We start from the raw sequence: 116,457 nt of genomic DNA on the forward strand, positions 1-116,457 counted from the left end.
AGACCTCTTCCCGGCACAGAAATGCAGTGCAGCCAGGGTGTGCAGGCTGGGCAGGCACAGGCACGGGCACACAGCGCTACCAGCTGCTTCACTCGTTGGAAAGCGAGGCACAGAAATTCACAACTGTCAGACACATCTGTCTGGCACAAAACTGGGTCTCCCCAGTCATTCAGTGTCAAGAATTGTACCTGGCTCTAGGGACACGTGTGTACGAGTGTCACACGGGCACTGCCTCTCTGAAGGGCAGCTCCCACGCGCCAGAGCACGTGGGACGCTGTATTCCTCAGCCTGTCTGGCAGTTTGAGGCGCTGCGAGGCTCACGTGGGCATGCTGTCCTCTAGCCAAATGTTTATTGCTTGGTGGGCCATGGAACATTTTGGGGTTTACTTGCTGTCGTGCCTGCACATGAACTGCTGCACAGATGTGTCTTCTTCCCTTGGCTGGCAATGTCTCTCTCTTTCCATGAGAAAAGGCTGCAGCCTGCTGAGAGAGGCATTTCATTTTCCTTCTGAAATGTGCCAGGGAGTCTGGTAGGGGATCTGCACACACACATTCTGCTTTACCTGCTAAGGAGTTCGCTGGCAAGGAGGGTTATTTTCAGGCTTTGAGACTAGGTTTATTTCTGCACGTTCATGCCATAACCCCTATTCAGGGTGACCTGGAAACAGAAGCATTGCATGAGGAGTTTGTCATTATGGTGATTAAAATGTTTCAGTTCCCTTAGAAATCTACCCTTTAAAGCTCTCTCCCTTGAAATTGTTTTCCAGAGTCAGGGCAGTACTGCTCATCTCCCGACTGTCAGGAAGTAGTAAGGTACATTCCTGAGAACAGATGAAGTTGAGGGAGTTGACAGAGGACTTGAGATGCCCCTTACTCAGCACTGAGTCTTAAGGTATCTAAGGAAGGCCTGGGGAACAGGTGAGAGAGAGAAACAGCTGTTAGGGGAGGAGAAACGTGCAGTTGGAAATAAATATTTGGAATGCTTCAGACAGGTATGCATTCCCTTATCTGCTCCAAGCAGATAAGTTACCCCTTGGAAATGCTATTTATAAGCCTCTTGTGTCTGCATGTAGGTTGACTCTTCAGGGAATCAGGACATTCATAAAGCAGAACTTCCTGCTACAAAAGTCATGTTGACTCTTCCAAGTAGATCATATTTAGTGAGGTGTGCACTAGTTCTGTTGCCCACCATTGTTTCTACTGCTTTGCAAGGGGAGAGAGAGCAGACTTCCTGTCCCAGCCCATCAGGCACCCTGGCTTCTATGGAATTCCTTTTAAATGCTTATACCCCATTTGACAGATACCAGATATCAGCACACTCTTAAAACTGTAGTCACATACACCTGTTATCAATTCCCATCTGGTCCCGGTGGTTTCTCACTGTTCATTCTATCAGTTTCATCCATTCTCTCTTCAAAATCCCTTCCATTTTCAGGATATCCACTGGTGAACACTGGCTCAAATAGTCTATTAAGTTCTCTGCAACGGCTTTGTTTTCTTTGTGTATTCCTGCTAATACCATAGTCATCATTCAGTCCAGCAGACTTCTGGAAGACTTTGTGTTCCTAAGGACTGAAGAAAAATTACTAGCTTTGCTTCCTCTGCAGGGGGACCCAATTTAACTGTTTTCTTACATTTAATCTGCAAGATTATGTGGGGTTTTTCCTTTTTTTTTTTCCAATTCCTGTATTGCTTCACCTTTTCTTAAAGAAAGCTTCACGTTTCTAACAACCATTAGCCCATTATTTCCCTGTGCTATCTCCCTTTTGTCCAGTCTTAAGACTTGGATAGTAATCCAAGTGCATGTAGACCTTAAGTTTCTAGAACGCACAGCTTAAAATAGCTTCCTTGTGGCCTCTGAACATTTAATTTAGCTGCACTTTCAAAGTTCCTTTTTAACAAACTCTCTTATTATTACATAGTTCCTCTTTTTGCAACGGAGGACCAATTTGCTGAGTGTTTTGACCACCATTGCTGCTCCTGCAATGCTATTGCATCAAAGCCTGTTAAGGCAGTTGTCACAGAATGGCTCCTCAAATATGAGATTTCACACCAGGTCCTGAATGCTGCTCAGGGTGAAGCCCAAAGCTGTTTATCTTCTTGTGGGCTTTCTATCAAGCTGCTCCTTGCAGAAGACCCTGAAAACGTCTAAAATGTCCATCTCTGTATTGCATCTAGGTGTAACAATTGTACGATCTACATACAAGCAACAAAGTCTTCTGCTGTATTTTCTGCCCTTGCCAATCAACTTGACCCTCCTTGGTGTCTCACTATTAGTAAACCAGACCCAATATTGGGTTGGTTAATTATGGAACAAGTGAGTAATTATTTGTACTCCTCTACACATTAACCTATTGCAGATACTATTTGATTTCTAGTAAGTTTGTTAATTAGATTTGATTTAAAGAGCAGCTTTTCCAAAAAGAAAATGGTTTTAAGGGGGGGGTGAACTTCCTGTCATTCTGGAATCTGGCCAACACAGACTAAAACGTAGATCGGCTCAGTAACAACTACAGGGGCTGTGGGACTGTGAGACTGTTACTGGAAGAATACTTCTGGAGGTGCAAGATACACAGTGCCAGCAGAAGAAGTACCAGGAAGGATTTATGGTACTGAAGCAAATACCTTTGCTTCTAGACTTCATGATTTGCAACAGTAAATTTTCTGCTGTGGAATTAATTTTAGTGTTACGATTTAACTTTTATTAAAAAGGGTTCAATGAAGTAACATTTTATCTGTCACCTGACGTCCCTAAAGGAAAACACAACCAAAATACAATTAACTTCTTAACCTTTTAGAATAGTTTTATAAAATAAATGCCAACATGTTTTTACAGTAAAAGAACTGGGGCATATCTTCCCAGTGATGAAACAGAAATCAAGAAAGAAAACTTTTCTCCCTATGCTGTATAATGTTAAACTAATTTATGATGGCAAAATAAGAACGTTGTCTATTGAACGTCTACATTCAGAAAGTATGCCAGTACAAGCAGAAACATTGTGGGTTTTGCTCTGTGACATAATCTTCATTTTATGTATGTCATAAAATTTGGTTCCTAGTAATGTTTTACAAACCATTTAATGTAAATACAAAAATTAATAAGCCTTCCTCTGTATTTGCCTATCATGCTGCCAGATGGATCTGATGCTCCATTTTACTTGTCTGGCAACCATGTGCATTCTTTGACTGCCTCTTTTAATCCTGCCTTTAAGTCTCCTAACATAAATAAAGATAATCCATCCAGAATCCTCTTCCTCTCCGATCATTTGATCTTCAGCTGCTTCTGCATTTAACTTTGTGCTTTTATTCTCAATGAACCAAGTGTGCTGACCTACATTTTATATCTCTGAATGTCATCTTGCTGAGAAGAAATGTGACTGAGTTAACCACCAAATGATACTGATGTTATGTAACATTTGACTATTTCCATTTTTCTTATGCTAGACAGGGGCAACAGCATAAAAGAAGCATAAAACAGGTATGCTTACTAACAGTGTTTAATAAGATAGGCAAATACAGTACATCTGACTTCAGGACATGGCCTATGCAAATAGGAAGTAAGCACACGTTGTGATTTGGTTCATGTTTTTCTTTGATTTATTGAGTTACAGAGGAACAAAGCCTCTAAAAATGACATCAGAAGTTATCCTAGAACTTATAATAGCAATGGGAGGATTATGAGCTACTGTAATCTCTTCTTTAAATCACTGACACACATAGGCAAGATCCTCACAAGTGATTTGGCCGCCTTGCAAGTGACATCATATTCAAACTAAAAGGAAAATCAAGGTAGAAGGCAAAGAGGTATAGATACACCTACAAGATCACACCTTTTGAAGTTAAGTGGAAAAAAAGGAGGGCCTGAAATATGTTGAGTGAAGAAATAATACACTGACATGATGAAATGATACGTTCATAGGAAGAAATGTTGAATGGATCTTCTTTAGTAATCCTTGCACGCTTCAGAACACTTCAGTTTTCAGTGTGACTTTAAGTAGTTGTTAGGAGCATCTAGTTCACTCTGCAACATGTGGCATGAAAGTGAGAGGTGTGCATATATAAACTCTAATTCATCTGCATACCTGTATCTCACAGATTTGAGTGGAAATGGAGCAGATCACTCCTATCAGCGATATAATACATTTAGAATCATTGTGGTTTGTGGTTAGAAATCTGATCTTTGATTTTGAAACCTGGAAATAAAAAGAATTTTTGATCCACCATATTAATGTATACGCTGCAAGAGGCTTGAACAAACAACACAAAAGAATGTGCAGGGTCTTCCTTCCCACCACAACTAAAGAAATCACACTTGCAATTGGCTTTGAATAAGCTTGCTCCAGTCTGAACCGTGGCAGCAGAAAGTGAGCCTTTCAGTAGTGTAGCCTGTATCTCCACCGCGGGAGGAGTAAGAGGGCGGCAGGGGCTTACAGTGTATTGCAAGATCTTTTGACTTGCAGAGTAAGACAGACTTTGAAATCCTGCATCATTTTTCTTTGAAGTGGAAAAACGGAGACAGGTGTTTCTTTAATGCAACCCTGTTCATTTATGAAGGATGTTTATAAAGTCTTTTTTATTACACTGCCCGCCCCCCCAACCTCCCCCCCCGCCCACAGTAAGTCATATTTGCTTTAACCACAGGTTTGTCTGTTCTCCTGGATACCGTTTCCTGCAAAGGCTCTCTTTAACTCTTATTTCTTAAGGTCATGATGCTTACCTGTTTGTGTCCATCTTTGAGACAGTCATCTTTGTGTACATTTGTGAGGGTTTTGCAGTTTTTTACATGCACATACAGACACCCACAACCTACATAACTGTTGCATTTGGAACGAGAATCTCAGTAAGTGCCTGTACCATCTGGCCAGGCCATAACAGTGCACATTTGCATGTGGTCTAGCTCCTGGGTGGTATTTTTGCATTGTTTCAGCTATCACTAAACAAAGAGGCATTTAATTGTGTCTTCAATGAGCCTGAACAGAAGACAGCTACTATACCCAAGGGCTTCACTGGGAAAGTGTGGTTGCCCAACCCCCACAATGCGCAGAAGCAAAAAGCAGGGAGAGGGAACATGAGCTATGGCACTCTCTTAATTATGTAACGTCAAATTCTCTGGCCATTTTCTTCCTAACTAGCAGCTGTCTTAGCTGCCAGCTACTCTAGGTTTTTTTCTGCAGCAGCTATCTGACCCATGAGAGATTGCTGACCTCTCCTTCTGCCCCTGTTTGCTAACCTTGAGCACTCCCAGCCTCGCATCCCTTTGGAGAAGTTGGGAGGACAGCAGGAGCACAGCATTGACATAAATCAAGGCTCATGAATGGGCTATAAAATTTCTGACTCATGCACTTCTGCGTGCATTTGTCTGTGACACAGGGGGACAAGCAGCTAGAAAGTGACATGAAAAGCCTTACAGGGATAAAAAGAGCTCTACTCAGGGAAGGTCCCAGCAAAGGTCAGTGAACTTGCCTGGTGAGAATGAGTGTGCCACCAGATAATGGGAAATGGCAGTGGACAGACCTCCAGGAGCCGTGAATCTGTTCACTTCGCACATCAGAAAATCAAGGCCAAATGGGAAAACAAAAGCATTGAAATGCCACATAATCCACATAATTTTTACTATTGAGAAGATGATAACATAGGGCTCTTTAAAAACCATTGCAACAACAACAAAATCTTAAGTTAAATCTTTCAGAGTTAGTTATTCCAGGTTGATCCGCAAATGCACTTTGTGTTCTTTGCAGACACTGAGGAGGACCGATAAGCAAGTTTATTAATTACTCAATTAGGAGGTTCACTGTTCTTTAAATTACATATATTTTAAAATTGTTTAGTTAATATTGTAACTGAACTCGTGACCAATGGTTTACAAATGCATCCTTAGCTTCTCCAACTAAGCAGGGAAACAGCATGCTTTTATTTCAGGCTTCAGAAATATAGCAAATAAATGAAACTAACAATGAACCCCATCTGCTAATTAGAATTGGAGCCCTCTTTTCTTCTAACCTGCAGCGCTGTCAACTGCTACAAAATGAGCACAAACACATGCTAACATTGTCCCAGTAAGGATATTGAAAGATACAAATAGGAACAAATTATGAAGTTCTACTAGAAATTAAATTAAATGTAAATTAAAATACTCATAAAATTTAGTAAATTATCCTGTATTCCTGCTGAAATCTCATCCAGAAGCAGGTGATGACATTTGAGCAGAAGACACTGGACTCAGTCAACCAGTCTGCTGTCATATCAGTGCCACCAAGTACTTGTAAACCCTGCTTAACCAACCAGGTAAAAGATGTCTACTGCCCCTTAGTGTTCTTTGAATGGTGCAAAGTGGCAACTAAACTTTGCAAAGGTATCTGTCCTGCACTGCTTGATTTCTTGGTTACTTGGAGAAGGAGCGCTGATTTTTTCATGGACTGTAGACAGTATGATACCTGCTAGCAACATGAATCATTTAAGAGTGATTCTGCCTATTCAGGAGTATCTTGCTTTGGGAAGGTTAAGCCAAGCCTTCGATAACAACTTCGATGTGGAATATGCAAAATCAGTGTCTGCAAAGGTGTCACTATATTCATTAGCAATTGGGTTACCTGTTTTCAGAATTTGGACCTAAAATCTGTCACAGCACGAGCTGCATTAATCAATATGTAGCTGGTTTTACTTGCTGAAGAAAATAATCGTTGTAGTCTTTGTATTTTAAAAGAATCCTGGAAACATTTCCTAATTCGCTCTCACAGTATTCTCTTTCTACAAACAAGTATTATCAATACTAAGAAATGAAGGTGAGAACTGTGAGAAAGACAGGTGTCCACCTGCAATTACACTGTGGTAATAGCATGGAAACAAATTCCTTTGGATGGTGGACCGTGCTAGTGAGCTTATCACAAAAAAACCCCAGACCCAGATACTTTGTTATGCTCTGTTGTGTTGGTCTCGTAATAATCCTGCCTACTTAGCTACATTTTACTGATGCCATTGTCGTAAGACAGCAAATACGTTCATATGAATATACTTTGGCAAAAGAATAGGATGTATGCTCTTCTGTTCTGGAGCTAATGAGTGGAAATTTTCTGTTAACCTCTAAGACTAGGAGATATATAAATGTTTTTTTAAATTAAAGATGGGGGCAGAAGACCACAGGGAATAGAACTACAGAAAATACAGAGATTAGAGTTTGGATTTTGAATCACTGTTTCCAGGAAGTTATCTGGATGTCACGAACCGAGGAGACTATTTTGCATACTAAGATCGGAATAAGGATTGATTTGTGCTATTGAAATCAATGACAGTGAAATAGGAAGAGAGAATCTGATGCTGCTAAGTTTTGACTTAGGCTGTGCCTGCCAGCTAGCAGGAAGAAAATAAAGACTGAAACAAGGTTGTCCGTGCTTAAATCCCAGCACTAATGGCTGGATCTAGCAAATATGTGCTCTGAATTCTTTTGCAGCTATTCACCTACTCAATAGACATCTCTCCATCTCCTTTTTGAAAGCAACTTCCTCTTGATTTACAAACCAGTAAAAAGCGTCTTGCACTGAGAGTAAGTTAGAGATGTTTTAGTACATAGTGACAATGGCTTTGGCTTCAATTCTCCAAGAACAATTAGCTTTAGAGGCACAGGCAGTATTGTTTTTTCGAGATGAATGTATGCAAATGGGAGAAATACAAAGTACGTATTAATCACACTAGTTTTTATGACTGATCATTGGTATCTAACCTTTATCTTCCCAGGAAGAAAATTAGCACCCTTCCTGTGATAATGCCAGGAGCCTATTTTTCTCCCTGAATATTGCATTTGTGACTGTTCCCCTCTCCAAAGGAGAGCTAACAAACCAACACCGCACTCCAGAATAAAGAAGATAATGCTTGGGGAAAAAAAAACCAAAACAAAACCCCAAATTGCCCGACAGCGTGTCACACGGCTGAAGCCAGCAAACGGGGAACGGGGAGCCCGTCTGCTTCCCTTACCTCTGCTACCCGCCCGACGGGTTACCCTGTCGACAGGCCGCTCCGAGCTTCTCCTCGCTGTCTTCTCCGGGAAGTTACGGTTCCTGAGAGGCACCTGCAGCTCCGACCTCCGCTTCCCCGTCTCAGCGTGGAGGGAGGGCGGTCAGAGAAGGAGGAGGAGCGGCGCGGCGCGGCCCTGAAGGCCGCTCCTCCTCTTCTCTCCTCCCCGCCCGCCTCAGCTGGCGGCACCTCCGGGCGCCGGCCCCTCCCCCGCCGCTCTCCGCGCCGCGCCTGTGGCAGCCCGGCAGCATGGCGGCGGTGGAGACCCGCGTCTGCGAGACGGCCGGCTGCAGTAGTGAGGCCAAGCTGCAGTGCCCGACCTGCCTCAAACTGGGCATTCAGGGTTCCTACTTCTGTTCTCAGGTGAGATCTCCGCGCTACCGGCGGTTCAATTTCGCTCCCCTTCTCTTCCCGCTCGCCTGCCCGGCGGGCGCCCCTGGGAGTCCGCCCGTCCCCACGCTGCGGGCCGGGTTTTCCTCTCTCTGCCGCGCTGCGAGGAGCGCTTTCCTTTCTCCGAGAGGAAATACGGGCGCTGGGAGAGACCGTAATGAGATTTCCAGTCAGTAAATGGGACCGGTGTGCGAGCGCGGGGCTGGGCTCCGGGGGTGCGGCGGGGTGGAGGAGCCAGCTCTCCTCGCCTGTCCCTGGCCGCCCGGGCCGGGCCCTTCGTACCCGATTTGCCTCCCTGCCCGCGAGGTTCCTCCTTCTGGGAGGAGGGTCCGCCGCTTGTCTCCTGAGAAAGTTCCCCCCGCCCCGGGGGGGGTACACGGAGGCTGGCGGTGCCCGGCCGACACCCCCGACGGCGGCGGGAGCCTCGCAGCCCCTCACGGCCAGCGGTGATGTGGGACTCGATGGCTAAAGAGCAGCCGTAGTGCTCGTGGGAGGCTGCACGGTTTTTTCTCTGCCTGGAGGTTTGGGTGGTCGTGTCCCTCCTGCGCACACCCCCCTCCCCCCCCCCGCCCCTTTTGAAAATAAGGGCTTAGTGGGACAAAGTGAGACAAACGCTTATCAGGTTCCAGCCTGTGCATTTCTGCATCAGCTCTGGCTCTGGAGTTGCTTGGCTGTGATAAATGCTGGGGGACTTGTTGCTCTGAAAACAGATTTTCTGTTTCCTTGAACTAAATAGAAGCTTTTAGGGAAAATTATTTGGGATTTGGTACTTCTTTTAAAAATGTCTATATGTGGATATTTTGCTGTGAGGATATCAAACAAGCAGATTCAGGTTAGGCCGGTTGTCATACAACCATCAACTCCTGTTAAACATATTCTGTAGGCCTCAGCTATCCTCACTTATTACCACTGTGGTAATGTGGCTTGGTTCTTAATTTAAATAGAAAGGACTGTTTGAAGTCTGTTGAGTGTTTGTTGCTTCGGGGTTCCCTCCCCCCCGTTTTTTTCTTCGTTAACTTGAAAATGCAGCACAAGTACATAGCCTAATACTTTGCACTGTTTTATGTTGTTCCTGTCAACATCAGTGAGGTAGCATGTGTTTAATTCAGAGATTAATGGTGAACTTCATTGTCAGAATTACAGTTCAGGGTAAAATCATTGAAGTTTTGTAGCTAAGCTTAGCGAAATCATGCAGTCACAACAGCTGTAAGCTAGCTAGCTGATTAATTTACTAATTGGACTTTTTTTTCTGAGGTAGAATGCAAACTGATAGTTATAATTTGCATAGGACTGGGGGAAAGCTGCCCACGTGCATGTAGCACACCCACTGCACAGTTTCTGGTACTTTCCCCTGAAGTCTGGTGCAAGATGCTGGGAGTCAATGCTGAGCTACACTGACTGCAACTTGAAATTGTTCTGACAATTCTGTATCTTTGGTTCCCATGTGGTTTGTAGGATTTGTTTGTGCCCCACTGTCCTCATCAGTAAAATAGGTAAGCACAGGGATTTCCCATGTGAAAGGCACTTTGAAGACTTAAGGGTGAAGTATGTTAGGAAGAAAATGTGAAAAATACCATGCATGGAGGGAAGAATCCATTTGTTCAGCCTGCTTCATCCTCCCCTTAGTAGCTTATCTGGGCCCAGCACAGGCTGCCCTCAGGTGCCACTTCTCCCCATCATCTGGTGTGTCTGATGGAGGAGATTTGGGGCAGTTCTCCACTGGTGAGCACCATCGGAAGGGTAGGTGAGATGCTACTGACAACGTGTCCGGCTGTTGAAATAGGCACATGGTAAGTGAGAGAGTCTTAGAAGCCAGATCTCCTCTGAACTTCCAGGAGATTTCAGCTGATGTTACTGGACTGGTTAGCATTTGCAAAACTTTTCCAAAGTTTCACACCACTCTTTGGTGGGTTTATTTTTTTCCCCATAGTGGTATTACATGCATAAATAATTGTTAGATAAGCTGGTGGGTGGACCTAGGACATTATTTACCCCCTCACAGCACAGCCTGCATTATAGCTGACACAGTCTTCTCCCCTCCCTCCAAGATGAAGGCTTCTACCCCTTCCATTAAGCCAGCCCTGATTCCACTGTGAGGCACTTCTGGGATTTTTAGGGCTTTCTTTTAATGGAGGAAAAGCAGTTCTGAGAGATTTTTTTTTTTTGCTAGTTTAGCTCCCCAAAGCTGTCCATTGCCAGATCGGAAAGCACCAGTGTTTTGGGAACATGGTGTTGAAGAGCAGGTCTGCCTGGTGTGGCATAGCTGTAAAGTCGAGTTGCCCTTACTGAATGCAGCGGTGTTAGCTACAGGTATGCAAGTGCCTGGTCTGGGCTGAGGGGAGAACGGGAGCAACAGGTTACTTGGCATCTCTGAGGGCTAAGGGCATCTGCATAGACTTGTACACTAGGTTCATTTGCTTGGAAGGCTACAGTAACTTTTTCATACAGCCAAAACTCCAGGCAGAGCTAAAACAAATTTGTGGGGAGTTTCACTCCAATGCTAAGAATAAACAATGGAAAAGTGTGAACTACTGTAAAAGGTTACCAGCGCGGGGCCATGTGTTTGCATTATAAATAGTAACACACAATTTTTAAAGAAAAACTAATGCTGGTGGTATAGGACTGGGAATGTGTGTAGTGTGGAGATTGATTAAGATTCTTTTGTCACCACGTGTAGAGAATTGAAGTAGACTTCAGGTGTAGATTGTATCAAAATAGTGAATTTATCATTTGTGTTCTTCTTTTCCTTGAAAAAGGGCATTATTGTGGTCATTTGGTTTTCCTCTGTCTCAAAAACATACCTTGAAAATATTTAGTCTGAAGTGATTTGACATCCTTTGAAATTCCTGTGAGCCAACACTGTTTCATCTCTGGGTGCTGTGCACCTTGGGAACTGGATACAGCTGTTGAATAATGCTCGTGCTTATGGGTTATGGGTGGAGAGGGGACCAAGGCAGCTGGGATCTGGCCTAGCAGGGAGTTTTGAACTGGTACTGGAGATGTGGTAAAGACAGCTTTTAGCAGCAGAGGATCTCTGAGGTGGCGTTACTTTTTGTCTTTCACTCCAAGGTGTAAGGACAGGGAATACTCTGCTGAGGGATTCTGTCTGCTGTTAACCTTTGATAAGATCTTCATTTAGGCTGGTAAATCAGGTACTGTCACTCGAGCTACCTTCTTTCACTGTCTTGCTTTCTCTTTTGTAGAGACTTACTACAGTGTTTCGTGTGTGTTTATCGTCTTTGACTGAATTACTGCTTCTGACTGTATCTTCTGAATGTGGAAATAAGACAGATGCCCAGCATCATATCTCAAGTGTGTTGTTCTTCTTACTGAGATGAATTTGCTATTGTGAAATGTGCATTTACAGGTACACATGCCTCTTGTGTGTAAATTGTATGTAGTATACATAAACAATTTGTATTTAAATATGCAGACAATTGTCATTTGTTCTGTGCCTTCTACAAGCTGCTGAGTGATGAACAGAGGGAAAGTAGTAACTGTTCTTGACATCTCCAGTTACCACTTTTATATGAGCCTTCTAATTGTAAATTGATATTAATAATTTTGTGTTGCTTTCATGAAAAATTCCCCTCTCATACTATTTGTATCTGTATAAGCATCTTTGTTGAAACAGAGTAGTTGGAGATTTTCTGTGGTGTGGATTGGATGCTGGTGTGGGAGCATTTCTCTGGCCAAATTCAGAAATACCCGTTTTGAACCACATGCTGAAAATACTCTCTTGCTGTAAAGTCCGTGGCCTGGGCTATGGCTTTTTTTTTCCCCTCTCTGAGAGGTGGAGGCCACTGATGGTGATCAGAATAATAGTCCTAATTTAGTCAAGGAGGATGGTTGTCCTTTCCTGCTGTGTGTGCCTGCATGTTGTCAGTCCCAAAGAGGCCCAGGTATATGAAGTGATCTGGCTGCAGAGTCAGAAGTCAGGACCCTGATGTGATGAAGCTGTTGCATGTGAACAATGGTTGGGCTTGTGTTTTAGGTGTTTGAAGAAAAACAGTTTCTCTGATCTCTACAGGGGCAGCAGCATCTCTCTTGCAGATACCCACTGACAGAGCTCGTTCCATTTGAGGTGGGGTAGGACTTGTTAAATTCCAGTGAGAGGAAAGAAATGCTGCTCCGTTTTCTCAATGAGTTTGTCTACTGATTTACTCCTTCCTGAGAGGCAGATTTTCACTGATGCTCACCTGGGCTCCTGACAGCTTAGGATAGTCAAAGTTACGGTAATTTGTGAAGAATTGTGGTCTTGAAGAGCGGTGGTGTCCTGTCCCCTGCTTGGCTGTTTGCTTTCACCTTGAGTATGTTGGGGCTGGAGAACAGGGAGCAGTGGACCTGGATGAAGGTATTTTTTTGTCCTCTCTTCTGTCAGACCATAGGACAGAAGTGCCCTATTTCATTCGTGGCTCACTGTTCTTTGCTGTGCCTAAAATAGGATAGAACCTGCTGCTTAAATCCAACTGTATGTGATTCTTCAGGTGTAAACAGCACTCTGCAGACACTGCCTTCTAGAATAACTTTTGACAGACTCCTGTCACCAGGAAGCTGGCATTTTTAATTGACTGTAAAGCACCATAAATACCTGGGTCTGTGATAAATGCCTGGTTATTGTTGAGGCACAAATGCTGAGCCCTCGTAACTTTGAGAGTTAAACTTTGCACTCCTGTAGGCAGGCTTTCTGTGCCAGTGCTAAGCTTACTGAAAGGATGGTCCAGTTTGAATTTCTCTGTTCAGTTGTTCCTTCACTACTGTCACAAATCACGTTTTTACCTCTGTAGATCTGATGAGCTGTAAAATGCAGCCCTTTCCTCAAAGGTAGGGCTCTGTCATATGGGACCATGCAGTGTCTGGGTGAGCTCAGGCTAAAGATGAAGGAGAAAGCCAATGTTGCTGATACCAAGGTGCAGCATGTTGGTTGATCCTTTGGATTTGAATCTGAAAACACATATTTAGCTCTTCTGAAAAAACTAGTCGTGCATGGTGCTTAGACTAGTTTGGGAATTTTGCACTAAGATTTTCAGGCCAGAGGCTGTTTCTGTGGGCTTGTACCACACCTAGAAGAATAGGGTTCAGTATGCTAAAGAGAGGCAGATGTTTTATTTTAACATCAAATGTATTAAAAAACTGTATTTCTCAACATAGCTGTATTTCTGGATAAAATGTATGATCAATCTGTACTGCATTTAGCTTAGGAAAAATACACATGTATCATTGATAACCTGATATTTTTCTTAAGCTAAATGCCATACTTAAGCTTTTTTGTCTTCTGTTTTATATACTTTCATGGTTAAAACAATTTCTCACTTAGCAAAACTACACAATTTTACATTCCAAGTTACGTTTTGAAATTCTAATGAAAAAATTGCTCAGAATATTTTTAAATACAGTGTACTGCTTGGCACTGTTTCCTAGAAGCTTGCCCATTACAATTCAGGGTATAATGACATGCAGACACGCAAAGAGACAGCCAGTTGGTCCCAGTCTTGATTCCAGCTGTCTTCACCCGCCCCCCCCTTCCCCCGTTAGAATAGGGGTGTTTTTGTAAATCCATCACAGTAGCTCTAAATGAGCAGAGTGGGTGAAGAGGAGTAATTTTGTTGTATAAAGTAGCATAACCCTGGACATCCCTGACAAAGAGTTGGCAGGGCTAACTTACGGCTGCCACCTTGCAAAGGCGGTTCAGAAACACAATCAATGAACATGCCTTGAATTCAGTGTAGCGGTGCTTGCATAGCTTCCTGTATTTGGGTAGCTGATGTAAAACTAGTTTGGTTATGTCTGTGCTATACAGAGGTTTGAAGTGTAGTTACATCCTAATCTTGGTTGATTTAGCACCCTTTTCTCCTGTGGAATTCCTAGTTGGCTGCACTTTTCTAACGCTGTCATGTTCCACATGTGAACTGCAAGAATAAGAAACTCCCAGTTATTACTATGAAGGTGACAATAAAGAGGGAAAAATTTTCCTTGTCAGGTAGCTCAATAACTGTTGTAAAAGGGGGGTGTTTTGTTCCTTCAGTGGTTGATTAAAAAAAAAGATAAACAACCACCTAAGTTATTTGCTAGTGATCACTGTGTTCATAGTGGAAATGCACTCTATTGTAAAACAAATTCTACCACGCTGCATGATTCTGTTGTTATTTCAAGATGTTGAAGCTCAGATGTTGGGCTGAGTCCTTAAGGTAAAAAAATCACTTAGAGAAATGATGTGGTTTCCGAAAGGTGATCCAAGGGGAATCTTTCTACACTGTAATGCTGATTGTGCCATTGGATACCTTTTGATAAATGTGTGGGTTCTGGTGAGCGCTGGGTTGAGCTTGTCTCTAAACACAGCATTGGTGGGACTGGTTAAGGTTCCTGGCTTCACACCATTCTTGTTAAAGGTTTAATATGTTGATGGCCTCTGACTAAAAACTGTAATTGGATTTTTCTTGCTAATAGAATAGTTGTACCCAAGATTGATCTAAACAAATTAAGGATTACCCCTTGCCCCTGCAGGGGTTTTTTTCTTTCTTTTTTTTTTTGGGTCATACATTTGACCTTTCTTCTTGGACAGTCCTCTTTGGTGTTTCCAAGTTGGTCTTCATTGCTATTTAAAAACCACATGCAATAAAAAGAAAAATACTTTAGGTGGGAAGGGTGGGGCTATTAATATCAGACTTACAAATGGTTAATGTAGGTTTTGAAATTAAATCCAGGAAGTCTTCCAAGAAATGAAGCCAAATTCATGTTATTCCTATGTACTTCCACCCTGAAGCTAATGAATGTTTTCAAATATAGCTGTGCAAAGTCACATGTTCCTTTTTTAATGAAATCTGAAAAAATAAATTAACTTTTTCATTTTAGTATTAAAAGTCACCCTGGATTTTGTTTATTTAATCATTGAAAATTTTCTATCCTTGTCTGTACATGGCATAGGAGAATCACTAGCAGCAGGAATGGAATAGGAAATAGAAGTAAATATCTCAGGAGAAGGCTTAGCAGAGAAGGCTCGGAGAAAAGCAGTATTTTCTCCAGAAAATTCTCCAGTAAGTGGCCCAGATGGAGAGAAAAAGTAACTTTCTTCTGTGGCTTGCCAGGAGTACTGCTGTATAGAAGGTGAGGGTGTTTGTAGTATGCAGCAGTACATTGGCAGCGCTTTGTCGCCAGAGCTACGATTCTCTCTCCAACCCCTGAGATGACAGCTGCCATATTTTTGCCTGGAATTGCCAAGGCAGAGCTCTGCAGGCGTGTGCAGCGTGGTGCTTGTGCAGTCAGTTGTTGAATACAAATAGTGTGTGTGTGTACCCAGTTAAGTCTGGTACTCACAGGAAGCGTCTGACCAACCCTACACAAAATACATGGGTAGTAGGTGGATGCGCGGCATGTCCTTTGAGTGCCTTCCAACAGTGTCAGAGCCAGACAGAGGTCTTAATGCATTAATTGTGCACTGCATGCGTAATGGCCTGTGCTTGCAAACATGCTTTGGGCTTGATGTGTCTGCTTGTTGCAGTTGATTGATGTGTGTGCACATAGTGCACGTGTCTGGGGTGTCCCAGTGTGCAGTTTGGAGTTGTTTGGAGCTATGCCGTAGTAGTTCTGACTGAGCTGCTGTTCCTCTGGAAATAGAGGGCAAGGAAAAGCTGGGAAACATGTTTGGGAAGCTCAGACATATGGCAGCCGTATGGAGGATCCTCTTTGATTTTTTTTTTTTTTTTTTTTTAAGAAATGAAAAGGCAAAATGGAGCCTGTCAGGTTAGGATAGTGCCAGCAGTGTGGTGTTTGCCTGGTGTTTTCTGGTTATGGGCTGCCAAAGAGGAAAGAGATTGTTGGCACAGAAGAAGGGCATGACTTTGGAGAATACACCCCAAAATTTCATGGGGAAGGAGAGGATGAACTACCACCAGTAACTGACACAGCTGATGTAAGTCTTCATTCCTCAAACCTTCCTTTATATCCCAAGAAGCGTGTTCTAGATTTGCAGACTTAGTAGCTGCTCCAAGTCCTTGGTTGTATAATCCTCCTTCTGCTTTATAATAGAGGCCTGCCTGGTGTTTAAGAGGGAACTGAAGCCATAGTGATGCTTCTAGCGTCCTTGAAATAGGAGGATTTTTTTTTTTTCTTTCTTGTTTTAATTTGTTCTTAAAAGCTGCCCCTTTTCTCCCAGCTTTCCAAGAGAAAACAGATGATGGTGCAGAGCGAAGGTCTGCGCGAGCAGCGGGTTATACGGGAGCGACAGTAAAACCTTGTGGGAAAAGACGTTCTCTCTGGTGATCTGCAGTGTTGGTTCCAAAGCCGGTGTCGTTGCCCAGACCGTTACGTAGAACTGTGGCATGTCAGGTGTTGGTCCAGAGAATGTGGCAACATCAAGTATATGGTGTAGGAGAAGGGAACAAACAACTAGTTTTGGTAGTGAGGGAAATAGCACACAATCAGGGTCTCTTTGAATGTAGGCGTACTTGTGCACCACTTTACTGTGGTCTTGTGGATACAATTTGGAACTACTGGTTGCAAGAATTACAAGAAAATGGGGAGAAGATGGTGTCGACAGTTAAGGCTGCTCAATAGCAATGGGGAAGCAGAGGAAGTCTTATACACTGGGCTTGGTTTACAGATGTGTTGTCTTGGGCTGGTTGTGTCGTATACGTTATGTTGAATCAGTTGTTGGCTGTGGATGGTAGTTTGATGATGATGATTCAGCATTAGCATTGTCTTTGCTTATAAAGGAAAACAGCTTGCTTCTGCCTCTTTCTTCAGAAATTCAGCTGTTATTGTAAATTATTGGAATTAGCTGTTTCCTAATGGCTGTTTTGAGAGTACATAGCCATTGAATTAGACGTTCTGCTACAAACCCAAGTAATTTTGTAATTAGTACCTTAAAGGATCACCTGTAATGCTGCCTTCTGAAGCTTTTCTACTTAAATGTCTCATTTATTCATTTCTTTCCTTCACCCCAGTCTTTATGCTTCTCCATTTGCCAGCCATTTCCATCTGCCCCTTTGCTGAGTCATTGTTAGTTGTATGAACTGCTCTATTTGTTCTTGGGAAGAAGAGAAAAAGACAAGCTCCTTCACATTCACTCTTTCCTTGATTTCCATTTCAATTTTCTGTATTTCTTTCCCCTCATTTCCTGTTTCCATTCAGTAGCCTTTGCCTTCACCACCCCCCCTTAGCCTATTCCATTTGTTCCCCTATGATCACGCTGATTGGTCTCTGTTGCTTTCCTGTGCTGAGGAAGGAGACAGGACACAATTTGCAGGAGGAGATGGCTTCTTTTAGGAGCCAAGGGAGGACCATCCTGCTCACTGCAATGCAGTAAGATCTGGTATGGAGACAGACCAAAGTACTCTCAGTGTTTCAATGAACAGCATGGTGTTTCAGCCAACCTGGAGCAACTATGGTGTTTAGTTACTCATTAAAATCATCAGTGAGCAATATTTAGTAGATGAGGTTAGGTCAGTGTGCTTCACTGTGATGGGTGCTTCTGTTCAGCTGTGTTTTGTGTCTTTACTGGCTTGTAAGCTGTTGCAGGTAGTATTTTCTGTTGTTAAGAATGGCAGTTACGGTACCAGTTACTGTATGTTGCTACAAGGGTTAATAAAATCAGTCTTTTTATTTAAAATACAGCGGCTTCTCTCCTTTGTGGAGATGTCATGTCTGTCCAGATAATGCTACTTAAAAAAAAAAACCCACTTTTGTTTGCATTTCTAGGAATGCTTTAAGGGAAGCTGGGCGACTCACAAGTTATTACACAAGAAAGCAAGTAAGTACATATTTTAAAATCCATTTAAATACTGTTTTGAATTTGTCTTGTCCTGTGCAGCTGGCTGTAGGTGGCCTTGCTTGAGCAAGGAGTTGGCCCAGGTGACCTCTACAAGTCCTGTCCAACCTCAGCTGTTCTGTGATTCTGTGTCTTAAGAACAGTACAGGTTTTTCCAAGAGGCCTGGCACTGGATCCTGCGTATCTGAAATTTTGTCCAGTTCCTGGTAATCTAAAGATCTATGTAAAATTTCATAGATAGTGGTACAGAAATCTCTGTGTCTGTTCCCTTTCTATTTGCATGAAGTATTCCATGAGCTCCATTGCCAGGTATATGAACAGAGAAAGAGGGATATTGACATAGAGGGCAAACAGAATAATAAACCATTCTTAATAAGCCATTGCCTGGTTTATTCCATCATAGCATTTTGCTGGCAAATGTAGTAAAAGGCAGTGCAGTGGGAAGGGTTCTTGAGAATTATTTCTGATGAGATGCTTGGTGGAATGCAAGTGAGCCAGTCGGACTGCAGCTGCTCTGTACATTTGGGGTTCTACCCCTTTGGAGGAGGAAAAAACAAAAAAAAAAAAAAAGGAAAATGCTTTTGTGTACTAATGCAGCTGTTGGCCAGAGGATGTATCATAGCTAGGATTTTGATGAGTTTAGTTGAAGGTAATGGGAGTATCTCTATACCTTAGTTACAGCTGGTAGCTCTGGCACAGAAATAGTAGTTGCAGACTCTCTCTTTAGCTAAAAAGTAAAAATAATCCATGAGTTCAAAACCAACCAACTAGAGAGAGAGTAGACCCCTGTTCTGACCAATTGCTGCCTACTGCCCCATCCCTCTGCCCATCTTCAAGTCCTGCTTTAAAGGAAGGTAGGATTAAAGAGTGGCATGGCAGAAATTCAAATCCAAGTCATTTACCTTCTCCTTTCTTAAAACTCATTTTCCCATGATAAATATTGCATTGTGAATAGGTTGGAGTAGCACAGAGAATTACAAATCCTTCCTTTCTGCCTTGTCAGTGTAGAGGTCTGGTAGTTCACGCTTGCATTTGGTATCCTATTACTGTGTAGCTGCATGGATATGAAACTTTGCTCGTACTTACAGTAATCCTCTGGTGCAGTCTGCTAATGTTGCTGTTTATCTGATTCCACTAAATCCATGATCTTGTTGACTTCCCAGGTAACTGCTGTGCCTAAGCTGAGCAGGCTTGGTTCTGATAGCCCTCAGGATCTCAATGCAAAAACTACTGAAGCATCTCAAAGGAATACAAAGTATTGCTTCATTCAAACTTTGGATTTTTAAATTATTATTTCTCAGTGGTTAATCTAAACTGAATGTCATCTGAGCAGATGGTTCAGGTGTTAGCCACAGGGACTCTGAGGAACTCACCTTAGGGCTTGCTGTGGCAGACCTTTTGCCATATTTTCATTCTTATGAGATATAAAAGGAGAAAACAGACCTAAGTTATCAGGTTATGAGTTAAAATTAATGTTACCATGCTCTTTCTTAACCTTTGCCTCCTCTTTCCAAGTGCATGTTTTCCCTTTTGGAAATGCTCACAATCTACTTGCTTCAATCCTTTATGTAAACACTGTCAATCTGCTGTGTTATGACTGTTAGTTGTGTGTGAAGTCAGTCACTGGACCATATCAGACATTAATTTCACAAGGTTGAGAAAGCTGGGAACCTCCAGCAGATCGGGATCATCTTGTAAGGTGCATGCACTGCTGCAGAAGTGGCAGCACCCTCACTGTCCACATTAGATCTGGAGGGGTAGTGAGCTCTCTAAATTGAAACAGTTGGATACCCTCCTTCCCACCCCAGGTCACTTCTGTCACTGAATGCTAAGAGAGATAACAGAAAAGGAATGATCATCTACAGTGCAAGAGTATTAATGAAGTGATAACAAGTGTTTCTGTAGAAAAATGCATCAAAAATGCCAGAAAGAGTAAAATCTAGAGTTACATATTTCTAGGTCCCTTTCTGAACCCCACAGTTCTTAGTAGGACTCATTTTGCTGCTGCAATTTTTTTTTGTCGTTTCAGAAGATGAAAAAGCAAAGCGAGAAGTGTCCTCCTGGACCCTGGAAGGTGACATTAACACAAATCCTTGGTCTGGTTATCGATATACTGGTAAACTCAGGCCACACTATCCACTGGTAAGCAATAGGTGCCACTCTACTCCAGTGCTGTCACATTCTGTAGCAACTAACTGACCAGTCCTGACCTGATATGCTCTCACATTTTAGCTGAGAGAGGAAAGTTTCTTAAACAGCCTGAACCTCATGGCAAGGACATGCATGACTGGCCTCAATGTACTTCATTTTGATTTAACTTCATCTTTCTCTTAGTATATTTAAGGTGAAGGAGGTGCTGGTGAGGTAACGTGCATCAATACAGCCTTAAGGTCACAGATTCAGTCATAACCTTTGACTGGACCTTTTGACATTCATCCTGCAAAAAGCTGCTGTTAGTTCAGATGATGTCTTCTCTTAGCTGCTTACTCTTCTCACCAGTAATGGAGCAGTCTGTTTCAGAAAAACTCAGGTGAATTAGTTTAGAATTGAAATAAATGGGTTCATATTATTTTACATCAGTGGTTTGAAATAACCTGGTGAGTAAGGTGGTGCACACTCTGCTGAAAGAACAGGGGTTATAGCAGTCTCCAGCACTGAAATGGCAAAGAATAACTGAGGTCAGTAGCATCTTCAGCTATGAAAGATGGGTTTAGCAACTACCTTGATATAGCTGTATTTTTAAATTGGTACAAGGTTGTATGTGGGATAAGGCAAAGTTTCAACAGGAATAATTGCATCTTATTTCCACGTGTCTTTTCAAATCGGCCTGTGCTAGAAACGCTGCCCCTGTGACATCCTCTCCATCTCATCTCACGGGCTCATCAGAGAACAGTTGGTTGGAGCCTGAGCCTGTGTGTGTGTGTTAGCATCACTGGAGAAGGGATGTTTTGGATATGTTGCTAGCCAAGTTAATTTACTAGTGTTACCACTGAACATTTGCTTTTTTGCTTCTGACTGCTGTAGGATTGATGGAAATGAACCTAAAATAAAAACTGCTAATGACTAGGGTGACAATTAGAAATAACAATCTTGCTAATAGACGCTAATAACCAGAGAGAGGAAAGATGTATTTGGAACCAGCGCATTTGCAGTCTGGAAAGCAGCAGAACAGACCCTGCAATATAAGAGGGATAATATGTTATAAAACCACCTTCATTTATTTCCACACAAAAGTCTGATTTCTACAGAGCTGTGAAGTTGGCCATTAGAAGTTGCATGATAGGAAAACAAAGCGTAGCAGGAGAATCTTTAAGAAATGGAAATTGGAACTAGTTTGGAGTGTTTGCATACTTCACAGCTTTTTCTAAGCCATATTTCACTGTATTTAACTTTGCTGCATGAGTCTCTGGTATTATGACTGTAATAAGTATTCTTGCAACATAACCAGCTTTGACTATGATTTATTTAGACGCCAACAAGACCTGTGCCAAGTTATATTCAGAGACCGGATTATGCTGATCACCCACTAGGTAACTTGAAACAAACCACAATTATGGAGTGTTGTGTTAGCTTTCTATTTTTCTTTTAATGGAAAAAGCCTTTAAAGCATGTAGGAGATAATGCAGAAGGGAGCCTCTTCTGTTACCTGTTCTCCCTTTACCCATTCTTCCCCCCATATTAACTTACTGATTTCTTCAGAAAGATGGTTACAAGTGCTTTGGGGAAGTCCAAAGTTTGTAAAGCATTATCTTTCAAAGGTGTTCAGGGAAGAAAAGTCAAAACCCATGTAAGTCCTAGTGCTGTGGTTAGTGCAGAACAAATAGCAGTGTTGGCTGTCACAGGTGAATTCTGTGAAGCTATTCTCAGTGACATCAGAGTTTCTCTTGGAAAAAAAATAACAAAACCCAACAAAACTACAGTAAGCAACCCTCAGGAGAAAACGGATCTGTGAGTTCCACATATTTTTGGACACAGAGAAAAGACATTTAAAATTACCTGTTTATAATGGTATTTTCCCCTTTTTACATCAGTATTGGTGATTTGTATTTCTCAAAAAAAGTTGATACAAAGTCTGTTAAAATGATTTAAAAATTTTCAGCCTTTCTTTAGTTATTCTTTAAAGAATGTAAATATTTACCAACAGAAAATGCTGTCTCTTAGGGGGTCATTCAACTATAAAACTGGGCTTGCACAGAGTCTGCCAGGAAGAATTTGTGTTTTCATCAGCTGATTATTGCAATAGCATAACTAGAAATATTCACAAGCTTTATGGCACTCTTAGAATATTGTTTATTATCTCCAAAGCAGCTAAAAAAAGTATAAAGAAAAAATACATTTTTATGAATAAAATAATTTCTTTGTAAATCTGATTTGTTAAAGTTGGGTTTTGGCTAACTGGACGTGATGGTTTATGTAATAGGTGAATGGGCATCCTAAGCACATGTGCACTTTATAATATGGTGGAGGGCTTATGAATTCAAATTAGTCTGGATAAGGATGATAATGCTGTGATTCGGTGGGTTTGTTACTTTAGTTTGTGGTGAGAAAGCACATACTTTTATTGTCACTGTAAGCTAAGTTAAGTTCCTTGAGTGAACATGCATAGCAATCAGTCTTCCATCTAACATGGAATTTTTTCTTTCCCTTACTTTTTTCCTTCCTCCCCCTTTTTTTTCTTTTCAGGAATGTCTGAATCAGAACAAGCTTTAAAAGGAACCTCTCAAATAAAAATACTCTCATCTGAGGATATAGAAGGGATGCGAGTAGTGTGTAGGGTAAGGGGGTTTTGGTTTTCATTACAAAGTGCCTTTATTCTTTAAAAACCTACCGTGATTTTTACCAGCACATTTGAGAGCACAAGGCATCAAACCTCTTTTAAGCACTGAAAATTGCTGAACTTTTAAGCACTGAAGTTTTGGGAAAGTTGGTATTTTGTTGCTTGTGTGTGCTCTCTCCTTTTTTTTACAAAAAGTAAGATTACTTTTATCTGTGTTTTGGCTTTGTTGTTACTAGTGAGATAATCTGTGGCTGAAATATTACTGTAACAATATATTTCATCGTGCATACACTAGAACAGAACATCTTTCTCTCCTGGAGTTAGTACTAAGTAAAAACTAAAAAGCAAAATTGAGAGGCAGTTTTTGGAAAAGAGCTTTTCCCTTGTAATCGCCTCCTTGCATGTGAAGTCAAACTTTGAGATGTATTTAGGTGGTCTGGTTCATGTTTGGTGTTCAAGGAAATTGTGACCCAGATCTGTATTGGGGTATTTTAAGATCACACAGGGATGGCTTAGTAATACCTGTCGACATCTTGAAGTCTTTCTAGTGCCCAGGTCTACCCAGCTCTACTAGCAATCACCACCACTGTAGAAAATGGGTTGCTAACCTTCTAAGGCATTGTCCTGGCCTTACTTTAAATCAATATTTTTAATTTGCAGCTTGCTAGAGAAGTATTGGATGTTGCTGCCATGATGGTGAAAGCAGGTGTAACTACTGAAGAAATAGATCATGCTGTCCATTTAGTAAGGTTATTTTATTGTTCTCCTGGTGTTTATAAGTGCTTTCTTCTATCTCTCTGTTTTTAATGATTGCTGAGTGGCTTTTGTCGTTGTTGCATGAATTTTTGTTCCTTACTTTGAACTGTTTTCCCAATTTGAGGCTAGTGGGTAGTGTAGATGTTAGAACATGTTACAGCACGATGGTAGATTCTAGATGAGCCCCAAGCAAGTTAGGAACTTGTGGGCCTTTCTCTGAATCAGCTCTTCTATGATTTCCAGCTTCAGATTCCCTCCAAGTTTCTTCACGTGTTCTCTCTGTTAACATGATAAAATTTTCTTTTCATTAAGCCCTTTTTGCTCACCAGGGGGGGTGTGTGTGTGTGTATAGAAAGAATAAAGAGCACCACATGTGGGCCATAGATTTTTTTGTGCTCTGTGATGTTGGTTAAGACATGCAGAGGAGAAAGCTTAATTATTTATGATTGGGCATCAGAACTGAGGAGTCTGACCGAGAATGGAGACAAGATGTTTCATGCAGTCAGGCAAACTAAAGTCTAAGTCCAGAGAAGTACCTGAAATAACATGTTGAAGTATATCCCTGGCTTAACTGGTCATAGCTACTTGAATTGTCTCACTTTTATTTTTCTTTGCTGTCTTATAATAAGACATGTAAACTGATAATTGAGGATACTTGTGAGCACTGTGGGGAAGGTCGCAATTTTGGTATAGTTAAGTTTTTGTTGGAGAGCTGACTCGCTGCTGTTCCTTTTATCTGCATTTGCAGCCATTGAGACAAGATTGTAGGGAATTTAAACTCTAGTTGGGTTAGGCTGGAGGTGTCTGTTGGACTGCATTATGTACTGAATTATTTGCTTTTACAGAAAGTCTAATATGAACAACTAGTAGTTGAAACAGTAGTTTTAGACAGTATTATTTTTTAAAATTTTTGAGAAGTTGAGTAATGTGTCTCAAGAATTGCTCAGTGTGTCACCTAGAGTGTATATGTGAGTATCCATAAACTGTATCTGTTTGTTTTGCAAAAATTTCAGTTTATTAGAGTGAATGCAAAGGAAGCAGCTTAAAGTTTTAAAGCTAGGGGTGAAGGAGTGGTGTTAAATACTATTTTGTGTAGCTTGTGTGTTTTGGAAAAATAAAGTCTTAGACCAGGTGCTTTAAAAGAGTCATTAAAAATGGTTGGGTTTTTAATCCAATAAATATTGCCATGCATTATTTTAAACTTGAGTATTTCAGCATTGGTAGTTGAACATAAAAATGAATAGAAACAAATTTTCTTGCTGGTAAGAAATACAAATTATAACAATATACTGTAATGCCAAAAAATGCTTGAAGAATCTCATATTCCAGAGTCTCTGCTCTTCAACCTGTCTTTCTTGCTGTAAAGCTTTTGTGCTCACTATTAATTTTTTTTGGTACAAATCTTACTAATGTAAAGTATAAATTGTATTTTCTCAATTAGGCTTGTATTGCAAGGAATTGCTATCCTTCCCCTCTGAATTACTATAATTTCCCTAAGTCATGCTGTACATCAGTGAACGAAGTGATCTGTCACGGAATTCCTGACAGAAGGCCATTGCAGGAGGGAGATATTGTTAATGGTAAGTGCTATGAAAATTAACTTTTAGCATTTCTAACTTGGAACATTTCCACCTTCTATCCAGCTAAACCACGCAGTTAAGCGAGGTTTCACTAGCAGGCAGCATAATTGGAATATGTTCTTAAAAGGGGCTTTTGTTCCCATTTACCAGTTAGCCTCTGGTCTTTACATATTTAAAGTAATGAATTTATTTAATAAAACAATTTCAAAAGTTTGTTCCACTTTAAGATCTCTATAATTATTCTACCTTGGTCTGTGCATTAGTACAGTGCCTGAGTATTCCCCCTGTGGGCTGGGTTGCAGTTGTTCCAGACTGTATAAGTAGTGAATAAAATGTATACTGAATTATTTAACTGTGTTAGTTGTGAGTGAAATCTTAATTATATGGCTCTAAATACTTAAGATTTTGTTACAGACATGACAAGTATGATAATTATAAAGGATCCTAACAGTGAGGCATTGGATAGGTGCATGTAAAAATCAATACCCTTTTTTGAGTATCTTGCAGCCTAACAGTGCCAGCTGCTTTTTATTCATGGTACTCAAGGTACTTAAGCCTTCTTGGGTGGTGAGGGATACTTTTATAAATTGTTTTGTTATCTCATTCACTTTTTCTGGGTCTGGCAGTAAAATTAATGATATTTGTTTTGTACAAACAATTGCACCTTTGTTTATTGCTTTTATCCATAAATAGCCAGCGTATCCTAAGGTTTGGCCTACCTCTAGAAGCAGATTTTTAGATTGTCAGATTTTTTATATATATTAACATGCAACAATAGCTACTAAGCCAACAGCTCAATGCTCTGGGTACCAACCTACTCAGGACAAGCCTCAGTTTTGCTGCCCCTTTCTAGGTCAGGTTTGCATGCCAAGGCTGCACCTCAGTGCTAGAAAACACCTAAAAACACTAAACACAGAGGATTTGGTCACACCTTTGTTCACATTCCAGCCCTGACTGTGCTGCCCAAGCCTTCTGCTTGCTTTGGATGAAGAATGTTTACCCTTTGGTAGCTGGGTAGGTCTTGTTACAAAATTGTCCACGTTTTGTGGATTGCACATGCATTTCCCATGGGCACAAAAGGCTTCAAAATCTTGTAGGATTCCTTCTGGTAAAGTCATGGCTCAAAAGCCCCTTTAAAAGGAGGAACAGAGGAGATAGAAAAGTACTTTGGAGGTAATGTGAGCAGTGAACATAGAGGGAAGTGCCCATCCTTCTCTTCACTTAAAACTTTTTAGCCTGATGGAAGCAAAAGGTGTCATCTGGAGTCCAAAACAGGTTTTTAGAATCACAAGAAAACATCATCCAAAAGGTACCAGCAGGTGATAACTAATTCAACCTTCTGCTCTGAACAGGGCATGATAAAATTTTGTTATCATTCTGTTCCCTGGGAGCAGATTCTTAAAGAGAGCTCTCTGAAAAGTGAGAGCCATGTTCTGGCCGAATCTGACAGCCTCAAAGAAAGTCTTGTAATCATGGGGCACTGCAGCAGCTGGTCTGGACAGGGTGCTAAGGAGCTCGCATATACAGTTCACAAGGGACTTACCCAGATAAATTCCCAGGGTACTGGTTTTGTCTCATTGTTACATTACTGGGGATGTACACTGGTTGAAAAGGTTTGGTAGTGCCCCTCAATCCTGCATGAGTACAGTGTAACCCTGCACACGTGTGCATCTGTAGCAGATGGTATTGGTTCTGTGCACTGATAACTTCATTCTTCAGTGTTTGCCAGCAGTACAGTTTTCCTGTTGACACCAACAGGTCTGTTTTTTCCCCACCATGTTTTCCTGTCAAGGTTGCACTGGTCTCTCTAATAGCTCCTGTACCATATTCCTCAAGCATTATTGCTCAGCAGAGTTTTCTTTGTGGCCTTTTACCTGGGAGGGGGTCTGCATTGGTTTTCTTCACAAATAGCAGTTCAGTAATTACTCTAGTGGTTCTGGTACTCTAGTAGCTATTAGACCTACCAGGCTATTAACACAGGAGTACCAGTTCCACCACAGGAAGGCAACTTGATAGGCAAATCTAGAATATTTTTTGTGTGTTCACTATATATAATGACTGTATGGTGGCAGGTTTTACTTTGTTTGTTTGGCTGCTATGAGAGACAGGATAGAATCGTAGAATCTGATAGGTTGGAACTGGAGTAGGGGACAGCCACATCTAAACCACAGGCCTTTGTAAAAGGACTGTTTGTGACAAGCATCTTTTTTTGGATTAAGAACATCCAAACAGCATATCTTTTTTTTAGAAAAGTTAAACTCAAAAAGACTCTTGTTCCTCATTAAAATGATTTATACTGCTATTTTTCAAGAATGAATTACATCACTTTTAGTCTACAACCAACCTGTTACACAAAACAAGCAAGATAGAGTTTTGCTGCAATGTAATTCTGAACTCTCACTCTGTGTTCTTCTAAGCCTTTTTCATTCTTGCTCTTTGCCTGATACTGAATGTTTTAATTCTTTCATTTGAAAGAAAAAAGAAAAGTTTGAAGTAATGTGATGTATTTTTGCTTACTCAGGAATACTGTTGGAAAGTTGCTGTGTATTTAATGTTCAAGAAATGTTACCTCTTTTTGCTGGAAACAATTATAATTTTTGCAAAGATGTGCTTTGTTCTAAACATGCATAGAAATGACTGAAGTTAAAATATGGGTTAAAATGTGATTACATATCTTTTAATTTCCTTCTATTCATACTGAATTAATTCCAAGAACATATTTTAACCACGTAAATCACCCTGGAGCAAAGAGCTTCTCTTTTCTGTTTTTATATTTGCCTAGAAAAACTTTTTTTTTTTTAATTAAATCAGTGTGTTGACCAGTGAAACAGGATCTAATGAATTCTGTAGAATCCACAGGATAATCATGAGAGAATTGATTCTGCTGGAAGAGTTTACATCTGGACTTCTTCCAAAGTAATCTGGCAACGTCACAATTACGCTAGGACAATCTTACACCTGTTTGTTGTCCTTTCACAAGTCGGGGGACAGGAAGTGAGAGGCAGCAGTAGTATTAACACGTGTCTGGTATTCTTTGCAGTGGATATTACTGTCTATCGTAACGGCTACCATGGAGATCTGAACGAGACATTTTATGTTGGAGAAGTTGATGAGGGTGCAAGGAGGCTCGTCCAAACAACTTACGAGTGCCTAATGCAAGCCATTGATGCAGGTAAACCCTGTGGATGGGGCCTGAAGCATTATGGTTTTCGTTCTCAGGCGTGAGTGCTGGTACTTGCTGTTACCTGGGAGTGCTGCAGAATGCAGAAGCGTTAGTGTGTGACTCCAGCGGATGGTCTCTGTTGTGCAGTCTGGTTCTTAAATGGCACCGTTCTGTGGGTGCTGGTTGCAACTTTCATTTGAAACGTGGGTGAAAAGGAGAATGTAATAGATGGGGATGTGATTCATGTATGATGGTATTTACACGGAAACAGCCTTTTGGGGCTGTTAGCTGAATGAGACATTCTGGATCTGAGCGCTTTTAGAGATAGTGAAGAGCAGAGTGTGTTTTGGAAAAGCCTACTGTTATAACTTGTGTGGTGTTGCACAATGAACTGGTAAGGTAGAACACTGTTTGAACACTGAAACAGATGTATTTACCCCTGACAAACCTGATGGGCATTTCATAAAGTTAATCATGAGCTCTCTTTCAATTGTGGGAGTGTGCCAGAGAAGACAGACCCATTCATATCCTTCAGTATCCACAGAACTTTAATTATGTTGCTTTGCTGTAACTCAGGGCAGCTTCATTGAGACATACAATGAGGTAGAAAGGTAGCTAGAGAATGCCATGTTCAACTCCATTCATGAAGGATTATACTAAGTTCTCTTAGAGAAAATAAACCAAAAATCTCTCAAGTCCCTGGAACCATTTGTACTGTTTGTATCTTTTATACCCTGCAGATTCTTAAAACCCCTGATATAATTTATTAATTTGATGGCCTCTAATGGCTGAAGGTGAAGGTGATATATATGAAGGCTTTAAACTTGCATTTAATCAAAAGTATGCAGGAAAAAAAGAATGAATTTATTTTGGTTAATGATTTGGAGATAGCTACCCAAGCTGAAAAGACAAAAGTCCATATGAACGATGTCTTGTATTGTGTGATCAAGAAAATACTGCAGAGATGAGCTGTGAAGAATATAGATGACTTGTTTACGTAGGATTGCTATTCTGAAATTACCACTTTGCTTTTCAGAGCTAAATCAGAATAACATTTATGTTTGCTGCTGTACTTCTTATAGCAAACATTGCATGTGTTGTCTCCTATCTTTCACATCCTGGCTATGGGAGAAATGCACCTTTGTGTTCATTATAATGAGATTTAACTTCTCAGTGTAACTTTTTTTTACCAGCTCTTTAGATGCTGTAACAGGGTTTGATAGTTTTTAGCAATTCCCTGCTAGGAAGAATTCTGGCAGCAAGTCTCTCAGCTGTTAAAAAGGGCTGTCTCTCCCCTATTTAAATCATCTTGATTTCCTTGTGTTGGACCAGCAGATCTCCAACCAGGAGAGTTGTATGAGAGGGAGGGAGAGAAGCAGAGGGCTCCTTGCTGCATTGAGATGAGTTGCTTGGTATTGTCAGGCCTGACAGCAGTGGTACCACTTCACAACTGTTTAGTCCAAACCCAACAGAATCATGTTTCCTTTTTTGTCCACTGTGTCTTTTTTACTTTTTTTGGGGGGGTGGGAGGAGGAGTGGAGAAAGGATTGCACATTCCAGTAATCTTAAATTGTTGTTTTCTGTAAATTCAGTTTACTGATGTGACTTGTAGTTGCTTACATTAGCAGAGAATTGAACTAAATGGCTTGCTTTATGTAGTTTTAGTCGTGTATCTGAGTTCTGCTTAAGATACTGCTCCACATAACCACACATCTAACTCCTGAAGGAACAGCATATTCAGGGAGTTATGAATTATTTTGAAAGAGCATTTCTATAATTTTCTGGGTTTAGTGACTCAGAGTTTCTCTTGGTATGCACCTTCATGAGCTGATGGGTGAAGCATTGTTGCTATCATGGTATTATTCCCTTGAAGTGCTCAATAGGATATTTTTTAAAATTCTTTTTTCCCCACCATTTTCATCTGTTTCAAACTCTTTACAGCTTCCTAAAAGGAATGTCAAAGAAGTTAGTCTGGCATTTGAACATTCTTTCTTGCTGTAGTGTTGCCACTAAAAGTCTTGTTTAAGGCTAAGGATACCAGCTTTGTCTTTTTGTTTCCCCCTTCTTGATCCTTCATGTTTTTCCTCTTTATTTGCGTGCACTTTTCACACAGTAGCAGAGAGATGAGTGTGCATGCAATGAATGTACGAGCTATATTTTAGAGAACTACAACTCTGGGTATGAGAAGCTCCCAAGTGCCCTGAAAGTCTTTTGTTATCTTTACTTTCAAACTTCAACATCTTTTTAATATACGAGTGCTTAGATCCACAGAAGGAAGAAAGTAGTGTTCTTGCGAAGGAGTTTGCTTCCCTCGCCGCCTTTCGTGTGATACTGTTCCCTCCCTGTCATGTTGCTGCATTCAGTGGATAAAGTGATTGTGGGAAGTTGTGTACTAGAACAGATGGCCATACAAGCCATGAGCACGTGTTTGCTGGCTCGTTACGTGGAAAGAAAGCTCTATACATTTCCATCTGTATCTCCTTGATTTTTGCAGTAAAACCTGGTGTTCGGTACAGAGAACTGGGAAACATTATTCAGAAACATGCTCAAGCAAATGGATTTTCAGTGGTTCGGAGCTACTGTGGGCATGGAATCCATAAACTTTTCCATACGGCCCCTAACGTGCCACATTATGCCAGTGAGTATTCGTTCCCTCTGGGTTGTCCTGGTAGCAATGAACACACCTGATTTACTTCTTGCTTATATTCGTAGCGTGTTGCCTGACAGCCACCGAGTTAGTGGCTTTGCTCTTGTGAAATTATTTTCTTTTCTAAGCTTGGGACCATAACATATGTTATGAACCTAAATAAGGTATATGTTACATACTGAGACACTGTGCCTGGGCTAATGGCTACTGTTAACTCTCATCTGTACTAACCGCTCAGTGTTTTTGTGTGAAATCCCAACTAATCCATTAGATGTCCTTGTCCAACATGAATAGGCAAATGCTCCTGTCCTGGAAGGTCTAAGCAAAAACACTGCCATTTCTGCATGAAAATAGAAGGGGTTTTTCGAGCAGTATAGATGGGTGTTGTGCCTGAATCTTTGTAGTGTGTGTCAGAGGAGGAACAACTTCCCCCAGTAGGTTCTCAGCTTTAGTTTTTGGAAATGTCAGTGTCCCCTTGGCAGTTCTTGACAGCAGGACTAAGAAACAGCATCCGCAGAGGCAAAGGAGAGAAGCTTCTGTGCCACTGGACACCTAAGGATGGAAGAGAGATCATGAAGCAGTGATAAACAGTGGTACACCCACTTCAGCTGTAAAGCTCCCCTGTAGGACATTTATTTCCTCAAACCTGACAGATGCCTCTGTCTTCCCATCTTCTTGTGAGCTTTAACGCTTTTCATGTCATCATTTCCCTAAGTTATTTTTTCAGAGAACAGAGAAACCCTCTTAGTCACAGGGTAGAAGGGTATCAATTCCTGCTATTTAGTTTTTGTTATGTAAAATGAAGAAAATCTGGACTCTGTGGAGATGGAGGGCATTTTATACCAATTTTTGCTGCTGGAACCTTTGAACTTTTTAAATTGAGTCAGAATGTCTGCTCCCAAAAAGGAAGATGCTGGATTTTTCCTGGTGTTTTTAAAATACAGATTCAGAGCAAAAACAAAGTGGAAAGAGCTCAGGAACTTAAAGCCTCTTGGAGGGGGGAAAAAAACCAAAAAGCAAGCTGCTGTTTATTTCTGACTTACTCTGAAAGGCTTTTTAAAAGCAAAAAGCTCGTCATATAAGCCTGCAAATTATTTAATGAGATCATGAAAACTAGAGGGAGCAAAGGATGAAGTTTGCTTAGATGCAAAGGCCAGAAACTTACATTTAAGTGGTGAGAGCAAGAAATACCAGGGATAGAGGCAATGTACTGCTGATATATTAGCAAGAGATTTTTTTAAAGCAGCTAGGTGATTTAGGCAATTTAATAGATTTACACAGTTAGAGTAGATTGGGAATCTGTATGTAAGAACTGATGCAAATTGTCTACAGCAGCAAAGTAGCTTGGAGACAACAGTTCCTGTGTAATGCTGGAGCTTGTTGCAGATCTTGCGTGCTAGGCTGAGTCATATCTAAGCTGTGCTGTTCAGGGTGAAACGAGGCAGATGGAAAGGCCCTGAAACCTTTCTTCAGTCAAAGCACAGTCCTAGAGATATGGTATGCACTGCTCCATATGCCTCCACATAAACATTTTTTGGTATATATAACATCAAAAAGTCTCAGCATTGTTGTCCTGGCTGCCTAGAAATTCTCTGCCTTTTTATGTTAGCTAAAGCAATACAACATTATCACTCTGAAACTACTATGACCCTGTTACCTCAAGTAATGAGGGGAGCAAAGTGTCTTTCGTAAATTGAATAATTATTTATTTAACCACTGTTGTATTCTGACAATTTATTGGAGCTAATGGTTTAGTAGAAACAAGTCAAGAGGTTTCCAACCTTCTCTGAATATCTTTAGTACTTCTTTGGGTTTTTTGAAATTATTTTTTTATCTCAGAAGTTTTCAGAAATCCCTTTATTACGTTTTTGCTGTGTTTTCACAGAACTGGTGCTCAACACCAGTTGTTGGGAGAGACAGACAGCAATTCCTTTTAAGCTCCTTGAATAAATATTGTAGTGTTGGATGAGTGGGAGAAGGAAATAACTAAGGGAAATGTTAATGCAGAATTAAAATTGGACAACTGGATGGGTCACCTCTGAAGGGCTTTTCTGACTTTACAGTATTCCTGATGTATTTTTCTAGGACAAGGACTCGATAATTTGCTAAGATGGAATCACTTTTTCTAACTTGAGTGTTTATGTTATTGCAGAAAACAAGGCAGTTGGAGTCATGAAGCCAGGTCATGTATTCACAATTGAACCGATGATCTGTGAAGGTAAGTGATTTAGCAGTAAAATAATTGGTTACTGTTAAAGAGTGATGGAATAGGACACTGGTTCTGTTCTGTGTAGTTGATAGATTTTTCATTTCTCTTTGGGAAACTGGTATCTGTTACCTAAAACCAGTCACAAAGTCATTTATGTTTTCAGGTGGTTGGCAAGATGAAACGTGGCCCGATGGCTGGACTGCAGTAACAAGAGATGGCAAGCGATCTGCCCAGTTTGAACACACACTGCTGGTCACCGACACGGGCTGCGAGATCTTGACTCGGCGGCTGGATAGTATTCGTCCCCATTTCATGTCCCAGTGAGAAGGCTAGGCTGAGCAGGTGGATCTGAATCATGCATATATATATTTTTTTTTGGTCTCTGTACTATGCATTTTTTTTATGAGTACAGAATAGAGAGATTTCATCATTTACGTTGTTCTCAGTGATTGTAGATAAGAGGAACATCTTGAAGAACCTGACGCAATGTCTGGAAAACCAGAGAAGAATTTAAAGAATTTCCTGCTTTCCTCCTACCTACAACACTCATGCTATATTTTTCTTTTTTTCTTCAATTATCTCTTTAGCACCTTTCTTCCAATTAGACCCACAGTTGCTTCAGTTGCTGCCACGATATTAGCTAGAAAAGCGTGGGTAACCTTTCCCACTGGACTTGATGTTTTGGGATCCAGGTTTTTTTCACCACTTTGGTGTGCCCTGTCACTCTTGGTCTGCAGGTGGCACCTGAGATTTTTAAGCATTTCTAGTTCCAAAGACTTGCTCCTGCTTCTGCAGGTACCGTTCTAATGGGCTGGGCCTTGTTTGTTTCTCAGTTGAGAAGGGGGCAGTAGGGAAAAAGACATGCATGTTGCCAAGAATAGGCTACCCACCTTTAATTATGTCCCCATCTCTCTGCTGATGGCCTGTGGTGATTGTGACTGTAGGTGACATGCTGTGTTAATGGCAGGACTTGTTTCTCTTGCTGGTAATTTGATAATATGGGCTTCCTACAGGCAAAATTAATAAACTGTCATACACGCAGCTCCCAGTAATAAGCTGCTGCTCGGTGGAGCAGTTATTTGCAGAGAGCCTCCTGCTCCAAAAGCTTGGTGAAGGAATGAAACAAGAACCAAAAAGATCCCATGACACATGGGATCCCTGTGCATGTTAACTGTGGGGCATTTTTTTAAAAGGTATATCCACAGTAGCTGTGGGGGTAGGATTTGCAAGACTTCCAGTGAAATGAGTATATATCTCAAAGCAAGTCTGGGTATGAGAAAATGAAATGCCTTCAATGCTGTATTAATTTTCTTTTGGTAATTTTCAAACATGTTTGGGTTTTTTTTATTCCCCTCAGTTAAGCGAGTTTCTTTTGGAGAGTCTTAGGGGGGCAGCTATGAAAACTGATGTGTTTATCCTCAGATGGTGTACAGAGTGGGCAGTGTTAGTACATATACCCCTTTAATTGCTGTTAATGGGTTACAGTCACGTTAAGGAGCATGGACTGATTAAGCCTCTCTTCTCTCCACCCTCTCTTCCCATGCCCACTTCCTTTCCATTGTCTTTAGTGTTTCTGCTGAGGGAATTTATTTTTTTGTTCTGAACTGTCATGAAAAATTTTTCAGCCCCCATTGCAGACTTAGTCTTATGCCACTGTAATGCAAGGAATAGTTAAACCAATGTAGACATTAAATCCTACAATCATGGGCACAAAATACACCTCTTTTAAGGTGTCTGGTGAATTCTTTGCTACATTAGACCTAAGCAGATGAGGCACTGCATGCCCTTGGCTCCCCTTGGCACTGCAGAATTTAGGTGGGAGAAAGGGGTTAGTGCTTCATGGAACTGGCCTCGTGTACTACCAAATACCAAATTTGCCAGAAAATGTCTTCTCTGCCCTGAGTGCCTCAGACCTCCGTTGCTGTAAGAGTATCATTGTGATGTTTTCATTTTACTTTATTATTAATTATGCAGTAAAATGACCTGAAATGATGCATAGAGAGTGCGTGCGGGTGCGTGCGTGTGCCTATCGATTTTAACAGACTGTAGTACTTGAGTGGAATTACCTGTGCTGAATGAGAGATAAAGTATTGAGGAGATGACTGTCCTGGGGATTCGCCCACCATATCATTCACTTGAATGGTTACAACGGTCTTGCCTTTTCTACATGTGTGTGTATGATGAGAGGGGGGTGGGGCTTCATTTTTGGTCTATAAAATAAAAGTTGCAGCTGCTTTTAACAGAAACAACTCCTTTTTGTGATCCAAACCCCAGACATAGCATTCTCAATTATATGCAAGGTGGCTTGCAGCAGTGCAAGCTCTACTGGTAGATGCATGCAGCCAGTTAAAAAAATCACCCTTGAACCTGCACCTGTGCCACTTGAATACCTCTTTGTTGTTGCACCAATGCAACCAAATTTAATGCTGCATGGTTTTAATACAGCTAACTTAGAGTACTATGCATTTCTGTATATAACTTGACAACACAGCATGAAAACTGCAGTTTCATACTAATACAGTATTTTTAAACAAGTGGAAAGCTTAGTCAGCATCTACATCAGTTCTTTCATCATGAGATAGCACATCAGCATAGAGAACAAAACTTGTTTAATAAAAATATTGTGAAAGGATGTGGTTTTACCTATTGTAACTTTGCTTGAATATGACATATTAGATGTCTGCTGGCTGGATTTGGGAAACTTTTTACTTATTTTTGATTCTTACAGAAGTTATTATATGCTTAAACCTATAAAAAACCAAAAACCCCAACTTTAGTAAATAAGTGTTTAGAAATTGTATATGCTTTTGCCAAAAACACAGTCCTGGAGTTAGGTCCAAAACAATTTATCTATTTTTCCCTTTACTATCATGTAAGAGAAATGTGGAAGCTCCTCATGCTGTCTTGAGGGAGTTAGTGCAGCCTGCAGGAACACCGGTTACAGTACAAGTACGTGAAATCTGTTAGACTAGGGGATTATTTTGGGAAGACTTGAGTTTATATTCTCTTGATACCATCTTGTAGTTACAGAGTACTCTTGCTGGAACAGCTTGACAGCAAGTTTTCTGAATTCTCTCCTGTTCATTCCACCATTCCTGGAGCTTCAAGGTACTGAAAATCACTTCACTGCTGTGGTGGAGGGCACCCTTTCCTGGCACAAACTCTCTTTTTTTCCTTCTGGATGGTCACAGTTGAATTCTTAAGAGTTAACTGCTGTTTACTCTGAACCAAAGATGTTAGAAATGGGGGTGCCTCAACTGTTTTCAGAATGCTCTCAGGCTCTCTTTCCAGTGACAAATGGAGATGCAATTGTCCCACCTGCATAGTATCATCTTCAGATAAGGTAGGTGTTAGTGGTGAAAGGCAATTTCTTGCACTATGACTGCTGTTTGCATACAGCATTCTCTGTAACCAGGCTCCCTTAAAGCCTTTAAAAAGAAAACCTGCAAAGCCCTACAGCCTTCACTCCATGATGCTCTTTTTACTGTTATTCCCCCACACCCCTTAAGAACAGACTCTTGCTCTAATAGTAACATTTCCTGCTTCAAGGTCACCATCGTGGTTGACTAAGGGGAGGCAACAGTCCCACAGTGGTTGCTTGTGCAGTATTGGCTGCTTGTGCAGTATTGGCTGCTTCAGGTGCCAGGAAGTTTAAGGGAGTGGAAAACCTCTGCTACTGAAGGCTTGGAGGACACCCCTAGGGCAAGTGACTGGCTTAGTCTATGCTGTCATCTTTACAAGAGGCCAGCCATAGAGGAATGCCCTATTCTGCCTTATTGCCTAAGTGAAGGTGAGGACACCTGGGTCAGCTTGCCTGCTATTCTTACTGTACTCTCAGTACAGGTATGGTGCATCAATGCTGCTTAACCCAGCTGTGCTTCACAAACTGCCCCATATAACGAATCCCACAGTATTTGCTCTTGCCTCTGAAGTATGCTCTTCCTCTGTTGTGAACACAGAGACTGTAAAATCACTAGAGGAAAACAGTAAGGCATAGCAGTTAGTCTAAATGCTCAGTAATTCCAACACTGTGTTTAAAAATAAGCTTTTATTAAGGAGATTGAGAGTTAGGCACTGTTGAATTTGAAGAACAAAAATAAGTACAGAAATAGAAGTTCCACAACCAGTGCTAATTATTTAACACTACTGAGTGGCTAGAGATTTTCTTGTCACTTAATATTCAGAATGTTTACCCTAAAATACATAGTCTTCCTTGCCCAGTGAGTTTTCCTTTACTTGATTCTACTCTCTATCAGAGATTCCATTATAAGAGGATGTGTTGTGGGCCAACTGGACAATCCAGGCTTGCCTCTACAGCTTCAGGACAGTTCGAATGCTTAAAAAGAAGAAAAAAAGAAAGTGTTACAAATAAGTCCTTTTTCTCCCCTTCTCTCCTCTCCCTTTTATTGAGACATGCTTTAACTTCTATCTCCTGTAAGAATGAAATTATGCTTCTGTCTACAATATTTATTAAACTGAGATAAGCTTTCCTAGCTCATTCTTTTTAGCCTCTTCAGTAGCTAGCTGAGTCCTGATCAAAACCAGTAATATTTGCAGACATTCCTACTTTTGGCTGCTTGGAGAAGTTTAAGTAACTTCCCCAGGACTTGCTCATGTAGAAATAAAGCACTAGAGATGATACAGAAGTTTGTAACTGCAAAAGGGGCTCCACAACTGGATGACACTTGCATAGATGCACTGCTCCAAACTTAAGTACAGTTACTGTTAACTGATTTACCCAAAACAGAAATACATCTGGGATAAAGCAGATGAAGTTATACAGTACATCATTATGGGTTGAGATCAAATACACTGGTTTCTTGAGATAATGCTGGTAACTAGTCAGTCATCTGCAGATGACCCTAAATATGGCTAGACAGCATTGCCTGCATTAGTGCAAATATTCAGGAAAAAGATTTTCTTAACTAGAACATCTTCCAGTTTTTTTTTTTTTCCTGGAAAAACTGGAGGCAGAAACTCCTCCATGATAAATACAAACCCATTGTTTGAATGTTCCACCCCAAGTGAGGAAAAAAAATGACAACATATTAGAAGTTTACCAGGACAATCTAAATAGTTTTAAAACTTACTGAAATACACTATTTAAAAAGAGCAGACTAATAGCTTAATGACTTGTAAAAATGTATTAATGTGAACTCCTCCTCAGTCATTACATTTCTTTTTCTGTGGAGGAATGTTTCAGCAACGTTGAGAGCCTGAGACTGACTTGTCTTCTTCATCAGTTTTACACACTTGTGTATTTCCCTTACACGTTGTTGCTTGCTTTTGACACTCTGCTTGTGTCTTGGCACATACACAGCAGCTCAGAGACAGTGTATTTGTTTAGCTCAGAGTGAGTGTGCACAGTACACATCAGCCCTTTATCCTCCCTGTTTAAGCTGTGGCAGTAGGCAGGGAACCTGTATTTTGACAGTGTCTCATCAAGAAACGTCTTTTATGCCTTTCAATATTATGAATGTTACCTCTTTCCTGTATGCATCAGCTCAAAGGCCTCATTAATTTTGTCAAAAGGCAGGGTGTGAGTCACAAATTCATCAACCTTGATCTTTTTGGACATGTAGTCAGTCACCAGTCTCGGTACGCTGTCTACGCTCTTCCAGCCTGAAAGACAGAAAGCATGCATTTGTTTTTCTCCTTTCCACCCACCTTGGAAAACAGAGGAAGAGAAAAAATACAACCTTTATACAGACACTTGTGTGACAAACATGAAAAGGAACTGAGATCCTTGAAGCGTTTGTCCCTCCTGCTCTAGGCAGGCAGTAGGGAATGCAAGAGGACAGCTAGGTTGGCAAGAGCAGGCATTACCACACACGTAAGTGTGCTAACCTTTCACTAGGTACTTCAGCATTCAACACCACCAGCAGCCCTCACCTAGGAAAGCATGCATGAGGCATCTCTATCAGCCCCTCTATGTATCTTTATAACTCAGATAAGTTTTGTGTTACTTGGAACAATGTCAGTGCAGTAACACCCCCAAGTCAATACTCCATGACCTTGAGCAATTACCAAATCCTCAAGTTATTGGTAGCTGTAAGAGCCTGAACATGTTTTTGCTTGGCAGCAGAAAATGTGCATCAAGTAAAAAAAACTCTTCATAGCACATGCCCATGTCAGCCCCACCATTTGCTTACCAATTAAGCAACACAAACATGTTCACATGAGTTCCCATCTCCCAAAAACTAGGTCTTTCACTGGACTAAATTTACCACCAACAGAAGGTTTTGCTCAAACGATCCCTCCATACCACTCTTAGTACTGAATAGCATGTAATATATTATCTCTTCAAAATAGTGGGCTATCACATCAATGTGTATATCTGTAGCTTGTCTGTGGGAATGTCAGATTTCAAAGTCTTTATCTTAAAAGTCAACACAGCATTTATGAACAGCCCATCACATTTCATGCACAAGCAAGGCAGGGTGCTCTTCCCAGCTTTAACCCACAGTAAGCTATTTTTATCCCTACACCAAAAGAGAGTTACCTCCAAACGCAGTCCCTTTCCATGTCCGCCCAGTCACTAGCTGGAATGGCCGTGTGGAGATCTCCTGACCAGCAGCAGCTACTCCAACTATCACACTGACTCCCCAGCCTTTGTGGCAGGCTTCCAAGGCAGACCTCTTCACAGATGCAGGGAACAAAGCAGAGCGTTTATTGTAAAGGTTTATGCTGCCTAGACTGGCACAGGCTGCACTTCTTCCCCAGCTCCCCAGTTAACGAGTCACCACACTAGTACTTAAGGAATAATAAATACATTGAAAGTTACATTAAATTCTCCATTGCTTCAGACTCCTTATACTGTTGAAGATTCATTTTGCTCTTTTTATATCTAGAGAAGTCACTCTGATCTCCCTCTGGGAGTTGGAATAAACTCTTAATTGTTGTAGACCATATCACTGTCAGTTCAGAATGCTGTTGCAGTTCCTGACAAACTAGCCTTACATTCACTAATACTTCTACATTTCCACAGGTTAAATTATTTATTTCAGGAATCAGGGAAATACTGAGTAGTCCTTGAGATTCTACTGTTCACCGAACAATATTTTATGTGGATTTTGATAGTTTTTAAACTGTCACCAGATGGAAACTCAGGATTTCAAAGAACTCGTGCTAAGGAAAAAAGTTCATAAATTATAAGCGTCATTTTCAACCTAAGCAGCAGCATCTGCTTTCATTACATCACTAGGACTGGATGTGAACTAGCCTTAACAAGAGTGCAGCTCCTTTTGCTGTTTAGCTAAACAAGTAAGGGACAGCTAGCTATCCTCTCCCTCTACATATTACCGTTATGGAAATACTCACCATGACTCCAACATTACCAATGCACTCAAATGAGTAGTCCACACCACCATCGGTCATCTCAACCAGCACCTCCTGTATGGGCTTCTTGAAGTCTTGAGGGTTAATGCATTCAGTAGCTCCAAACTCTTTGGCTTTGGCATACTTATCCTTGTTAAGGTCGATACCAATGATCCGGGATGCTCCTGCTGTTTTACAGCCCATAATAACTGCCAGCCCAACTCCTCCCAAACCAAAGACAGCACACGTAGAGCCAGGTTCCACCTGGGAATTAGAAAAGAGCCATGAGCAACACAGAGAAAATTCATCCTTCCACATGAGTGGGAAACAGACTTTAAGGAGCCTCTTATGAAGGAACGATGGAAGCAAATATATACAGCTATGAGACTTACTACTTATCTAAGGGAAACTAGACAGAAATTTCATCCAAAAGCTCTTTAGGTACTAAGCTTATCTTTTTGCCAGAAGACCTGAATCCTGTAACTTGTCCTAGACTCATGCATACTCACCTACCAGCTCTGTCTCACCCTGAGCTTCAAACTACCAGAATGAGTTCCAACAAGATGAGACAAACTAGAAAATCAATTTCTATACAGCTGGCATCAAAAGGGATGCACAATCTTCTGCCTCATTTCCTCTCAAGGGCAACAGGTTCTTCTTAGCCTGATCTGGCCTTCATGGAGAAGTTAGAAATTTTTAGCTAGACTCCAGCAGTTAAAGATGAAGAAACTGAAGTTTGGTGCATCAGGTTGACAGTCTTAATCTGGTTCCCAGATTATCTGTGCAATTTGGCTCAGGTCTTGTTACAGAGAAAAGCCAGAGGCAACCACAGCCTTTACCTTAGCAGTGTTAACAGCAGCCCCGTAGCCAGTAGAGATGCCGCAACCCAGCAGGCACACTTTATCAAGAGGTGCTGCAGGATCTATCTTGGCTACTGAGATGTCAGCCACCACAGTATACTCAGAGAAGGTGCTAGTCCCCATGAAGTGGTAAATCTGCTTTCCTTTGCAGGTGAATCTGCTGGTACCATCAGGCATGAGTCCTTTCCCTTGGGTGATTCTTATGGCAAAGAGAGGAAAGAACAGTCAGAGGCTTCAGCATTGAATATTCCCATCAGACAGTATTGATTAAGCAGCACAGAGATGCACTTGAATATTTGCACCATTATTTTTCATTCTAGTAAACCCAGGTGTTCACAAAAATTAGATGCTGAATTCCTACAGCTTCAGGCTGTTAATTCTTCCATAGAAGCACTGAAAGAAATGGAGCTTTATCAACATGCTAACTGCTTTTGCCACAGTAGCACACTCCCATTTTCACCTCCTTCAGTACACTTCCCTTCCGCAGCATGTCAGTCACATCACTGGGTGTTCTTGGTTAGTTTTTTTTAGTTTTTTTTTAAAAAATACAAATTTAGCTGGGAAGCAGGTGCTAGGCGGAAAAAAAAAAAAAGAATTTTCTGTCTAACTCTGTACCACTGAACTTCAGCATTCAGTCCAAGACCTAAATTCCCTAATGTGTTTCCATCAAGTATGCCTTAAATGTGGAGTCAGAGCATTTTTTTTTCAAAGCTGTGGACACAAGCTAGCAGTTTACACCTTCATATACAGGAAGAAAAAAAAAGAGAAACAGATTTCTTCAAGGGCAGAAAAGAGATTTTAAGGAAGAATAGAAAGTGGCACATAACTGACTTCCTATAAAACATGTAATTTAGAAGTCATTAAATGACACATCATGAGATTTATTCTTTGAAGATAGCGCCTGTCAATTACTTCTGATAACTACAACAGGTATACATTGAGCAAATACTGTACTGTGTGTCAAGATAAAAAGCATACAGACCTTATCTTCTGGCACAGATTTGTTTTGGGATTCTTACAGAATTTGCATTCTCCACACTGGGGGATGTATAGAGGGATAACAGTGTCCCCTAAGAAAAAAAGAAAAAATATGCTGTGGCTAGTTATCAAGTCAAAGCTTGTATTCATTTAAAACCTTCTTTGTGTATTAAAAACTGCCCACAGTATACAGTAACATTGTTTTTAGAGAAAAACATGTCTATTTTTCTCATGTCTGAGCACACAGCCAATCAGAAGTTCATCATTCCTGAACAAATAAGAATGTTACTGTACAACAAAACAACCCGAAAACAACAGTGAACACCATGAAACATTTTAAGCAGCTTTAATTTAAACAGCCAGTAAAAACTATCATTCAGGGAAAAAAACAAACAAACAAACAAAAAAATAATCAATGCCCAAAAAATCCTCTATACTGATAGAATTTCAAGTAAAATTGGTGTGCTGGGCTCCTCCTTCAACCTTTAAACTAAGAGCACATTGAAGAGATTAGTGTTGTACCTTGCAGAGATGAAAAATCTAGACAGGCATACACTGTGGAGTAAGATGTTGCATTAACTCCTGCAACAGAGCATTTCAGTGGTCTGATTTGACAGCGGCCCTTGCAGTAAAGAAAGAAGACTTCTTCTAAAGAAAGAAGACTTGTAAGGTATCTTCTTACCCGGCTTTACTTTTGTTACTCCCTCCCCAACACTCTCAACAATTCCTGCTCCTTCATGACCCAAGATCACAGGGAAACATCCCTCAGGATCAGCACCACTCAGAGTGTAGGCATCAGTGTGACACACAGCGGTGGCAACGATCTGTGAAGAAACATACAGTCTGAGGCACCCCAGAGAGCAGAACAGTAGCACAGGTCTACACAGGAAATCAGAACACTTGGAGGGGGAACAACTCTGCCAACCCTGGTAGCATGTGGGAAGCAGCCAATGTATTTTCACTCCTGGCAAGGCACGCTGGCAGTAAAGCAAAGCTCTTTTTTTTTGTGCTCTGAAAAAGTAAAGTCACAACTGCACCATCTCATTTCCATCAACTAAATTCTGAAGTTGAAATAGGTAGAAGAGGACATCTGTTATCCTAAAGCCAGAAATCAGTACTCCAAGTCATGTCCAAAGTAGGCTGGCACCTCAACTTTAAAGTAAGTTAGTCTCTCAAAGGTAAAATGACCAGAGACCACACTGTACTGCATAGATCCAGTTTAAGTCTTTAAGCACCACGCAGAGACCCTTTCTGCAGAGGTAAATTTCACCTTAATGTATACTTTTTGGCAGGTAGGGACTGCTGGAAGGTCCTGATCTAATTGGAAGCTTGGGTATGGGAAATCCAAGAGCCCAATAGCAGCTGAGCCACCAGCAACTTCTGGCCTGACTGAAATAAAATCCAGCATGTCACACAGCTGCAACAGGTCACAAGCTGCTGCCCTTCAAACAGGATCAAAGGTGTTCCTAGCTCAGATGTTTTGTGGGAGCTCAGTCTCTAACAAATGGAATCAATCCCCAAGACTAGCCTTGATCTCTAGACTAGACTTCTAAATGAGCCCAGTAGAAATTGAATGTGTTTTTCTTAAACAAAAGGTCTTAAATAGCCAGCTGAGAACCAATGAAGGAACTAATGCCATCCATTCAACATTTCTTCTGTTGGTAAACAAACTGTTCAGCTTTAATACTTAGTTTCCCAAAACACAATGCATGCAGATAATGATCAGTTTAATTACCTTGATTCGAACTTCATGAGCTTTTGGTGGAGCAACCTCCACCTCCTCAATAGAGAGAGGTTTACCTGCCTCCCAGGCAACAGCAGCCTTGCACTTAATAACCTAAAAAACAACAACAAAAAAGAAGACATCTGTTGCATGGCTCATTTAAAATAACTCTCCTTCAGCCAAGTGAGAAAATGAGAGAAATGCTACAGGCTTTTGGAAAGAATTCCAGATCTGAAATTCCTAATTTCAACACAAAGGCTTAATTGCCCTACATTTGCTTTCAGGAAGCTAAATGAACCAAGACCTGAAACGTTAATGTCATTTTCTTACTGGGAAACAAATAAAATAAATCCAGGAGTGCTTACAAGATACTCAAATACTGAAGTGAAATAAGTGACAAGAACAGAAGGGCTGCATAATAAAAATGCAATTTTTATGTTTAAAATAAGAGACTGGCATTCATTTGGAATGTCTCTCTCAAGCACAGAGGGTTTGCAGTTAAAAAAACTTCAGAAAGCAAACAGGAGGTCACATAATGGTGAGGACAGCTTCTCAGTAAGAATTCTGGCAAGTAGATGCATGTGCATGCAGCTGACATGCAAAGCCCTTCAGTGATGCACAAGGACCAGACAGATTTTTCGGTTACTGTCAGCAAGTTGCTGTGTAGTAACACCTCTACAGAGCCTGTGTGGATTGCTGTAGCAGGATGAATCCTGCTCTGCAGCCACACCTATGCATCCCAGGAAGCCAAACAGTGCAAAGCCTGGATGAAAGAGCGGGATTTGGTGATTTGTAAGCCAAAACCTATCAACAGGTACCTATACACAACTGACTGAGGAAATAAGCAAGCTTTAGGGCTACACAATCCAGAGCAGCTGCCAGTGCTGCAAGGGAAAGCATCTGGCATACCCTTAGATGTCAGTTTCACCAGGCATGACACTGGGTCTGTCCCTCAGGGTAAAAGAAATCTGAATTCTGCATTCTGACAGACACATCTTTCAGTAAGTGTGATAGGCAGAGCTTCCTGCAGGATACACAGACAAGTCAGAAGTCAAATTCAAGACCATATCCACACAGAAGTTGAGAAGGAATGCTGCCACAGACTAGACTGCTCTGGAACAGGACCCTTCACAAGCTCCTCCAGAAGAGCACCCATGTATTCCTGGAGTAATTCTGGCATTCTAGACGTGCTCTTTTTTCTCCTATGCAAACAAGTTCTAAGCCCTTGCTGTGACAATTGGAAATACGAATTTCACAGCACCCACTATAAACTAGTGTAAGAAAATGACATTTTTGTGTGTTTCCATGGGATCACTGAAAGGGGGTTACTGAAAAACCTGAAGGCCAGCACAGTCATCCAGCCTTTTAGAATTTCTTTCCCTGGAAAAAGTAACAGCACCCAGACCACTTGTTGAGCCTGGCAGGTCTGATTCATCATCTGCACGCACAGGAGAAAATAAGGGGTAGTTTATAGTTTTCTGTAGTATTATTATACAATAAACAGCACCTGACTTTGCCAGAATTGGTTTACACCCTTGCTGCACCTGAAATAGTGGACCTGCAAATGCTTACCTTGGCTTAAACTTGCTAAAATAAATACTGCCAGCCCTAAAAAGCCTGAAGGTTTATAACAGAAAACAGGGCCCCATTCTTGCCATTGGCAGGGGCCTAGATTGTACAGAAACACCCTTAACCTAGAACGATGAATTCCCCTTGCCCTGCTTTTTATTGCCAGGGTAAATATTGTATAAAGGCACCAAATGTGGCACAGTAACTAACTGTAGAGTCATGGTATGGCCATTCAGTCATAATCTGTAAAGGTACCAAACATTTTGCCAGAAAAATTTAAATTCAAAGTTCAAGAGGGACCATTGTTCTGTAAATTATTTACTGGTTTTCAATCCATCCCTCATCCTCCCCTCATGAAGTCACTAGTTCTTGCACAGGAGACTGAAATGTGAACTTCCTGAAATGTGAACTTCCATAAGCTTAACTAAGTACAGGATCAAGATGGGAGGGGAGAATCCTTAGTGGATAAATTCTGATCTTCCTAAAAGAAACATTACACATCTAGAAGCATACTTTGAAGTTACAGCCTCCCATTCAGAACCTCTTAAAGCAGCAGCTGGCTATTGCAATTGCAGGCAGCCATAAAGACCCCTTTCAGAGTCCCATCTTCTGACCTGTCTATATCCCAAGCCTTCTGCTGTTGCTTCGCTGAAAAGCTTGAAGCCAAAACCTGGAAAAATTCTTCATTTTCTCCCTTAAGGAACACAACTGTCAAGTTGCTTGCAGCTACCCACACATTCAGCTACCTCATTCAGGATGAGATGGGGCTCTCAGCAACGACAGGAGCTCCAAAACTGCTGCTGGCCCAGGCGAGCCTTTGCCACCTGGACAAGTCAGACTGGCCGGTCTGCTCAGAGCTCCGGCGACCGTGGCACTCTGAAAGCGACGCAGCAAGCTCGGCAGGCCACTGCTCTGAGCACAAGCAGGGTCCAGCTGTGTTGAAGTGCCGCTGCTGGAGCACGGCCTCAAGGACCGCTCTTGCTGCACGGTGGCATCTTTCCAAGCACGCTCCTTCTTTCTTCTCCCACGTAAGTCACGGGGCAAAAACACCAACCACAGGGCGAAGTGAGCTTAACTACTCCCCCTCAACCGGCAGCGCGCCCCTTGCCGCCCTGGGGCACCCGAGCGTGCTCCGAGGGGCCAGTCTCCCCAGGTCCCCTCTTTTCCCCTTCCTGCAAGCCGAAGCCCCGTCGCGCCTGTGCGGAGCCCAGCGGAACCGCGCGAGCTGAAGGAATCCCTTCCAGCGCCGGGACTACCCGCCGGGCCAAGCGCAGCAGCGGAACCCCGAGACGCAGAAGCCCGGCGCGGGGCAGAGCGCAAAGCGCGGCGGGGAGCGCCGCGCGTACCCGTCTCCGTTCCCAAGCCCGCAAGCGCGCGCGGCAGCCGCCTCTCCCGCCCCAGTAACGGCACGGACTGGCGCACCCCGGCCTTGCCTAGCGCCGCGGCGCTCCAGCGGGAGCGAACAAACCGACGAGGGCCCGCAACCCCCGGCCCCGTAAAGCCCCCCAGCGCGTCCGGCCACCAGCGCCGCGGCCGTGGGGCGCGGAGCAGGGCAGGGCTCGCCCGCCTCCCCCAGGCAGGAGCCTCCGCGCGCCCCGGGGAACCTCCCGTGCGCCCAGCGCCGCCGCGGAACGTGCGCGCAGCCCCGCTCACCCCGCTTGCCATCGCTCCCGGCTACCGCGGCCCAGCGGAAGGGGAGGGAAGCCCCGCCTCTGCCCCGCATGCGCGCTGCAGCCCCTGGCACGGAGGAAGCGGCGGCTTTTGTGGGGCGGGGGGTGGCTGCGGGATGGGCTGGGGTGGGTGGGTGCGAGCGCCCGCTGGGGGTGGTGAGCCCCCTGCAGCGCTTTTGCCCCCGCAGAGCCCCCGGCGGGCCGATCCGTGTGCTTGCTGGCGGTACGCGCCGCCTCGTCTCGCCTCGCCTCGCCGTGGCTGGCTTTGTGGCTTCCGACGGCGGCTTCGACGTGTTACAGCGCAGCCCCGGCCGGCCGGCGGGCAGGTGTACGGCATTATGCATGTGAATGGCCCCGTTGCCCTGGGTAAGGGTTCTGCCCCGCCGAGCCTGCCGGCACCAGGTCATCAGCTGGGCAGGGGGTTGTAAGTGACCCTTCTGCGCGGCTCCCCCAAGGCCACGGTGTGTGCACGGACCTGTGTTCCCTCGGGGTCCCCCCACACAGGGCCTTTGAAGCAAAGGAGTTACTGCTACACGATGGGACCGTTAACCTGCTCACACTGTGGCTTCTGAAGAGCCTTGCTTAATAAATAACCTAAAAATAAACATATAATAACATACATATGCTGACTGGGAGGAGAGCTCCTTGAGAACAGCCCTGCTGAGAAGGACCTGGGGGTTCTGGTGGGTGAGAAATTTAACACGAGCCAGGACTCTGGTCCTGCAGCTCTGAAGACCAATGGTACCCTGGGCTCCATCAGAAGAAGGGTGGCCAGCAGGGACAGGGAGGTGATTGTCCCTCTCTACTCTGCCCTCGTGAGGCCCCATCTGGAGTCCTGTGTCCAGATCTGGGGCCCCCAATACAAGAAAGATGTGGAACTGTTGGAGAGGGTTCAGAGGAGGCCACGAAGTTGATTAGAGGGCTGGAGCACCTCCCCTATTAAGAGAGGTTGGGGGAGCTGGGCTTGTTCAGCCTGGAGAAGAGAAGGCTGCGGGGGGACCTCATTGCAGCCTTCCAGTACCTGAAGGGAACATACAAACAGGAGGGGAATCAACTTTTTAAAAGGGGAGACAATGGCAGGACAAGGGGGAATGGATTGAAGCTAAAGGAGGGAAGGTTTAAATTAGATATTAGGGGGGGAGTTCTTTACAGAGGGAGTGGTGAGGTGCTGGAACAGGCTGCCCAGAGAGGTGGTGGATGCCCCGTCCCTGGAAGTATTCAAGGCCAGGTTGGATGGGGCCCTGGGCAACCTTGTGTAGATCCAGGCCTGGAGGTTGGGTCCCTGCCTGTGGCAGGGGGGTTGGAGCTCTATGATCCTTGGGGTCCCTTCCAACCCAGACCATTCTATGATTCTATGATAACTAAAATGACAAACACAACCTGTGGGCTCAGGAAAGCTGATACCTAGCTGGAAGGTAACTGGAGCAATGGAAGTGCTATTTAGGTTTCAGGCGTGGTGAGAGGTGTTGAGAAGGAATGAAATGGCCTTCTTGAGGCTTTCCACTAAGTACTTCAGTTTGTGCTTGCTGTCACTAAAACCATGGTTGAAATCAAAGCGGGCTTTGTCCATTTCCTTGGTTAAATTCAGCTCTGCCGGGCTCTGCTGTAAATTTCAGGCTTCTGATCACCTCTGGGTTTGTGAGTGCTTCCGAAAGGGCTCAGAATGTTTCTTGTTTAGCTAAACTTCCCTGTAGCTCAGGTGTTGTTATTATCTGACATTCTGGAAACTGCAGGTATGATTCTGGTAGGCAAAACCACAAATACAAAAAGTCGTAACTCCATAATGCTCATTGTCCAATTTCAGACATTAAAGCAGTCAGGGAGGTCTTGGGGGGGGGGGGGGTTGGTAGGGTTTTTTTTTTTGTTATTTTTTCTTCTTCATGTTTCTTTCCCTTGTAGTTTTGTGACACTGCCTCCAGTGTTGCTGAGTGCTGTTGGAAGCCCCTGGACATGGTGAGTGGGTTTGCAACTTTTTCTGTTCTCAGTATCATGCACATAAGTCAGGTTATCACACTGTGATCTTGACTGAACTATCTACGCTTTGTCATGTGTGTTACAGGTTTATATGGGAAAGCTCTATAGGTGAGGCCTCCTGGTGCTACTGTGGTTTTTACATTGGGTTGGTTTTGGTGTGTTGTTCTAACAGATGTTATGTGTTAATCAGAAACATCAGTTTGAACTGAGAAAAGAGGAGGGCTTGGAAATGCTGTGAACATGTGGGAGAGAGGCCTGGCAATCACTTTTTTGCTTGGAGGATGTTTTCTGTTCCATTTTCCAAGTGAGAGAATAGCCCAAACCAGCTAGGGATCTGTATTACCTCTTTCTCTCTTGAAATGGTGTTATTGTGCTCATTCTGGATGCGTTAATTTTTAGTGAGGGTTTTCTGTACCTTAGTTTGACCTTGAAGTACAAGAAGACACAGGGCAAGAAGTCACTTGCAAGCTTGGCAGCCAGTATATGCTGAAAACAGTGCAAGTGATCTGACAGGGTTCTCATCCTGGGGCAGTCTGAGTGCGGGGGCAGACACTGCCCATGTGCCAGGTGATGGTTAGGTGCTGTACCTGCTGGCTGCATCCCCACACACCAGAGAACAGGCTGGGGCAGACACTGACATGCCTGCCCATAGGGGAAACTGAAATGCATTCACACAAACGTTACCTGCTTTCTTTTCCCCAAACAGAAATGCTGCTAGATTGACCCAGAGATAATTTTCCTCCTATTAATACACTTTCCTGAATAAAACCAGTGTAATTTAAGCAGCTTTAATAGATATATTTCCTTATATAAAGTGGATACGAGTGTTCCTTTTGCTGCACTGTGCACTTGCTGCTTGCTTATGAGCAGATAACATCATTGTCCATGAGAATGATTTGGTCTGTGTATTCAGCATTGGCATCATTTCCATACCTCAGGCGCTAATAATCACAGTCTCTCTCTTCCTTTCCTGGAGAACATGATCCATGGGGAAGATGGGGGGAACACCTTCACCATCACTTTTTTCTTTGGGCTAGTCACACCATCTCACGAGAGTTATGCACCCTGATGAGCTAGGAGATGAGGATGAGGTGGCGTTCCGCGGAGCTGGCAGCGGCACACGCGTGTGCCCGCGCACGCCTCTGTGCACAGGGCAAACCCGGGGCACGGGGGTCTGCTGCTGGCAGGTGCCCGAGCTGTGCGGAGGTGCAGGAGCGGGCAGGCAGCGTGCAGGGAGCGGTGGCGGGGTACCACCAGGTGTCACTGCCGGGATAACCCATCTCGCCAGGGCTTGCACCGCCTTTCACTTCGCAACACTTCGAAGTGATGGGTAAAGCGCAGGTTACAGTTGACGCGAGGCAGAGTTATTTTACAGCCATCAAATTTCGTGTCATCCAGGTTTAGATGTTTTTTTTCAGAAGTGGAAACCAAACGTTTCTGTGAAATTAGCAAAGCTTAACAAGTAACCCCTGATGGTACAGATGGAAGAGGTGGTTTGCTTCTAACTTACCAACAGCTTTTTGGTTTTGGCTTGTTTTTTCCTCAGTCCTGCACAAATCTACTTAGGGGTTGATACTTATTAGAGAGTTATTAGGCTATTGATTACTTTTTTTGAGACTTGTGGCAAGTATAAAACTAAGGCTGTGCAGATGCATATGCAGCCTTAAAGAAACATTGTTCGTTGGGAGGGAGTTGTAGTGTTTTCCAGATTGGAAAGCACTAGAACTCAATTAAACCATTTAACGAGTTATTTTGGTGTTACTTCATTACCGTAGTCTTTATGGTTTATGTCTAAAAAGTAATTAGGAGAATTATAGGTAACTTGTTTAGTAGGGCAAAGTGAGTCCTATGTGCAGAAGTTATTGTAAATTGGCAAGCCAGAGGGAATTTGTTAACCTTCGATAACTCGTTTGTGAGTTTGTGATATGCTGTGTAGTTGCTGATTGTGCTGAGGGGTTTCCAGAAGTTCAAAGGGCTGTGGATAAGAGTTGCTCAAAAGAAGTCAAAAGGCATTGTAGTGTTATGGGTCCAATGTTCAGCAGCAGGATAGGGGTCTGTTTAGCGGGATGACCTGTGCGCAGCGGCAGTCCTGTTCTCTGGGGAAGCTTTTGCACAGTTGTGCCATAATATTTGGTAATATTTGATGATGGAAATATGTTAAAAGTACAGCAACATTTGCAATAATGAAAACAGATCCATGTGTGTGTGTGTAAATTTTGTGAGATAATAAGAAAGTTATCTACTATTTTATATAATATGCTTCAAATAATATAGCACTTGCTACTGTCCCTTATTATCTTTCAATGCTAACCATTCCATATCTGAGCTGAACTTTCTTAAATATTAATTCTTAATGTATATTTATTAAATATTACATATTAAAGATGAAATAAAATTGTTAAATAATGTGACCAGACAAAAATACAGCTTAAGTTCATGTGGGACTCTTCAAAAATTTGAGATCAGTCCTTAGAAAATGAGGACGATTTAATTGCTGCAACAAAAAAAATCAACCACTTAAAAATTTGTTTTAAACTTAAGGCAAAAAACCCAACCCAGAAACACATTGGAATATGGAACTTGGATATGTATAGTATTCCCTTACTGTCCTTAGACATTCACGTTGCATTGGAGCGTCAGGAAATCCTATCACTGTGGGCTGTTCATTGCTCTCCTTTGGCAGGCTGTGAACAAGACAATTTAACTGGTTGGCTCAGCAGCTTTTTTGTAGCCAGCATGTACTGGTATTTCATGTCTCTTAGGACATGTCTTGCCTCTGGCATTGAGTTTATAGCCCACAAACTGTTTGTAGAAAAGCCTTTCAAGTGTGTAATACTAGTTTTTCCTTAAAATGTCCGTGTGATGTTCTCTTCCATCAAAGTTGCAAACCCAACGCTGATGTGAAGATGATGCAGGTTGCAGGATTGCTGGTTGCCCTGCTTGCAGGTGCGAAGTGCCATGGGTAGCTGGCACCACTGCAAAGCATTCAAGGTGCATAGAATGGGATCCTGTTGCTGTGCAGCTCTGAGTATACCTTAAGAAAGGATGTGGATTTTTCATATCCAATTAATAGAGGGACAATAAGAGAAAACTTGGATACCGGCGGGCATGGATTTAATGATTAACTTTTTAATGACAGATACTGTGTATCTGCGTTCAACAGGTTTTTTTCTACCCTGACTTGCTGTATGTGTTCACATATCAGACAAGTTTTAATAAGTAATCTGTTAGGTCAGGTAGGCACAGGCTTTTGCCTTCATTTTGGTAGTCGGGTTCTGTCCCCCTTTATGTGTTCTGTTCATTTCCTGTCTGCACTGAAATGATTATATAGAAATCACTATGGTGAATAGATTCTGAAGTGTACTTATGAGGGCTAAGTACAAATCTTATCCTTTCCCCTGTCTGCAGTGGTTCAAATCCTTCAATATTTTTAAATTAAAAGACAAAAGGTATATATTAATGCCATTATTCCATGCTAATATTTTGTCTTCAGTGTAGCTGGGCACCAGTTTGAGAGGCAATCTTTGCATTTCTACTGTGAAGAACAAGCTAGATCCTACCTCAGCAGGTACAGCTTTGCATTTGTTGGCAAGATAACTGATTATTCTTTAATTTCCATTAGGACAAGAATACTGTGTACCTCACAGAAAATGGAAGGGGGAGGAGGCAAATGAGGTATGGAGAGTTAGATCCACCCTGATGTACTATATACTGAAGAGGTATAACAAAAGTATTGATAAAAGTCTATTAAACATGTACAATTGATTCTATTCATCTTAGTGAAGGAAAATGTCTGAGGGAAAAAAAAATATGTTAGAGAATAGGAATCTTAACAGTAGTTGCTAATTTTGAGTCTGCTGTGATAGAATCCTAGTATTCTTCTTCTTAGGGCTACAAAGATGATTAAAGGCCGGGAGCATCTTCCCTACAAGGAAAGGCTGAATGAATTGGGGGTGTTCAGCCTTGAGAAAAGAAGACTGAGAGGGGATCTTATTAATGTTTATAAATAGCTTAAGTGTGGGAGACGGGGAAATGGCCCAGCCCCTTTTCAGTGGTCTGTGGAGACAGGACAAGGGGCAATGGCTGCAAGTTGGAACATAGGAAGTTCCACACCCAGGTGCAGAAGAACTTTTTCACAGTGAGGGTGACAGAGCCCTGGGACAGGCTGCCCAGGGGGGTTGTGGAGTCTCCCTCTCTAGAGATATTCCAGGCCCATCTGGACACCGACCTGTGCGATATGTCCTAGGGAGCTGCTTTGGCAGGGGGGTTGGATCGGATGATCTCTTGAGGTCCCTTCCAACCCCTACAATTCTGTGATTCTGTGATACTAAAATATCTCCAGTTGGAAGGGACCTGTAAGAATCGCATCCTTGGATTTCCTTTTTTTGCACCGAACGAATTCAGTTGCCAGACCAGCTGTGATCCTGGAAGCTCCTATAGAATTGCACTAATGCAATGTAAGGAGAAATTTTGCTTTTTACTTTCTGAAAGTCTAGGTACAGTACCTCTAGCACCTATATTTACATATTGCGGGATGCGAATGCAATTGTAATTTCTCTTCCTGGTTCCAATTTGTAAATTTATCTAACATTGTTATCAAGAACAAAACTAGACCAGGAGAAAAAACACCAGACTGAGCTCAGGAGGCCAGAGGACATGATGTAATGGGATAAGAAAACATCATGTTTAAATGAAAGGGGATGGAGTGACACATGTTATCCAATCATAACCTCACATAGCAAAAGACATCATGGTCCAGTGAGTGAGACCAGGGAACAGCAGCAGGAACTGTTATTTCCCTGCTGTTATTTCACTTTTGGTGAGGTTGCAGCATTCACTTGGTTGAGATGGGGGCAGAGACATATGGGCATATGTGTATGAGGTGGGCAAAGGTGAGAAGCAGTAGGAATGGAGGTGGCAAAGGCAGTTCCTTGCTGCTGAGACAAGGGCTGCAACAGAAGCACCTGGGGTCTGCAGAAGAGCTCCTCCTGCCCCATCGGAACTCCACTGATTGATTGCAGTGCATGGGCTGAGTTTCAGAAAAAGCCTTTATTGGTACAAGTGTGTTTTGGGGAGAGGGGTCCTTCCTCTCGAGAGAGGTCTCAGATGGGCACAGGAGCGCTGGCAGTGGCACCAGCGTTGTCAAGGTCCTTGTTCTCATCTCCTTGCACCCCACAAAGTGAGGTGCTGGGCAAGAAGGCCCCGCGCCAGGAGAGCATCTACTGCCTGGTCCCTCTGCTCGGCCTCCAGTGTCCGCGTCCTTCAAAAGAGCAGGACCGTGCGAATACTGGAAAGTGGAAAGGAAGGGAGGGGTTACAGGTGCTGCACTTTAGGAGCAGGCAGAGGGTCAGGCAGGCCAGCCTGGGCACTGTCTGCTGCCTTTCTTATTGTCCAGGGTCTTCCTAAGCCAGCCACATGAGACATGCAGCAACGGAGCAGCTTTCAAAACCCTGCTGAAGGGAAGCCCTCCGGAGCTAAGGCAGCTTGTGCCTCTCCAAAGCTCTTGTGCTGCAGCTGACAGATACAGTCTTCCTTCCTCTGGCTTTTATGCTCTTGCCCTCAAGGATGCCCTTACTCCTTGTTCTCCATTGCCTGTCCTAGGCTTCCAAGCAGTGCCCTGGGATGCAGTGTCTGAAGGTCTGTGCTGGTTTCACTGCAGTGTCAGGGCCACAGGGTACCAGTTAACTGAACCATGAGCAGGGTTGCCTGCGCTGGGTGTGGGCTCTTCCCTCTGGGGTATGGCACTTCTTCCAGACAGATGGCTCTGGTCCCTGCTTCCCCAAAGGGCTTGGATGCCTTTTGAGAAGGCAGTAGCATATGCTCTGCCAGCCAGTGCTTGGGCTGCCTGAATTTTTGGTGTCGGCAGTGTTTGCTGTGCATTGCTCCTGCTAGTCAGGCTCTCACCTTTTTCCTGCACGTAACAGCTCAAATCCCTCGTTCACCTTGGCCATGGGCAGCGTGTGAGTGATCAGCAAGTCTGAGTTGAATTTCTTCTCCATATAGCTGGAAACTAATTTAGGAATAGATTCTCTCATCTTCCAACCTAAAAATGGGAGAAAGCACCGGCAGTGAGTAACTGGAGAAACACTGTTTTGGTAAGGGCGTGTTGCCATGATTGACCAGTAGTGGTGCCTTTATCTTGTGAGAAGTTTTCCTCTCCTTGGGAGAGTGGTTTAGCATGGTATTGTTCATGCATTGAACTGTATGAAATGGTTGCAGGTTTATTAGCATGGTTCATACCTATCTATACAACAGTGGCAATGAAAAGCTCCTGTTTACCTCCTCAAGGAGGCTTCCTGGGTCATTGCCAAACTTGAAACATTCTAGGTGCTCAAGAGGTTAGTGAATAATGACTGTGAGGAGACATGTCTTGTCCTACCACTGAGAAGATTGCTCAGATGGGAAAACTGCTTTTCAAGGGGAGAGTCAGTCATATTCCCAGATGGGTGCCTGTTCCACAGATATTTGGCAATTACAGTGAAAGGAAAAGGATGACAAGTCTAAAATGTTTTTTGAATTTCATACCTCCAAGCAGAGTCCCCTTCCATGTACGCCCAGACAGCAGCAGCATAGGATCAACAGAAATTGCTGAGCCAGAATCCAGTTCTCCAACCATCACACAGACTCCAGTGCTCATATTGCAGGAGGCCAGGGCAGCGGTCTGATGGGACAGGCAGGTGAATTAGAGATCGTGCTGCTGACTCTGTCAGAGAAACATTCCTTCTGTGCAGTCACCTGCCCCTCCCTGGAAATGTGGAAACACAGAGCTCCCTTGTGCAGCAGCTGTGGGAGTTCTGTGCCTCTTTGAGACTCACAGATTGTTTTGTCCCAAAGCCACCAGCTGGCCTTTCAGGGCAAAGATGCGCCCAGCAGCGCAGGCAGCAGGCTGGGAACCATCTGCTGGGGTGAATTTTGTGCTGACCAGAGTCTGAGAATGGTCTGGGAGGGTGGGAGAGAGAGAGGGAGGGAGAGAGAGGGGGAGGACACGTGCAGAAATGCCACCTACCATGGTGTCCGCATGCCCGATGACCTCAAAGGAGTAGTCGACGCCATGGCCGGTCATCTCCGTGAGCACCTCCTGGATGGGTTTCTTGAAGTCGTGAGGGCAGACGCAGTCGGTGGCTCCCAGCTCCTTGGCCTTGGCAAACTTGTCCTTGTTGATATCAACGGCGATGATGCGGGAAGCTCCAGCTGCCTTGCAGCCCATGACAACAGAGAGGCCAACTCCTCCGAGGCCGAAGACGGCGCAGGTGGAGCCTGGTTTTACCTGCACGACATGGGGTCCTCTACATCTCCATCATGAGGAAGACGTTTCTCTTGCACAAGATTGGTGAAGGTGCCAGGGGCAGCCCTGAGGTTCTCGTGCTTGACACCCCGGAATACCAACCTTGGCAGTGTTGATGGCAGCCCCGTAGCCTGTGGGAAACCCACAGCCGAACAAGCAGACTTTTTCCAGAGGTGCAGCAGCATCTATCTTGGCAAGGGCGTACTCTGGGATCACGGTGTATTCTGCAAAGGTGCTGAGCCACAGGAAGTGGTGGATCTGCTTTCCTTTGCAAGTGAAGCGGCTGGTCTTGTCAGGCATCAGGTTTTGTGGTTCGTAGAGACTGTTGGGGAAGGTGCAAGCGTTTCTTTTTCATGAAGTAAAGCCCCCATGGGCTGTCAGACTTGCTGAGAGACATCTGACCCCATTTAGGTGTAGGGGGAGGTGAAGCAAACTCACTGGGATTTCAGGCAGAAGTTGGATTCAGGATTCAGGCAGAAAGTGCATTCCCCACACTGTGGAACGCAAAGGGGGATGACTTTGTCACCTGGAATAACATACATCCCATGTCAGTTGCTCCCCTGAGCAGGCCCTGTTAGTGCCTGTTGGAGAGCTGAGGCCTGGTTTTGTTTGTGTGTGTCTGTTACCTGGTTTCACAGAGGTCACTCCTTCTCCAATGCTTTCCACAATTCCAGCTCCTTCATGGCCTGGGATAACTGGGAAATCTGCATTGGGAAGGCAGCCTTTCAAAACGTGTTCATCTGTGCCACAGATGCCCGTGGCAACAATCTGTTGGGAGAGGTAAGAACAGGTGATTTGTCCTCTGTTCAACTCAGTGCATGGAAGTAATTTTAGCAGGGGTGTTACCATTCCTCCCACAGTTGTTGCTGCTCCCCAGTGCTGGTGCACTGTGCCCAGGCCAGGCTCTCCCCTCCTACTCACACTGAATCCTTCCTCTGGCTTTCCTCTGCATTGTGCTCTAGGGGCTGGGGATATATGTCTGTGGAGTGTCTCTGCCTTCTGGAGTTCTGGGAATGGAAAATCCCAGGTGGTTGTGTCTGAAACAGCTTGGCATAACTTAGCAGAGAGAGCAAAGTGTTGTGCTGTGCGCAGGTGTGCCACAGACTTTGGTAATCCAGTGAAGACTGTCCTTTCTTTGATGAGCCAAAAAGGGTGGGAGATGTTTGGGGTGGGTATTTCAAGGGCACTGAACACTGGTGTGTTGCAGCAACCCTCCGTCTCAGAGCCTGGCTTTGCAGTACTGTGCTTCTATCCACAAGCTGGTGTCTCTCAACTGAAAGCTCATTTTTTCTAACAGAAATCCAGCATTTTGAGTGTCCAGATATGATCTGATTTTCTTGCTGTTCGGGATCTAGTGCCAGTGCTGAATGATGAGGTTTTCTAGAACATACAGCTGTCCTATCTTTGATGGCACAGTGAAATCTGCAAGGAAACCATGTGTAAGGTCAAGAGTGGTCATAAACTGTGAATGTTTACAAGGTGGTCTTCCTTTGTCTGGTCAGCTGGGGCGAGAAAGAGGGAAAAAATACCCTCCCTGGTGTTGAGATATTGTTACCAATAGGCATTATCTGATGTGGAGCAGCTCTTTATCTATTTACATGTTCTAAATCCATTTGCCATTAATGAGACCATTAGTCTTCTCCTTAAAAAGCCTACAGTCCAGGAGGTGGCTAACATGAGTACTTTGCAGTCCTCAGTGAAGCTGAAAGGGAAAACGGATCTCCCCAGTTTGAGGTCAGTTAGCTGGGGGCTGCTGAAATTCATCTCCCGGTGCTCCGGAGTGCCTGACCCGTGCCCTACGGGAGCCTGATCAGAAGGGGGTCAGGAATTGAAGTGCTTCGCGTGTTTTTCCTCACTTATCAGTGGTCTGTCAGGTAGCATCAACCATGAACACTTTAATCTGAAATTTGCTTTTGGTAGTTCTTTTTTGTTTCATTCTGTTCATGTAACAAAACCTCAGCTCTCCAACCTCCTCGATCACTTCCCAGCAGGGCATGGAAAATGGTATTCTGAGGGAGCAGTCACAGCAGGGGTACTGCCCAAGTTGGGAAGAGGCAGGAGACAAGAGCAATGGAGGGCAAGTAGTGCCCTTAGGGAACAGGACCCAGTCAAGCAGCACCTGAAGGCAGTGAGCAGAGCTGAGCACTGGTAATAGGGCTTCTGTGACAACCCCAGGACAGGCCAGCAATAAACCAGGGGCAGAGTCCATGCAGGAGGTCCAGTCAAACTAACAGGAGACAAAGCTGAGGTGGAACTGGAGACAAGGCCACAGTGTGGATCCCAGAGGTAAGGGAGACAGGGCTGGAGGCAAGCATTCCCATGCCACAGTTTAGGCAAAGACTTATCTAAATGGAAACCTCTGGCAGATGTTGCATGAGTGGGGGTTACAGCTAAGTCTGCTCTGGGCAGTTAAGGTCCACTAGCCAACACAGATTCCTGACAGGTGTACTCGAGGTAGAGCCACTAGAAGAACAGTTCCAAGAGGGAGAACCAACATACTGAAATGTCTTTTTTTACCTTGACACGGACTTCACCTGCCTTCGGAGGTGCAACCTCCACCTCCTCCACAGAGAGGGGTTTGCCCACGGCCCAGGCAACAGCAGCTCTGCACCTGATAACCTGGAAGCAAGAGAGGGGATTACGCTGCAAGGGAATGTTTGCCTTGGGCACACGGTTGGGCACAGTTGCCCAGCTGAGAGGTGCCGAACCTCGGTCACGCTGGGCTGTTGGCAAAGCCAAGAGATGGTCAATAAACAGTGGCCAAGCTCAAGGTCTGAAGAAGGACCGTTTGTGGTTTGTCACAAAAAGAGTGTGAGGTATGCCCTGAGGAGATTACTGGGGTTTTAATGACTTTTGTGGGTTTTTCATAATGTTGTCATATGTTGATGGCCAGGTTATGGTCTGATGGCGAGCGTGGACCCCACCGCTCGGAAAGGCCCGTTAAGAACCTTGCTGATGGTCTTGTAAGGTGTAGGGCTGAAGGTACCTAAGGGGATTAAGGAACAGTCCCCATCCTGCTGGCAGCTGGGCTGCTTTCTCCCATGCCACAGGGATGGCTGGTGTGTGGCATCTCCCACACCCCCTGTGCGCTCACCCCAGAGCTGCTTTGACTTCAGCAAAATTTGTGCTTGCAGCCTGAGCAGGACTTTCCAGGGAAAGGACTGGATGGAAGAGAGGAGTGGCTGGAGGACTGCATCTCTGAAGGGCTCCTTCCCTGCCCAAGCGGGGGCGCAGAGCAGGGCCGGGCAGGAGGGCGTTACCCAGGATGGTGGGGTTCAGTTGTACGAAAGCAGAAGCTCGTGCAAGTTCAAGGGGTTTGCATGAGCTGGGGGAGTAAGGATAAAGGAGAGAGGGTGCGCAGGAGAGCTGCGCAGGCTGAGCCGTTCGCTGAGAGCCAGGCAGCTGGGAGAGGAAGATGGGAAGGGCATTGTCCTTACTTTTCCAGAAGTGGCCATGTGTTGCTAGCAGAGCTGTTGCTGTCACTGCAGCAGGCTGGAGGGAAGGTGTCGCCTGTCTGGCCGAAGCCCCGTGTTGCGATCTGGCCCAGCCGTGGAGCCGGAGTGCTGCTGGGCATCAGCTGGAGGGGAGGCAGGAGCGTGTTGGCAGTCCTGGCGTGGGACTGTGGCCAGAGAGCGGGGAGCTGTGGTTAATCTGTGTCGGGTGCTGGACAGGGAGCAGCAGCACAGTGAGTGCTGAGTGGAGAGGATGGATAGATAGCAGCTCCTCGGGAGCTGGCCAAAGTCCTCCGTGGAGGGGGAGGCTTTTATTGATGGCTCTACCTTCAGCCGATGCCCTGCCCTCCCTGCCTGAAAGGCCCAGGAGGTTTTTCTCCTTCAGTTGCTCTTGTCATGTTTGGAGTGAAGTGATGCACTGTGCCACTTGAGGGGGTTCTGCTCCTGGGACCTCTGACCTCCGAGTCCCCTTGTTGCCAACAGGTAGCATTTGCTCTGACAGCAGGGTATCCCAAGGCATATGCAAAGGGATTACAGATTTTTAAAACATTAAAAAAAACCCCAAAAATCCCACAAGACAATGAAAGCATTTTATGGTTGACAGACATACATGCCCTTTTGGAGTAGAGCTTAACTGCCTCTGATGGTGCATCTCTCTTCACTCTGGTAGCAAGCAGAGAATGTGTTAGGAAGAGGGGCTTTTCCAAGGCCACCTTTCTTTCACCCCAGTGTAACCAGGTTTGTGAGGGGTTCAATCGCACTGAGCTTTCCCATTTCTCATAATTCTGTTTCTGCTGAGGCATTGGCGAGTTGATTTCTGGGAGAGTGGAGGAGAGGGCTAAGTTCCCTCTGTGTGACCATCAGGTGTAGGACCTGTTCTTTACTTGGGAAGACATTGGCCCCGTGAAGGGGACTGCCTGGAGAGGTTTGTGTTGGCCCCGATTGATGGGGCAAGAGGGAAGGTCAGGAGCAGCAGCAGCACTTGCTGCTGGCCAGCTGAATCCCCAGCTCTCAAACCCCCACGGCCTATCAGCAGCGTCACCAATGCAGGCCGGCAAGGCTGCTGTGCCCCTGCAGCTGGCTGAGTTCTTGCCCGGGCCATGGTGGCCCTGTGGTGTGACAGTGGCTCTGGCTGGGTGGAAGTGCAGCTGGGGGGCCTTTCCCCAGCCTTGCTGGTCAAGCCCAACCTCTACGTGATGATGTCTGGGTGCTGCTGTGCTCCTGTCATGCAGGTGAGAGCAGCAGCAATGGAGGTGGCAAAGGTAGTTCCTTGCTGCTGAGACAAGGGCTGCAACGGAAGCACTTGGGGTCTGCAGAAGAGCTCCTCCTGCCCCATCAGAACTCCACTGATTGATTGCAGTGCATGGGCTGAGTTTCAGAAAAAGCCTTTATTGGTAAAAGTGTGTTTTGGGGAGAGGGGTCCTTCCTCTCGAGAGAGGTCTCAGATGGGCACAGGAGCGCTGGCAGTGGCACCAACGTTGTCAAGGTCCTTGTTCTCATCTCCTTGCACCCCACAAAGTGAGGTGCTGGGCAAGAAGGCCCCGCGCCAGGAGAGCATCTACTGCCTGGTCCCTCTGCTCGGCCTCCAGTGTCCGCGTCCTTCAAAAGAGCAGGACCGTGCGAATACTGGAAAGTGGAAAGGAAGGGAGGGGTTACAGGTGCTGCACCTTAGGAGCAGGCAGAGGGTCAGGCAGGCCAGCCTGGGCACTGTCTGCTGCCTTTCTTATTGTCCAGGGTCTTCCTAAGGCAGCTGCATGAGACGTGCAGCAACGGAGCAGCTTTCAAAACCCTGCTGAAGGGAAGCCCTCCGGAGCTAAGGCAGCTTGTGCCTCTCCAAAGCTCTTGTGCTGCAGCTGACAGATACGGTCTTCCTTCCTCTGGCTTTTATGCTCTTGCCCTCAAGGATGCCCTTACTCCTTGTTCTCCATTGCCTGTCCTAGGCTTCCAAGCAGTGCCCTGGGATGCAGTGTCTGAAGGTCTGTGCTGGTTTCACTGCAGTGTCAGGGCCACAGGCTACCTGTTAACTGAACCATGAGCAGGGTTGCCTGCGCTGGGTGTGGGCTGTTCCCTCTGGGGTATGGCAGGTCTTCCAGACAGATGGCTCTGGTCCCTGCTTCCCCAAAGGGCTTGGATGCCTTTTGAGAAGGCAGTAGCATATGCTCTGCCAGCCAGTGCTTGGGCTGCCTGAATTTTTGGTGTCGGCAGTGTTTGCTGTGCATTGCTCCTGCTAGTCAGGCTCTCACCTTTTTCCTGCATGTAACAGCTCAAATCCCTCGTTCACCTTGGCCATGGGCAGCGTGTGAGTGATCAGCAAGTCTGAGTTGAATTTCTTCTCCATATAGCTGGAAACTAATTTAGGAATAGATTCTCTCGTTTTCCAACCTAAAAATGGGAGAAAGCACCAGCAGTGAGTAACTGGAGAAATGCTGTTTTGGTAAGGGCGTCTTTTATTGAGTTTTCTGGTGCCAGCAGTGTAGCAGCTCTCCTCAGACCAGAATATTAGGGCTGACCGGGAGGTAGTTCCCTCCACAAGGCTCTGCTGACCTCTAAATATACTTGTAGCTCTGCCTTTATAAAGCACAGTACCTGCTCCTTGCTGTTCATGAAAAATAATAGGATGAGGCTACAAATGTGACAGGAACTCCTCTTTGAGCTGGCACTATAGCTGGATGGAGCAAGAAGATCCCTGAGATGCACCAGCCCCTCCTCTGGCATGAAGCAGAAGCACTTAGATTGCAGTGAAATGCATCCTGAGATCAATTTCTGGGGCTTAATATGAGTGTGTATGAGGGAAAGGGCAGGTCACGGTACATGTGTGATGGAATGCCAGGGATGAGTGGGAAAGGGAAGAAGACTGGGAGGAAAGATGGAACAGGAAAGTGTGGCTGGGCCAACAAGGAATTGCTTTCATGGGACATTTATGATCTTCCTGCACATATTGTAGGGTCAGTATTGAGTAACTAGTGCTGGTGCCATTATCTTGTGAGAAATTTTCCTCTCCTCGGAGTAGAGTGGCTTTGTCCTTGTTTTAGTCTCTGATTGGCATAGGCAGGTGCCTGTGTTGAACTGTATGAAATAGCTACAGGTTTCATAGCATGTTTCACGCCTGGCTATTCAGTGGTAACTCGTGCTTAGTTGTGGTTTGTTGGTTTTTTTTCTGGCAAGGCCTTTCAAAGGCTTCCTGGGACATTGCCAAGCTTGAAATATTCTTGGTGACCAAGAGGTTAGTAAATAATGACTGTGAGGAAAAGTGCCTTGTGTCCTAAAGCTGAGAATATGGCTCAGATGGGAAAACTTGATTCTCAAGGGGAGGGTTATTCATATACCCTGAAGGGTATCTGTTCTACACTAGTGACAACCAACATGGAGAAGGCTGATGAGATGTTTTGCATCCATTTTCAATGGTAATCTCTTGTCACATATCTCTCAAGCCCCCGAACCTCGAGACAGGGTCTGTGGGAATGCAGTCCCTCTCATCCGAACCAAAGATCAGGTTCCAGACCAACTCAGGAACCTGAGCATACAGAGGTCCCTGGGACCTGAGGAGATGCATTCCACAGTCTGGAGGGAACTCCCTGATGGAGTTGCCATGCCAATCTCCATCACATGTAAAAAGCTGTGGCAATCAGGTGAAGCCCCAGTGGCTGCAGAAACGGAAACATCGCATTTGTTTTTCAAGAAGATGAAAGAAGGTCCTTGGCAACTACTGACCTGTCAGCCTCACCTCCATGCCTGCTAAGGTCATGGAATGGATCCTCCTGGAAGATATGTTGAAACATATGGAAAACAGGGAGGTTACGTGGGCTCACCAGCAGCAACTCATGCCTGACTAACCTAGAAGCCTCCCATGATGGAGGGACTGCATCAGTGGACAGGGGATGTCATCTACCTGGACTTCTGTAAGGCCTTTGATATGGTCCCCCACAACATTCCTGACGCTAATTTGGAGAGATATGGGTTTGATGGGCAGACTGTTAGATGGATAAGGATTTGTCTACATGGCCGCATACAAAGAGTTGTAGTCAGTTGCTCAATGTCTAAGTGGAAACCAGTAAAGAGTGGTGTTCTTCAGGGTTCTGTACTGGGACCAATACTATTTAATATCTTAATCGATGACATAGACAGAGGGATTGAGTCTATCAGCAGCAAGTTGGCAGATGGCAGCAAGCTGAGCAGTGCAGCTGAGAGATGGGATGCCATCCAAGCGACTTTGTCAAGCTTGAGGAGTGGGTGTTTGGGATCCTTATGAGGCTCAGCAAGGCCAAGTGCAAGGTCCTGCACCTGGGTTGGGGCAATCCCCACTATCAATACAGAGTGGAGGATGAATGGACTGAGAGTAGCCCTGCAGAGAAAGATCTGGGTGATGACAAATTGGATGTGAACTGGCCATGTGCACTTGCAGCCTTCAAAGCCAAGCCTGTCCTGGGCTGCAGAAAAAGAAGCACAGCCTTCAGGTTGAGCAAGGTGTTTCTGTTCCTCTACTCTGCTACCATGATACCCCACCTTGAGTAGTGCATCCAGCTCTGGGTTCCCCAGCACAAGAACGACATGGACCTCTTATAGTGTGTCCAGAGGAGGGCCACAAAGATGATCAGAGGACTGATACCTCTGCAGTGAAGAAAGGCTGAGAGAGTTGGGCTTTTTGAGCCTGGAGAAGAAAAGGCTCTGAGCGCTGAAAGGCCACAGTAATGTCTCCCCAAAGGGGGCTCATAAGAAAGAGAGAGAGTTTTTACAAAGGCCTATAGTGATAGGAAAGAGGGCAATGTTTTTAAAGTGAAAGAGGGTAGGACACGAGAAGTAAATTTTTATGACAAGGGTGGTAAGATTCTGGCACAGGTTAACCAGAGAAGTTGTGAGGTATTGAAGTGCCATTATTAGAGGCATTGAAGCTTAGGTTGGTTAGGGCTTTAAGCCATGTGATGTAGTGAAAGATGTGTCTGAGCACAGCAGAAGAGTTTGACTAGATGATGTTCAAAGTTCCCTTCCAACCCAAACCACTCTGTGATTCTGTAATTTGGAAATGACCATAAAAGGAAAAGGCTGCATTATCTAGAACATTTTTTTGAGTTTCGTACCTCCAAGCAGAGTCCCCTTCCATGTACGCCCAGACAGCAGCAGCACAGGATCAACAGAAATTGCTGAGCCAGAATCCAGTACCCCAACCATCACGCAGACTCCAGTGCTCATATTGCAGGAGGCCAGGGCAGCAGTCTGATGGGACAGGCAGGTGAATTAGAGATCGTGCTGCTGACTCTGTCAGAGAAACATTCCTTCTGTGCAGTCACCTGCCCCTCCCTGGAAATGTGGAAACACAGAGCTCCCTTGTGCAGCAGCTATGGGAGTTCTGTGCCTCTTTGAGACTCACAGATCGTTTTGTCCCAAAGCCACCAGCTGGCCTTTCAGGGCAAAGATGCGCCCAGCAGCGCAGGCAGCAGGCTGGGAACCGTCTGCTGGGGTGAATTTTGTGCTGACCAGAGTCTGAGAATGGTCTGGGAGGGAGACAGAGAGGGAGGGAGAGAGAGGGGGAGGGAGGGAGGACACGTGCAGAAATGCCACCTACCATGGTGTCCGCATGCCCGATGACCTCAAAGGAGTAGTCGACGCCATGGCCGGTCATCTCCGTGAGCACCTCCTGGATGGGTTTCTTGAAGTCGTGAGGGCAGACGCAGTCGGTGGCTCCCAGCTCCTTGGCCTTGGCAAACTTGTCCTTGTTGATATCAACGGCGATGATGCGGGAAGCTCCAGCTGCCTTGCAGCCCATGACAACAGAGAGGCCAACTCCTCCGAGGCCGAAGACGGCGCAGGTGGAGCCTGGTTTTACCTGCATGACATGGGGTCCTGTGCGTCTCCATCATGAGGAAGACGTTTCTCTTGCACAAGATTGGTGAAGGTGCCAGGGGCAGCCCTGAGGTTCTCGTGCTTGACACCCCGGAATACCAACCTTGGCAGTGTTGATGGCAGCCCCGTAGCCTGTGGGAAACCCACAGCCGAACAAGCAGACTTTTTCCAGAGGTGCAGCAGCATCTATCTTGGCAAGGGCGTACTCTGGGATCACGGTGTATTCTGCAAAGGTGCTGAGCCACAGGAAGTGGTGGATCTGCTTTCCTTTGCAAGTGAAGCGGCTGGTCTTGTCAGGCATCAGGTTTTGTGGTTCGTAGAGACTGTTGGGGAAGGTGCAAGCGTTTCTTTTTCCTGAAGTAAAGCCCCCATGGGCTGTCAGACTTGCTGAGAGACAGCTGACCCCATTTAGGTGTAGGGGGAGGTGAAGCAAACTCACTGGGATTTCAGGCAGAAGTTGGATTCAGGATTCAGGCAGAAAGTGCATTCCCCGCACTGTGGAATGCAAAGAGGGATGACTTTGTCACCTGAAACAAAGCAATTCCCTGTTAAGTGCCCCTTGCTCAGTAGGATCTGAAGGTGCTGCCTGTTGGATCATGTCTGCTGATCTTTCTGGTGGCATCATCAAGCCTGAACCCTCTTCTCTCTCAGGAAGAGATGCTCATGTGCATGGGTAATAGAGCAGGAAAGTGCATGTGACAGCTTGGTGAAATATGTGGGCACTCAGGTTTTGTGCCTTTAACACAGGAGCATGGTGGGATTTCTGAGCTCTGGGCAGCCTTATCTGCTATGCGAGCTGCCTCCTGGGTGAGTGTTTATGTGTGTGTTGTACCTGGTTTCACAGAGGTCACTCCTTCTCCAATGCTTTCCACAATTCCAGCTCCTTCATGGCCTGGGATAACTGGGAAATGCACATTAGGAAAGCTACCATCCAAAACATGTTTTTCTGTGTGACAGATGCCCGTGGCCACAATCTGTTTGGAGGCAAAAGAGCAGATGAGCTTTAGAAATGGCCTGGCCTCTGTTTAGCTAAGCTTGTGGAAGGAGATGTACTCGAGGTACAGCTACTAGAAGAACAGTTCCAAGAGGGAGAACCAACATACTGAAATGTCTTTTTTTACCTTGACACGGACTTCACCTGCCTTCGGAGGTGCAACCTCCACCTCCTCCACAGAGAGGGGTTTGCCCACGGCCCAGGCAACAGCAGCTCTGCACCTGATAACCTGGAAGCAAGAGAGGGGATTACGCTGCAAGGGAATGTTTGCCTTGGGCGCACAGTTGGGCACAGTCGCCCAGCTGAGGGGTGCTGAACCTCGGTCACGCTGGGCTGTTGGCGAAGCCAAGAGATGGTCAATAAACAGTGGCCAAGCTCAAGGTCTGAAGAAGGACCGTTTGTGGTTTGTCACAAAAAGAGTGTGAGGTATGCCCTGAGGAGATTACTGGGGTTTTAATGGCTTTTGTGGGTTTTTCATAATGTTGTCATATGTTGATGGCCAGGTTATGCTCTGATGGGGAGCGTGGACCCCACCGCTCGGAAAGGCCTGTTAGGAGCCTTGCTGATGGTCTTGTAAGGTGTAGGGCTGAAGGTACCTAAGGGGATTAAGGACCGGTCCCCATCCTGCTGGCAGCTGGGCTGCTTTCTCCCATGCCACAGGGATGGCTGGTGTGTGGCATCTCCCACACCCCCTGCGCGCTCACCCCAGAGCTGCTTTGACTTCAGCAAAATTTGTGCTTGCAGCCTGAGCAGGACTTTCCAGGGAAAGGACTGGATGGAAGAGAGGAGTGGCTGGAGGACTGCGTCTCTGAAGGGCTCCTTCCCTGCCAAAGCGGGGGCGCAGAGCGGGGCCGGGCAGGAGGGCGTTACGCAGGATGGTGGGGTTCAGTTGTACGAAAGCAGAAGCTCGTGCAAGTTCAAGGGGTTTGGATGAGCTGGGGGAGTAAGGACAAAGGAGAGAGGGTGCACAGGAGAGCTGCGCAGGCTGAGCCGTTCACTGAGAGCCAGGCAGCTGGGAGAGGAAGATGGGAAGGGCATTGTCCTTACTTTTCCAGAAGTGGCCATGTGTTGCTAGCAGAGCTGTTGCTGTCACTGCAGCAGGCTGGAGGGAAGGTGCCACCTGTCTGGCTGAAGCCCCGTGTTGCGATCTGGCCCAGTCGGAGCCGGAGTGCTGCTGGGCTCCAGCTGGAGGGGAGGCAGGAGCGTGTTGGCAGTCCTGGCGTGGGACTGTGGCCAGAGAGCGAGGAGCTGTGGTTAATCTGTGTCGGGCGCTGGACAGGGAGCAGCAGCACAGTGAGTGCTGAGTGGAGAGGATGGATAGATAGCAGCTCCTCGGGAGCTGGCCAAAGTCCTCCGTGGAGGGGGAGGCTTTTATTGATGGCTCTACCTTCAGCCCATGCCCTGCCCTCTCCACTGTGCCACTGAGGGTGTTCTGCTCTGGGGACTTCCGACCACCAGGTCCCCTTGTTGCCCACAGGTAGTGTTTGCTCTGACAGCAGGTTATCCCAAGGTATTTGCAAAGGGATTACAAATCAAAAAAGGTTAACACAAACACAACACCCTCCCCTCCTCCCCCTCCCCCCCCGCCCCCAAGACAATGAAAGCATGTTATGGGGGATGAACACACATGCTCTTCTGGAGTGGAGCTTAACTGTCTGTGCTGGTGCATCTGTTTGCACTTGGGTAGTGAGGAGAGAACATGTTATGAAGAGGGGCTTTGCTTGGGAAGCCGTAGGCCCCTGCCACCCCGGTTATATTTGCAGGGGACTGCCTGGAGAGTTTTGTGTTGGCCCCGATTGATGGGGCAAGAGGGAAGGTCAGGAGCAGCAGCAGCACTTGCTGCTGGCCAGCTGAATCCCCAGCTCTCAAACCCCCACGGCCTATCAGCAGCGTCACCAATGCAGGCCAGCAAGGCTGCTGTGCCCCTGCAGCTGGCTGAGTTCTTGCCCGGGCCATGGTGGCCCTGTGGTGTGACAGTGGCTCTGGCTGGGTGGAAGTGCAGCTGGGCCGCCTTTCCCCAGCCTTGCTGGTCAAGCCCAACCTCTACGTGATGATGTCTGGGTGCTGCTGTGCTCCTGTCACGCAGGTGAGAGCAGTAGCAATGGAGCAGACATGCACCTGTGGGTTGTTCTGATCTCTATTTCAGGTGCACAGGGATGTTTAGCAGTTTTTCCTGGGAACCCTCTACTTTTTCTTGCGTTTCTTGGTGGACCCTTGGTAGCCTCTGTCAGAGTGTGAGTGCTGGTGCTCTATGTTCAACCAGGTCGTAACTGCTGAAAAGGAAAAAAAAAAAAAGACTCCTTCATGACTTGTGACATGATTCATGTGTCTTGAAGGAGGAAAAATTGTTCCACTTGTCTTGAGCAGCGCAGATGTGATGGCCCTTGAACAAAACATTGGCCAGTCATCTCCTGTTTATCTGTGCAGCACAGTGGGTTTTATTATTGCGATCCCTGCGCTCCAGCCAAGAACCCTGAAGTAATAGAGTGGATTATGCTGTGTGGCAGCGGTCGTCTGCCTGTGGTGCTTGGTCAGCAAGGGTGGTCTGTCAAGCATGGAAAAACACAGCTGCACAGTGCATGCCTCTGCACACTGGCGTGCACAACTGTCCTGTGCTTTTTTCCTGGGGATTTGGGTGCCTGGGATGTGGTGGGAGAGCAGAACCTTGAACATGCTCAGCTATCTGAAGCCAAGTATAGTTTAATAAACACTGGCTAGGCTTAAGGTTTGAGGAAGGATTGTTCGTGCTTTGTCAGACAAAGAGTTTGTCTCTTGGGAAATTTTTGGGGTTTTTTCATTACTTTTGTGGATTTTACATAGTGCTTTTATGTGGTAATGGAAAGGTTGTGCTCTGATGGGGAGTGTGGACTCTGCTAGGTCACAGGAAAGCTCCTAAATGGAGGCTCAGATAGAGCTGCTGCATGTGGCCCTGAAGGTGCCTGGAGTAGCATGGAGTCAGGGAGCCAAGGGGAAGGTCTGTCAGAAACAGGCTCTCCTGAGCTGAACAATCACACAAACTAATCTTTAACTGAGCACTGTTGGATGGGGAACTGCAAGGAGAAATACTCCAGGACAGTATGAACTATTTGTCATTCCCCAGCAGAAGCCACTTCTTCAGTGTGAAGACAGATCTAGATTGCTGCCTTATAAAATGTCCCAAGCAAGAATGATTTCATGGGTTTGTTGTTTTGGACCACAACAACTACCCTAATAAAGACACCAGCAGCAGGTCTTTGCTATGCTTGGCACATGACCACAACAGAAATGGGATTTGCATGATCCTGAAGAGGACAGAAGCCGGGGGGGAGGGATTTGGGGGGGAAAGGGGTGCGGTGGGGTGGGGTGGTGGTGGTGTACTTCATTCCCAAACTCTATTTTTTTCTTCTTCTACTCTGAAGGCTGCTGTTATATTCTCTACCCTTCATGCAATAGGGAATGCTTTGGGAAAAACACATACCTGGCGTACGGAGATTTTACCTCTCTGTACTCCTTCCTGTCCTCACAAGCTAGGTTTAAACAGGTTTTCTTTGGCTTCTGTTTCAGTCATGAGTTAAACATACCTTAGCTGGTACTATAAACTGGCTTGGCCTCTGCAGAGAAATGTTTTCTTGGACTACTCTGAGAGTTCAGATATTATTATGCTCTTGTTTCTGCTGAATCCATGTTACTAAAGATCAGCTCAATGAAGTGGAAATAACCCCCCTCTCCTTCTATTTTGAATAGTGACTCAGTTCACACTGTTGGCTCACACGCAATGTGAAAAGATCCCAACTCTTCAGCCAAATTACACCTGAAAATAATTATTTTATGGTCCAGAAACAATCTTCAGACCTGACTGAACAGGTAATCCCATAGAAAGAAATCGCCTAAGTTCGAGTCTTAAAGCTGTGCAAATTTAATTGATTACACATCACATGTGTTTCAGGATCTTCTTCTGTTAAAGTCTAATCTCTCAGTAAATTTGTCCTAAAATCATTAACCTAGCTGGGCTGCCCAAGGACTCTGCTGACACAAGTAAGTCATGATGAGCACACAGAGCTCCCCTGCCCAGCTACCCTGCAGGTGAATGCCTGCAAGCTCTGGATTGTTCTTTCCAAGTTGAGAAATAGCTTCTGGTCCCGTTTCCACATTACAAAAGCAGAAAGCAGGAAGATGCTTTACGTTTGATTTCTTGCAAACTGCTACCAGTCACCTGTTTCTTCCCATTTCCTCTGTCTTCACCCTTAAAGATTAAGAAACCTCACATTTATTTAATGCAAAGAAGTAACAATACTTGATGCAGAATCATTTTTCTTTGCATTGTTTCCCAAGCATCAGGTGCACTTGTCAAAGATCTAAACCTACACTGATAAACAACCCAAGGAAGAGGTACAGAGTTACAAAACCCATGAACTACACCACAGAACACCAGCACAGCAGCTTTTTATAAAATGCTTGGAAGTGTTAATTTGGTAAAAAATATCCAGTGGTGTGACATTCTACAGTAGCTAAACCTATGGTTTGCTTAAATATCATGTAATGAAATTATTAGTCACAACACATGGTCACCATAAATTTTAATCTCTGCAGTAATTTCCCTCCCTATCAGTTGATCAGTAAGGAGTAATTTTGTTGCCTGTGAGGTAATGGCATGCTAAAATCATTCATAGTTCTGACTTAGAGTTTGACTGTGCTGAGCTGCATGCACAGATCTGTTAAACTTGGAGTGTTACAAAGGCCCAAAGAAAGAGTTTTCTTCATTGTTCTTTTATTAAAAGCTTGCATATAATAAGTCACTTTAAAAAATAACACCCGTGACGGCAGCTGGTCCTGTAATTCATAGCTGGCTATTGAAAGAAAATTGCAGCACGATGCAGAAGATTTAAAGCAGCAATCAGGAGGAAGAAGTGGGAGGGAAAAGATTATTTCATTTATAAATGGTGTGTCTGAAGTCTGGAGATCGAGTCTGATCCTTTTCTTCAACGGTGGTGGCAGCAGCAGGCCTTTCAGCCACACCTTGGGGTGTACTTGGTATCTGTTGTACTGGAGGCCAATGCAGTTTGTACCAGTGCTGAGCTGTCTGCTGCTTAACAAGTGGGAATCCTAAAAGACCAGGACACTGCGAATACTGCAATATAAAATGACAAGTCAGTGACTAGAAAGGGCCCCATGCCAGCACCAGCAAAGCACTGCTGTTCTGTCTGAAACTCGAGGCCATTGCTCTCAACCAGGGTACTCCCCTCCCTGCCCCCCCCAACCCCAGAACAGCAGGGCAGATGTGCAAACATTGCTGCAGAGAACAGAACTCACAGGGGACTGCAAGGCCTTTGCTCACAAAGCCCAGGGCTCCTGGCAATTAATCACCCAGTAGAGCCTGGGAATCCACCCGGGGGGATTAGACACATCCTTGCTGTTACAAATGGCCCTAAGGGTGACCTCTGAATGGTACAGCTGGTTCTGGGCTGAAACACTCAAGCGTTTCACTGGGTAAAAATGGTCCTTCGCAACATGCCTCTGTCTTCAGGTTGACTGTCAGTATTTTAGAAAGCTGATGACATGCCTGCTCTCACCACTTTCCCTGTTTGTTACTCTAAAACTAACATTGACAGCACATCTAAAATAGGGACAGTCAAGATACGGTGTGTGCTGCATAATTAGAACCTCAGAACAAACCTGGGGGGCTGAATTCTTGTGTTACATGCTTTTTGGACTTAGAGCAAGTAACACCTAAGAGAACTGCCAGCAAATGACAACAAAAACATGAATGTAATTCTCCAGAGTGTGTAAGTTATAAACAGCTAGAACTTTCAAAACAGCTAGTCCCCACACCTGCTAAGACACACAGATGTATTTTCTGCCAAGGAGAATTTTCAATTATTCCTATGGTGAACCTTGTGAAATGTCTCTGGCAGTCAATATTTCTGATTTCAACACCCTATGAATACAGTCTGAGCTCAGCTTTCATAATACTACACAGGAGCTAAATTCCAAGTTTGCAATATATATACACACCAAGTAATCCCCATCCTCCCACCCCTGCCTTCTGTGCCGTGAAGTCATGCTCTTGTTTCCATACAGCTCTTTTGGGTTATTTATATAGAACAATGCTTACCTCTTCCCTGTCCTTAGCAGGTCAAATCCTTCATTGATTTTAGTGAAAGGAAGCGTGTGGGTTATTAATGGATCCAGAACAAACTTTTTATTCATGTAGTCAGCAACCAGTCTAGGGACTGAATCTTTACTTTTCCAGCCTGAAAAAGCCCACAGAGAATGGATAATGAAATAGTGAATGCTTGTAAGAACAGGTAAAACTGATGGCAGCTTATGTTTTTAGATAAACGCTCTGTAACAGAATAGCATGGTGAAATGTTGCAGCATCTCTTTACCTTTGTAACACAGAATGCCAGTAGGAAACACAGGACCAAGTGCAGCTATTTGACGTATGACAAACCCAGGGAGTGCTTTATTGATAGAAGTCAAATTTTCTAACGTGTTGATCTTTACACAATCCAAACTTTCACCCACCTTAAATACCATTTCCACTTGTCTACTGTGATATTGTCCAATAAATCACACCTCATACAAAAGCCAGAGTGCTGACATCCATGTTGATAACTAGAAACTTGACTGCCTGGTCAAAATTGGGGGGGGCAAGGGTGGTGTGTTTCTTTTTTGCTTACAAGCAGTGCTACATAAAGCTGTCTTAAATAGTAAAATGTCCTTCCAGAGAAACCTAATTTGACTCTGCTATTTTTTTCAGGTGTCTATTGAATACATCAGAGGAATTGCATAGATTGCTCACAACCTCAGTGAAATCTTCTGTGGCCTTCAGCTTTGTGCTGAGGGAGCCAAGACTTGCAGAGTGTGGGGCTCTGCTGGAAGGGACTAACAGCAGCTGGCAGGGGGCTGAGCTGGACTGTGACCAATGTGGAGTCCAGGTGGGTCTGACCCCTGATGACTTTTAGGGTCCTTACTCTCCATCTCTCCTTGCTCTCTTTTCCCTGTCCATATTTCTGTCTCTGTCCCTCTCATTCTCCTTTTTGCTTTTGTTCTTTTTCTTCTCCTCCTTCTGTTCTCCCTTCCTTTTCCCCCTTTTCTCTTTTTCCCCCTTTGTCCTTTTCTCTTCTTTCTCCTTATGTCTCCCTTCTCTCCCCCTCTTTTCTCTTTATCCCTTTCTTTTTTCCCCTCTTTTTGGTCTTTTCATCTCTTCCTTTCTCTGCCTCTTCTCTCCCCTTTCTTCTCCCTTCCCTCCCTCTCTGTTTTTCTCTTTCGTCCTCTCACCATTAACTAACAGTTCCCATAATCATTTCCCTTGTGCCTCTTTGTCAGCAAACCAGCTATCAATGTCACTGCCAAGAGCACAATGAATTTAGACATACCCCGTTTCATTCACAAGTTTCCCAAGCCAACTGAATCACATCTTTCCAAGCCCTTACCTCCAAAGACAGATCCTTTCCAGGTGCGGCCAGTGAAGAGGAGCATGGGGTCGAAAGAGATCTTTTGTGCTGCTGGGGGCACCCCCACAATCACACTCACCCCATAGTTGTACTGGCAACAGGCCAAGGCTGCAGCCTGCATTTGAAACAGAGACAGACCCCAGAGTCATGCAAGATTTGCTGGTGGCTCCTCTCAGGCCTCAGCCTGCAACCTAGTTTTTGTAACCAAAACCACATCAAACAATTCCCATCGTGTCTGCTGGCACCATTGTGTCTCCTGTCATGGGTTAGGTATGTCCTGGCTTTCTTCTGCTTCCCCATTGTGTCTTGGTCATTAGTGATAAGCCAGATAGAAAGCAGATAGTGGACTATGTGAGATTCTGTCCCCCTGGTTAGCCCAGGGACTATGCTGAAGCTCCCTCTCCTCAGTCTGTGAGCGTGCTCTGTCCCTGCGTCTCAGTGGCAGATAGCTGTACCTAGCAGGTTTGAAGTTAGCTTGACACTGGGCTGGTGGCTCTCAGCTCCTCACCCTTGGTGCTTGGTGGGCTAGTGAGGAGGGAGCTCGTTCCACCACAGCTGTTGGTTACGTACCATGGTTTCAGTTCGGCCGATGACCTCAAAGGAGTAGTCCACGCCTTGGCCAGTCATTTCAATCAACACTTCGTGAATGGGCTTCTTGAAATCTTTAGGGTTGACACAGTCAGTGGCTCCCAGCTCCTTGGCCTTGGCAAACTTGTCACTATTGATATCAACGGCGATGATGCGGGAAGCTCCAGCTGCCTTGCAGCCCATGACAACAGAGAGGCCAACTCCTCCGAGGCCGAAGACGGCGCAGGTGGAGCCTGGTTCCACCTGTAATAACCACAAGCCCACAGCATACTATTGCAGTCTAGGTAAAGTACAACACATTTTCTTACTGTCAACGTTTTCATTTAAGCCACTTTTTGTAATTTAGATATTACCAGTTGAGAAGAAATTTGCACAGGCGTACCTACCCATGCAGTAACAGGCTACACTGTTACAATCCTACATGTGACTACAGTAAATTGTCCCTAAAATACATTTCTGAGACCAGGCTTCCATTACACGTCTCAGCTTCAGGTTTAGGGACACATTTTTTTAAATGATGCTTTGTATTCCAGCATTGTTAGGCTCTGTAATGTCACTCTGCTGGAGACAGTGCCAGCTGGAAAAGTCACATTCGTGTACTGCTGTAAGTTATTATGAGAGTTGCATATATAGACTTCCAGATATTCCTAGACTTCAGTTACAATAAACCAAACCTGTGTTAACATTTTTTCTAGGGGTGATGAAGCTATGAGGAAAAACTTAATTGATGGTGTATTTTGACTGGATTTTAAATAGAAGACTCTGAGTACCTTAGAGACAGAGAACCTGAAGTAGGCAAAGAACCAGTACCTTCTTTCCACCCTGTACTCAACAGTCAATAACTCCTGGCTGCCACGCTGATGACCCGCTTACAGGCCACACAGTCCTGACCAAACCCCATGGACAGTGATTCAGCAGAAACCCCCAGCACAGTACTTGCCTTGGCAGTCTTCACAGCAGCCCCATAACCAGTTGAAAACCCACAGCCAATTAGACAAACTTTTTCCAGAGGAGCTGCAGCGTCGATTTTGGCTAAAGCACATTCATGCACAACAGTGTATTCAGTGAAGGTACTTGTACCAATAAAATGGTGAATTGCTTTTCCTTTACAGGTGAATCTGGTGGTACCATCAGGCATTAATCCAGCAGCTGCACCAATGCTGTTTGAAAGATGACCAGAAATAATGGCAAGTGAAATCTGCTGAATGTCATCAGGTTTGTAGAAAGCAAAATCAAACAAGGGTTGTAGGTAACCTAGGAAAACTCACTCGTTTCTACTGCACAGATTACCCTTGGTGCTTAAGCAACTGTTGCACTCCCCACACTGTGGAACAAAGAGTGGAATCACCTTGTCTCCTAGGAATAAAAGAGTAATGACAGAGGATTTAAAAAGGCAAACAAAAAGCATACAGGTAAAAAAAATAAATTAAGCAATCCCTAGACAAATGTGCATTAGGAGCGCAGTGCTGGTTTTATTTCCTTCTGCTGCCCTTGGAAGATAAACCATCTCTCTCTCTGTTATAAAGGAAATAACTAGGGCAAAGTTATGACAATTTCAATATGCAAAATTCCCGGTGCCTTTCATAGAACTGAGTCTGAAGTATGCCATAAAACTGTGTTAGCTACTGGCATTCCCAAAGTACTCATCCAGCAGTTTATTGCATCTTCCACTTAAAAGGAAAACAGTAATACACAGGTAAAAAACCGAGATAAAACCTGCCATGCAGTAGGAAAGCAGACTGGAGTGCCAAGATAACAGGGCTGTAAACTGTGCATACAAAGAGTGGGGAATTAAAGTATTCTTTTGCCTGCCCTCTTGGGGCTCTTTCCTTTTTACAGTCCTAGCTCTGTTGCATTGGGGTAAAGATATGTGAAATATTTGTCAGAGCAGCAGCGACACACACAGAGGCTGAGACAACAGCTCTAATTCTCTAGTACGATTACATGATTAATGAAGTAGAACATAGCTACTCAGTAACATTTTTTTACTGCTGTGTATTTTCCACAGTGATGATGTATGGTAAACCCCTAACAATCTCTGAACAGGTAATGCCTAATACAGAGCAGTGGGTGATTCGCCAGTTCTAAAACTGACTAATGCTTGAAGAGTTGAAAGTCAAGGGACATCTTTGATTTCCACTAAAAAATGGAAAATGTCTACAGAACATGAAATGCCCCCCACTGCCCCACCCTCAGTTAACTTATAACTGTGACAGGATCTTAGCAACCCTTCTGCTAAAGAAAGTTGGCGTGTCTTGGAGCCTTCTTTAGAACTTGAAGGTGTAAATCAAGCAACGTCTGAGCAATGTGATTTTGTGTGTTCAGGCCTGCTGTTTCAGCTCACCTGGAAACACGTGGCAGCTAAAATTAGACAACAGAGTGATCTATAAACCCAAACATAGCAGAAAAAGCAGAGCTATCATTGAAATCTGCAATATAGAGGTTTGTTTGGAGTTCAAGCAGAAAACCATATTAAAACTTTTTCTTAACATACATACCAACCTGCCTTGGACAGACTTCATACTCATTACCTGCATGAACAGAGACACTGAAATACAGAGGTGTTACAAATGACCTACTTAGGTACTGTACCAACCTGCCTGGATTAAATTCCTCATTTCTATGCAGATTTTGTTCATTGCTTGGCTTAATAATTTAGCCCTTGCTAGAATTTGTCCATTCCCCTAAAGTGTGTAGAAATCCCATCTCGTCTTGCAGCAGTTGGAGTAAAACCAGTATCTTTCACTGCCTTCTCAATCCACCCACTGTAGTTCAAGGGGAATGTAGTGGGAGGAACAGCTGGCCTGCATAACTGTGTCCTCAGAGGGATCCAGCCCCAGGGCAGTGCCGACTCAGATGCACTGGTGCTGCACAGAAGCAAAGCCTGCAGCAGGGTGGGCGCCCCAGTCATGCCCTGGTGCTTCTGAAGTGAAATAATAGAACCCACAGACCTAAGTTTGGGTCTGTTTAGCTGTTAGGAGAATTAGAAGAAGGTGCTTTGACATGTTGTCTAGTGCTTTGCCTTATTCTTGAGAGAGATTAGCTGTGTAAACTGTGTCTAAAGCAGCTAATACCTGATTTCCTGTGACCAACAGCAAAGAACCTATTTTCTTAATCCCATGACAAGAAGAGTGCCATTTAAGTGGAAAGCAAGCTGCAGATGTGTTTGCCAAAAGCAAAAGAAATTGAACAGAAAATCCGAAAATAAATAAAGATTAGGAACACAGAAAGATGTAAACAGCACGTAGTGGCCTGTAAGGTGTCCTTGAAAAAACAAAAAGTGGAATGTTTACTCTGCAGTACAAGTCTCAGGCGTGTTACCATCTTGGACTGAAACAGGAGCCTGGAACCTCAGCACAGGGTTTGTGGTCATTGCTGTTTCATACCTGGTTTGAATGAAGTTACTCCCTGCCCAACGCTCTCCACAACACCAGCTGCTTCGTGCCCAAGAATTATTGGAAAAGGCATAACCAGTCCACCAGTTACCACATGGTCATCAGAGCGACAGATCCCCGTGGCTATGATCTGATTAAGAGGAAAGACAAGAATATTTCAGCATTTAACTCTGTGGTGGCATATGCAGAAGTGAGATGGTATCATATATTTGAAGAAGTCACTTCTCTCCAGAATCACATATGCACACAATAACTCTGCAAATAATACACTTTGGTTGTGGGATTGTTATCTTTGTATTAGTCTTTAATGTGCAAAGCAAGGCTCGTTTGTGGATGTTTGCTGTGCACCCCTGGGCTCTGCAGGGAGTCGCACTGATTATCTCACAGAACCAGTGTTCTGCCAATACAATTATATATGAACAGAATAAAATAAACTATTCCTAGTGTTTCTATATAAATACATAAATTGAAAAGATTGAAATATTATAGGCATATAAAAACATGTAAATATACATTAGCTGTCATATATTTATTAACATAGGAACATTGTGTTCTCATATTTAGATTATACCCTATAGATATGTTCTATAAAACGTGGATAATACAATGATATAACATATAACTACATGATAGTTATATGTTCTTTATTTTAAAAATATGTGTATTTATATATGCACAAATTTTGGTTACACATAGTATTTTATATAACGTTTTGCCTTTTCTTGCAGGCAGCACAGCAGTATTTCTTTTAGAACATTCAGGTATGTCTTTACAACTTCTGCTCTGACGAAGAACAGAACAGAGAAGAGAAGACTAAGGGGGGACCTTATTAATGTTTATAAATATCTCAAGTGTGGGTCACACGGGGAAATGGCCAGCCCCTTTTCAGTGGCCTGTGGGGACAGGACAAGGGGCAATGGCTGCAAGTTGGAGCACAGGAAGTTCCGCACCAACATGCGGAAGAACTTTTTCACAGTGAGGGTGACAGAGCCCTGGGACAGGCTGCCCAGGGAGGTGGTGGAGTCTCCATCTCTGGAGATATTCAAGACCCGTCTGGACGCCTATCTGAGTGATATGTCCTAGGGAGCTGCTTTGGCAGGGGGGTTGGACCCGATGATCTCTCGAGGTCCCTTCCAACCCCTATGATTCTGTGATTCTGTGAAATGGAGTTGTCAGCCCCATAAGAGGGTTTTCCTCACTTGTGTGACACTCCAAACTGCTCCAAAATGAAACCAGCTGCTGAATTCCACTGAGAAAATTCCTGAAATGTAATAGATGCTCAATGTTTGGTTACAAAAAGAATCTCCCAGCCCTACTGAGCTATTTCCTGGCACAGATTCAAAGAGAATTCTTTGCTCCATGTGATAGGAGACTCAGATTTTTGCCTTGTACTGTAATTTTCCAGTCTCTTAGAAGCACAGGTCTCTCAGTTAACAAAAACCCAACCCTGAAAAATGGGGGTTTTTTTTAGGAACCTCATGATCAAATTTAAGACCTGAAGCATGTTCCATTGGAGCTCACTGAATGCTAACTACTCACCTAGGAATGTTTTCCAACTGGATCCTAAGCATCTATAGAAATAATTCTGATAAACAACAAGATTGAACACAAGTCATAATAGTAATTTTAAATTTTTAGTACCTTTATGCGAACTTCATGTGCTTTTGGTGGGGCAACTTCCACTTCCTCAATAGAAAATGGTTTATTGGCTTCCCACATTACTGCTGCTTTGCATTTAATAACCTGCAAAGGAAAAGGGAATAGCACTGCCATTTGCAAGGTGCCACACAGACAGATTCTTACATTTCTGCATGGGAAGCTCCTGCTCATATTTTGAAATCTCCAGGGGAAAAAAACCCAAACACAACCAAAAAAGCCAACAGCAAAGCATGGTGTAAGCCCATTTTTTTCCCTGCACCAAGATCACACCTGGCTTTGTTCATATTTCTGCCATAGGAAGTTTTCAACAACATGTATAATAGTCTCCCAGGAAAACTGGATACCTTGTTCATCCTCATTGCTCCTTCTCTGTTTCTGATTTCCTCGGAGTATTGATTATTTGTGCCACGTTGGATTAGTGGTGTTATTTGTGTCTTCTTGGAGATGGTCCACAAAATGATCAGGTGGTGATAAGGTCTGTGCTGTCTAGAACTGCCCACGTCAGGAACTACCAAAATTGCTAAAAACGGAATTCAGAGCCTAATACAAGTTTATAAACTTTTTATTATGGCCCAAATTCAGCCCTGAGGTGATGGCTGAGAAGACACCTATGTAAAATGGCGTAGGACTATGCAAAGGCAATCTTGGAAGAAGCAGCAGTCCCTTTAGTGCAAGATTATCCATGCTGAGGTACCTTGCTTCTCAGCAGGAACGTTCAACTCAGGTGGGGTTACTCCCAATACCCAAGACTGCTGTTTTAGTCTGTTAGTCTAAAGTTTGTCCATTAGCTCTGCAGGCTGATGGGCCTCTGGGCTCCTTGATCATCTGCCCCTAAAAGCAAAACGTGCTCAGACCCAGCAGTAGTGGGGGCCCCCATCCCCATTCCTGTTCATCCTTGGTGGTCTCTGCCCATCCCAGGACCTGGAATATGACTTTTCCATGTCACCCTTATGGGTGAGGCTCTATTAAGTCCTTGGTCACTCTGTGAAGCCCTACTGATCACAAGTGGTCAGGTGGCATTATCTTGAGAGAGAAACAGAGGCAACACCGGTGTGCTGCAAAGCTCTCTGGGAAGAAATAAAGGAACTTTTTAGTATCAAAGCTTTAGAAGTAGAAGTAGAAATAGCATCTATATTGTCAACAAATTGTCAACTGGTAACAAAGAAAATAATTACTAGGGAATCCTAAACATCTGACATCAAATAGCTCACTTTGAGCAGCCAGATTCAAAGTGGGAATGAGCACAGCATGTTTAAAAAGAGAGACTCAAGAGAGGTTTGCACTAAATTTAACGTTTTGTGTGCCAAATGCAAGCCTGATGCATAGATTTCCCAAGTGAGACCAAAGATCACATTTTAAAGGGCAACATCTTCTGGAAAATTTTCTTTTAAAAAAGTGTTTATGCATTTATACTCTATTGCATATAGCACACAAATTATTTCACAACTTGGCACATGCAAAGCACACTGCATTTTTAAGAACAAAAGTAGCTAAGAACTGTGAATTGCTGAGAACAAATAAATGTCTCCTACAGTTAGACCCTGGTTAACTATGCATTGTTCTGATGGTTGAGTCCCTGGGAACTTTTACTGACTCTGACATGATCCCAGGGATGCACCACAGCACACTTTCACCCAGTTCATCTACCAAGGCAAGCACTGGCTGGACTCAGGGTTTTTTTTTAAGCCTGTGTGTTCTACCAGCCTTACAAGTTATGAAGCAGGGGATGGTAAGTGTAGAAACACACCCTCATACAGATCCCAAGGATTATGCTGCTTGGTCATGTAAACTGCACAGCAACTCCCATATTCCTCCAAGATAAACACAGTGAAAACGAGGCAGTTCAGTTCTGTCACTACAGCAGTGCAAGGCTGGGTGGAGGACTGAGCTTGTTGGATTTACCCACAAATTTAGTTAGTTTGCTTTGCACTTGTGTTATATGTGAGTAAGAGAGAGCATTCCCCCCTCCTCACCCACCCCTCCTGCCCCAGCCACCCCTCCTGCCCCAGCCTTGTTTTGTTTGGTTTTAGAATAATGAAGACAGCTGGCAGTAATAGCAAATGCTTTCTGAAGGCACATTACAGCTAGGTGCATGCCTTCAGTTGTTTTCCATCTATAGGTTCCTCTCCACTGACTTCTCTGCATATCTCTGGGTGTATGTTGGCACCTCTGGGGTAGTGCAAGAAGCAACATAGACTGTCTTCAGCAGTGGTATTAACCGACATCTCTCTTACCACTTTCTAGCAAAGATGTAGATACTTAGTCCCAGCTCAGTTCTGCACTGCATGAGTACTTTTGGGCTTCATTAACTTAAGCTCCAGATTTGCTATACACATAACCAGATTTAATGACTGTCCTAACACTGGCACAGTTACACCTCAAAATTTAACACAATATTAATGTCTTTTTTTTTAGAAAACAAACTGGTACAAATTGTTAAGAAGCTAAAAATAGTTTAAACCCCTGTGGGATCTCAGAACCCAGAACTCAGGACTGATAGAGCTCATAAATACACTGATCTGAACACACGGTATCGTATTTTAATCTGTTCAAAAAGAGATTCAAACCAGTTTGCTAACCCTGGGGTGAGATCAAGTTCTTCTTATATGTTACCTTATGTTGACTCAGCATTTAAATAAATAAACTATTGCCCTGAAGAGTGTAACCACCATTTCCAAGGAGAGTAGAGTAGCCTACAAGTCAGGGCAGCTCTCCTGTACCAGCTTCCTCCTAAACTCTCATCTGTGTTATACTATCAGTACTTACCATGGTCCTGCAAAGAAACTGTGTTTAAAAAATTCAGCTGCAGCAAAGAAACTTTTTTAATATAAACTTCTGCTTACTTTGCCTGCTGTGCTCATGTTGACGGATGTCTGCTGCAAGTCTTGCCACCACTGATTTCTTGAACCAAGAGTTCAGTCAGCTGCAAAGCTGTCAGGTTGATGATACAGGTTCTGTCCGATACACTGAAAGCCAGTCTTGTGAAGTGCTCCTGAAGTGCACTGCTCTAACCTTTTAGCTGAGCCTCCCAGCCCAGAGTCCCACCCCTTTGTCAGCCAAAGTGCTACAAAGAAAATTAACCACCCATCTGCCAAAGCTCACTCTTTGCAGCACTCTGTCTTCTTCATTCCTTTGTCATGCTCTTCCCTACCCTTTTCACATCCCACTTACGGTTTCCCTCAACATCACAGGAAGACAGCAAGAGCCCTGTCTGGAAGCTGAACCCTCTTTCCACCTTTTGAGAAGGCTGCCCCCCCAAACCCACTGCTCTCAGTGGCACTGTAGGCACAAAAAGAAAAGGGAGAGTGGCTCTTGAATTCACAGCAGCAGGGACACGGTGAGAATGTGAAGGTTTGCTGAATGACTTTGGAAAAGCCCAGCTGATATATGAAAATGTGCTGTTGTGTAAGTTGTGTAAGAAACATACACTGTGTGGCTGTGGCTGTGCCTCCTCCTGATTCCTTAGTGTTACAGTCTGGCTACTCATTAATCTGTTGGAATGGCTTTCAGGGAACAATGACCAAGGACAACGCGCCAGTTGTGCTGATGAGAAAACAAACTCGGTAAGTCAGTGAGAAAGAAGTGCTGCAAGAAGATGTGTTCTTCTTACCATGTGCAACATCCTGCTGGGTTTGCTTGACCAGTTGGTTCCATCCACACTCGCAAGCGCAGGCACCATCACTGCTCACAGGCCCACACGCTTGCCCTCTCCTGGCACAGCATCCTGGTGGAAGGGAGCACTCTGTGGCTTTCCTGTGGATTTCAAATCTCATCAATTTTAAAATCGTGCCCAGCAGGTTTACCTGAATGACTGTAATTTAAGAAGGGGTACAAGAGCAGGAAGCAGGGAGAAATGCAGTACATGTGTGTAACCTCAGGTAGGTACTTCAGGGACAGCGGGACATTCTACTGGCCTTAGTGATGGAACTCCAACCTGCTAGGGACATGAGCTGTGTTTGGCCAGGGCTAGAAGAACAGAGGTCAAGAGACCTGCTAAATATTTTCACAGACCCACAGAGCAAAAAGAAAGAGTCTGGCCTGAGGCTTTCTATGGAAGAAGGCTAACAGAGTCCACAGATGGTGAGCTGTGTCTCATCTGGGGAATGGCAGGTCTCAGAGTAGTCATCTGTAGAGTCTGCTCTGTTCTCCTGAATCTAAGGTCCTCTCCCCATTCCCCCAAGACTTTTCATAGAATCATAGAATCGTTTAGGTTGGAAAAGACCTTTACGATCATCAAGTCCAACCATTAACCTAGCACTGTCAAGTCCATGACTAAGCCATGTCCCTAAGCACCACATCTGTTTTCAATACCTCCAGGCCTGGTGACTCCACCACTTCCCTGGGCAGCCTGTTCCAATGCCTGACAACCGTTTTGGTGAAGAAATTTTCTCTAATATCCGATCTAAACCTCCCCTGACACAACTTGAGGCCATTTCCTATTGTACTGTCACTTGTTACCTGAGAGAAGAGACCAACGCTCACCTTGCTACACCCTCCTTTCAGGTTGTTGTAGAGAGGATAAAGTCAACCTTAGCCTCCTCTTCTCCAGGCTGAACAACCTCAGTTGCCTCAGCCACTCATCACCTGTGCTCTAGGCCTTTTACCAGTTTCATTGCCCTTCTCTGGACCCGCTTCAGCACCTCAATGTCCTTCTTGCAGTGAGGGGGCCAAAACTGAGCCCAGCACTCACCAGTGCTGCCTCACCAGTACCAAGTACAGGGGGATGATCACTTCCCTAGTCCTGCTGGCCACGCTGTTCCTGATACAAGCCAGGATGCCCTTCTTGGCCACCTGAGCTCACTGCTGGCTCATAGTCAGCCAGCTGTTGACTGACACCTCCAGGTCCTTTTTGGCCAGGCAGCTTTCCAGTCCCTCTTCCACGCACCTGTAGTGTTACATGGTGGTGGTGTGACCCAGAACTGAGCCTTATTGAAGCTCATACAGTTGGCCTTGGCCCATTGATTCAGCCTGTCCAGACCCCTCTGCATAGACTCCTTACCCTCCAGCAGATCAACATTCCCACCCAACTAGGCGCTGTCTGCAACTTCACTGAGGACATACTGAACTGCCTCCCGCAGATCACTGATAAAGACACTAAAGAAAACAGGCCCCAGTACTGAGCCCTGGGGAATACCACTTGTGACTGGTCACCAGCTGGGTTTAACTCCATTCACTACAACTCTGGGCCCAGCCATCCAGTTTTTTACACAGTGAAGCATATGACCATCTAAGCCATGAGCAGCCAGTTTCTCCAGGAGAATGCTGTGGGAAATGGTGCCAAAGGCTTTAATAAAGTCCAGGTGACAACATCCACAGACTTTCCCTCACCCACTAAGTGGGTCACCTTGTCAGAAAAGATCAGGTTAGTCAACCAGGAGCCGCCTTTCATAAACCCATGCTTACCTGATCACCTGCTTGTCCTGTATGTGCCGAGTGGTGGCACTCAAGATGATCTGCTCTGTGACCTTCCCTGGCACTAAGGTCAGACTGACAGGCCTGCTATTCTCCAGATCCTCCTCTGGCCCTTGTAGGTTGGCGTCACATCTGGTAACTTCCAGTCAACTGGGACCCCCCTGGTTAGTCAGGAGTGCTGATAACTGGTGGGAAGTGGCTTGGTGAGCACTTCTCCAGCTCCCTCAGTACCCCTGGGTGGATGCCATCCAGCTTCATAGACATGCATGTCTTGAGTGTTGTAGCAGGTCACTAACCATTTGGATTATGGGGGCTTCATCCTGCTCCCTGTCCCTGTCTTCCAGATCAGGGGCTGGGGACCCCAAAATCAACTAGTCTTACTGCTAAAAGACTGAGGCAAAGGCAGCGTTAAGTTCCTCAGCCTCTTCCTCATCCTTTGTCATTATGTTTGCCTCTGCATCCAGTGATGGGTGGAGATTCTCCTTAGCCATCCTTCTGCTGTTGTCTTTTCAGTTGTCTTTTACAGCTGTAGCCAGATTCATCTGGCCCTTCCAATTTTCTCCCTGCAAAACCTTATGACATCTTTGCAGCCCTCCTGAGTTGCCTGCCCCTTCTTCCAAAGGCCAGAATCTCCATGGCTTTCTTTTTCTCCCAGTTGCAGCCTAAGCACTCTGTTCATCCAGGCTGGTGCCCTTCTCTGACAGGTCATCTGTTGGCACATGGGCACAGCCTGCTCCTGCATCTTCAAGACTTGGTTCCTGGACCCCTTTTCCCTTCAGGACTGCCTCCTGAGAGATGCTGTCAATCAGCCTCCTGAACAGGCTAAAGACTGCCCTCTAGAAGTCCAAGGTGACAGTTCTGCTGATCTCCCACCTCCAAGAATCAAAAACTATCACTTCATGATTGCTATGCCCACACTGGCCTCCAACCAACGTGTCACACTGTGTGATACAGCACATCACAGTGTAATAACGTATTTTTGCTTTATCCAGCAGTGATGATAATTCAATCTCTCTTGCTGCTTCTCGAGACCACAGAGCTACAAATGCCACAGAAATTTTGCCTGCCAAAATAATCTCAAAGTTCATAGGGAAACTAATGTAACAAACTTACTGATTTATGCTAATGCTGCATATAGGCTATGACTGCTCACAGTATAGCAGATACTGCATGTTGTGCTTACCAATCCTTGGAACTGTATAGTCTTTTGTGGCACATCTAAGGTAGAGCAACCTCAGGGAAGCTGAGGTTGTGCTGGCCGAGCTCACACAAGGACACTATGACTCCAAGCGCGTGGATTTTATCTAGATGGAAGTACCAAATTATTTCTCTTGCATGCTGCTTACAGTAACGAGCTGACAAAATGTATTATTTGCTTATGCAAAATTGGCCATTTTAACTTGTATTCTCCCTCAAGAAGTTGCATGAATATGGCTTGTTACCACCTTAATCTGAATCCCTTTTCCCACCAACCAGCCAGGCAAGACATCATGCTGCAACCATGACACATCAGTTGTAAAAGACCACACATGGGAATGGCCAACCTCAAAAAGCATATGGCTAAAGGAAAATCTGCTCCCAAACTGCCTGCACACCCTGCAATCCCCATATATCTCTGACCTGAGAGTGGAGTGACGGCTAAAGGCCTCAGAGCAGAAGGCTGGTCACCTCTGAGAAAGTGTGGGGAGTAACTACCACATAAGATGCCTTATCATCTCAAGTTGAAAATCTGTGAGCTTAAAAGACTGGCAGTGTAACACAAAATGTCACCACAAAAATAACTTCTATAAAACCCACTCTAAATTCAAGGTAGAAGACACATTCTATGTACCCTGTGTCAAAATACATCCAAACCGACATGACTTACCTTCCTGTAACATGCTGACAGTTCTACAAAGCCTCAGGAGGTAAGACCTAGTGACTTGTACTTCCTAGAGAAACTTGTCTCAGAATTAAGTATTTCTAGTCTGGAAGTTCCCATCTCTTTTCTGTACTGGCCTCTTCTCTGACCCCTTTGTGTTTCCTTTCCCCTCAAAACTCCCTCATCTCTACAACTATGTGCACCTCAAGTCCTTGAAATGCTTTGTGGGTTTTTTTTCCCAAGGAATGGACCTGAGGCCATCTGGAAACCATCTCCTTTAGCCAGAGTGGGTAGTCCTACTGGAACACTGGGCAGTGGATCCTGTCTGTAGCCTGTGCACAGATAGGTGGCATGGTCTTTAGGCAGGTGCTGAGAGAAAAGCCTGCACTCGGGCCAGTGAAACATGGGCCCGCTTGCATAACTGTGTTGCAGAAGCTGCTGTTTGAGCACTGCTCTGCCAGATTGCTCAAGATGCCCAGGTGCAAGGCCTACAGCGGCCCTGGCACGCAGGGAAACTGAAGTACCGCCCCTTTACAACTTGCTAACACAGGCCTTCAGGCTCAAAGCTTTGCCAGAAATACTGACACTTGCCAGAAAATATTTAACTGATTCCTCTCCCCTTTTAGGGCTGTTCACTACCAGGCAAAGTTTTCATGATGCTTATCTACAGATTGTATTCCTTCTTACACAATTAAAATATGATAGATAGTTCCTCTATCAGCTTTTTATCTCACTTTGACCTGATGAACATGTGGCATTAATATTCCCTCTCCAGTGATTTATTAGCCTCAGCAGAACCCAGTGTTGTAGCAACAGAGGCAGAAGAGAAAGAAGACTCTGGAGTTGCTAAACTGGTAGGCTAGCACACAGGATGTAGGAGCAGCAAAAGCCCATTCATGCAATTCTGGGATGTCTTCACTTGGGGACTGTAACTCAGGCAGAGGATATGCAACACTGACCATGCTCAGTAGATCGTGGCCATAGCTACATTTTCTGACTACAGGCCTTGTAGTGGAAGGTGGTTCTTCCACTTCCCAGGCAGAACAGCCTGCTTTCGACTCCTCACTCCTATGAGAGCTGAGCAGCCTGGCATCGCTTGCTTTCCGGAATCAATGCATCGAGTTGACTCCAGGTAGACAGCTAGCAGACTCTGAAACAGCCTTCCCGTGACAAAATTAGTTCTTCAGCACTGAACCTGACCCAGTTTAACAGGAGAATATTATAATCACTGCTCAAGGGACTTAACTCTTTAGAGAAAAAAAACTTTTAAGAGCCCTTAGGCATTGCAGTTTTAGTGGCAACTACACATTCTGTCCTACAAATAATAAAAAGCGTATTAGCTTTAGTTGATGCTTAAGCATTTTCATAAAACAGCTTACTTTTTCCTGCATCTACATTGTTAATCTTTATTTCTAAGCTTCCCAAAGTACATGTATATTTCTTTTCAAACAGTGATTTAGCTGATAAAAGATAAGCAAATACAGTTTTAGCTTTCTGGGGAGTCTTTAAGTTGAAAATTCAGCATTTCTCCCTACTATGTGATAGCAATTTCCAAGTTACTCTTTTATGAGTGCCTTACTCCCTGGAACTTGGTAAATGCAAAAGATTAAGCTCTGAGCTCCACAGGTTAGTGACAGATGAAACAAAAAAACCCAACATTTCTCAAGTCCCACCCTACAGAGTACCAAAGCTGTGACTGCTCAATTTTTCTGCTGACATATTTAAGGATGTCCAACGGATTAGGTACACAAAACACTGGAGGTGCTGATTAGTATGAAGTGCAGGATAAAATGGAGCAACAGGTAAGATTCAGAAATAGCATGCAGGGCAGGTCAAATTAAACCTGCTCAAACAGCTTTGGGACCATATCTGGAGGTTACGCAAAACCAGGACACAAGGCAACGGAGCTGAATTAAGCATGCATGGGATGATGACATACAGTTGTGTGAGACCATAAACAAATACCTCTAGAAATAAACACCAATAGCTTCCCAGAATACAGAGAAAATAAGTCAGTTGCTCACAGGAAGGTGCACAGCAAGGTGCCTTACTCATTTTAGTAAACTCAAGCAAAAGCCAAAGGTGGAAGCTGCAGATTAGCTAAACACCTGTTCTGAAAGCATGTGGGTTTAGAGCAAGTATTACCATAATTTGGAGAAGAAAATAATATCCAAGGAGAGCCCTGATTCAAGTATGAACACTCATTTTTAATAAAGCCTTTTATCTCCCTTTTAGGTCTCTGTGTATGACAAGCAAAACAAAGCACATCTTAAATTACCTGAAGTAAAAATGGAGCAAAAGGGAATGAGTATGAATCAACAATTTCATTACATACTGACTTTAAGAGTGTTGGCAGTAGATGCTGTTGTTCCATCCAACAGAACCTCTCCTTGGAGGAGAGACCGTTAAGCTGCAGATTGCAAAACTAGGCCAAAGTCCAGTCAGCCTCAGATTTGGAAGTCATGCTGAAGTCAGTCTCTACCTTTCAGAGTAGCTTCACGCAAGAAGAACGCGTGCTTCCTTGGAACTTATTTTAAAATTCCCCTGCAGAGTAAATGGATCCCTTCCAGTACTGTGAACCAACAGCTGTGACAGTGCGATGAAGCTACGAGCTTTAGTGGGATGATTAGCTAGTGAGCTGCACGCTGGATCCTCGTGTTCTAAGGAGTTTAGCAATGCCACCTTCCAGATCTTATGAGCAGGTAGATGCAGTTAAGTCGAACAAGCCACCTAAACCTGCCCAGCACACAGCAGAATCTTCCCCTAGAAGTTCTATGACAGCAGTTCTGTAGACCTGGTTAGAGAACCATGCCAGAGCCCATCTTCCCTGGGGACAGCAGGGTGAAGCAGAGAAGTTCCCAGCCTATCTTTCTCTAGCTTTGTTAGTTTTGTACAGCTGAACCTGGGATTTAAACAAATATTTTCTTTAAGTAATGCCTGCATATAAATATTTACTGCTGTCTTCAGAAACGAATTCCCTTGGTTTTTCCTAGCATAAAACAGTGCAGTGATTCATTTCTGCTTCCGGCGCAGTGCTTCAGTGGGCCCAGCTTGAAATTTGAGACCAATACAGCCACGCCTGTAGATTATGCACAAGCAATAAATGTCGTCTCAAATAACATGACACAAGCTAGACCACCAGGGTGCCAAGCAGTGCTGTAACTTGCACACAATACTTAAGTCCAAAATACAAAACAAAATTGCGGGGGTTCATCACACACTGTTCCTGCTGCTTCTCGCTTCTCAGGGGAGGACTCCTCACTCTGCCCCTGCTCCAGTGTGAGGTCCCACTCACAGGAGACAGTCCTCCATGAACTTCTCCACCCTGAGTCCTTCCAAAGAGGGCTTCAGTTCTTCATGCACTACCACAGCATGGTTTCCATGGGGTGCAGACCTCCAGGCACAGACTGCTCCAGCATGGTCCCCCACAGAGTCACAAGTCCCCCCAGAAAACATGCTCCAGCATGGGCCTCTGTCTCTCTCTCCATGGGCTGCACGCCGTAACAGAAGCTTGCTCCAGCAGAGGCTTCCCATCTGGTCAGTGTTGTTCAGGACACTTCACCTGCTCCAGTGTGTGGTCCTCCATGGGCCTGCAATGGGTTCTCTACTCCTTATCATCTTCCATGGGCTGCAGGTGGACACCCTTCCTTACCACGGTCTTCTCCAGGGACTGCAGAGGAATCTTTCCTCTGGCACCTGGAGCACCTCCTCCCCTCCCTTTTTCACTGACATTGGTGTCTGCAAAGTTTCTCACATCTCCTCCTGCCCTTCTCTGCTGGCAGAAAGCTGCCACTGGCATGTTGTTTTTTTACTCATTTATTAAAAAACTAATTCCAGAGGCTCTATGACTGGTGCTGAACATGCAACCTTGGTCAGCAGCAGGTCTGGCCATGAGCCAGCTGGTATTCTATCTGTCAGACCTCAGGGAAGCTTCTAGCTGCTGCTCACAGAAGCCACCACTGCAGAACACCACTGCCACCTACAAGAATTTTGCCCTGCAAAGCCAAACCACACTCCGACAGCAATGACAGACAGCCTGAGGCAAGTAACACTTTTGTTCTGAGGAGAGCAGGGAGCCAGGAGAAACCCACTATCAGCCTCCTCGAAGGGAAGGCAATCCCAGCACACTTGTGGACTCCACACCTGAGGCAGGGTGAGTGGTTTTCCCCAACCAGCCCCCCACCAGTTTTCTATTCAATGACGGGCAAACCCACACAAGAGATATGCCCGGCATCAAGAGGAGAAGAGATTCAAACTCCTAAAATGCTGAATGCCAGAGGTGGGATGCCCAGAGGCCCCTCAATTCAGTTCCATTGCCTTGAAAGCCACACTTAGAACCCTGTGATTTCCCACAAACCCCAGCACACACATTTCTGGTCACCAGCCTGTTTGCAAACAGCTGCTCGCTGCTGCAGAGGCAGGAGGTTCTACTTGGGAAGTTCACACCCTTCTTCACAGAGGTAGACAGTTTTTCCTATGTACCCACTTAGCTCATTTTACCCCATTAAGTCTACTTGATGATGACAATGTCACCTGTAGATCTAGGTGGCACTGCACTTGTACTGCAGAAAAAAACACCCCTAACATCTTGTCCCAAAGCGTGTGTTTTCTCGAACACAAGAGCCACAAGGTCAGGTGATTTGAAGGTCCTGTCCATGTGTTGCAGAATGGCTTGAGAAGCAAGGCCATGAGCCTATGGAGCAGTTGTCCAAGCAGTCGCCTGTGTAGTTTAGTAAGACTAGGCCCCACACCGTCTTGGTGAGAACAGATGGGTCAACAATCGGTCAGCATATTTTTGTGTGCCATACAGCATGGCCACAACATGTGGGAGTAGGAGGTGTGATAAGGATTCAGTGTTCCTGGGACTGAGAAGAAGACATGATTCCCAGGCTGCAAGATGGGTGGAGTATGTAAATGTAATTTTTAGTTAAGAACCAATTAAAATACAATAACTGTGACACACTTGGTAGGAATAGTATAAAAGAAAGTGTGTGCTTGCAATAAAGTTGAAGTGCTTTATCAATCACATTGATTGGCAGCATTCTTCCATCTTGTCGCGGCATCCATGGCCATTTTCTCCATGGAAACCGGTTACTTCTGGTCATGAATATTCGTATCCTGTTGAGGACAAGAGTGGTGACAGCATAAAGGATGAGCTCTTCCCTCTGGCCAATGACGGGGCTGTATTGCTGCCATTGTGACGGCCGGTCAGAAAAGACTCTCTCGTGTCCCACTGTCACCAGTTCAGTGCTGCCGCAGCTGCTGAGCAGAACGGTCACACAAAGCTGCTCCTTGCTCATCTGAAGGACCTTACCCCAGAAAGAGAGGAATCCCTGCTTGCAGCAGGGTGGATGCCACCTGCTGCAGCTAGCAAAAACCTGCTAGAGACAAACACTGTTTGAAGTCAGCGAGTGAAGCTGCGCTTAATCACAGCATGTGGGAGTGGGGAGAGCATCACTCTCAGCCTAATACCTCAGGGGAAATGTACTACTACTCCAGGAACATTCCCCACCCGAGGATGGTCTTCCACATGCCAGGTAAGAGGAGCTGAGAGACAGTGCACTCTGGCAGTGGCCAAGGCCGGGTGGATGGGGCCTTGGGCAACCTGGTCTGGTGGACCTACGTCTTTGAAGTCCCTTCCAACCCAAACCAGCCTATGAGGCTATGACACTTATCTCCTGCCTGGCACTGCTCAGGGCGTGCGCTTCGCCCTACCTGGCCACTCCACAAATGTACCTGGAACATCATCACTGTGCAGGCAGCTATTGCTCACACTGTCCTGCCTCACAGACTGCTTACACAGTCCCTCGGACATAGGCGTGCCAAGTTTCTTCACTGTTTGCACACCCTTCCGTAAGCCCTGCGTGACTACATGGACATCTCAGGCTTGACACCTCTCTCTTGCAGTCTGCAGCCTTGGAGATCACCTGCTCAGTGACCTGCGCCTCTTTCTTGTCACACAGACCTAATCCCTTGGCTTTTTCCACAGGATTAAACAACGCTCCGGTCTGTGTTGTGACAAGCTGCTTTTCCAGAGAACGCCCCTCGGCTGGCAAGGCAGGCACCCCTGAGCAAGAGCATGAGCAAGAGCATGTGCTACCAGAAATCACCACCGGGAAGTCGCCTGCCCACCTTCCAGAGGTCCAGAGCTTCGTGGAAGGGAAGCCAGGCACTGCCGGGTCTACAACAAGTGAGTCCGGAAACCGAGCTGCCACGTTAGACAGCTGCAGGAGGGGACCCTGAGTTATTGAAAGTGCAGCTGGATCTCAGCCAGGGCACTGTGTCATCACAGCCCCGGGCCAGGGAAAAGGAAAGGAAGGAAAGGGAAAGGAAGGAAAGGGAATACACATTCATAGAGATCTATAAAATATGGCACATGCATTTCTCTAAGAGCATGTGCCCTGCCCCCCCAACATAAAGTCTATCCTTTGTTTTTCAACGTCTAAAACCTCTCTGCCTTGGATTTACAGGACGTGCAGATCTCCTTGAAAGGATTCCAAACCACTCTGCTTCATCTGGAAAGGTAAGGGGGAGTGGAAAGAAGACAGTGATCTTTGTTTTGACTCGCTGTCTCTCACTGCTCAACACTCACTGCCGGACCGACAGCCTCGGCCTGCTAGGGAGGACATGACAGAACCAGAAAAGAGGGATGAGAGGCTCCCATGTGTACAACAGGAGAGCTTGGAAGGGAGAAGGTACCAAGTAGGGTGGTAACTATCACACTCAGCTCTGTGACATCCTGGTACTGCGCTAGCAAGAGAACTGGTCATACCCCATGAAGATGGGAAGAAAATGCCCTTGTTTCACACGGCTGGGGGAAACCAGGCACAGGACGCAACACACAAGCACAATACACAACACTGAGATGTGCTTTCCCCCGCTCACCCCAGCTGGGGCCTGGTGTTAGCCACATACATCCCGTGCCTTGAAGTGCTGCTGGGAGTCAAGCCATTCCTTTACACCTTGTTTTCTGCTTTGGAAAAGCTGCTGAAAAGAAGAGCCCAGGCCTCCGCACAGTCTGCCAGCAGCCAGGGAAGCCAAGCCGTGCCCTGCAACCAGCCTTCGTCGGCACGTGTCCCCTTGCACTGTGGTCCTCGTGTCCAGGACACCAAGAGCTGCCTGGATGTAAGTATGCCTTACATGAATTAAGACAGGAATGCTGCAGTATACGGCTTCCTACCACGTTACATGTTCTGAGGTCTCTCGGGGATGGGGTGGGACTTTATTCCTCCTTCATGCCATCTGTCTATCCTGTCCACTTCACAGGTGATGGAAAAGCTCACCCGGATTTTGAAGACAGATTCCTTTGCCGAGACCCAAAAGTGGTTCGCAAGGGCGAGTAAGGAAGGTAACAAACATACCCTGGGTCAGTGCAGGGGGGGAAACAGGCTTTCCCAGTGGAGCTCGGGGCTGCTGGGGGAAGGCAGAAAGCAAAGCAAACGAGCCTCTCCCTTGTCCTTAAACCCTCTGAACACGAGGCAAGGGAACTCCCAAATTCCCCAGGAACATCCCCATCAGCCAGTGGGAACTTAACATAGTTTCTCCTCCCGTCGCATTTCAGAGAAAGACCTCGTGTCCGGTCAGATATTCCCAGACCTGAGTGACAGAGGCGTGTTGAAGCCTAAGGAAGGCATGGCTGAGAAGAACAGCGTCCAGCCTGTGCTGAAGCCTCTCCCTCCTCTTCAGAGCGGTCCAGGAGGGATAATCAATCAGACCAGGTAAAATCTGCAGGGAGGTCGCAGGCATTAGGGATAAACTAAACCCCACACCTAGGAAGCTGTGGGTTCCCCTCCTGAGAAAAATGCAGCCTTCCGATTGAAGGCACCTGGCTGAGAGGCCGGTGTCCTCAGCCAAGCACACAGAGGCAACTCAAGTCCAGCCCCGAGTCTGCTGCCAGTTTAACGGAGCCGTTCACGCCAGCTGTAATGCCACCAGCATTTACTATTGTTGGCACCTTTCTTTCCTGGCGGGGCAGGGGCAGAGCACTCTTAGAGAAGAATCATAGAATCATAGAATTGTAGGGGTTGGAAGGGACCTCAAGAAATCATCGGGTCCAACCCCCCTGCCAAAGCAGCTCCCTAGGACATATCACTCAGACAGGCGTCCAGATGGGTCTTGAACATCTCCAGAGAAGGAGACTCCACCACCTCCCTGGGCAGCCTGTCCCAGGGCTCTGTCACCCTCACTGTGAAAAAGTTGTTCCGCATGTTGGTGCAGAACTTCCTGTGCTCCAACTTGCAGCCATTGCCCCTTGTCCTATCCCCACAGACCACTGAAAAGGGGCTGGCTGATTCCCCCTGCATCCCCTGCTTCAGATAATTATAAACTTTAATTAGGTCCCCCCTTAGTCTTCTCTTCTCAAGGCTGAAGAGTCCCAGCTTACTCAGCCTATCCTCATAGGGGAGATGTTCCAGGCTCCTAATCATCTTCGTGGCCCTTCTTTGGACTCTCTCCAGGAGATCCCTGTCCTTTTTAAACCAGGGAGCCCAGAACTGGACACAATACTCGAGGTGGGGCCTGACCAGGGCAGAGTAGAGGGGGAGGATCACCTCCTTTGACCTGCTGGCTATACTCCTCCGGATGCACCCCAGGATCCCATTGGCTCTCTTAGCCACCAGGGCACACTGCTGGCTCATGGCCAACCTGTCATCTACCAGGACCCCCAGGTCCTTCTCCACTGAAAGAGTGAGAAGGAATACAAAGAAACCTCCAAAGCAACAATCTCTGGTTTTCAAAGCGGTGCCCAGGGAGGTGTCTTCGCTCGACAGCAGATGTGTTTCTGGAGTCTCGGCTGCATATGGAACAAAGCCAGACCCGTCTAACCAAACCTTAAGCCCCGTCTGGTAATGTCCAGCTTGCTTTTTCTGATCTTTTCCAGAAAGGAGGAGTGTCCTGTGCTGTCAAACACCCAACACAGGACCAGCACAAGGAGATCCAGTGCTCCCAGGGAAGAACAGCTATGGGGAAAGCGCAATGGCAGTAACAGACCATCCCGCCTTCCTGCTCTACCAGAAGTCTCAGCCATGCCACAGCCAACCCCAAAACCCAGTGGTGGCCGCCCTGCAGAGGAGCTGAAGCACCACCCTGCCAGCTTCTCCTATAGGAATAAGTAATTTTAGTATTGACATTAAAACGTTCTCTTGACTGAGCTGTGGTAATGACCTATGGAATGGACCGGATACCTGACCAAATGCTTTTGGGCCATACTCCTCCGATCGCCCTAACTCCCCATAAATCTCTGTCCCAAGCGTGCCTTATCCGCTGTCTCTCTGCATCGTGCTGCTTTATCTGAGCCTGTAAAACCTCCGTTACGTCTCCAAGGCTCGCTACTGAACAGAATCCAAAGGAAAGCAGCCTTGTTAACAGAGTTTTTCAAGAGCACGGTTATGTTTCTTTGGTTAGATAAAGTTAGCTCTTTATAAGTAACCAACAACCGAATTTAAGGTGGATTATGCAGAAAATCAGAAGCCCCAGTGAAAAGAAAGAACTTTGTGCTCCTACAAGTTCATTCATACACTATTTGGTGGAGGCCTTTCATCCCTGCTACACTGAGGTTGCAAATCCAGGTGTCCTTAAAAATCCTCCAAAACTTTGGGTAACAGTGTCCAGGTAAGCTGGGTTTTCCTACCAGTGGTAGGACCTTCGCATTCAAATGCAACTAACTTTTGGTTTTCTTTGGCTAAAGGCAGGCAGAAGAAAGCATCTTTTAAATCTAGGGCTGTAAACCAAATCTGTGTATTCTTAAGCTTTGTCAGTAGTGTACAGGGATTAGCTACCACCGGGTAGAGATTTTTAACAATATTATTTATCGCTCTTGCACTACTCTATACGTTCTATCGGACTTTGAATTGGTAAAATTGGAGTATTTTATTCTGATTCACGTTCCACTAGCAATCCATATTATATAAAGTGTCCATTTACCTATGTCTGTACGTAAGTCCGGGCAGCTTGCAATATGAACCACTCTTCAGTCTCTATCATTTCACTTCACATTAAATTGATACCTTTCCATCCTGGGTCCAAATTCTTAACAATCCAGATCTTTTTGCTGCCTCAGAGGGGTCATCCCTATACCCTTTAGCTGTTTCCTTCCGATTGTCCAAATTGCTGATCGCAAATGGGGTCTTTACTTTGAATGTTTCCCTGCCAGCCCCACAGTTTCTCATAAAGGGGCTGGTAATTGTAGGCCTTTGTTAGTTTTACTTCTGCTTCAACTTCCAACATGGCCAGAGTGGGAGTGGTCAGATGTTTCTTCATCTGATTCACTTTCCCTCTCACCAGAAAAAGGGAAGGAATCCTAATTAATCTGGTTTTTGTATTTCACCCCTCCTTTTTTTCTTCCAGAAGCCCCTTTCCGTGTACAACACTCACCTGTACTACAAGCAGAGCAGCATCTCTTCAGTCGTTCCTCTTTCTTCTCTCTGTGTTTATCTTTTTTCTGAAGCCAATACTAAGGGATCCTGTGGTATTGTAAGCCCACGGTCCCTCTGCCATTCTGGATGATCTCGGAGGGTGAAAAACATATCAGCCATAGCCAATTTCATCCCATTTCCCTTTTCTCTTCAAAAAGCATTAACTGCCATACTTCATCAAATCCTTGTACTCACACTCCCACCGGGTTCTCCTCCGATATCTTTCCAACACAAAATCACACAACCCAGAGGCCTTTTCTTAGGGATTTCATTACTTTGTTTTCCTCCCATCATTAGTCAGATTTACCTCTTGCTTTCTGTTCCTGTTTATAACTCAACCCCCGTCTCTCCAGCAATACTGACGAGAGCGATACGGTTTCTCTAATACATTCTCAGTTCCACACAGATTACACCAAGTATAAAACACCAAACCATAACGGTTCCAGTGGGGAGGCTTTTCTCTCTCGCACAGACACGCTGCGACTCAGTCACTCACCATTCACACCACAGTTAACTCATTTCACTCACACCAACCGTTCGCCAAATCGAAATCAATTTTCAAAACTCAGTTCCTTGTAACAAACCCCACAGTCAATACCAATCAATCAATGCTACCAGAGCAGCAACTCCCGCTGGGGAATCAAACCCCAGCCTCCCATGTGACAGGCAGGAGCTCTCCCACTGAACCACAGAGCAGCACGCTGTTACAGAAGTACGCAGCAGGACCCCACACTCACTTTGTGCTTACTTAAACATCTCAGTCAAGCCTGTCTTTACAAGACAAATCCAAACCAGAATAATACTCGATATAATTATCAAGATTTCAAATCATTAGCAGCATTTACATGCTACTAACCAAGCCTATACAATCAGGCATTAGTAACCTGGTATGTGACACTCACGTGGGACCTCTCCCGACAACTTGCAGTGTCTCCAGATGACCAGTCTCCAAAAACCAAATACTAAGATAACCAAGTATACCAGATACAGCTGGCTATCCAGCAAAACCAAAAGCTCAAATAAGTTTAAAATACACCTTATCCATTGGAGGATGGTCCTTGTCTGCTCCCACAGTGAGCTGAGCAGGGCGAGGAGTCCCTCCAGGAAATCCTGGGGCGCGCCTAGGGAGTCCTGTTCCTTACCGGATCCTGCAGCTGAGCAAAGAGGGTCACACCAAACTGAAGCCTCAAAAAGCCAGAATCAAAACTCAACAGTCTTGGTGACTATGAAGCAGGTATTCTTTATTGCAGCGCTGGGCACACAGGGGATCGATCGCTCCCCAGAATGTGGGTGCTGTTTAAAGCAATATACAGATTAACTCCACATATTCATTATAATTTCTAAGAAAAGGCAGGATTATTTCCAGGAAGTCGTTTACATTAACTCCTCCCAGATAGCACATGCTGAGTGACACTCAGGGGGGGCTTCTGGTGGTCTTCAGGGATGAAGGCAAAAGGTCTTGCTCTCTCTTAGTGCATGCTCTTTACAGTTTTCTACATAATTTCTAATACACATTCCTGTGCACAAAAGCACATTCCTGTACAAACTAGTTAGTAACCCCTTTTAGATGAAAGCAAGATACACTCTGTCTCTTAATTGGTTGTTGGTCTCATTATTTATGACTCCCTATCTTCACTTCTTTATCTACAAGGCTGTTCCGCCGTTATGATTAAATTTTGTAGCTGCTCTAACGAAACAGTTCACACGAGTACAGCCATATTCTACTAAAATCCAAAACACGCACGTACTTTCAATTCTGAAAACCCACAAATTCTCCTTGTATTTAAGCTATATTAATTAGTTGTCTCTCAAGCTACATCACGAAATCACAGAAGTCACTCCTGCTGCCACCCAGGGCTTTTCCCTGTGCTTGCGTGTTGTGTCCTGTGCCTGGTTTCCCCCAGCCGTGTGGAACGACGGCATTTTCTTCCCATCTTCATGGGGTATGATCAGTTCTCTTGCTAGCGCAGCACCAGGACGTCACAGAGCTGAGTGTGATAGTTACCACCCTATTTGGTACCTTCTCCCTTCCAAGCTCTCCTGTTGTACACATGGGAGCCTCTCATCCCTCTTTTCTGGTGCTGTCATGTCCTCCCTAGCAGGCTGAGACTGTTGGTCCGGCAGCGAGTGTTGAGCAGTGAAAGATACCTGACCAAATGCTTTTGGGTGATACTCCTCTGATCGCCCTAATTCCCCATAAATCTCTGTCCCGAGCGTGCCTTATCCGCTGTCTCTCCGCATCGTGCTGCGTTAGCTGAGCCTGTAAAACCTCCACTACATCTCCAAGGCTCGCTACTGAACAGAATCCAAACAGCAGCAGCCTGTTCCAGTACTCCGCAGCAGCGCTTCACTCAGAAAGATGTGGAATCGAAATTTCCCACCAAGCCCAAGACGATGTTTTTTTTCCGTGGTTTTCAAGGAGGAATAGCTGACAGACAGTGCAATGCATGTGGGACCAAAACAGGTATACTGAACCGAGTGACTTGTAAGAGAGTGCCTGTTCCCTGGGATTGTCCTGAGAGCGTGTGATAAATAAGAGGTTCGAAAAGCAATCACAAGCGATTGCGTCACTGCAACTCAGCGTGCACCACGTCCCAAGCCGGGCACAAAATTTCGTGCCTCAAGGCCCGGCTCCCTCTGCCTTCCCTCTTCCCCTCCGCCCCGGTACGCCACGGGAGGACGGACGCGACGGCGGGAGCGACGCGACGCGCGCTCCCCCACACGCCAGCCGCAGAGCCGCGGCCGGCCCGGGGCCGCTCGATGCCGCGCGCACAGGAAGCGACCGCCCCTGCCGCGCACGCGCGGGCCTCCTCGCCCCCCAAATCGCGTCAGTGGTGGGAAAGCGCCTCCGCACGAGAGTCCTGCGGCGGCCGCCACCCTCCGCGCTGATGGCGGTTGGGAACCGGGACGGGAGCCGTCCGCTTGCGCCCCGGCCCCGCTGTGCGCCGAGGGTTTACAAAGCCTGCTGTAGGCTGAGTGAGCTCTGCTTTTGCCGGCGAGAACGGCTCCCGGCCAGAGGAAGACGCACAGCCCCACAGTCGTGACAAACGCCCGTGTGGGGCGGCCCTGCTTCGGAACCTGGGGTTCTCGGTTTCGCTGATGCCCGCCCCACCGCGGTGGCAGGACGAGTGCAGGTGGCCCTGGATGCCATGGCCCAGCTTCAGTTAGGGTACGCAGATGACCTTGCCCCGCAAACCCAAAACACACTCTGACAGCACTGCCAGCCAGTCTTTTATTTCAACGTTTCATTTGCTGTTTGATACAAAGCTGAAATGACTCTGTAGTGCTCTGCCCTATCTGCCCACTCTTTCCACCTCACAAGGCCAGGGTGGCTGCAAGAGCTAATGGACTGCGACAACAGAATTGCCCGGCTCAGTTCTACACTTGTACAGACCATCTTGGTGGTTTTCTTATACCCAGGAGCAGTGTGTAAATGCATGGGTTGGATATTCAGCACACACAAATCCCCAAAGCCAGCTCTTAGTTTTCCCAACATACCTGCTTAGCTCATTTTACCCCATTAAGCCTACTTGATGATGATGCCTGGAGCACCTCCACCTGTCCACAGGCCCTGGTGTCTGCAAAGTTTCTTACATCTTCTTGCTCCCGTCTCTGGTGGCAAAAAGCAGCTGCTTGTGAGTTTTCATCCCCTAAATGTGATTCTCGGAGGCACTATGACCATTGCTGATGGGCTCGGCCTTGCTCAGCAGCAGGTCTGGCCTGGAGTCGGCTGGTGTTTCCTCTGTCGGGCCTAGGCAAATCTTCTAGCTGCTTCTTGCAGAAGCCACCGCTACTGTCCACCTCCTCCAGCAGAACCCTGGCATGCAAAACCTCAACAAGTCTGTAGGAACTGCCTGTGTCACTGAGAGAGTTCAACCAGTACAACAACTTAAAGGGACCTGCGTCTAGGTCAGGTATTTCTACAGGCTTATTCAGACGTCATCCTGTCGCTGCAGGGCCAGCCCCTTCAGTAAACATGTAAAATCTTTACGCTGTGCAGAATTTTGAAGGTAGACTCGCTTACTGAGACCCAAAATGGTTTGCAAGAACCATTTGCTGGAAAAGCGCTATGAGAACAGTGTGGGGCAGATCGCATCTGAAGAAGAGCGAGAAGGAAAATGAAGAAACTTCCACAGGAACAATCTCTTCAAAGTGGCACCCAGGGAGGCATCTTCACTCAAGACACCGTCTCAGCCATGCCACAGCCACCCCCCAAAACCCAGATATCCCCTGTCCTGTGGTGGCCGCCCTGCAGAAGAGCTGAAGCATGGCCCAGCCAGCTTCTCCTACAGGAATAAGTAATTTCAGTATTGACATTAAAAACTTCTCTGACTGAGCTGTGGTAATGACTTACTGAATGGGCCAGATGCCTGACCAAAGGCTTTCAGCTAATGGGAACTTAACACAGTTTCTCCTCCCGTCGCATTTCAGACCTGACTGCGTTTTCAATACCTCAGGGTCTCCTGCTGCAGCTGTCTCACACAGGAGCTCAATGCCCCAAATAACGTGTCATGGACTGGGCAGTGCCTGGCTCCCTTTGCACGAAGATCTGGAAGGTGGGCGGGCAGCTTCCTGGTGGTGATCCCTGGGAGCATGAGTTCTCACTCATGTTTTTGCTCAGGGGTGCCTGCCTTGCCAGCCGAGGGACGTTCTCTGGAAAAGCAGCTTGTTACAACACAGACCGGAGCGTTGTTTAATCCTGTGGAAAAAGCCAAGGGATTGGGTCTGTGTGACAAGAAAGAGGCGCAGGTCACCGAGTAGGTGATCTCCAAGGCTGCAGACTGCAAGAGAGATTTGTCAAGCCTGAGATGTCCATGTAGTCACGCAAGGCTTACGGAAGGGTGTGCAAACAGTGAAGAAACTTGGCACGCCTATGTCCGAGGGACTGTGTAAGCAGTCTGTGAGGCAGGACAGTGTGAGCAATAGCTGCCTGCACAGTGATGATGTTCCAGGTACATTTGTGGAGTGGCCAGGTAGGGCGAAGCGCACGCCCTGAGCAGTGCCAGGCAGGAGATAAGTGTCATAGCCTCATAGGCTGGTTTGGGTTGGAAGGGACTTCAAAGACGTAGGTCCACCAGACCAGGTTGCCCAAGGCCCCATCCACCCGGCCTTGGCCACTGCCAGACTGCACTGTCTCTCAGCTCCTCTTACCTGGCGTGAGAAAGACCATTCTTGAATGGGGAACGTTCCTGGAGAAGCAGTACATTTCCCCTGAGGCATTAGGCTGAGAGTGATGCTCTCCACGCTCCCACATGCTGTGGTTGAGCATAGCTTCGCTCGCCAACTTGAGCCGGTCTTTGTCGCTAGCAGGTTTTTGCTAGCTGCAGCAGGAAAACGGATTGCTTTGCCAAGACCCAAAAGTAGTTTGCAAGGACGAGTAAGGAAGGTAACAAACATACTCTGGCTCAGTGCAGGGGGGGAAACAGGCTTTCCCAGTGGTGCTCGGGGCTGCTGAGGATAGGCAGAAAGCAAAGCAAACGGGTCTCTCCCTTGTCCTTAAGCCCTCTGAACACGAGGCAAGGGAACTCCCAAATTCCCCAGGAACATCCCCATCAGCCAGTGGGAACTTAACATAGTTTCTCCTCCTGTCGCATTTCAGAGAAAGACCTCGTGTCCGGTCAGATATTCCCAGACCTGAGTGACAGAGGCGTGTTGAAGCCTAAGGAAGGCACGGCTGAGAAGAACAGCGTCCAGCCTGTGCTGAAGCCTCTCCCTCCTCTTCAGAGCGGTCCAGGAGGGATAATCAATCAGACCAGGTAAAATCTGCAGGGAGGTCGCAGGCATTAGGGATAAACTAAACCCCACACCTAGGAAGCTGTGGGTTCCCCTCCTGAGAAAAATGCAGCCTTCCGATTGAAGGCACCTGGCTGAGAGGCCGGTGTCCTCAGCCAAGCACACAGAGGCAACTCAAGTCCGGCCCTGAGTCTGCTGCCAGTTTAACGGAGCCGTTCACGCCAGCTGTAATGCCACCAGCATTTACTATTGTTGGCATCTTCATTCAACACACCATCTCAGCCATGCCACAGCCACCCCCCAAAACCCAGATATCCCCTGTCCTGTGGTGGCTGCCCTGAAAAAGAGCTGAACCATGGCCCAGCCAGCTTCTCCTATAGGAATAAGTAATTTCAGTATTGACATTAAAAACTTCTCTGACTGAGCTGTGGTAATGACCTATGGAATGGGCCAGATACCTGACCGAATGCTTTTGGGTGATACTCCTCCGCTCACTCTAACTCCCCATAAATCTCTGTCCCGAGCGTGCCTTATCCACTGTCTCTCCGCATCGTGCTGCGTTAGCTGAGCCTGTAAAACCTCCGTTACATCTCCAAGGCTCGCTACTGAACAGAATCCAAAGGAAAGCACAGAGGCTCCTCAATTTAGTTCCTTTGCCTTGAAAGCCACGCTCAGAACCCTGTGTTTTCCCACAAACCCTAGCACACACATTTCTGGTCACCGGCCTATGGCCAAGGGACTGTGTAATCAGTCTATGAAGTGGGACAGTGTGAGCAACAGCTGCCTGCACAGTGATGAGTGGAGTGGCCATGTAGGGCAAAGCACACGCACTGAGCAGCGCCAGGCAGGAGATAAGTGTCATAGCCTTGCAGGCTGGTTTGGGTTGGAAGGTATGTTAAAGACCATCTATGTCCACCAGACCAGGTTCCCCAAGGCTCCATCCACCCGGCATCCATCCCACGCAAAGCACGCTTTAGGAACAGGCACCAGGAGGACACATTGTGAGGTCACGAAGAATGTTTCTCATTCACTGCTTTTAAGAAAGCCTAGAGGAGAAACGGAGAAGGTGTCATACATTAAAATAGTAGCTATAAATGGTCTTGGGTAACACCCCCAACTTGGCAGGTATCAAAAACTAATATGTAAAAAAATAAATCGCTTCCTTAGGAAACAAACTTCCATCTGTTTTTGCCATTGATGTATTCTTTGAAACAGCTATTAACGAGGGAATTTCAGGGTAAGAAACTGCATTTATCTTTACCCTTTGTGTCCAGAAACGGCTCTGGGCCTGCTGTGGAACTCCTGAACATCGAGCCGATTCCAGGAGAGCAGATGGTCTTTGGAGCGTAACTACCTCACGTCCCAGTCTTCTCCCATGAACTCCGTGTCTCTTCTTTCTCATCCTCTCATTCTGAAACCTAGCTGCTGTCAGAGTCCTTGTCTTCATCTTCTTTCCCAGGTGGCGCACGTTTGGACAAATCACTGCCTTCTCCTAAAGGAACAGCCCCTTTCCGCCGTGGCAAGACACTGAAAAAGGCCTCCTTCCAGTCCCTCTTCTCCAGGTATGCAAGGATGATCTCAAACACTGCAAAGTCAAGACAGACCATCATCTCTTTCAGAGGGAGGTGAGCAAAGAGACTGCAGATAGGAACACCACCCCCCGGATTCAACCTGACAGAGGTCTGCACGCGTTTGGTTCCAGCATCTTCCAGCGTAAAGCTGGTGAAGTACAGGGCAAGGCAATTCTGCTACTGCCACAGGATCTCTTGGCAACTAAAGGGCAGCGGAACCAGTGCCTAAAGTTTGGTGTGAGAAACCTCCACAAGCCCATGAAGCAGGTAAATGAAAGCCTCAATGCAGGGAACCCAATTCATAGCCAGTGCTCCAACATGGAGACTCCAGAAATGACAACACTAGAGCCCAGAGTAAGGTTACTGCAGAAAAACTCCAGTGGCAAGGTACAGCTGTCAGACCTTTTGATGAGTAACTCAGAGTCCTGCTCTTGCCTGATAAAGCAACATTTAAAGTTCAAGGCAAGAAACAGGTAAAACCTTACAAACACAGGGGGGTTGACAGTTTTTCATTCCAGGCATATACTACATTGTGCTCCACGTTCAAATCACCTTTGCTGTCGTGCACACACACCTCATCAAGCAATTGTCTTTTCAGAAAATTAAGTTAGAATCAAGCTACATGCCACCTAAGAAAACAAACTTGAAATAAAGCCAAGGAAGATAAAATCAAAGAACCTGAAGTGGGGCAGAGTAAAGACTTCAAAACTTACCATGATTGACAGCTAACACTTTCCGGCTGTTCATCTTGACAAAGTTTCCAAGCGGGAGCTGTGCATGGCCAATTCCCTGCTCTACAGCTCTTCCGTATGTAACTCCCTGTGGGCAAAACCCCAGAACCACACTGAGTCACTGTTTCAGATCACAGAATCATAGGGGTTGGAAGGGACCTCCAGAGATCATTGGGTCCAATCCCCCTGCCAAAGCAGGCTCCCTAGCTCATATTGCACAGATAGGCGTCCAGGCGGGTCTTGAATATCTCCAGAAATGCGAGACTCCACAACCTCCCTGATCAGTCCACTCGGACTACAAGCCCCACTTCCTGGCAAGAGTTCTGCCAGTGCTACCATTATCTTGCTTTGGAAGACAGTTACAGAAAGAAATGTCCCTGCTAGAACAGTCCTCCCTTAAAGGGCTGCCTTTGGAATGCTCACTAGTTGAGTAGGTGTCACACAGCAATGTAGAGTCAAAAGACCGTGAACAAAACTTGTTTGTGCAGCTGCAGCTCTAGCATGTGGCAGTCATAGCCTGTTTTAAAGGTGAGTTTGCGCCCCAGTACTGAGTTACGCAGATAGCAGGAACTGGGTAGCTCTTAAGAAGAGTAACAGATAAAGAGACTTTGTTTGCTTCTTTAAAGCCTGGTAAATACTTGATACCATAATAACTATACAAAGAATCCACTTTAGGTAATGCCTAGCCTTTAACCACTGAAGTAGCAGTTGGGAAAGCTTATGATCCACCACCCCCTTCTGTAGCATCCCAGTGAAGAATTAAACACATCACCAGAAATGCCATAGGAGTGCCTCTGAAGAAAAGCAGTAGCGGTGCTTTAATTTCCCACCTGAAATCTCCAGGACACCCCATGTCCACACAGCACGATCCCACGCATGGGGATATATACATGCGCACATGCACACACACACAACTGCACAAACAGAAGCCAAACCCTTCTGTCGGAAAATACGTCCCTCAATAAGCTGAGCAGCCATATTCATTCCATTCCTATATTTAAAGTTAAAAGAGAAAACCCTAAAAAGCTGAGCACATCTGTACCCTGGAACACAGGATGCTGTTACCACCACAAGGATTTTTCCCATTTCTTCCAAATGTCTGTGATGTAAGTCTTTTCTCAAGAAGTTGTCTTCTTATTTACTTTTGTTAGCTTACACATGAAAAGCATCAATGTTAAATAAAGCACCTAAGGGAAAAAAAAAAGCTATAAAGAATTCGGCCCACAGCATACCTTGTGGTGATTGTGATCCACCAGGCCTCCAATCACATAGGCTTTCTTCTCATCGAGCTCGCTGAGAACGTCTGGGGAATCGGAAGTAAGATATACCAGGTCTTCTTTCTTTACCAGCTCACTGTAGTGCTCTGCTCTGATTTGGATATCCTTCAGTAAAGGTAGTTAAAGGAAGTTACATGCAACTGCTCAACTGCTAGGCAAGCTTTACTGACCCGAGATGGATGTGGCAAAAAGAAACCCAGTAGTCTGCAGTCGCTCCACATCCCTCAGTTGTGTTTAAGTCCACGGCACAGTGCAGGCTGACTTCTGCGTAAGTAATCCACAGTCCCTACAGCACTGACTTACAAAACCCACAAGGATCATTTCTAAAACCTCAAAAGAACTTTACAAACTTCTCATCATTGCCTTCAAATATTGACATATTTCTTCGAGGGGTACAAGTCATTTTAGAGCCTACCATCTAAAAAAAACAAAACCAGAAGTAAGCGTTTAGTTCCTATTCCTTGCTCGGTAAGAGAGCTTGACACTATGCTTCTGCAAAGCAGCTATCACACGCTTGCAGTGACACAAAGCCTTCTTCATTTGAAGCTGACAGTATATTGGTTTAACTGAGAGTCACAAGGGAAACCAACACGACTTTGTCCCTAAGGCAAGCTACTTCTCTCAAGAACACCTCAGCGAAGTGAAGGTACTCACAACAGAATCGTACCATCACTTCCAAGTCTTCTCTTTCGCCAAGAAAAAAGAGCGCAGTCAAGACTGCTTGATTTAGGCAGTTCTGACAGCTGTCTCTCTTGCTCAGTCTAGGAGAAAATGAAATCTATTCACTAAAAACTGCTAAAACCCAATACATGTGGAGCTTTTCAAGCAAAAGTCACATCTTAATTGAAGGCAGGCAGCCTCTGGCTCATTTAAGTTACGTGAATTCAAAGCACAAAGAGCCACCCTATTTCTGTTGCTCTGATGTCTTAGAAAAACCCCTATGGTCAAAGCACGGGTCCTTCACAACTCCCAACCCAGTCAGCAACCACGCTCAAGATTTCTTTTTCCCCTCTTACGGAAATAGCTGATCATTCACCTTCCAGTTCACCCATCCTTTGTCAGCTTCATTCATGTTGCTCTTCAACTGTCCCCCATGGCTGGTCAGGTAAAACTTCAAAAGGACAAGCAAGAGGTACACAGTAAGGAAATGTTACGGCACATAGCCATCTCCTCTCTGTACCATACCTTTTCTACCCATACCCATCAGCTAAAACTCTTCCATTGTTTTTCAGACAGAAGTGGTACCGAGACCAACGTGTCGCAAACTGCACGAACAGGAAGAGACAAATACCGACTCACACACACTTTTCCTTTCCCTTTTTTTTCTGTTCAATCTGTCAGACCAAACCAAGTATCAACAGTATTTCAGTGGCACACCATGATCCCCACTCTTCACTTGCACGCACAAACACGTTCACACTAATAACTTGTGGGTTGAAAGCTAATCCATTTCCATAGAACTGATTTTCTTCCTAGCAACAGGTGGCGTATTTGTAATATTTTTTTTCTCCTACTCCAGCTCACACCACTGAGGCCACAGCTACCTCTCACACAGGCTCTCTACATGCAGCGCAGCCAGCGCTCTGTTTAAACATACCTGCACGGGATGGCACGCCTTGCGGTTTTCTGCATAACATCGCTGGATTTGCTTGTGAAGCTTCTTAACATCCTGTAGACAACGGAGTTTGTTTTTACATCATCCTTCAGACAGACCGCCACAAAATGCATTACGCCACGAGCCAGAGAGAGAAGGAGGAACTTTTCAAGTGGCAAAAGCGACCGCTGAGAGAGTGCAGACATCAGGGCCTGAGAAAACTGCCACTATGAAGGGATTATGCTGACAAGGAAACACACGCCTCTTCCACAGAAAGGTATTCTGACCCCTCAAGGCAGGGGCTTGGCTTGCACTGCGCTAGAAAGCAAGGAAAAAATTGCTGGGATTTTACTGGATGTAATAACATATTCAAAAGGACCAGAGAAATCAAGCAGATTTATGCTGGGACAATCCTCAGTCTTCCACCCACTGGAAAACCCTGAGAATATGCAGTTTATCTTGGAGACAACTAAATAGGCCTAATTAACCTGAAGAACCCCAGGCCAACACAAATCATTTAGTGGCCAGCTTGACGAGTTTCTTGTCCTGACAAACTGGACAACAGTTAACTGGTACCACTTCAACTGCATCCAACTTAGTTCTTAGCCAGTTTGGGGAGGTTTGGGATCTCAGCTGGTTTTGCATCCATTCTAAAATTTTAGAGACAGGCTGAAGGGTGTCCTCCTGCCCCCACTACCTCCAGTGGAACTGAAGAAAAGCTCAGCGTCTTGCCAGGGCTCAAAATTCTCATTTCCACAGATACTTCCTAACAGGGCCTGGAGCCACCAGTCCACGTGGAAAAAGAAACTAACCGGATGTTGCCGTCACAGGCAGCCCCTCTAGCAAAACCATTTTGAGGCAGAACTGCCTCTAACTTCGTTCCTCGTGAACAAGCGGCACAAACGCTTCCTACATTCCTGGTTCTGGGATCAAAGTGACTTTCTGCATCTCCAGGAAGGCAAACAAAATCTTTGCTTAGCTTCTAGGAAGGGACATTCCAAACCCTGAAAAATTCAGCAACTGAGGTAAGCAGGCCCGGGAGCCATCACAGTCAAAGTACTCTACCTGTCCTCCACAAGCTGCTCTCCTGTGTTTGTGCTCAGACACTGCACCAACACTGACCACAGAGATCCTACCAACATTTGCACAGGAGGGGAAGGGAGGGTGGGGTGCTAGGGGGGGTGGGAGGGTGGTGGGTAAGTTTCTTTTACCTTTAGCGCCATCAGGTCATCAAAGCTGCAGTCCACAATGAGGCGAAGTGTACTTGGCACAACTGCCTGTCGCGTACGCTTTCTCTCCGTCCCTTCACTACTGGAGTCCAATTTTGACTGACGGTCTAGTTTCCTCTTCTGGCGTTTTTCCCTTCTCTTCTGCCTAAACAAACAGAGAAACAAACACACCTGCAAAATGGGCCGCCAAGTTTGCTGAGGTACGTGTCACACACAGAAACACGCATTTCTATGATGAGGGTGGTCAGCCCGTGACCGTGGCAGTCTAAACTTCTCCCAGTGCTTGCATTTATGCAAGGCTGCTACCAGCATGAAGCACGCGCTCTGTTCACCATCAGCCTGTTTGCAGATACGCTTTCTCTCCACAACAGAGTAGTGCAGAAACTCGTCCCCTTCCAAAACTATTTTAACAGTCTAAGTCAACATAACTTCTAGCACAACACTTCATGCGCTAAAAGGCATTTTTTTTATTCAGTGCCTTGGCAAGATTCACCAGGCCTGACAGCACCCGGTAAAGAGGGAGCCGCCCCTTTTGAAAAGAACAAGGCCACACACTACTTCTCCCCTCTGCAAACCAAAACCACACGTTCCTGAATCCCTCCCTGTATCTCCTTTGCCTTGAGGAATACTTCTAGTGGGAAGAGAGGATGCCTACCTCCATAGTTTCTTCAGATGCAGAGGGAGTAGCCGGTGACTAATCCTCTCAACCTGGCCTGGGAGAAAACCAGTTCGACCACCATGGCAATCTACATTCTGATTCTGCTGGCACATCATTTCTGTCAGCACTAACTACTACACACAACCCTAGGAAGGCCATTTGGCAAACCCTACCTCCGCAGATCTTTCTGTTCTTCCCACTGTTTCTGTTTCAAGAGTTTCTTCCTTTGCCTCTTGGACACAGGCTCAAGGCATTCTTCCTTGACTGAGCCTGCTGCCGGCCTCTCTACTTGGCTCTCGCTTGACTTCACTTCTCCTTCCACAGCAGGAATTTCAGGGAACGTGCTATTTCCCATTGGCACCTCCAGACGTTCTGCTGGCATTTCTGATGACATTAGCTTCTGGCCAGGCTTACTGATTTGTTCCTCAACAGGTGATAAATATTTTGTCAAAAGGCAGCTTTTCCCTCACTGGCTCTGTAAGAGACAAAACAACGCAAGGAGCGCTATTAACAACAAGTACAATTAGAACAGACATCTCTCTGCACCCACCATAAACCTGAACCGTTGTTCAAATTAATAAAGGAGAGGTGGGCTTCTCTCCTGTAAAGCCAGGTTGGTGCCTCTGCCAACAGAGACATCTAAAACACCCAAGAGCTTATAACCTGTGTTTCGACCCTGTCTAATACTCTGCCAGCTGCATCTGCAACAATTCAATGGTTTCCAATTACAAACTTTGAGAAAACACAACTAGATACATGCAAGCAGTCAGACTGGGGTTCACGGAAACAAAAACACTGCTAACGCTATTATGGCTACACAAAGTGTTCTCAAACTGCTCCCAAATACACAAACAGGAAAAAAACCACAGACATTCTGTGTGATAAAGCTACGGTAGCCTGTTAGACCAATACACGTCTAAAGAGACTACCACACAGCAATTACCCAGGGCATGTGAACAAGCCACATCCCTTCAAAATTAACTTTGACTTCTTCGAGAAGCAAAGGCCCTGGACAGCCACTGACACTGACCACCGGCGGTGAACAAAACTCGGCAAGTAAGGAGGCCAACAGGCTAAACCGTTACTCAACCAAACATTCGGCATTCACTGCACCGAATGCAGTCACGCTCGCTCCTCTTCAATGGCGAGCAGGATTTTTTCCATACTAGCAGCTCCCCTGTCCCCACGAGCCGCAGTTTTCCAACTAGAGCTACTGCACGGGAGAACACGTCGTTTACCGAGCCAGCACAGAAAAAAAACCCAACCCCCGACTTCTCTGGGAACAGAAGGCCAGAAAGACATACAAAAAATAGGAGCAAGAAAAAAAAAAAGGGAACCGCTTTAGGTAACGCGCCCCAATGTCCCTCTCTGGGGGCGACCGGCTCCGCCCCGCCGCCCGCCGAAACCCGGGAACGACGGGCGGCCGTCGCGTGAGGCCAACGGACGCCGCCGCCTCAGCGAGGCGGGAGAGCGCCTCCGCGCGCCAGTCCTGCGGCAGCCGCCACTGCCCGCACGGCACCGGCGCCTCTGCGGCCACAGCAGCGCGCACGTCCCGCACGCAGCGAATCCTGTACATACCCCCGGGCCCCGCCGCCCGCACGGGCTCGAGGCAGGGTCCGGGCCCCGGGCCGGGCCGGGCCGGGCCGGGCCCTCCTCCGCAGGCGGCGGTGACGGCCGGGCGTTACGGGCGGCGGCGAGCGGAGGGAGGGTCGCGCTCCCTGGACCGCGAGCAGGCGACCGTCCGTCTCTCAGAGGATCTCCAGGCTCAGCTTGGCTCCCAACCCCCCCCTTCCGCCTTCCTTTCCCGGTACGCCACAGGAGAACGGAAGTGGCGGAAAAGCGATCAGTTCCGCCTCCCGCTGCGCATGCGCATACCTTCGCAGCCGGCTGGACTTCAAATCCCGGCAGCGACTAGCGGCTGTCGCTCGCCGCTAACGTACGCTGCTGCCTCAGGGCGGCGGGAAAGCGCCTTCGCACGCGAGCCCTGAGGCAGCCACCATCCCCCGCGCCGAGGGCGGTCGGGAGCCGGGGCGGCACCCGTCCGCTTGCGCCCCGGCCCCGCTGGGCTACGAGGGTTTACAGAGCCTACCGTGTTTCGTCGGAGAGAACGGCTCCCGGCCCGAGGAAGACGCACAGCCCCACAGCCGTGACAAACGCCCTTGCGGGGCGGCCCTGCTTCGGGCGGGGTTCTCGGTTTCGCATCCTTGCTGACGGGCCCGGGCTGCTGCCTGCCCCGCCGCGGTGGCAGGAGGAGTGTAGGTGGCCCTGGGTGCTGTCGCCCTAATTCACCAGCCTTTAGGGTACGCAGATGATCCCGTTGCTTTGAAAGCGGCGGGAGGACAGGCTCCTGCCGCCAGTCCTGGGGACCGTGGTGCACCTCCCCCCGCATGGCTGTGGTGGCTCCACGGCGCTGAGAGGAGCGAAGAGAACTTTGGTTTTCTCTCATATTTTTGATGACACTCCTCATTTTGCACAAGGGCCAGTGAAGGATTTTGAAGCAGTCGCGTTCCTCAGGGTGCATTTCTAGCTCCACAGGTCCCCTGGCAGCGCCATGCTACCTCAGCCCCCTTCAAAGGGGTGCATGCCTTCACGTTTAATATTTGTAAAGGCCGACACAAATTACCTTTTGAAACGCTAGTGTCTATAGTCAACAAAGGGCAATGTTCCTTCATCATACGGTAACTTTGTCTAAGAATGCTGCCCTGCTCCAGGAGTCGCTTCTGGAGACTGTGATTAAAATACATGAGAAAAAGGTATTTTGGGTAGCCTAACTATGTAGCTGTCTGTTTTCCCCTGGTTAATGAAGCACACCAACTTAGCAAACATACAAGTGGATGCTACCGTAATATCCTTTTCATCTGCATCCATGTTTATCTCAAGTTTCATTGCTTCCAGATATATACACTCGTACAGTTTTAGTGCTGGTTTCGGGTCTTCTACAGCTATGATAATGTCACAAAACTCTGGTGTCAGTGTAGTAAGACACTGACCTTGAGCTGCTGTTCATATTTAGTCTTTGCTGTAATAGTTTTCTTTTATGACTCATATTTGCTGTATTACTTTAAAAATAGCTAGATTTACATTTGCTTTTGCTAGTGTCTATTTAAAACCTCATTTGTGTTGCTATTAATATCTAGCTTTACACACCAGCATCTCCCAAGTCCAAATGTGTCACTGTCCCTAAGAAGAATCCTTCATATTCCTTTGGTCATTAAAAGGCTGCAGATCAATTACAGATAGCAGCCATTTGCTTCCTTGCTTTTTTAAAAAAGCATACCGGCACCCAGTGAAGTCACATAATATTCAGACGTGCCTTTTCTGAGAATGAAGAAACTGCTTACGTGTTTTTATTTATATTTTCTTAATTTTCTCATGTTGTACTTTACAAAGCAGCAGTCTTGCTAATCTAGACTCCTATATCCTCAAACACCAACACAGGGTAATGCAATGTTTCCTGAAGTCTGCCATGTGCCACATAGTGACAAAGCAAAATAAAGACCTGAGCAGGGACTCGAGTTATTGAGAGCGAGGTGACTGACTGCATGTCATTATTTGCTAGAGCTGAAAAATGAATTTTAAATACACTCATTCAAATGCTGAGTCACCCCCAGCAACACAACAAACAGCCTGTAGTTTAAAACTGCAAGTCGAAGCATTTTGTACAAACGGCATGGCAGGTCGAGAGGCAGAGCATGGAGAGAACAACGAAGGCAGTCCATGGAGGCTCAGGTGTGGACACAGGCATGAGTCCTTGTGGGCCTGCTCTGACCGCAGTGCTCTTGAGACAAAGCTTAGGGTGCAGGTGACGTGCACAGCTCGCTTTTAGTCTTGACTGTGGCAGAAATGGGGAGGGTGCCTTACTCACCAAAGCAGCTGGAGCACACAGATACCGGCTGAAGGGCAAAGATGGTGTCTTAGCTGGGAGTTTGAGTGGAAAACCAAGATCTTAATTCACACTGTTGCTTGTGAAAAGACAAAAACATTTCATTGACCTCAGAAAAAGTGAGGAAATCTCATTTGTTTTATTAGGTCAAATAAAGATATGAGACTTATAGTTTGGACTCTGGAAAATGTGCAGCAACAGTAATACTTTGACCCCAGTACATATGCCAGCATGGCGTGAAGTGTGCCTTATGGGCTGATCCTGCAACCTCTGCCTGTAATGGACTTTGGTGGACGCAACACTTCTTTTCTTGCTGTAATTTGACTTCAAGGAAGTCACTGCTGATTTACCCTGGGCATAACTGAGGTGAGGCTCAGGCCTCCTGTTCTTAAGATGTTTGAAGAATATACCAAATAGGCATTTCAGTTGTGTATATATGTGTATGCACGTGGAAATATACGTACACTATTTCTCCACGTTATGGCTACATTCTTAGTTTTATCATTGTCACTACTACAGTGGTGTCCAAAGAGGTATTCTGATTTAATTCAGCAGGGAATAGTCTAGTGTCTGAAAAAGTTGGTTTGGTTTTTTACAAATAACTTTATTTCAAAGAAGAAATACATTTCCTGTTCCCCAAGAGCGTAAGAAGACAACAGTTGCTCCTCTCCAGATTTTAGACCAACATCAACTCCTCCTCCTGAGTCAAGGGTGAACGTACCATCTCCAAAGCAACGTTCCTGTAGCTCTGGTCTCTCTCTAGCCAGAGTTGTTTTTTGCAGTGTCCTTATTTTTTTTCAAAACCAGACAGAAAGTCTGGCAAGCTCCTTCTTTACCAAATGCAGCAAAAGGATCAGCTACAATCCTCTGCCTCAGTCCCTTGAATCCAGGAGCAGGCCACAGCCTGCTCAGAGGAAGCAGCTTAAGTCCCACAAACTGGGGAGCATCGGTAGCAGTCCCCAGGGTTTCCTACTAATCTCCTCCCTCCCACATGCACCTACACACACGCACAATATATGAAGAGCTCCAGGGAACCTTCCACCGGGTGCAGAGATGAACACAAGCAAGAACCATTGGCATGGACCTGTTTCCTACTGTTGGGTGACATTTGACATCCATGGTGCTCAGCTTCTCTTTTACACAAGGAAACAAAGGAAGCATTGATACAACCCAAGGTGAAGGTAGTTCTCACTATACAATCCTTTACTAATACAGAAGACCTGATGACAGAATGCCCCACTGGGAGCAGCTAAGCACAGCATGGTACAGGACTGGTTCAGTCAGGGGGGTGGGGAGGGGGGTGTTTGTAGTTCTCAGTCTTGTTAAAGCAAGTTCAGGATGAAGAGTATGGTGGTGGCTCATGCATGTGCCTCTTCTACAAGCAGTACCAGATCCTCCATCCCAGCAGAGTCAGGGAGTCTTTGTATATCAGGGGAGAGTGTGACCCTTCGTAGGCTGTCATAGCCAGGGGGTACCAAGCAGCGCGGAGGGGTGACCTGATGTTCCACCACCACCTGAGGGACAAGGGTCCTTCAGTGAGCCCTATGGCTGCAAGGCTTAGTGCAAGATGGCCTGGGGTTTACCCTCAGTGAAAACAGGGAAGTGTGTGAACTAGCTGGGGGCTTATCAGGGGAGGTGGTGACAATGGGAAAAATAGGGGTGAAAAGTAGGGCTTGGTTTGCCCTGCTCCCAGATCTAGCCTAGCAGGTACTCTTCACCTAGATGGGACAGAATGGCAAATTTATCTCATCTTTTTTGGTCTGTAACCTCTGTTACTGCAATGATGTAATATGGGGATTGGGCTGCTGAAAGAAAGATTATTTGGTACAGTATGATACAGCAGGAACTGACATGGCACTTGATTTTCCATAACAAAATAACATTACTTTTTGGGATGGCATTGATAAACCCCCTGTACTTTTGCTTCCAGGAAGACCCTTAAAAAGCAACTGCTTCTGGCATTGATCACAGAGATGATACAGAACAGTGGAAATAGTGTCCAGGACCTGACCCCTGGCAGCAACAGACCTGAATGCCCTTTCATTCGGATAGAGGAGGAGCAG

At 45.5% G+C, this 116,457-nt stretch overlaps 6 protein-coding genes and 1 long non-coding RNA gene across 7 annotated transcripts; 1 reads left to right on the forward strand and 6 right to left on the reverse strand.

Annotated features, from left to right (window-relative positions):
- Positions 1-361: 361 nt before the first annotated feature.
- LOC311191816 lies at positions 362-8,073 on the reverse strand. Its single transcript, XR_014617306.1, has 3 exons — positions 7,969-8,073; positions 564-658; positions 362-480 (listed from the first exon to the last, which is right to left on the reverse strand). It is a non-coding gene; the product is annotated as an uncharacterized lncRNA (long non-coding RNA).
- Positions 8,074-8,256: 183 nt separating this feature from the next.
- On the forward strand, positions 8,257-33,741 carry METAP1 (methionyl aminopeptidase 1; the record flags this gene model as incomplete). Its single annotated transcript, XM_084263912.1, has 11 exons — positions 8,257-8,370; positions 18,094-18,145; positions 20,193-20,305; positions 21,633-21,693; positions 22,847-22,938; positions 23,601-23,684; positions 25,138-25,276; positions 28,317-28,448; positions 30,934-31,077; positions 33,239-33,304; positions 33,459-33,741. The coding sequence occupies 11 exons, from the start codon at positions 8,257-8,259 to the stop codon at positions 33,617-33,619; spliced, it is 1,158 nt and encodes a 385-aa protein (XP_084120038.1). The 3' UTR covers positions 33,620-33,741.
- A 3,582-nt stretch (positions 33,742-37,323) lies between these two features.
- LOC311191698 (alcohol dehydrogenase class-3) lies at positions 37,324-47,431 on the reverse strand. Its single transcript, XM_084263959.1, has 9 exons — positions 47,396-47,431; positions 44,186-44,287; positions 43,133-43,274; positions 42,455-42,542; positions 41,452-41,671; positions 40,616-40,876; positions 39,798-39,933; positions 38,779-38,917; positions 37,324-37,631 (listed from the first exon to the last, which is right to left on the reverse strand). The coding sequence occupies exons 1-9, from the start codon at positions 47,405-47,407 to the stop codon at positions 37,607-37,609; spliced, it is 1,125 nt and encodes a 374-aa protein (XP_084120085.1). The 5' UTR covers positions 47,408-47,431; the 3' UTR covers positions 37,324-37,606.
- Positions 47,432-54,416: 6,985 nt separating this feature from the next.
- LOC311190649 (alcohol dehydrogenase 1-like) lies at positions 54,417-57,610 on the reverse strand. Its single transcript, XM_084262636.1, has 8 exons — positions 57,593-57,610; positions 57,298-57,439; positions 57,110-57,165; positions 56,774-56,993; positions 56,393-56,653; positions 55,912-56,047; positions 55,291-55,429; positions 54,417-54,673 (listed from the first exon to the last, which is right to left on the reverse strand). Exons 4-8 carry the CDS (start codon positions 56,969-56,971, stop codon positions 54,649-54,651), a joined length of 759 nt encoding a protein of 252 aa, XP_084118762.1. The 5' UTR covers positions 56,972-56,993; positions 57,110-57,165; positions 57,298-57,439; positions 57,593-57,610; the 3' UTR covers positions 54,417-54,648.
- Positions 57,611-61,492: 3,882 nt separating this feature from the next.
- Positions 61,493-68,163, reverse strand: LOC311190646 (alcohol dehydrogenase 1). The gene is made up of 9 exons (XM_084262633.1): positions 68,003-68,163; positions 67,083-67,184; positions 66,794-66,935; positions 66,401-66,488; positions 66,065-66,284; positions 65,684-65,944; positions 65,199-65,334; positions 62,367-62,505; positions 61,493-61,749 (listed from the first exon to the last, which is right to left on the reverse strand). The coding sequence occupies exons 1-9, from the start codon at positions 68,018-68,020 to the stop codon at positions 61,725-61,727; spliced, it is 1,131 nt and encodes a 376-aa protein (XP_084118759.1). The 5' UTR covers positions 68,021-68,163; the 3' UTR covers positions 61,493-61,724.
- Positions 68,164-71,685: 3,522 nt separating this feature from the next.
- LOC311190958 (alcohol dehydrogenase 1) lies at positions 71,686-83,011 on the reverse strand. Its single transcript, XM_084263038.1, has 9 exons — positions 82,877-83,011; positions 80,016-80,117; positions 78,366-78,504; positions 76,248-76,335; positions 75,920-76,139; positions 74,962-75,222; positions 74,371-74,506; positions 73,047-73,185; positions 71,686-72,062 (listed from the first exon to the last, which is right to left on the reverse strand). The coding sequence occupies exons 1-9, from the start codon at positions 82,892-82,894 to the stop codon at positions 72,038-72,040; spliced, it is 1,128 nt and encodes a 375-aa protein (XP_084119164.1). The 5' UTR covers positions 82,895-83,011; the 3' UTR covers positions 71,686-72,037.
- Positions 83,012-104,456: 21,445 nt separating this feature from the next.
- TRMT10A (tRNA methyltransferase 10A) lies at positions 104,457-112,305 on the reverse strand. The gene is made up of 8 exons (XM_084264072.1): positions 112,090-112,305; positions 110,685-110,986; positions 109,836-109,998; positions 108,628-108,699; positions 108,067-108,141; positions 106,986-107,135; positions 105,736-105,841; positions 104,457-105,036 (listed from the first exon to the last, which is right to left on the reverse strand). Exons 2-8 carry the CDS (start codon positions 110,903-110,905, stop codon positions 104,870-104,872), a joined length of 954 nt encoding a protein of 317 aa, XP_084120198.1. The 5' UTR covers positions 110,906-110,986; positions 112,090-112,305; the 3' UTR covers positions 104,457-104,869.
- Between the last annotated feature and the right edge of the window lie 4,152 nt (positions 112,306-116,457).

This window comes from Gallinula chloropus (genome assembly GCF_964237585.1).
Source record: "Gallinula chloropus genome assembly, chromosome: 4".
NCBI classification, from domain to species: Eukaryota; Metazoa; Chordata; class Aves; order Gruiformes; family Rallidae; genus Gallinula; species Gallinula chloropus.

What these genes read in the sequence shown, in the direction of transcription:
- LOC311191698 (XM_084263959.1), bottom strand. An exon ending in AGTAACAAAAGTAAAGCCGG is followed by an intron (nt 42,543 to 43,132) that starts GTAAGAAGATAC and finishes TTTTTTTCTTAG; the next exon opens with GGGACACTGTTATCCCTCTA. An exon ending in GAAAGGGACTGCGTTTGGAG is followed by an intron (nt 38,918 to 39,797) that starts GTAACTCTCTTT and finishes TCTGTCTTTCAG; the next exon opens with GCTGGAAGAGCGTAGACAGC.
- LOC311190649 (XM_084262636.1), bottom strand. Translation starts at nt 56,971, where the DNA reads ATGCCTGACAAGACCAGCCGCTTCACTTGCAAAGGAAAGCAGATCCAC. An exon ending in TCGGGCATGCGGACACCATG is followed by an intron (nt 56,048 to 56,392) that starts GTAGGTGGCATT and finishes CTGTCCCATCAG; the next exon opens with ACCGCTGCCCTGGCCTCCTG. An exon ending in GAAGGGGACTCTGCTTGGAG is followed by an intron (nt 55,430 to 55,911) that starts GTATGAAATTCA and finishes TCCCATTTTTAG; the next exon opens with GTTGGAAGATGAGAGAATCT.
- LOC311190646 (XM_084262633.1), bottom strand. An exon ending in AGTGACCTCTGTGAAACCAG is followed by an intron (nt 66,489 to 66,793) that starts GTACAACACACA and finishes GCTTTGTTTCAG; the next exon opens with GTGACAAAGTCATCCCTCTT. An exon ending in TCGGGCATGCGGACACCATG is followed by an intron (nt 65,335 to 65,683) that starts GTAGGTGGCATT and finishes CTGTCCCATCAG; the next exon opens with ACTGCTGCCCTGGCCTCCTG.
- LOC311190958 (XM_084263038.1), bottom strand. An exon ending in AGTAACTTCATTCAAACCAG is followed by an intron (nt 76,336 to 78,365) that starts GTATGAAACAGC and finishes TTTTATTCCTAG; the next exon opens with GAGACAAGGTGATTCCACTC. An exon ending in TCGGCCGAACTGAAACCATG is followed by an intron (nt 74,507 to 74,961) that starts GTACGTAACCAA and finishes TTTCAAATGCAG; the next exon opens with GCTGCAGCCTTGGCCTGTTG.
- TRMT10A (XM_084264072.1), bottom strand. Translation starts at nt 110,905, where the DNA reads ATGTCATCAGAAATGCCAGCAGAACGTCTGGAGGTGCCAATGGGAAAT. An exon ending in AGGCGTGCCATCCCGTGCAG is followed by an intron (nt 108,142 to 108,627) that starts GTATGTTTAAAC and finishes GTCCTTTTGAAG; the next exon opens with TTTTACCTGACCAGCCATGG. An exon ending in TGGATCACAATCACCACAAG is followed by an intron (nt 105,842 to 106,985) that starts GTATGCTGTGGG and finishes TTTTGCCCACAG; the next exon opens with GGAGTTACATACGGAAGAGC.